General features: G+C 51.5%; 2 protein-coding genes and 1 long non-coding RNA gene across 9 annotated transcripts; all 3 read left to right on the top strand.

Moving 5' to 3' along the window:
* Nucleotides 1-2,444: 2,444 nt before the first annotated feature.
* LOC143827653 (uncharacterized) lies at nt 2,445-8,600 on the top strand. 2 transcript variants are annotated; one of them, XR_013227381.1, is made up of 4 exons: nt 2,445-2,571; nt 6,017-6,104; nt 7,092-7,161; nt 8,495-8,600. It is a non-coding gene; the product is annotated as an uncharacterized LOC143827653 (long non-coding RNA). The 2 variants fall into 2 exon arrangements; XR_013227380.1 differs by lacking the exon at nt 2,445-2,571 and having other exon boundaries at nt 5,828-6,104.
* Nucleotides 8,601-9,944: 1,344 nt separating this feature from the next.
* On the top strand, nt 9,945-51,066 carry IGDCC4 (immunoglobulin superfamily DCC subclass member 4). 6 transcript variants are annotated; one of them, XM_077318308.1, is made up of 20 exons: nt 9,945-10,094; nt 20,816-21,148; nt 21,786-21,927; nt 22,696-22,829; nt 28,099-28,236; nt 29,284-29,439; nt 29,784-30,194; nt 30,774-30,938; nt 31,325-31,462; nt 31,794-31,964; nt 32,260-32,493; nt 35,169-35,276; nt 36,015-36,198; nt 36,827-36,954; nt 38,138-38,308; nt 38,532-38,669; nt 39,316-39,421; nt 40,531-40,768; nt 46,543-46,704; nt 48,987-51,066. In XM_077318308.1, the coding sequence occupies exons 1-20, from the start codon at nt 10,064-10,066 to the stop codon at nt 49,479-49,481; spliced, it is 3,783 nt and encodes a 1,260-aa protein (XP_077174423.1). In that variant the 5' UTR covers nt 9,945-10,063; the 3' UTR covers nt 49,482-51,066. The 6 variants fall into 6 exon arrangements, with proteins under 6 accessions (XP_077174423.1, XP_077174421.1, XP_077174422.1 ...); XM_077318306.1 differs by lacking the exon at nt 9,945-10,094 and adding an exon at nt 12,652-12,829 and having other exon boundaries at nt 21,813-21,927; XM_077318307.1 differs by lacking the exon at nt 9,945-10,094 and adding an exon at nt 12,652-12,829 and having other exon boundaries at nt 29,784-30,149.
* A 2,923-nt stretch (nt 51,067-53,989) lies between these two features.
* Nucleotides 53,990-112,801, top strand: IGDCC3 (immunoglobulin superfamily DCC subclass member 3). The gene is made up of 14 exons (XM_077317876.1): nt 53,990-54,312; nt 64,763-65,068; nt 92,154-92,298; nt 92,615-92,745; nt 94,220-94,357; nt 95,888-96,046; nt 98,380-98,545; nt 103,083-103,339; nt 103,932-104,096; nt 107,340-107,528; nt 107,997-108,101; nt 108,360-108,498; nt 109,531-109,741; nt 110,787-112,801. The coding sequence occupies exons 1-14, from the start codon at nt 54,207-54,209 to the stop codon at nt 110,976-110,978; spliced, it is 2,409 nt and encodes an 802-aa protein (XP_077173991.1). The 5' UTR covers nt 53,990-54,206; the 3' UTR covers nt 110,979-112,801.
* Nucleotides 112,802-114,337: the final 1,536 nt, after the last annotated feature.

Raw genomic sequence — 114,337 nt, 5'->3', positions numbered from 1 at the left:
CTCCTGTCTCCCCTCGGCCTCCTCTTTTGCAAGTGACACATCCCCTAAACTTGCTAATGTCCTTCTTGAACTGCTGAGCCCAGAACTGGACATTAGATTCCACGTGAACGAGAGGGGCATTATAACTTCCCTTGCTCTGGATTCTCTGGCCCCCTAAAGCCAAAGGACGAGGCCTGTGCTGCTCTCCTCCTTGTTGTGTGCTTCTGTTCCCACGGGCTGCGGAAAAGCTTAATCCAAGAGCCAGGCTAGTAATAAAGCGTGGCCCAGTCGCAGTACAGCATATGTGGGTGTGTTTTTTTAGTCTACAGTGTGATTCTTCCTTTATTCATGTGGATTTTTATTCATTCTATTCTCCGAGAGTCGGTTTGGGGAAGTCGTTAAAGGCGCAAGACTCTGATATGGAGAACTGGGTTCAAGTCCCTATTCCTCTGCAAGATGCCAGCTAGGTGACCTTGGGCCATGCACAGTTCTCTCAGAGCTCTCTCTGTCTCACAGTACCTCATAGGGTGTCAGTGGTGGGGAGAGGAAGGGAAGGGGATAGTCTGCCTTTGGAGGTTCCAAGGAATAAAAAAGCACTGTATATTTATAAGAAGCTCTTCTTCTCTGCTTCTGGAATATTAGGCTTCTATCAGCGGAAGGCAGAATTCAGAATGACCTGCCCCTCCATCTTCTGTACATCCGTATCAAGGGAGAAGAAGGGGAAGAGGTCTCATTCTGTAAGTATATTTGCCGCGATGCTCTCTGCTTGTGACGCATTTCTCTCAAGCTCTTTCTTGGCTACACTACAAGCCAACTGGTTGTCGCCGTTCTCCCAGAGCTCTCTCAGCCCTGTGGTGGGGAGAGCAGAGGGAAAGGTGTTGGTAAATTGCTTTGGGACTCCTTGAGGTGGTGCAAAGCAGGGCATAAAATCCAAAGACCTTAAATTGCAGCTGATTTATGGGACCCCCTTTTGTGGCAGGCTATCTCGGTGCTATCTAGGGCTGACCCTGCCCAAACTCTGCCCTCCATCTCCCAAATCCCCAAGAACTACCCAACCCCCGCCCCAGTTCTCTGGACTCTTTGCAGCGAGGGAGAGGAGCAGCTGTCCTAGCTTTGAGAGCCATGGCCTACCTGGATGAGCCATGTTGCCTTGGACGGTTGACGTCCGTGGCTGGGGTTGCTTGGCAACGCTCAGGGCATGCTGGCCGCGGCCCTTAGAGAAATGCCAAGCACAGCCGCGACTGGCCTGCTGGAGCGAAGGACGCTTTTCCGCCCCTTGATCCCCCGCAGCCTCCATCTCCTCCTCTCTCCCTCCCTCCCTTGCTATTAAGCTAAGTCCAATTGCACCTTGAAGACCAACAAAGATTTGTTCAAGGTGTGAGCCTTTGAGTGCATGCCTCTTAGTCCATCCTAAAGGTGCCGTTGGACTCAGTTTTTGTTTAGCTACTTCCAACCCACACGGCGACCCGCTGGAATCTTTCTTTCAACCTGTTTCGCAAAACCGTAGAAGCTGCCTTGAGCAGAATATGAGCATCCAGATATTTAACAGATTCAAGGACCAAAGAGGAATGAAAAGTTTAGCATGAAAGGTTACCAGCTGTGTGGGTTCAATTGAGGGGGGGGCATAGTCAAGGGAATTGATCTGTCAGGATTGGGGATTAATGGGCAGATGCACCCTTCATCGTGGAATTGAGAGAGTGATTCACCAAGACACTGGACCGTTATGCTTCCCTGGTCTCCACTCAAGCAAGGGAGCATCTTGACAGCATCTTCTTCTTTGGAGTATAGAATTGACTAGGGTTGAAGACTCGTTAATCTGTGGAATTCACTGCCGCAGGACTGATGTCGTGGTGGCTATAAGCAGAGATGGCTTCAAGAGAGGACTGGATAAACATACGGAGCAGAGGTCTATCAGAGGCTCTGAGCCACGCAGTATAGAGTGGTTGGTACTTGGGGGGCTATAGTGGGAAGCTCTGTGTTGGTACTTGGGGGGCTACAGTGGGAGGGTTTCTAGAGCTCTGCCCCACAGGTGGACCTCCTGATTGCTCCTGTGTTTTGGCCGCTGTGTGATAAGAGAGTCTTGAATCGGGTGGGTCATTGACCTGATCCAACATGGCTTCTCTTGTGTTCTTAAGTCTGGGGCAGTGACGGTCTATACTCTTGGGGTTTGGGGAGCAACAGTGAAAAAGCCTCTGGATTTCTGGCCCTGTGGGTGGACCTCCTGATGGCCTTCCTCAGTTTTGGCCACTGTGTGACCCAGAGTGTTGGACTGGATGAAATTTTGGGCTGACCCAGCATGGCTTCTCTTGTGTTTTCTAGATGAAACGCTGTCGGAGGCAGGGATGTTCTCCCTTCTTGGTGCTTGGCAGGGGGGCACAATGGGAGGGCTTCTGGAGTTCTGGCCCCACTGGTGATCCTCCTGGTGGCCCCTGGGTTCTAGCCTGTGCATGATCCAGGGGGCAGGACTGGATGGCCCATTGCCCTGATCCTACATGGCTTTTCTCACGTCCTCAACTGACTGCTAACTGCCGTGATCCGTTTCCCAGGAGAAAATCCCGCATTGGAGGGCGTACTCCATGGCGTCGCACTATGGTAAGGTCTATCTCCCCCCCAAACCCCACTTCCCCCTGGCTCCACCCCCAAATTATCCTGCCTGAAGATGAATTCTAATAGTGGGAGTTGTCCAGGTGGCCCCTCGAAGTTCTCCAGTCTGGGGAACTGACCCGAATGACGTCTCCAGTGAGTAGAAAATTTGATCCGGATCCTACCCTTTGTCTCTGGGCCCTGCTCTGGGGCCCCTAGACTGGTGATGCCCTTGGAGCAAGATGACGCCAATGTGGTTTTCCACCGCCCTGGAACGCCGGTTGAGTCCAGCCTGCTGCGGGATGTAGTTACTTTGCTTCCCTCCTCTCCTCTCCCCCCCCCCTTTTTTTGCTATTTATTTTTATTTTTCATGTGCCGTTATTGTATTGATTTCCCCCCCGGCATTGAACGCCACCTTGGCAGCCTCAGAAAGAGCAAGGCCATTAATCCACCCGGTAAATAAATAAGCGTTTTTGGGCACAGTTTGCTCCGCGGCCTCCTTTCCGCTCGGAGAAAGGCCATGAGAGCTTTCTTGCGGGAGACAAAACACGCCAACCCGGAGAAGCCGTGAATTAGGGCCGGGCAGCCGATCTTTTCAAAGGAGGGGAGAAAAAAGGGAGCATTCAGTGCCGAGAGAGAGAGAGGCGGCTGAAATGGGCACCGGGCACCGGGTCCCTTTGCCAGGGGAGTAAAGCCGGCTAGGTCTGTTTTCCCACTGCTTTGTATTCCGTGTTTGGTTTCCTCAAGCAAAAAACAGAAAGGAGAAGGAGAGAGAGGTTCCTTGGCCCTTCGGCTGGACTGTTTGCAATGATTAGCGCTCGCCTCACTTTTTAATTTTCTCCCTCCGTTTTTATTCCCCAAGTAAACACCCCAAAGAGCCCTTGCGGGGGGTGTTTTCAGGCCTTCCCCTTTGTTTCGCCCCCCCTTCCTCCAATCTGCGATTTCGAAGCTGCTTCTCCCCCCTTCCCCTTGCTAGAAAAAACATATTGCTCCCCTACGCCTGCCCCCCTTCCAGCAGCTGTCGTGTTGTGGAACGGCCGTCCTCTCTGCCGACGACGCTCAAAGCTGTTTCCCTTCATTGGTTTGATGAGTGAAAAGTATTTCTCTGCCGACAAGCGTCTTGCAGAAGTTTTGAAACTTCCAGAAGGGCAGCAGCAGAAGGGGAGAGGGGGGAGCTGCAAGTGGGGAGGGTGCAGGACGTTGGCGCAGGCCGACAGTGGTCCTCCTGGGTCTTTGACCCGTCCTCCTAGCTGACCCTTTTAACTGGAGGTACAGGGGGTCAAACTTGGGGCCTTCCACATGCCAAGCAGAGCCAAGGGCCCTCCCTACCTGGAGCTGCCTTAGGCTGGTTCTGTTTATCAAGGTCAATATTGCTTGCTCTGACCAGAAGAGAGCCAGCTTGGAGCAGCGGTCAAGAGCAGCGGCCGCTAATCTCAAGAGCCAGGTTGGATTCTTTGCTTGTCCACAGGCAGCCACTGGGTGACCTTGGGCCAGTCACTGCTCTCTTAGAGCTGTCCTTGCAGAGCAGTTCTCTCAGAGCTCAATCAGCCCCACCTAACTCCCAGGGTGTCCGTGATGGGGACAGGAAGGCAGGTGATTGTAAGCCGCTTTGAGACTGCTTTGGGGAGGGAAAAGTGGGTCTAAAAACCAACCAGAGTTCTTCTTTGTTGTCTCCTCCTCCTGGGGCCTTTGGCATCACTAGCTACCTGGAAGATGCTGGGGACCTTTGGCATGCCAACGAGATGCTCTTCCTCGGAGTCAAAGCTCCCCCTCCTCAGTTAGAGGCAGGGAAATCTTTACTGTTTTGAGGATTCAAGGAGATTTTGAGGAGATTCTTTGAGGACAATGGACCCCCATACACTCCCCCCTCCCTCCCTCTCCCTTGTTTGCTTTCCCACATTTGGTTCACACCTTCATGAATATTCAGAAGCTCTTGAGGGCCTCCCTCACAACCGGCACCTTCAATAGGAAACTCAGGCAGAGCTAAGAGCTGGCTCCCAGGAGGCCCTTGTCCGCCACCGAATGAGCTCCCACTGCATAGGGAGTACACACAGGAGGGTTGCCAAGCTCCTGGAGGGGCCTGGAGATCCCCTACAAAGTTCTGTTTCCCCAGATAAAAGAGTTTTGAGACCAGTGGCAGCATTAAAACCCAACAAGTTTAATTCAGGATGTTTTTACGTGGGCATGAATGAGTAGCCGTGTTGGTCTGAAGCAGCAGAACAAGGTAATTGCTGGCGTGGTTTAAGAGTTTAAGAGCAGTGACTTCTAATCTGGGGACCCGGGTTCGATTCCCCGCTCCTCCAAGTGCAGCCAGCTGGGTGACCTTGGCCTAGTTGCAGCCCTGATAGCGCTGTTCTCACAGAGCAGTAATATCAGGGGGAGGAAGGGAAGGCGATTGTAAGCTGCTTTGTGACTCCTTCGGGCGGTGAAAATCAGGGCATAAAAACCAACTCTCCTTCTTCTAATTCTAATCTGGAGAGCCACAGTTTGGCCACCTCTGCACAGTCACTTCATTAGCTGACCTCTCTTGGAAGGAAGGTGCTTTTTTGGGGGGAAGAAGATCTGGTTGGATGCAGAGATGGAATTTCCCAGCCTGGGCTTGGCACCAGAGGTATAGAAACATTCAGAAAGGCAACAAGATGACCAAACTCCATGTGGCCCAGCCCTAGATGGCCAGTGTCTCCTTCTTCCCCTCTTCCTGCCTCTCTCTCCCCTGGCTGCCAAAGGGCCAAAGAGAGCACCTTTGCGCAGTTGCTTGGCCGCAGCGGCGCATTTCTCCTCCAGCAGGCCACGTTTGTCATCTTCTTGCCAAGGTGCCTCGGTTGCCGTGGCGACACCTTAATCACATCCCGGCATCCCTAAGTCGCCCGCAGGACCAATTAAGAAGCACGGATCCTGGGGCCGAAACTCTCCCGGAGAGGAATTTGCAGAGAAGGGGGCTGAGCACCGTTCCCCTCCCGGCGATGGCAAGGGGGCCGAGATGCAGCCCTTGGTCGGTCATCCCCATGGCCAAACGTGGCCACCGTCACCTCTTGTTGTGGCTCTAGGTCTTTCCGGACTGAAGCGTGGCCTTGCCTGAGGGAGAGCACAGGAGCAGAACGCAGAGCGAAAGGTCCTGAGCGGTTAATTGTGTCGGGTTGGGGGTTCAAATCCCCACTCGCGCCATTAGAAAATTGGAGGCATTCCTAAATTTAGAAGCCCCAGGGCCCTCTCTGGACAAGAAGCCAACCGCGTTGGGTAGATTGAGAGAAAGACAAGAACCAAATTAAGCTCCGCCGTTGTCCCTAAAAATCAGTGTTCTGCTCTGGAGTTTCTTCTTCGGCAAAGTTTTGATTTCTCTCTCTCTCTCTCTCTCTCTCTCTCTCTCTCTCTCTCTCTCTCTCTCTCTCTCTCTCTCTCTCTCTCTCGGCTGTTTCATCTCACCTCTCTTTCTCGCTGCCTCTTTGCTTTAAAGGTAATTAAGAACATCCAAGGAAACTGGTGGATCAAGAAGGGCCGGTCGCTGTGAAGGACGGAGGCAGAAAAACCCGTTTGCTGCATCGGTGAGAAACCGACATTAAAGGGTTCATGTTCTTTTCTGGATCCTGCATCCTCAGGGAAGTAAAAACGATCGTTCTGAGACTTTTCTCTCCTCTGGCAAGCCACTGTTTGATATTCTGGTACCGGGACTGGCTCAGGCTGTTTTCTCCGGGGAGAGCAGATCTCTCTGCTGGTTGTGACAGCCTGATCAGCAGGTGCCAACCTGCAACTGGGCCAAGTCAGCCACGGCCTTCTCTGTGGTGGCCCCTGCCTTGTGGAATGGGCTGCCTGAGGAGGCCAGGACAGCTCCAGTCCTCCTGGCTTTTCACAAGTGAAGTGAAACTGAACAAAGTAGAATGCAGAATAAAACTGGCGTAGCTATATGAAGCCACATATTTTTGGACTTTGGAAACAAGCCCCAAGGCTCGGTGTGTGAGCGTTTGACACAGCCGTTGTTCTCTCTCTCTTTTTGCTTTTCAAGTTTACTTTCAATTGGGAAAGAATTTTAAAATGTTAACACATTGGTGTGTGTCCTGGTGACATCTAGGTTAGATTACTACAAAGCCCTGTACTTGGGACTGCCCCTAAAGACTGTTCGGAAGCTATAGTTGGTGCAGAATGCTGTGGCTGAGATCCAGAGTAAAGCAACTCATAGGGACGGTATCCTCCCAGTCTTGTCCAGCTACGCTAGGTCCCAAATTGCTTTGGGGACCAGTTTTGTAAGTCCTATGCAACTTGGGGAAAGAATACCTTAAGGACCGTTCTCCGGTCCCACCTGGAGGCTGACAGACCCAGCTGTGGATTGATGGCTTGGTTAAACTGCTAGGCAGAGAACTGAAAAGCACAACAAGGCCGGGGGCTTCGGTTTCCCCTTCCGGGAAGATGCAGGTTTCATGCAAACAAAAACAGGTTACTTTCCTGGAGAGGGCAGGAGCACGGGCAGCCTCCAGAGACCAAACTGATCCACGATCGACCGGTTTCTCAGTTTTCCGCTTTCCTTTTCATTTCAGGCGACGGCGGTCTTTAATTACCGTGGCGCGAACCTTCGTTGGCTTGGCTGGGATAAGCCGTCGGACGGCGGTAATTTAAATGAATCCAACCATCGCTTAATTAATTAGATCGAACAATAAGCCAGACGTTCCAAGGCCCCAGAGGAAGGTCGGCTTTGGAAGGGAAAAGGGTTTCTTTTGGGGAGGGGGGGGGGAGTGCTTGAATCCACTTTGATGGGGAAATTTGATTAGCCAGTTCTGGGTATGGAGACAGCTAGGGATTTGGGGCGTGGGGCCCGGGGATGGCATGGTGTGAGGAGGGTGGAGTTCTCAGTAGGGTACGGTGCCCTAGAATCCCCCCCCCCCGGCCACCATTTTCTCTGTCATCTAGAGATCGACCAGGGTCAGGGCCTTTTCCGTCCTGGCCCCGACCTGGTGGAATGAGCTCCCTAAAGAACTGCAAGCCCTGTCAGAGCTCTCAGAGTTCCACCGGACCTGCAAACAGGGCTCTCCCGCCACCCCCAGTTCTTGGGTATTACACCCTGTTGTAATCCATCTCCCTAGCTACTCCAGCCCACCGAACTGACTGCACTGGAGGCCGGGGAGCCCTTTCAGTTGTACCGCCAGCTTGCTTTATAGGATCTTATTATTGTTCGTTTGTGTTTTTATTGGGGTAAGATTTTGGGATTTTGCTGTTACAAGATTTCTACGTAATGACGTTTTTTATATGTGGGCTGTAGACCTCCCCGAGCCAGTTCGCTAGGAGCGGCGGTCTAGAAGTCAAATTATAAATAAATAAATAAATAACAGGAAGTCTCCAGACCCCACATGGAGGCTGGCAACCCTAGAAACAGCTCAACAGAGGTGGAAAGAAGCAGCACTTGGTATCGAGTGCCCTGGCTGGAGGTTTAGCTACTCGGCTTCCAAGATTTCAGGAATCCTTATGTCGTGGGTTCAGTTCCTCACTCTTCCACATGCAGCCAGCGGGGGTGACCTTGGGCCAGTCACGGTTCTCTTAGAACTGTTCTCACAGAGCAGTTCTCTCAGGGCTCTCTCCACCCCACCTACCTCGCAGAGCGTCAGTCCCAAAGCGGCTCACAAACCCCTTTCCCTTCCTCTCCCCACCACAGGCAGCCTGGGAGGGAGGTGGGGCCGAGAGAACTGTCCTGCAAGGACGGCTCAACAAGAACTGTGACTGGCCCCAAATCTCGCGGCTGGCTGCATGTGGAAGAGGAGCGGGGAATCAAAACCTGCTTCTCCCGATTAGAGGCCACCCCTCTTCACCGTGACACCGCACTGATTCTCCATCTTCCTGGAATTCCTTCTGCCCCCCCTTCTTCCTATCTTCCCCCCCCCCCCCCCCCTTGGCCAAAGGAGAGAAATCCCAGCCGGGTTTTGAACAGGTCCCTTCTTCCCGAGTCTAGGAGCAGCAGTCCGAGTAGCCTGTGCCGATCGCCTTAGCAGGTCTCCTCCCCAGTGGGAAGAGAGGCTTTGTTTGTGACAAATTTAATTGGACATTTCCAAGGCAAGTGGGCAAGTCTTTCATAATTGCTCCAGAAGCCCTGAGAAAAGAAATGCAGGTTTCTAGCCCTTTTTTGGAAACCTGCCCTGGTTCTGTTGTGTTCCGCAGCTGCCTTGTTAACCCCCGTTTCTCAATTATTGTTTGGCGCCTAAACTGCAGCACCCAAAGCGGCATTTCGTGAAAATTGTAGAGGGGGGGGGGGCAAAGAACGTGCCTTCCTCTATGCCTGGTGAGGGGAGTCCGGGCTCGTCCGGCCCTGCATCCGACCGGGTTGTTTCTCCTCCGTCCCTTGGAGGGCCACCCCTGTTTATAAGCCCATTGCTGGCCTTGTGGGGGGGGGGAGCTGAGGCGCATGCCTTGACCCAGGCGGAACAATGGCCCGGTTATTTATAGCCACTCCCGGGCTGGAGGTCAAGGTTGAGGTGCCGAAAATACACACAACATTTTTCTCTCCCAGTTGAGGCAGCAGCTGAGGGAGGGTCTCGAGAAATGGCAGGGTGCCAGTTCTGGATGAGGCAATCCCTGCCAATTTGGGGGTCAAGCCAGGGGGACAGATTCAAATGAGGGGCCGTGTGGGTCTGAAGGAGCACAATAAAATCAGAGCTCAGCCAGGCACCTTGAAGACCAACAAAGATTTATTCAGGGCGTGAGATTTCAGGTGCAAGCCCTCTTCCTCAGACTATGATCGCTTGCACTTGAAAGCTCACGCCTTGAATAAATCTAAGCCAGGGGGATGTGCGGTCTGGGGAGGAGAGGGTGCTCAGCCATAGAGCGTGGCCATGGAGCATTGGCAGCCAAACTGTGGCTCTCCACGTGTCCACGGACCACAATTCCCATGAGCCCCCGGGGATGCCATGACTATCGCTCTCTCTCTCTCTCTCCCCCCTCTCTGTATGTCTTATCATTTGATTCAGAAAGCTGTTTCCAAATATACCGACTTCTCTTTTCTAGAACTGCTACGATCCTAAAGTCCGGCGGTTAGCTCTGGAGTTTTCCACACCGCTTCTTGGCCTCCGTCTTTTTGATTGAGGAAAACAAAAGTCGGATCTTGTTAAGGTGGGGGGAGCCCTCCAGCGCTTCTGAGCATCCTGGTTCGACTGCAGTCGTGTTTTGGATTGCCGGGCCTCGGCCACAGAGGTGAGAGTTCGACTTTTCATTAAAAATGAAAGTTGGGGTTCTTGCGGACTTGGTGGGCAGGCTTTTAAAGCAGACCCCGCTAGACCGCCAGCAAGGGAAAGGGCTGGGCGTGGGGTGAACCGCTGTTTGATGCCGCCCTCCCTGGAAAAGCTTGTTTTGAAGCCTCCCGCCGAGAGAGGCGTCTCCGTTCCTGGCGTCCGAAGATGAAAGAATCCGCTCTTTGCTTTCGGCAAGGGAAGACTTCTTGAACTCGGGATGAATCCCAGACTTGTGTGGCACGTCTCGTCTGAACGTGGCTTCAGCGCAAGAAGGCCGGAGACGACCACCTGGGGGGATGCCCAACTTACAGACTTCTTCACCTAAAAGTAGGTCCCCTTTCCTCGTGGCTCAGAGCGGCTGGCTCAATAGCTGCAGAAGGCAGGCTGCAAAATGATGCAGTCTCAATCCAGAGGCCGTTTGGAAGAGGGTCTGGCCGCTTTGCACAGTCAAATCCGGGGGCCAAGTGCATCCGACGTGTATTTTTTACTGTGTGGAAGCGCTGAAGGTTCAGCTCGAAGCCAAAGATTATTTGTAGCCAGCCCCAAATCTCTCCCCGTCCCCTTTAAAAGAGGCCTGCAAACGCACAGGCCTTGCAGGGCTTCCAGAGGATTCCCAAGAAAGGGACCCAGCTGCACACTTCCCTCTCTCTCCCTCTCTCTGTGCTAAACATCCCCGTCCAAGCGGACAGACGGTGAGCGCTGCCCGGGGAGGAAAAACAGCCTGAGAAGGGGGTGGGGAGGAGACCCTCCCTGCCTCGGCCCAGCCCCCCCCCTGCCTCCTCCGTCCGGTCTGTAGGCAGCACGAGGAGCGACCCCATGCCATAAATATTGATGAGAGACGACCTGATGAAGTGAATGGATTATACGGAGGCTCCCTGGGGTGTGTGGGTGTGGGAGCTCAGCTTAGGGGCTCCAGGGTGGGCACGGACCGGCCCCCATAGATCTGGGGCATGGAGCAAACAGTGCCTCTTGTTGCTGACGCACACCAAAGATGGCAGCCCTTTGGCACGACACAGCCCTTTGGCTAGCGCATCTGTTGGCTCACGGGGAGCACCCATTTCAGGATCAGCAAGAGGCTCCCCTGGCACTCCCCCCCCCACTCCCTGGCCCCCTGCCAGAGCCCATCTGCTGGACGGCTCTCCCTCTCCCGCCACCCTCCCCTCCAGACCAACCAACCCGGGGCAGGGTGTGTGTGTGTGTGTGTGTGTGTGTGCGCAGCTGGTGGGGCGGGCGATCCGGTGCTAAGCCAGCTATGGCAGAGAGGTGGCACAGAAACAGCTGGCTGCCCCCTAAGAGAGTCTATAGCAGGTGGCCAAGCGGTGGCTCTCCAGATGTCCATGGACTACAGTTCCCATGAGCCCCTGCCAGCATGGGCTAGAGAGATGGCCTGCTGCTTCCAACCACCTTTCCTGCAACGTGGGCAGAGGCTGCAATTCTCTTTTCTAGAAGCGACCCCCTTTTCTCTCTCCTGGAAGGGTCGGGCCTGCTCTTGCTGCTCTCTTCCGTTTTATCCCCACAACAACCCTGCAAGGTAGGTTAGTGAAAGGGAGTAGGGGAAACCAGTTGCTTTGGAGGGTCAGCAACAGGGCAGAGAGGCCAACGCCTTCCCCGGATGTTGCCTCAGAGTAGTGGCATTCCAAGCTTGTCTGCTTCTGGAACTGGAGGTTCTCTTCCTTGGCTATGTGTAGTAGCCACGGATGGAATGCCCCTCCATGTATTGTTGGTGGTCCCTGCAGGGAGGGTCGCTGGGCCTGGGTTGGGAAAGACCCGAGCAATGTGGGTGGAGCCTCGTGAGGGCAGGGCTTGTGGAGGGGAGGGGCTTAGTTGGGGTCAAAGGCCATAGGGCCACCTTTCAAGGCAGTCCTGATCTCTGTCACCCGGAGATCCATTGTAAACGCAAGAGCTCTCCAGCCACGAACTGGAGGGTGGCAACCCCCCTCGATAAGCAAAGTCTGTCAAATGCAACTGGGTGGGTCAATTCAGGCCAACGCTTTCTGCCTAAAAAGTCATTCAGGGTGAGCAAAGTTTTAGTTTGCCATGTTTTGTTGTGTCTGCGTTGTGTTGTGTAACACACACTGTTTTCTGCTGGCCTGTTTTGTGTTGCATTGCTGCCCTGAAGTTGTTGACACAGGAATTGTTGTCTGGTTGTTTAGAATTGTCCCCGGGGAGCAACCTCCGTTATTGCCTTTCCCGTTGGCTGCCATAGCCGTCGTGGGTGCCCATAAATACTGCATTGCCGAATGAATATATATTTATATTTATGACTTTCCTGAGCGCACGTTGGCCTGTTTTTTGAAACTGCTCAGGGCCTGGCCTGTGACGCCTTCGGGATTGGTTTCTGCCCCCTGGAGGTTGGCAACCCCCTCCGGCAGGCCACCCTCGAAAGCAGCCCTTCCCTCCAGGAGGCGGGGAGGAAATGCTCTGAGCTAAATGATAAAAACGAGGCGTCTGACGGATCAAAATGGGCAGCGACCGAGAAGCCAGCAGCGCCTTCGAAACTGACACGGACCGCTTGAGCGATGCCGCCCTTCCGCACGGTCCAATCCGGCTGCAAAGAGGGAGGAAAGCGCCCCTGATCCGCCCCGGGAAGGGGCCGGCGTGCGAGAGGCCCTGCTCCCAGGCGCGTCCCCTTGGGGGCATGCCAGACCCCCCTCCTGGTGGCCGGCGAGGGGGGCGCCTCGGGGCAGAACCTGGCCGGGGGGTGGGGGTCCGGCTAGCGAGGCCCCTCCCCTCCCCCTCCCCTCCCCTCTCTGGGCGGCCCCTCGCCTCGCCTTGCGCCGCTCCGGCTGGCTGGCTGGCCGGCCGCGGGTGGGGGTGGGCGGCAGCTGCCGGCGAGGAGGCCCGTCGGTGGGTGGGAGGGTGGGAGGGAGGGAAGGTGCGGGGCGCGGGTCGGTGGGCTGGCTTGGCAAGATGGCGATGGCCGGGCGGCGGCGCGCCTGAAGCCGGAGGGCAGCCTGGGCTGGGCTGGGCTCCCATGGCGCTGGCGGGACTCGTGTGCCTGCTCGCCTTGCTGGCCGGCGCCGTCGGCGGAGGAGAAGGCGAAGGCGAAGGCGAAGCAGCAGGTACTGCCGCGCCTTTGTGTCGCCGGGCGCACTTGGGGAAGGCTGCGGGCGGGCGGACAATGGGGCGGAGTGGTGGGCGCTGTCCCGCCTGGGACGCTTGGAGCCCGGCCCGGCCGCCGGCGGATTGACGGCTGCGAGCAGGTGCGGCTGGCGCGGCTTTGTTCGGGACGGGACGGGCGACCCCCTTGCAGGGCTGGGGCGCGGGGCCCGGGGACGGGGTGGGGGGAGGCCGGCCTTCTGGGGGACCCCCGCGGTGACACCGCCTCGCCTCCGGGTGACTAGAGCTCTCCGGGGTGCTGGTTTGGGGTTGCTAGTTTCCAGGGGAGACCTGGAGATCCCTGGAACTACAGCGGGTCTCCAGACTCCAAAGACCCCTTCCTCTGGAGAAGATGGGTCCTTTGGAGGGGGGGCGCTACGTCTCTGTCCCCCATTGAGTTCCCTGCCCTCTCCAGACCCCCCCTCCCAATCCCCCGGTATTTCCCGACCTGGAGGTGGCCACCGTATGTTGGTTGCTTGTTGGAAGGTCCGTGGAAAGCACAGTTCTCCCTCCAAGACAGACTTGGGGTGGGGGCGCCTGGTAGGACCCTGCCTAAGCCCCCGGCTGGCCTGTTTCGTCTCTGAGAACGGCTCTGATTTGGAGCAATGGCTCTGATTTTTTCCAAAAAAGAATTGCATGGATTGAAGGGGGAGAAGCGAAAGGGTGTGTGTGTGAGAGTGTGTGTGTGCACTCAAAGCCGGACCAGGGTCCCCTTTCTTCAGTTCGCTTCCCGGAAAATTTCTAGCTGTGCCTGAAGGAGGTGGGGGAGGCAAAAAGACAGGGGAGGATACAGGGCAGACATGGAAAGGGATGCTATAGGGGGCATGCAGGAATCATTGGGGGCGTGTTATCAGTTTGCTTTGCTTGCAACAGGGGCTTGCTGCATTCTGTGACCCCCAAGTGGTAGGCCAATGCCCCCCCCCCTCACAACCCCTTTCCCCTAAAGGCAGACTTCTGAGCCAATTTAGACGGTTTTTATTTAATGAATTCACCGATACCCCGGTTTCTCCCCACAGCCACTTATACCTTTCTTTTGCCCTTTAATCCTTACAACAACCCAGTGAGGTAGGTCAGGCTGAGAAGGTTGGACTGACTTGGCAAACTTTCAGGGCACGTGGGGATTTGAAGTGGGGTCTCTTGATGCTCTTAACCAGGACACCACACTGGCTCTTGTTCCATTTAGCTTAGAGCAGGGGTAGTCAAACTGCGGCCCTCCAGATGTCCATGGACTACAATTCCCAGGAGCCCCTGCCAGCGAATGCTGGCAGGGGCTCCTGGGAATTGTAGTCCATGGACATCTGGAGGGCCGCAGTTTTGACTACCCCTGGCTTAGAGCCATCCCATCATTGTATATTCGCCTGCAGGTGAGTAGCTCTTCCGAACAGCCGTTCAAGCCAGCCCTGGGAGGTGCTCATGAGGGAGCTCATGAGCCTGTTTGGCTTCCAACTCTTTGCAGGCAAAAGAGAGAGCAGGCGGTTCATGATGGAGGAGAGGTTATCGGCAGTTGTCGGTCGAGATGGCCAAATGGAGCCTGCATGTGCAGGGGCAGTATACCTCGGAATGCAACCATTGGTTTCGTGCCGTGCTTGAAAGTGCATAGAGGAATCTGGCTAGAACAGGGGTAGATTGCTGGTAGACCAGCCCCCCCACAAAATATTCCATACTACAGTATTGTATCTTACTCTGAAACGTGTCTTGATTGGGTTTGATTACTGGCTGCTGAGGAAACCCACTGAAAACCCCATTCAGCCAGTTGTTTTGAATAAACAGATACTCTTATCGTAATGCAGAAGAAGGCTTTTGACTGCTTACCGTAGGTTGCAAGAAATTCCAGGAAAGAGACTTCAGCACATGTTCTCAGAACCGTGAATATGCAGCTTGACTCACTAGTGCGAGCTTCTTCTTCAAGCTGTTCTCTGCTTTTGTGTCGAGGCTCAGATTTTAAAGGTCCTGTGGGTGGCTGAGAGAGACCCCCTTTCTGTTAGGAGGTCAGGATTCACGGCTGGTTTTGGCTTTCCGTGACTTCGTTGGGATTATAACGACAACAACAACAACAAAGAATCTCACGCTTAATTGTAAACATACCAAGTCTGGCTTGGATGTAGCTTTATATTAAGAATCGGAAGGCATTACTGCAGAGGAACTGGAAAGCTGTTATTTAATTAGGCCATTGACTGGGGGGGGGATAATATTATAATGGTCTGTGGGATGCCAACTTCTTTCAAAACGAACGGTTCCTACCCCTGAAAAGTGGGAAGGATATTAGCTGAATCTTCCTCCAGCGCTCTGCTTCTAGGCTGGCAAAAGCATCTGCCTGCTAACTTTCATCAAGCGCGGGAGAAGAAGGTAGAACGACGTTTGAGCTGCATTTGGTGACAGCTTTTTGGAAGTGGTGGGACTGCAATTCCCAATGGTTTGGAAACATTTCTTCGCAAATATCAATTTTAGTCTCTCAAACCCCTCCTGCCTGGGGGGCTTGCCTCTGCCCGAAAAGACAAGAGCTTAACAGCTGTTCAGTTGTTTGCTAGTCAGTGGAAACCGACCTTGCGGGGTGTGACTCAGGGACTGCTGTTGCCCATGGAGATGGATACAAGCTCCCCACGCATGCCGTTCTGCCCGGGGGGGGGGGGGTGGGGTGGGGGATCGTGAAAGAGCATGAACCCAGGTGAGAAGAGGAGGAGAGAGGACCTCTGAAGTTAGCATGACCGGACTCAGCAGCTGGTCAGGCTTGTTCATGTCAAAGAAGGGGAGATTTCGGGGTGTGCTGCTTCTCCAGCCGAGGTGGCCTTGCAGGGTGACGAGTTCCAGAGACAGCTTTTTCTTTCTGCACAAGGACCGCAGGGCTCTAGCATGGCTCTCGCAGGCAGAAGAAGAGTTGGTTTTTATACCCTGCTTTGCCTTTCCCGAAAGAGTCTCAAAGCAGCTTACAATTGCCTTCCCTTCCTCTCCCCACAACAGGCCCACTGTAAGGGAGGTGGGGCTGAGAGAGCTCTAAGAGAACCGCTCTGTGAGAGCAGCTCTAACAGGACTTTGACTGGCCAGCGAGCTTCCATGGCAGAGCAGGGATTCGAATCGGGGTCTCCCACATCCTATTCTGGCGTGATAACCACTACCCCACAATGGCCCTCTGCATTGGGTTACTAAAGGCAGCACAAAAGAGGGACTGGGTAGAGATCCGGTGAGAAAGACCCTGTTTTTCGGGAGATGAAACTCCAGATGGATGCTAAAATCTCATGCGCAGGAAGGACTTTTAATGCTCAAAACAGAACTCTATGTGGGCTTGGGACTCGCTCGGTTTAGGTTTCACCCTGAGACAGTTGACTGGAAAGGGGCGCTCAGTAAAAATAAATCTGGAAAATGCTTCTCGGGCTATACTAAGAAGACCCTCCTGGGGAAAGGAAGTGTCCCCTTTTAGACTTGGATTGCCAACTTATTCTACCATTTCTGATCCTCTGTTTCTCCTCCTGGCTTGCAGGAATGGTCTCCCTGCCAGGAAAGGGCTTGATTTGTTAAATTCCTGCATATCTGGCTCACTTGTGTAAGCACAGGAGCAGGGCTGGCAGGTGTCGGGCAGCATCCCTTGAGACTGCCTTGCAGGGTTGTTGTGAGGGTAAAATAGAGGCAAGGCGAAGAGCGCGAGCTGCTTGGGATCCCTGCTGGGAACAAAGGCGGGGTAGGAATGAAGTCAAACAAACTCTCCTTTATTTCCTTCTTTGCTGCTCTCTCCCTCTCTCTCCAAACCTCTGAAATGGCAGGAAACAAACCTTGCAAAACGGTACAAATGAAATTAATTTGTGCCGTTGGAATTTGCTCGCGGCCGTCCGTCCGGTTGCTAGTAAGGTGTCCGCTTTCGATGTGAGCTTTCCCCTAAAGGGTTGCAAAGGCCTTCTGCAAATAAAACACCAGCCCCGTTCAAAAAAAGGGAGGAATACCCTCAAAAGCGGGACTCTGGTTGGCTTCTCTGTGGTGTGTGGCTTGCTGCACTTTGGGGCTCCCGAAAGGGGTGGAAGGAGGCTGCTTGGAGACAAGGGCAGGAGATTTGGCCCTTCCGGTTCACTGATGCACTTAAAATAACCTGCAGTGGACCACTGGTTTCAGGTCTCCCCTTTCTGATTCTTTTTTCCTCCCCCACTTTAATAATTTTTCTTGTTCTCAGCCTCAAGTTGGTCATACTCTGCTCGCTTCCTTCCTTCCTTCCTTCCTTCCTTCCTTCCTTCCTTCCTTCCTTCCTTCCTTCCTTCCTTCCTTCCTTCGCATTTAGGGAACTAGCTGTATGCAGATGTCGTCCCCAGGTGACTCCTGACGCAATGTCACTTGGCAAGGGACGAAGGCTGTCCAGGATGCAACCACGGGGACAAAGCCAAACTGAAGTGGAAGGGGATGGGAGCTGGGGAAGAATCAGACTGACTGTGAGTTAGTCAAAGGTTTCTTTTAAAAAGAAGACTTTCTTTAACAGCCAAAATAGTGGTTGACAAGCGCTCTGAACTGATTGTCTCTGGAATATCTTACATTCATGCTATAAAAAGGTTCAGTGCCCTTTTCTAAACCTAGAATCATAAAGTTATAAGGGACTTCCTGGGTCATCTAGTCCAACCCCCTGCAGGGGGTTGGACTAGATGACCCAGGAGGTCCCATCGGACTCTGTGATTCTATCATTCTAACCCTATCGCTCCTCCACTGTAACCTGCCACCGCTTTGAACCTTCACAGAACCTCTATGTTAAAGGGGCAGGACCTTTTCCTCCTGGCCTCTTGGCCACCCTGTTTACGAGGTACTTGCAGAGGGTAAGCCCACTTTAAGGCAAACAAAAGGAAATCAGGACGGGTGCTGTGCACTGTGGCTCTTGCCTGCTTTCCTGGCGCCGTCTGCCGCGGCTGCGGACACAATTCGGGTTTATATAATTAAGAGAGGGAATTCATATTTAATTGCACTGTAATTTGGGGTTGGCTTGCTGCCCAAACTTTCCCCCAACTCTGTATTTGCATTACGGGGGGAGGAGGGGGGAGGAAAGAGAAATTAAGCAACTAATGAGAGTGTTGTTGCTTAGATTGCAAGTGAATGTGGGGTGTGCCAAAGTAAAGAAGGGAAGGCTGTGGGGAGCTGGGATGAAAGGACATGTTCTTGAGCCCCCTGTGGGGATCTGCCCCAGGCTCCAGGAAGGACCAATTCCCGGCTGTGTGAAAATTCCCTTCTGCAGCAAAGTTCTCTTCGAAGTCCCGATGGGGGCATCATCCAGTCGGTCAAAACATGCCCAGTTCTGTTTCTTTCTTTCGTGCTTCCCAAATTCTAGGGGGCATCAGAGTCAGATCTCCCTAAATATTTGCAAAGTGCTCCATGCTAAAAGGGTCCTTGACTCCCAGTTCAAGGTTCTTTGCCGTAGCTGTGCCAGTCTCTTTTGAGAGTCAGTGGGAGGTGTGGCCATGGGCTTGTGTTTTTGGGTCTGCAAGAGAGAAGAGACACAGCCCCCGGGAAGAGAGAGGAGGAGGAGGAGGGTCACGAACCTCTGGTCCCTTCAGCTCCGGGAGAGGGAGAATTGATCTCTGTTCTGCCGTTGGAGCTGGAGAGACCAAAGGCAGTGTGGGCCTCCTGAAATCTGCTTGATGGGAGGCTGGGACTGGATTGGGTCTCTTGGTTTCCTCCTAAAGTTGTAGATTAATGAGGCCCCTCTCCACAGCCCCTGGTGGTGATTTAGTGACCTAGAATGACCTGCAGTCTTTGCATAACTTCTGTGCTGTTTTGGAGGGAGTCATCGATGTTAGTTCAAATGTTTATCTTTGGGCCCAGGGCTCCCAAACAACGGAGGACAGGTTGGTGCTCCTGGGAAACACTGCCCATATCTTGCATAGGGGTGGCGAGTGGGGAGATTCTGTGGGTCAGGTGGTTGGTGAGATCAGCTATGAATAATCTCTTTCGAGCAAGGTTCTGATGGGTCTCCATGTCGGTCTGAAGCAGCAGAACAAAGTTTGAGCTCAGGGGAGAAGAAACAGAGTTGAGTTTTATACCCCGTTTTTCACTACCTGGAGGAATCTCAAAGCGACTCACACTCCTCCCCCCTCTCCCCACAACAGGCACCCTGTGAGGTCGGTGGGGCTGAGAGAGCTCTGACAGAACTGCTCTGTGAAAACAGCTCTAGGAAACCGCCACTCTTAACCACTACCCCAAAAGTGGGACCAAGTTCAGTTTGCATGCACACGAAAGCTTGTACTCAGGATAGAACTCTGCTGGTCTGAGAGTGGCCCCTGGACTCAAACTTTAATCTGTGAGAGAACTGTTGGCTAGCCCAAGGTCAGCCAGCTGGCTTCATGTAGAAGAGGAGGGGGGAATCAAATTGGGTTTTCCGGATTAGAATCCTCCACCACAATACAATACCGACTCTCAAAGCGGCTTACAAACACCTCTCCCTTCCTCTCCCCACAACAGAGGTAAGTGGGGCTGAGAGAGTTCTAACAGAACTGTGACTAGCCCAAGGCCACCCATCTGGCTGCAGGTGGAGGAGAACTGCAGAATTAAACCCAGTTCTCTAAATTAGTGGCTGCCATTCTTGAAACACGACATCATGGATGAGACCTGGACACCGATTAGTAACTGGCGTGTGCCGTGCGTGGGCTTCGTTTAGCTTTCGAGAGTAATCAAGCTGCGGCGTAAACACAATTTCTGAGTTGACTTCAAGGGGAGACCGGCACAGCGCACCTCACAATGCACATCCTTGAACGTGCGGATTAACCCATAAATTCTCAATAGGTACTCGACCAGCAGCGACCAACCAGAAGCAGTGTGTGGAGGCAACGGATAGTCTCTGCCTCTTGCTGCCAGCGCTGTGCGGAGTCTCTGAGCATGAGGAGTCTCTGAGCATGAGGTTCCGTGTTGCTAGCACGGTGGACAGGGGTCAGCAGGGAAAGTTTTTCAGCTTGGAAAATAGAGCATTAAAGGGGGGCCAGGTAGAAATGTATAAAACGAGGCAAAGGGCCGAGAGAGTAGACAAAGAGAACTTTTTCCTCCGTCTCCCAAAATACTAGAATGCGAGGGCCAGTGATGAAACTGATGGGCAGTAGGTTGAGTCTGGACAAAAGGAAAGACCACTTTACACAGAGAGGGATTAACATGTGGAATTTGCTGCCAGGGGATGGAGTGATGGCTATAGGAGTAGACAGGGGAAGGCCTCAGCCTCTCTGCCCTGTTGCTGGCCCTGCAGAGGAGCTGGCTGGCCCCTGTGTGAGACAGGAGGCTGGACTGGAGGGACCCTCCCATCCAGTCTGAAGTCCTTATCAGGGGAAGGCCTCGGCCTCTCTGCCCTGTTGCTGGCCCTGCAGAGGAGCTGGCTGGCTCCTGTGTGAGACAGGAGGCTGGACTGGATGGACCACTGATCTGACCCAACAGGGCTCTCCTGATGGTCTTAGGAAGGCCTCGGCCTCTTTGCCCTTTTGCTGGCCCTTCAAGAGAACTTGTTGGCCACTGAGTGAGACAGGATGTGTGGTCAGGCCACTCTCTGTGTGTGGATCCTGCCACATTCTGAATTCATAAGGCCCTTGTTTGTTCCCCCAAAGCCCTGGGTGCCACTGACCCAAATCGATTTTCATTTTGAACACAATCCCCAATCCATTCACATGTCACAAACTATCAACAGGTCCATCGCTTGGGTCTGGGGTGCCTGTGCTCACGAGGTCCCGGGGCAACTGCTCAGCCTGCCCATGAGTTAAGACAGCCCTGGCGTTGGCTCTCGATCACGTAGACCCCTTTCTCACAGCCCTGTGTGAAGACTCAGTTGTAACCGATCCTCTCTTCCATCCAAGCAACGTCTTCTAGCTCTGAGCCGGCACAGCTGAGGTCTTGCAAAGCTTTTGGAGGGACGGAGATTTCTTGCCAAGTGCCTCCAGCTCAGAGAACTGGGGGCTTCTCGCTCAAAGTCCACGGTTTGAACGCTTTGACAAGCCCACCTGTTTTCACCGCAGGGAGCCCATCTTGGGGACTTTCTCTGGAGCTCAGCTGTGGCAGCAGCCCTGGCCAAGTGACACTGCGGCCGAATCAGACCCTCCTGTTGGATTGCAGCCCGGCCCCCGTAGAACAGCTCCTTGACATCCTCTGGATGAAGAACGGGCTTCCGGTAGTGGAAGAGGAGAACCTTCACATCATGCCCAACGGGTCTCTGTTCCTGTCGGCAGCCCAGGTGGCTTTGGAGGAGGGCGGCCATCTCAGAGGGTCCGGCGTGGAGGGGAACTACTCCTGCATCTCCCGCAGATCCTTCGGCTCTGTTGCTAGCCAGACGCTTCTGCTTCGTGACTCAAGTAAGTTTTTAGCTTGATGCCCTCTCCCGTTCGAGTGAGCCTTTAATTTGATCTCCCCTCAGCCTCCGTTAAGCCGGATCTGGAGGGCTTAAAACTCTGCTTTCTCGGAGCAAAAAAGGAGAGGAAAGAGAGGGGAACAAGTTTCTAGTCCTTAAGCGTTAAACGTGGGGTTCAAAGCGTGTATGGAATCTGAAAGGATGGGAGCGAAGGGAGGTAGTAGAGAAAGGGACATTTAGTCCTCTGCCCCGCTCTTTCTCCCTAGCTTGTAGTAAAAGAATAAAGTTGGGAGGATAAGTTGATAGGGGCAAACTGGAATAATTGAAGCAGCCTTCTTTATGTTCTTAATGGGATGGCATTTCCAGGCGAACCTGGAAGTGATGTCATGCCACTCTAGGGTTTAACAGAAGCTCTGCTGTGGAGTTTTTGCTGATTACCAGAATGGCATGAGGTCACTTCCTGTTGTCATGGGGCTGCATAAACACCAGTTGTTTCCCTTGGACTCAGTATACATGGTAGCTCTCGAGTTCTTCTAAACACTGCGGGCTCTTCATCCGAGCAAGAAATGCTAAGGAATTCAATTTTCTTTTCTGTCTCCCCCCCCCCCCCAACAATCTCTTTTGGCCTCCTGCCTCCCCAGCGTTGTCTCCATTTTCCCAAAACCCAGAGTCGCAGACGGTGGAGGAGAACAGCGTGGCCCGTTTCGAGTGCCGGATCGAAGGGCTCCCCAGTCCGGCGATTGTCTGGGAGAAGGATCGCAAACCTGTCCCTTTGGACCCTCGGTATGTTCGGTATGCTCAAGAATCCTGAGTCAGGATACTGATCCAATCCGAGTCTGGTTCTCTTGGCCTGACCTACCTCACAGGGTTGTGGTGTCAGCCTAGAGTCCATCAGGATTGGGTCTCAGTGGGCTGGCTAGTTGCTCGCTAATGGCAGCCAGTGAGATAGGGACAGTGCTGGGAAGATAAGCATTGTTTAGAAGCCGGAAGGCTGCTCTGGACACGTGTTTCAGGAAAGGGCCTGTGAATTTGTTCCCGTCCCAGACCTTGCGAAACCGGCAGCGTGGCCGTTGCTTCCTGGGCAACAGGCACCTCCTAATCCTTGTTTCTGTCCGTTTCGAGGAAGGGCTTTGCTTAGATCTCTGTGTTCCCAGGGGTTGTCACAGGGACTGATCTGTTTGGGAAAAAATGAAGGGGACCGAACGATCCAGGGAGGAGGAATACGGCAAAAAGTGAAATTGTTGCAAATTGCTTGGGGCGCTCAAGTGAAAAAAGAACCAAGTATTGGATCTTGGGTTGTGATAAAATTGCTTGGCAAAAGGGAGAACTTTATATGTTCCATGGCTGTGGTGGGGATTCTGAGACATTGCCAGTGTGCGTAATTTCTGTCACTAATACGCACTGGACATCCCGGCTTAGCCTGATCTTGTCCGATCTCCCATTATGTTTCATATATTTAGATGGGGGACCTCCAAGAATGCCTGAGGTCACTCCATGGCAGCCTCATGATGGGGCCGCTCTGACTCCCTTACGCCCCGTGATCTCCCCCAGGTTCATCGTTCTCCCAAACGGGGTCCTCCAGATCGTGGACGTGGAGGAGAGTCACGCTGGGACCTACCGGTGCGTGGCGAGCAACTGGGCAGGAAGACGCCACAGCTCTGAGGCCGTTCTGAGCATCGCGAAAGGTCAGGCTGTTTGAATGCACGGGTCTGAGGATGGCTGGCATTTCTGGAAAAAACAAAATAGCCAGCAGATATAGAAAACTAAAGTTCTGTAGCCCAGAATTGCATAACTACACTTGCCGGTAAAAGGAGGGAAATGTTTTCGAGACCTCAAATCTGTGTTGTAGTGGGTAAGAAGGCGGGGTGCTAGGAAATAGTTTAACTCCACTAAGAGCTAGAGAGCTGATTGTTGAAAAAATGCTTTCTCTTCATTCTGCCCATCTTGGAAATAAAGCTGGAATAACTGATTTTAAGAACCGTAGAAGAGCCCAGGGTCTGTCTTGTCTGATAGGGCAGTACTTGGATGGGAGGCCCTTTTTTTGATACTTTTCCTTTCTCCCCAATGTGGACCCAAAGCAGCCTATAAGATTCTCCATTCCTCCATTTTATCCTTACAACAACCCTTTGAGGCAGGTTAGGTTAATCGATGGGGACTGGCCCAGTCTTCAGGATCCTGGGTCTTCAGGATCCTATCCCAGCTCTCCAACCCACGTTTTCTCAGTCAGGGTTTTGTGAAGCCCTGGGGTTTCTTGATGGCCCTGGAAGGGTTTCCCAAATGGGTGGGATTTAATTAATTTTATATATCTTTTTAAAATGTATTAAGGTGATTTAACTATATATGGTAATGTCAACCTGTCCCGCTCTCAAAATGGCCAGTGATGGGCCTGGAGGGGGTGGGTGGGGAGGGGGTCTTAGATGGGCGTGTCCACAGCTCTGCTTCCCAACCATATTCTGCACAATCACAGCTCTTCTGGGGTTTCTTGAAGCCTGAAGAATGTTTCAGGGGTTTCTCGACAGTCAAGAAGTTGAGAAAGGCTACCAGGTCAGCTTTGTAGAGGGGAACAATGGCCAACCTCCTCTGCTTCCCACGCCTTGGAAACCCTTTGCTGGGGTCACCAGAAGGCTTGTATGGGAGCCCACCAAGGAAGACTCTGCAGAAGAAGGCAATGGCAAGCCACCTCCGCTTCTTATCTGCCCAGAAAGCCCCTTGCTGAGGTTGCTATCAGTTGGAAGCCAAAAGGACATGACAGAGGAAGGCAATAGCAAACTGCCTCTGCTTTTCTCTTGCCTTAAAAGCCTTTTCTGAGGTGATCAGAAGTCTTGAATGGGAGCCCACCAAGGAAGACTCTGCAGAGGAACTCAATGGCAATTCTCCTCTGCTTCTCACTTGCCTTGAAAGCCCCTTGCTGGAGTCACAGGAAGTTGGAAGCTAAGCAGGGATGGGAGCCCACCAAGGAAGACTCTGCAGAGGAACTCAATGGCAATTCTCCTCTGCTTCTCACTTGCCTTGAAAAGCCCCTTGCTGGAGTCACAGGAAGTTGGAAGCTAAGCAGGGATGGGAGCCCACCAAGGAAGACTCTGCAGAGGAAGCCCCTTGGGAGCCCCTTGCTGGGGTGCCAGAACTTGACAGCACGCGCATCCGTGATATTGTGGAGTTTTTGGGATTTTGGTTTTGGACAAACCTTGCCCGCTTAGAAATCTGACTTTCTCTAAAATTGAAGAAAGCAATTTCATTTGCAGGGATGGGGGCCGACGTCCCTCTTCCACGAGGAGCTATTTTGAGCCCCGAGAGTCTCCCTCGAAGGTCACAGGAAGGCGTGTGCTTTTGTGTTGGCAACGGAACTGCCTGGCAACTGCAGCCAAGGGTGTGGCTGTGTGCACAACAGATGTTTGGGGCCGGGCAGACTTCACGGGGTAAATTTCCAGACGTTCCTTGGGGAGGTGCATTCCAGATGGGAACAAGGATCTGCGAAGTTTTGGAAGCAAAATCTCTTTTTTTTAAAAAAAAAAAAGTTGTAACCCTGAAATGAAGCTGCTGTAGTCACACATTGCATTTCAGAGAGCCAGCGTGGGACACTGGGGAAGAGTGGCAGATCCCAATCAGGTGACCTTGGGCCAGTCACAGGTCTCTTTGAGCTCTTCTCACACAGCAGTTCTCTTAGAATTCACTGACCTCACAGGGTGCCTGTTGTGGGGAGAGGAAGAGAAAGGTGTTTGGAAGCTGTTTTGAAACTCCTTCAGGGACTAAAAAGTGGGATATAAAACCCTAGCTCTTCTTCTTCTTCTTCTTCTTCTTCCTCCTCCTCCTCGGCTAGCATGTTCTTTAACGCCAGCCCCCTCCTGTCTCTTAGAGACGGATGTTCATCTGTCAGCTCTACCTTGGTGCGCACACCAAATATCTGTCTGCTGAAACCTTGTTTTTGTGGGAGACCATCACAGGCGAGCGATTGAGGCTGTCAGCTGAGATGGCGTTCAGCTGGTGGCAATCTGCCTCTGTCATCTCCAATAACGGCGCATTAAATCCCCATCCAGGAGGAACACCTTTGCCTTCCGGAAAGCTACAAGGCAGGCAGCAGCAACAATCGCACAGTGCATCACTTGCTGACTTGATTTGTTTTCAGGGTGAGAAACTCAAAGGGCCCATCAGCACCTGAGGATCTCCGCTTGCCTCCTCCTCTTCATTTTTAAAGCCGCTTTCTAGGGCCTGTTCCGCATGGAGTTTCCCTCTAACTTTCACGGTGGATGTCTGTCAGGTTTTCTTCGCCATTCTGCATTGCTCTGTTCATTTTCTGGTCGCCGTTTCCCTGGGTTTTCTGAGAGAGCTTTAGTGCTGATTTGCTCCTTATTTCACTTCCAAGCTAAAGGTCATTCAAAAGGGTACAGATTCGCCTGGATTCCCCCCTCATCCTTTTGCTGCCCTTCCACGCCCCCCCCCCAAATTGAGGTCATCCTGCGCATTCTGCCCCCTTCATTGGTGGACAAGCTCTATTTCCCCCTCAGTTTTAAATATTTCTTTTTTTGACAAGTGGCACGAGTCTACCAATATTAGACTATCGCTAGTCTCCAATTGCTAAGTTTAAAAAATTAAATAACATGGGGAGGGTTAAATGGAGCTGTACAAGGTTTAGTTCCCTGCTGATATTGACTTGACAGGGGATCAGAGAAGAGGCAAAAGCAGGATCCTGGATGCAAAACAATAACAACCAGATTTTACATCTGCATGCCAAAAAATTAAAGGGGGGATCATCAGTTCACTAGATCTCTGATCGACTTCTGTTGTTCAGGTGGGCAACTAAACAGAGAGGATCAGTAAAACATAATTGCCAGGTGTGAAGTTTCTTCAGCAAACCCAGGTTCCAAAATGCAAAGAACTGATTCATAGCGAGATTGTTTAGTTATCATTCTAATTGCAACCAAGTCCGAATGGCCAGCAGCTCGGCTGTAGCTGAAAGCCTGCTGGGAAAGTCCGATCCAGTCCAGGGTGAAACCACAACAAGAACAGTTCCAGCAATCAATTGCAAAAGTATTTTGCACCGGCATCCCCCCCATCTCAAAGACCCCCCCCCATCTCCCCAAGAAGCACTCCTTTAAATGGGTTTACTTGGGCTATGTTCCAAAAACGAAATGGCACAAACAGGATTCTTTGCTGCAATCCCACCCGAAAAGGTGCCCCACATGTTTTGATTGGGGGGCTTCCAGCACTATGGCCCACCCCTTCCACAGCATTCTGCAGGCTCTCCCCTGGAAGGTGACAGGAGGGGAGAGGGGCAGCCCATTGGCTCTCAGCTGTCAGCAGCTTGAGACAACAAGAAATCCGGGTGACCAAAGCAGCAGCCCTGGTGTTTTGCTGTGAACTTTCTCACCCTTTTCCAGAGGAGGAGTTTTGAAGTCTTATTCAGCCTCCGAGAATCTCCCCTGGGAGGAGTTTGCAAACTTCAGGCAGCTGCTCAAGAGAGGGAAGGGTAGCGGGGAGGGACAGAAATTCTTGGCCCGCGATTCTCTTCCCCTCTTCTGTGCCGCACTGATTTGCTTGCAGTTGGTGTTACGGACCCCCTCGCACTTTCTCATGCGCGCCATGTGCAGCGCGGTGCAGAGGAAGCTGAACAAAGGGACCCCCGCCCACAAAGGACAAAGATAATCATAGATTTGATTCATTATGCTGCCATTGTGTTTGTAAACTTTGATCTGTTTGGTTGTTTGTGGAAGCATCTGCCGCCTCGTTGGTGGGGAGCCGGTTTAATTAATGGAGACGATGAATTGTAATCCGCACGGTGAGGGTTAAGCATAGATCTGTTCGCTGCATGGGTCTCTGAGAGCCAGTGTGGGAAAAGCAGGCCAAGGGTTTGGCTACAGAGAGACCCGCGTTCAATTCCCTGCTCAGTCCTGGAGCTCACAGGGTGATGGTTGGGCCGTGCACTGCCTCTGAGCTGAACCCCCTTCACAAGATTGCGGTGTGCATAGGCAGAGGGAAGTGAGGACTGTGTATACTCTCCCGGACTCCTCAGATGGTCAAAATATCTTAAGACCAATAGAAAATCGTGAATCTCAAAAAATGCACCCATCTCTCAGCCATGAACGTCCACAGTAGAGGCAAAATATAGATTCAGGTGGGTCGCCGCGTTGATCTGAAGGAGCAAAACAAAGTTTGAGTCCAGGGGTGCCTTGAAGAGCAACCCAAGTTTTATTCAAGGTGTAAGCTTTCTTCAGAAGTATTGCCTGCACACGAAAGCTTATACTTTGAATAAAACCGTGTTGGTCTTAAGTGCCTCAGGACTCAGAATTTGTACTGAGGCAAAATACGTAAATGGTGCATAACATACTAATAGCTGGCTTGTAAATAAAGCAAGTAGGGGGGAATCGGAGGAAATTCATTTTAATTCATTTATCATCGTAATTCATTTATCCACGGTCGGCTGTGTCAAGCTCCCAGATCTTCCTACCAACTGCGGTGTGCCTGTCTCCAGAAACAAGGGACAGTCTAGCGTAGTGAGAAGGGCATTGGTCTTGGACTGATGGCTTTCAAATGCCTGCTTGGCCACAGAACTGGGCGGCGGCCTCAGGCCTCTCTCCCCATTGCCCCTCCCTCGCTGGGTGGTCGTGAGGACGGAATGGAAGCTAACCAATCTGTGCTGCTTTGGGCATCTTGGAGGAACAGAGTGCAGATCTATGAACGCTTCCACTTGCCCTCAGAGAATCCTGTGCTTTTCTAATGGCTTGTTTCTGAGCAGGGGCATTAAAGGGGGATCCGGAGACAAGGGGTAGGGTTAGTCTTTAGACTGGAGTTCTGCTCGAGCAGTTTGCCTCGACAAGCAGAGTTCTCGCAGGGGTCTTTGAGGAGTCTCTTCGCACGCGGCATTTCAGATAACAGGGAATCCCTCCCCAAGGCTGGCCTCCGTACGAACCTCCCCCTCTCTTCTTTGTAAGTGAAACAGTCTCACATGGGCTTTTCTAGGTCATCAACGGTCCACCACAGGAGACGTGGCTATCGTGGCCGGCCCGGAGAACACCACCGTAGCCGCCGGAGAAAGAGCCGTGTTGGAGTGCATGGCCACCGCGGATCCCACGCCGTTTGTCTCTTGGATACGGGAGGGTAAACGAAGAGCACCGTCCTTGTGATGCCGAGGGGGCAGCTCCAGGGCCTTTTATTTTTAAAATCTATTCCAGGCCAGGGAAGCGGGGGGGGGGGGGGGAGATGTGCAACACTCCAGGGAAGCTTTATAAGTCACAACTGAATAAGCGGAGGCTGGACGGAGAGGGCCTTCTGAGCCGGGCCGGCCAATTAAATCTCAGGCGATACAAAGCCTACCGTTTATTATGTTGTTTGATGTGCAAAAGAGGCACGGTTCTCGTTACTGGACACCTTTTGATCTAAAATTAGCTGCAGCCCCCGGATTGAATGACACCCCGGCTGGAAAGGTCAGGCGGGAGAGGGTGGGTTTTTGACGGCTCTCCTGTAGGGGCGACCCCAGGGTGGGTGGGGGGAGGGTGGGGGACTCTGTCCCATCTGTTGGCACTTTGTAAAAATAACCGGGTAGGTTATCTTTAGAATTGTACGGGAGGGGGAGTCAAGGTGGTTGAAATCACTGGGGGACACAGAACAGGGCTGTTTTTAAAGTAACGGGGCCGTTACCCTGTTGGGGTGAAGGTGGCATTTGAAAGGATCCAGTTTGGGGCAGAGCCAATGGTTGGCTTATGGGCTGAATTGTAGGTTAGAAGCTGCTTCTTCCAAAACCCCTAGATTTGAGTCCAAGAACACCTTCGAGGCTAACAAGATATTCGGGTTACGAACTTTCGAGAGTCGAAGCGAATGCCACCAGAATGTTTCCACCCTCTTAGGGCTCATGGGCTGGAATCCAGCTGTGGCCATAAAACTGGATCTTTACTTAGTGTCCCACAATTAATCGGGACATGTCTGGGTCGGTTTAGCTTGGTTGCATCCCGCATTAAACGGGAGAGCACTTTGGCAAACAGGGCCCCGAATGCCTGCAGGAAGAAACTGAGCTCCATAATCTTCAGAGAGCTAAAGTAATAAAATAATAACAACAATATCTTAAATATTATCAATCCCTTCCAAGGTTGTGGGGTGTCAGTGCAAGCGTCCTGCTTCGGAGTTTGAATGTTTGCTTTTCGTCCGCAGACGGGAGTCCCATTTCCACCGACGTGATCGTGTTGGGAAGGACCAGCCTGGTGATTCCTCATGCCCAGGCCCACCACGCAGGGGTGTACGTTTGCCGTGCCAACAAACCCCAGACCCGTCAGTTTGTGACCGCTGCGGCTGAACTCCGAGTCCTTGGTGAGAACAAGGGGTGTTGTGGGGAGAGGAAGGGAAGGCGATTGTAAGCCGCTTTGAGTCTCTTTTGGGGAGTGGAAAGCAGGGGGGTACAAGAAAACCAACTCTTCTTCCTGAGAGCCATCTTGGCGTCGTGGTTCAGAATGGCAGACTCTCATCTGGAGAACCGGGTTCAATTCCCCATGCATCCAGCTGGGTGGCCTTGGGCCAGTCCCAGTTCTCTCAGAGCTCTCTCAGCCTCACAGGGTTGTGGGGAGAGGAAGGGAAGGGGCCTTGAGACTCCTCTGGTTGGTGAAAAAGGGGCAGTACAAAAAACCAGCTCTCCTTCCTCTTCCTCTTCCCTGCAGCTCCTCCCTCCATCTTGCAGGCACCCGAAACCATCTCCCGGACCCGGGCCAGCACCGCCCGGTTCGTCTGCAGAGCGGAAGGCGACCCGCCCCCCCGCATCCACTGGATGAAGAACGGCGAGCCCCTCCTGTCCACCGGGCGGGTGAAGGCGCAGAGCAGCGGCACCCTGGTCATCAACCAGATAGGGGCGGGCGACACCGGCTACTACCAGTGTGTGGCCGAAAACCAGCTGGGCTCGGCGTGCGCCACTGCGCAGCTGGCGGTGATCGTGCGGGAAGGGCTGCCCAGCGCACCGAAGAAAGTGACGGCCAGTTCGCTCTCCAGCACCACCGTCTTCGTCTCCTGGGAGCGGCCGGAGTTCAACAGTGAGCAGATCATCGGCTTCTCCTTGCATTACCAGAAGGCCTTGGGTGGGTGTTCAGCGTTCCCGCAAATCCCGGCTTGAATCTTAGTTTCGTTTTTTGTTTTGGAGTGATGAGAAATTGCTCTGTGGGAATGTCGTGTTTAACCGATTCCTTAGTTAGATAAATTGATTTTAACGTGTCTTTTAATTAACTGGATCTGACCTGGGTGGCCCAAGCAGGCTCGATCTCATCAGATTTTGGAAGCCAAGCAGGGTCAGTCCTGGTCAAAACCCTGGCTCTTCTTCATAATGTGACTTTACGAGTTCCCCAGCTTGGTCATTGTAGCTTCTAGGAGGAGTTTGGAGTTGACAACGATTAACTGACGGGGAACAAAAACAGGTAAGAAAATAAAATTCAGACGGCGCCCACGTTCCCTTCTCCGAGCCAGGAACGTGGATTGAAAACTCTTCTTTCGGCTCCCAAAGGGCAGAGCTGACCCTGGCAGTGAGCACAGACAAACTTCACTTCAGAGGTGCAAAGATAAAGCGCGGACCTCTTGCGAGCTTCTTTCCGAGAAGCCAGTCTGGAGAAAAAGGACGAAATGCCCTCTCTGTTTTGTCTGACGGCGTTGTGTACCCTTCCTAGGCACCGACAACGTGGAGTTCCAGTTTGCGGTGAACAACGACACCACGGAATATCAGGTCAAGGACTTGGAGCCCGACACGAACTATGTTTTCTACGTGGTGGCCTATTCACAGCTGGGGGGCAGCCGGAAGTCTGCGCCCATCATCGTCCGGACTCTGGAAGATGGTTTGTCAGGGCAGGGGGGGAACAGGACATCTTGAAATGCGGCCTCCCCCTCTGCTGCAGACGGCAGAAGCCCACAGAGTGTGCGGATGCAACCCAGGGAGGGAAAGGGGGGGAATAGCAAATGGCTGACGATTCGGGAGGGAGAAGGGTGACCAGTCAGGATGGACGTGAATGGCAGGGCCTCCTTCTGCAAGATTATAAAAAAAAACCCTACATTTCAGAAAGGAGCAGGATTCCTGCTTAGCTCCTTTCTCTGCCTGGTCTGAGCCAAAGACCTGAACCAGGACAGACCAGGATGCAGAATTAGAGCCGGCCCCTCATCACGGTATGACCAATCAGGAGGCTGCAGTCATATTTGTCAACCCACCTGCCTTCATACCTGTCAGTTCCAGGTGCGGCGCCTCAGGTGTCCCTGTCCAGCACCACGCCCACGGACATCAAGGTCACCTGGCTGCAAGTCCCTCCTGAGCTGAGCAGTGGGAAGATCACCAAATACAAGATTGACTACGCCCCTCTCTCAGAAGGTGCGGGAGGGAGGGGCTGCAGAGGGAGGGGCGGGGGCGCCGGGGTAGCCCTTAACCGACTTTCTCTCTTTGCACAATGTCTGTTTTTCTAAAAAAACAATCCTTCCTTTCCACTTCTGAGGATTTATTTGCCTAGCACGCTGATTCTGTGAAGGCTCAAGGGGGTGGCAGGTTATAGTGGATGAGCAAGAGGGTTGAGAGTGTCCTGCATAGGCAGGGGGTTGGACTAGATGGCCCAGGAGGTCCCTTCCAACTCATTCTATGATTCTATGATTCTAACTTAAAATGAAGGGCACCTAAAAACTCATTGGCCTTTGTTTCCTCCTGGCAGACCTGATTTCCTCCACTGAGGTCGGCGCCAACGAGACCCAGTTCACCCTGTACGGCCTTCACCCGAACAAGGTCTACAAAGTGCGCATCGCGGCCAGCACCAGCATGGGCTACGGGGCCCCTTCCGAGTGGACGCAGCATCGCACCCCGGACAGGGACAACCAGACGCACGGTGGGTCCCCTCCCGTCTCACCCGGGCCTGCTTCCAAGGGGGAGAGATGCCAGTGCTCGGAGAGATAGGGATGGCTCTGAGCCAAAAGACGCAATTATGATGGATGAACTGCAAATTGGTGGAAGCCAGGCCAGGGGCAAGGAGGAGAGGCACATGAGTAAGGCAGCGCTGAAATGCAGGATCGTGGCCAGGGAGCCAGCTTGGAGAGGAGGGTGAGGAGGCCAGGGGGAGAGAGGGAGGACACCATCCGTGGCTTCCCTGAGGCAGCGTGCCTTTCTTTTTTGACTTTCCCCAGTTCCGTTTGCCCCGACCGAGTTAAAAGTCCGAGCCAAAATGGAATCGCTCTTAGTGACCTGGCAGCCCCCGACCAACCACGCCCAGATTTCGGGCTACAAGCTCTACTACCGGGAAGTGGCCGCCGAAGACGGGAGCGAAGAAAGCCCCTTCGAGGGCACCGGCGACGGCCCCTGGGACGTCGGTCCGATAAAGCTGAAGAAGAAGGTCAAGCAATACGAACTGACGCAGCTCGGTGAGTTTCCGGAGGGCTGCGGGTTACGGAGGTGGGGGCCCGGGGCTGTGGCTCAGTGGAAGAGCCTCTGCTTGGCAGGCAGAAAGTTCCAGGTTCAATCCCCGGCATCTCCTGTCATAGGAGACGAGAAAGACCCGAGAGCTGCAACCAGTCAGATAAGAAGAGGCCAATTATTTTGATGGGCCAAAGCCTCCAGAAAAGGGAGCTTCTTTCACAGGAGGGCCCATTGCTCAGCAGTAGTGCATTGGTTTGGCCCGCAGAAGGGTTCAATCCCTGGCCTCTCCTGTTTTGAGATAAATAAATAAATAAATGAAATTTAGAATCACAGAATCATAGAGTTGGAAGGGGCCACACAGGGCATCTAGTCCAACCCCCTGCTCAACGCAGAATCAGCCCAAAGCATCCTAAAGCATCCAAGAAAACTGTGCATCCAACCTTGCTTGAAGACTGCCAGTGAGGGGGAGCTCACCACCTCCTTAGGCAGCCTATTCCACTGCTGATCTACTCTGACTGTGAAAAACTTTTTCCTGATATCTAGCCTATATCGTTGTACTTGTAGTTTAAACCGATTACTGCGTGTCCTCTCCTCTGCAGCCAATGGAAACAGCATCCTGCCCTCCTCCAAGTGACAACCTTTCAAATACTTAAAGAGGGCTATCACGTCCCCTCTCAACCTCCTTTTCTCCAGGCTGAACATTCCCAAGTCCCTCAGCCTATCATCATAGGGCTTGGTGTCTATGACCAAATTTGACCTCATGTGCCCCCTTTGAGGCCCTTGGCTGGTGCTGGGGTAGCACTGCCCCATATTTATTTTATTTTTGCATTTATATACCGCTCCATTCCATTCGGACTCGTGGCGGTTCACTTTAAACCGATAAAACCAAGTGTGGCCCCATTAAAACCCATTAAATGTATGACCCTCCCCTCCTCTTCCCCGGCTCTGTCTGAGACATTTCAGCTCCCCCCTCCTTTGGTCTGGGGCTCTTTGGGGGCCAGCAGCCGGGGATGTTATTGCTCTTCCCGCCGCTAGCGGATTCTCAGAGCAGAAGGACCTCTTTCTCCTGGCCCCCTTCTTGGGCTTTTCGGATGGGGCAGGCTGGCAGTCGGGCCTGGCCAATTTTCCATTCCCCAGACGCAAACGAAGCAGGCAGGATAATGCGGAAGGCGCTGGGCCGTAGCCGGGGCAGCAGCGGGACCTTGGCTGGCTCTCCCAGCGGGGGATGAATAGGCACATCCCTAATTACCAGCGAGGCTTCATTAATGGAGGGTGGCTGGCCGTGGGGAAGGGGGATGGGGGTGCTGGGGAGAGGGGACCATTTGGGAACAAGTTGCCGGGTTTCCAGAGAGAGAACTGCTCCGTTTCCCTTCTATTTGTAAACTTCTGAGTCGCTGGATCCGTTCCCTTGCAAATGCAGGCCCTTTGAAAACAGGCGGAGGACGGCTCCCAGCAAGGCGAGCGAAGGAAGAGGACAAAAGAGCTTTGGAACAGGTTTTCTGGCGGGCCTCGGGGAGCTGGCAGATGGCGGCTCGCTCGCCCCCGGCCCCGTTCTGCTTTCTTTTGTCGCGGATTTTGTACGGAGCTGCCTTCGGCAGGGCCACGGGATCGCGCCATTGTTCCGTTTTCAGCCTGCCCTCGTTCCCAAAGGCTCGGGAACGGTTTCGGCTGGCAGACGGCAATCGGAAATCTCTCCAGAGGTTGGCTTTGGGCTCCCTCCACGCAAGAGACACGAATCAGCCACACCAACAGTGCTCTGCGATGGCTGCTCCGTGGGGGGAGACCAGAGGCCTAGAGCCGTCTAGATCGGCGTTTTTAAGGGAGCTGCAAGAACTTACCTGGCTCTTCTGGGTCGCAGGGTCAGGAAGGCTTCATGGGGCTGCTTTGGGCTGCTAGGTGAACTCCAAATTTTAATATTCGTAGATTCAGAGGGGCAGCCCCGTTGGCCTGCAGGAGAATACCTAGATTCAAGATTGAAGGTGGGAGTGTATCACCTGGGCATGGAATTGGGCAGGTAGTTGTGAATTTCCTGCATTCTGCAGGGGGTTGGACTAGATGACCCTGGAGGTCCCTTCCAACTCTGTGATTCTGTGATTCCGTGATTCTAAGTCCAGACATATCTCTGAGACTGACCAGATTGTTTGTTTGTTTATTTGTTCAGCTTGTAAACTGCCATTGCTGCTTTTTGAGCCAGCGGCTCTGGGCGGCTCACAGTTGTCAAATTAAAACATGACAATTACAAGCTAAAATGCTACAAATTACAATTCAAACACGAAAACAGTCAATTAAAACAATAAAAAGGGTGGTGTGTAGTCAGCCAGAGGGGGGCAGTAACAGAATTTCAGCACCCACCACCAAGCCAAGTCCTGGATAGATCCAGGTGGGTCTCCGTGGTGATCTGAAGCAGCAGAACCAAATTTGAATCTGGGGGCACCTTGGCAACCAGCAAAGTTTTATTCAAGGTGTAAGTTTCTGTGGGCATGCCCGCTTCTTTTGCTGCCCTAGACTATAAGTCTGCCATTAATTCCTTCCTTCCTTCCTTCCTTCCTTCCTTCCTTCCTTCCTTCCTTCCTTCCTTCCTTCCTTCCTTCCTTCCTTCCTTCCTTCCTTCCTTCCCTCCTTCCTTCCTTCCTTCCTTCCTTCCTTCCTTCCTTCCTTCCTTCCTTCCTTCCTCATCCAGTCCCCGGAAGGCTCTACAAGGTGAAGGTGGTGGCGTTCAATAAGCACCAAGACGGCTACGCAGCAGTGTGGAAAGGCAAGACAGAGAGAGCTCCAGTCACCGTACCCAGTAGGTGTCCCCTCATGTGCCTTTGCTAGTGGGTATGTACAGTTAGCTGTCCCTTGCTGAAGCACGCAGAGCCATGTGCTGAAGACCCCTTAGGAGCATTATACAGCGGGGCTACACGTGTCCAGGTTTCCCCGGCTTCTAGCAGCTTCCGTCACTCACTCCCTTCCCTTGCCCCTTGGGCAGAGCCAGCCTGGCGTAGTGGATTGAGTGTTGGACTAGTATCCTTACAGTTCTGGGTTCAAATCCCTACATCTCCCATGGAACCTTACTGGGTGCCCTTGGGCCTCTTTCAGAGGCTCAGTCTGGCCTACCTTACAGGTCTGTTGTGCGAGAAAGCAGAAGGGGATGGCAAGGTTCAAAGTGGCTTGGAAGCCCAGCTGAGGATTGGAATATAAGTAAATAAGGGATGAACAGGAGTACATTTAAAGGTTCTTTATCCATGTAATTCGCATGGGTTCCAAACATTTTCTTGGTGATTAATCTGAGTTACTCGGGTGCAAAAAGTCTTGGGTTTGCTTGGTCTTTTTCACCACCTAGGGCATACCCAGCCCTGTTGTCCGGCCGCATGGGACCAAGAACTGGTTCCTCCCCGTGTACACGTAGATGTTGCCGTTCCCAGCAGGGACTGATGTGTGCCTCTCCAGCTAGTAGCGCCGCTCCTGCTGTGTTGTTCTGGAAGCCAACTTTTGTGCCGTCGAACCCCCTCTCTCTGTTCTCTTTCCTTGACCGTACACTCAGACCCCCCAGTTCAGAAGGGCCCCCCGCTGCCCCCGGCTCACGTCTACGCGGAATCCAACAGCTCCACGTCGATCTGGCTGCGGTGGAAGAAACCAGACTTCTCCACGGTGAAGATTGTCAACTACACGGTGCGCTTCAGCCCTTGGGGGCTCAAAAATGCCTCCCTCGTGACGTACTACACCAGGTAAGAGGACGGGGGAGAACCTGGCTGAGTCCAGAACCGATCTGAGGGTTGTCCGGCCTTTCTGCTAAGCCCTCTGGGGAAACCCAAAATGTAATCTCCTCTCCCCTTGTGGCCTCCGGTCCTGTGGGAAAGGGCAGCAGGGGGGAAAAAAATATATAACTAAAGACAGAGAAGGAAGAAAAAGCAGCGGTATCTGAAGAATTGTGCATGCCCGCAAAAGCTTATTCCCAGAATTAAACTTGGCTGGTGTCAAAAGTGCCCCTGGACTCAAGCTTTGTCCTCTAACAACGTTAAAGAATCGAAATACAGTTAAAAACATTAAATTCACTGTAAAACACATAAACAAACGACACGAGAGAGGAGGGACAATCACAGCCCTGGAGGATTTGCCCCGAGAAATCTTCACCTGCTGGCAGAAGAAGGAGGAGGAGGAGAAGAAGGAGAAGAAGAAGAATTGGTTCTTATATGTTCCTGGACTCTTGCTCTTTTCCCTTTAACGGGGTATTTGTAAGCTCGCAGGGCAGCCAAATCTGTTGTGTTCTGGGCCCGTCAGTCTCATTACTGCAGGTGTGACAGATTCCTATGAAAACACCTTTTTCTCACACGACTGTTCTTTTGCCCCCCACAGTTCTGACGAAGACATCCTCATCAGCGGCCTGAAGCCGTTCACCAGGTACGAGTTCGCGGTGCAGTCGAATGGCGTCGGCATCGACGGGCCTTTTGGGAACGTGGTGGAGTGGTTCACCCTCCCGGACAGTGAGTACAGCACCAGAGGGGAAGCCCGTTTCTCCGGGTTAGGGAGAAAGGACTGGGAATCGAGGGGCACGAGGAGATCCATCTTGATAACAGACTCGCTGCTTGTCCTTTCCTCGCCTCTCTGGCATGGAAGGCAAATCTGGTTTTTAAGCAAGTTTCTAGACCTTGTGAGTTTGGGCAGAACTTGAAAATATGTAGAAGACAGAGGAGTTTGGGCTTCACGTCCTGTTTCCAAATTTAAGGGTGGGCCAAGGGGGTTTGTTGCAGAACGGCCTGAGCCCATGAGGGAAAGGTGGTATAAAAATAAATTAAATGAATAAAATCCATCTCTAATTTCTGACTTCACAAAGGGCTTAACTTTATGATCTACTCGCCATTTTAAGATGAATTCTAGAGTGCCCAGTGTTTAAAAAAAATTAATATTTGGGCAGCATGGTGGAGTGGTTAAGAGAGGTGGCTTCTAATCTGGTGACCTGGCTTTGATTCCTCGCTCCTCCACCTGCAGCCAGCAGGGTGACCTTGGGCTTGTCACAGCCCTGATAGTGTTGTTCTTACAGAGCAGTAACATCAGGGCTCTCTCAGCCCCTCTAGACTCACGGGGTATCTGTTATGGGGAGAGGAAGGGAAAGCGATTGTAAGCCGCTGAGATACTCCTTCGGGCAGTGAAAAACGGGGTATAAAAACCAACTCTTCTACTTCGGGTCCCATTTCGGATTGGATTCTCAGCGCAAAGGGATGAAGGGGGTATAGGCCTGCCCCCTCACTGTCAAAATCCTGTATTCACAAGCTTTTGCCATGATCTGTTTCCATTCCACCTTGACCAAGGTAACTCCATTTTGTGTGTTAGTCTGATGCAGCTCTGCTTAGGCTGGGTAGATTAGTAAAGAGGGAGGGAGTTTGTGGAGGGTTCAGCAGCTTCCCAGAGCCAATAAAAATCAGAAGACTTGGTGGATATTCTTCTCCTGGCTCTCCTAAATAGAACTGGTCCTTTATGTACTCAAAAATTAAATTTAAAGTATGCTTGGAGCTTCATTTATAGATCCACCGGGATCGCACGTAGTTAGAATCTGAGTCCTGGGAACGGGGAACTCCCAAGATGCCTATTTCACAGTCTTGCCGAAGGTTCGTAATCCGGAACGTTCGTTGTGTCGTCTTCTCTGTGCATTCCTTGTCGTTCGCTCAGGACCGTCGACCCCCCCCTCGGACCTACGCTTGCACCCTCTCAACCCTTACGCCGTCCAGGTCCACTGGTGCCCCCCGTCGGAACCCAACGGCATAATCGTGGAGTACGTGATCCTGTACAATGCCAACCACACGCAACCGGATGAGATGTGGACTCTCTTGACGAAAGAGGGTGAGCGGACGGGAAACGCACGGTGCAAACGGTGTTCCGTGGGTGGCCGTGGCCAGGCTTGCCAAGACGTACCCACACTCTGCTTGTTAATCTCCCTGGCTGCTGTTTGTCTCCCACGTGGAGCGTCCACGGTGTCAACGACAGCGGTCTGAAAAGTCGGAGCTTCTGTAGAAAATGGCGTTGGCAGCCTCGTTCTGACCCCATGCCTTTGTCCCTCCTGCAGGCAATACCTTCAGCACTGAGGTGCACGGCCTGGAAAGCGACACCAGGTATTTCTTCAAGATGGGAGCAAAGACGGTGGTCGGGCCAGGGCCGTACTCCAAAGTGAAGGATGTGCAGACCCTGCAGGAGCGGTTTTCGGGTACTGGATTATTCCATTTATTTATGTATTTATGGGATTTATATAGCGTCCTCCCTGAAGGCTCGGGGCGGTTGGTTTGACATCTGGGGTTGGCTGTCCCTTCCAGTTTCTTCCATCTCTGTGGTGCCGCTCGGTTGGGCTTTTTACCCGCACAGGAGCCATTTTGGAATGTTCTAGAACTCCAAAGGCATTTAAAGCCACCGAGAAACCTTTAAACGCTCGTTACGACTGTTACCTGGTGGCCCCGTAAAATCCTTAATATTTGGGGTTTTGTTCCCCCAGGCTCTGCCATTTCGGATAGCCGAAAAATAGCAAAACAATATCCAGCTGAGTTGATACCCCCAAAATACCAATCAGTTATTTTTTGGGGAGGTTTTTTTTTTGCTTGGATTATCTGAACGCACCCCCTAGCCCACCCATCCGAGGCACGGCAGCCAATATTCAGTAGGTGCCAGTCCTGCATAGAGTGAGGAAGTTCCTGCCCCCTTTGAGAATGAATGCCTCCTTTCACACTTGAGTGAGTAGCATAAGGCCCTGAGAGCCCCAGGTTGACCCTACAGGCCAGAGCAGCGTATGGGGAACACCTCAGAAGTACCTGTTGCCCCACTTGGGAAGCTGACTTGCTCATGTGTGCTCTGCCTGCCAGATCTGCTGGACATCCACTCGGTCACGGGGATCATCGTGGGGGTCTGCCTGGGCCTGCTCTGCATTCTTTTCTGTATGTGTGTGACCTTCCACAGCAACAAACCGAGGTAAGCCCCCCCCGACCCCAAGCCCAAGGCACAGTGGCATGGCTCTCTTGCACAAACTACACAGTAGGCACCATGTCCTGGGCTGCATCAAAAAGAAGGGGAGCAGAAGTTCGCCACTGAAAACTTAATTTTCAAGCCCCAATTCAGATCTGCTCACGGCTTCGGTCTCCTCTCTGATTACCAAACACTCTGTGGATGAGGCAGAGAGGAGACTTAATAGTCCTAAAATACCATTATGAGAGCCAGTGTGATTTAGTTGTTAATCTAGATACGTGGGCTTGATTCCCTGCTCGTGCACATGCAGCCAGCTAGGTGACTTTGGGCTAGTTACAGTTCTCCCAGAGCTGTTCTGACAGGGCAGTTCTCCCAGAGCTCTCTCAGCCACACTTACCTCCCAGGGTGTCTGTTGTGGGGAGAGGAAGGGGAAAGGTGTTAGTAAGCCGCTTTGGGACACTTTTGACTAGTGAAAAGCAGAGTATAAAATCCAGCTCTTCCTCTTCTTGCCCTACTGGGCAAAGGTTGGTTGGGAGAAAACAAACTTGTAAAGAAAGCGATTAAACCAAAATATATGTATTTATTACAAACTGCACTAAAACTATATATTAAAAAAATTGGCAAATTACACCGTCAAAGTGGTGGATGTTAGAATTAAAAAGTCCCAGATCTGTATCCTCTAATACAGATGCCTATTTCTAGGACCAATAAATCATTATATAACTAGGTTGATAATATATCTAGATTGTCAACCTTGAAACAATGTACCAGTGTTTTTAATGGATAATTTCAGTGCACTTTGTAATAAAGACACATATTTTGGCTTCATCTGCTTCTTAGAAAATTCGTTTACGATCGCCCAAACTTCAAGCACCCAACTTTGTTGTTTCTTAAGGTTGGTTCCCCACACACTTCTGCTTTGGGGGCCAAATTATGTTCAGCCCTTCAGTACATGTAGGTACCTTGGGACTTTTCAGGTTGGGAGAAATGAGGCGTGGGGAGCTAAATCCCCCTGGCCACTTGCCCTGCGGTCCAGTCTATGGCCGTTTCCTCTGTTTCTGCACTAAGTTCTGGTGCCCAGGCAATGAACGTTAATTTTTGATTGTCCTCCGCAGGGAGTCAGTGCCAGGCCTGGACTCCCAGGCAGACGGGAAGCACGTGTACTGCCTTCGGAACCGGCCACCTCTGCCACCTGCCACGGCCCCATCCGATTCGCACGAACTGCAGTCTCTCATGCCCCCCCTCCCCGAGCATGCGCCGTCACCCTCTATGGACATCATGGAGCTGACGGCAGCTCAGGGCCTTATACGGGGCAGGCTGCTGGAGGACAGTGCGAGCCACGTCAAAAGGAAGGTACTTGCTTGTTTGCTTCTCCCGCCCTTTCTGGGCCGTGGTTGAGCCACTTGTACGTTGGTCTCCTGTCCTCTTAGGAGAACCGGAGCCCGGAAGCTGAGCAGAGATAACCCTCACTGGGAGACCTCCAAGGATTTGGGTGGTAGCTTCTCTGAGGAACAGTAGGAGCCATGATGAGCCAACTCTGAATGTTCTTTGCCTGACTGCCAGACGATCCTCAGATCCCCTGGCTACACGACACACGTGCCAGATGATAGATAAATACCGGGAAAAATGCTATAGCCCAGGTCAGCCCATTCCTGGCAGATCTTGGAAGCTAAGCAGAGCACTCTCTGACTAGTACTTGGATGGGAGACCTCTGAGGAGCTGGGTGGTATTGGGGTCATGGCACAGAGGCCGGCCAAGGCCAGCCCCTCCGAAAATCTCTTGCCTAGCCGCCAGACAATCCTTGCATTTCCTGGCTACACATGATAAATAAATACCTTGTCCCCTATTCTGTCCTTACGACAACCCTGTGAGGTAGGTTCGACCAAGAAGAAGAACGAATGTCCAAGGGTGACCCACTGAGCTTCTGTCACAGGACAAGAATTTGAACCTGGGTTCCCCAAACCTTAGTCCCACTCTGACTGCTCTACCACACTGCCCCTCACTTGAAGAATATTTGTGAGCAGTGCCGTCACCCCTCGCTCTGTTCTCTAGATACCTTGGCCTGTAGCCAGGTCTTCAGCATCCACAGCCCCTAGCCCAGGTTTGTGATAGTACCAGAGGCGTAAGCATCATTTAAAAAAATTACAGTATGGCATCTCAGATATGAATTATGCATCTGGCATCCACCGGAGTCATTAAACTAGCCTGTTGCTGGAATTTACCGTCAAGTTCATTCTCCTGCGTGATGAAATAAATTATTGTTGTCAAATTACGCGTGCGGCTCTTAAGACCTTTCAGGTTGTTCGTCTCATGGCCGTGCCCACATTTTAATCCACTGTCCCTTCCTTGGGGGCTCTGGCTGTAAATCTTGGCACTCTTAATAGGAAAGACAGCGGCACTGTAATCTACAGGAATGGCCTGGTTTCGAACCTTCCAGGTTATTGCAGCTTGGAAACATCTTTTTGGTTGTTTCCGGTTAGGGGTGTTCGTGCGTGTTGTGTGTGCCTGTTTCAGGGGAGATTTTGCCACTTGATTCTGAATTTTTTCTCATGGTGTTGCTAGTTTTTGACTCGTCGATGTTTCCCCACCGTTTCAGTGGTATAGGGCAGAGAGCCTGCAGCCTCAAAAATTAGAAACAAATAACCGTGGAGATGAAATTTCACATACGAGCTCCTTTCCCCATTTTCCTGCCCTGTATTCCTGGGTGAATGGAAGAAAAGGGAGCCCTCCTGTTGTGGGTAAACCTTGCCATTGCTATGGTTTCAGATTTAGATTCCATTGTGCTTTCCCCCTGGGACCATCCTGTTGTCTTCTGCTCGGAGACAAGGGTGGCTGATGCAGGAGGAGCTCCTGGGGGAAGAGAGGCCAGGCCTACATTTCCCCCCTCTGGACTGCCCCGACTTCTGCAGTTGTTTTGTTCTGGGATTTCTTTTGCCCTTTTGGTAATACGCCGGATGATTCGTTTGCCTGCCGAAAGCTTGGCCTTCTCCCTTACTCCCCCCCCCTTTTAATTCTTCGCAGTGTCTGGGGCATTTCATTTCATTAGGGAATGTTTAATTGGACTAATTTAGTTAATCTGTTTATGTCTGTCTTTGTAGCCCTTAGAGAACGTGTCAAGTAATTAGGAGATCGACTCAAGCAAGCGCATGGTGAGCGTGCGGGATTTCACGTTTGCACACCCCTGGAGCAGGACTCCCTGGCATCGTGTGCGAGCGGTTATCAAATGGGAACCGAAGGGAAGGGGGGCTATGGGTTTAGCTCAGCAGTCATTTTGCAGCTAAAGCAGATTTGCCAGGAATGGCCTCCATGTGACAGTTTATCTCAGACCTGGGTTCGAGTGTTGCCTCTCCCACAGTGTTGTTGCAGGGCCTTCTCTCTTATATCCCTAACTCAATTAGCCCAGGGTAGCTGGTCTTGTCAGAACTTGGAAGCTCTGCAAGGTTAGTCTTGGTTAGTATTTGGATGGGAGACCTCCAAGTTGCTTTGCCAAACAGCATTAAACCACTGTTGCCTTGAAAATCCTCCAGGGTCACCGTAAGTCGGCTGCAACTTGACAGAAGTTCCCACCCTTGCTTCTCTCCTTTATGTTGTTGCCCGTTTGTAAAATGGGAATACTAGCGGCAGTTAACTTTATCTGTAAATTATTCCAATAGCGGGGGGATGAAATGAGTGTGCAAGGAGGCCCATGATCTCAAGCTGGTGCTGAGAGTAGCTGAAGAACCTGGTGGAAGCATTCAGATGAAGCTGCCACGTGGTCATTTGCTTTCATGGTAGCCGTGGGTTTGTCCCTGCCCTAATTGGCAAGAAACAGGCATCAAAAGCATCTTTTAGGTCAAGCATAATCTTTTGCATGACGTACAAAGTGTCCATTTGGAGGATTCTGGGATGCTTGTGCTACCCTCTCCGCCCCTTCACAATGGTCTCTTATCTAGAGACTTGAGACCAAGAGGGATTTGGGGGTTGTAGTGATCAGCTCAAGGAAAGTGTCGACCCAGTGAATAATGCAAACTCTATGTTAAGGATTATTTAAAGCCCTTAATGGTCTGGGACCTTCATAGCTACAGGAACCACTCTCTCGTAGTCCTTCTGGTCTTCTCTAGTGGTCTCTTGCACATTCCTGGTCCCAGATGGCTTGGTTAGATGTCACCAGGGGAAGGGCCTTCTCAGCTGTGGCCCCCCTCTTTGGAATGCCCTCTCGGAGGACACCCATGCCCTGCCGGACTAATTTAGCTTCCATCGGGCATGCAAGGCTGAATTGCTCAGGTTGTCTATTGGACGGTAATCGTACATTTGACTTGTTTTAATAATGGTGTGATGATAGCCATGCAGTTTAATATCAAAATTCCGTGTGGTTTGTTTTTACATTGTTGTTGTTGTTTTGTTTGTTTTTTAATCTTATTGGTTTTAATGCTGATGTAAGTCTCCACAAGGCCCTTCAGGTGAGTGTGGTGACTAGAAAAACCCTAGTAAATAAAATCAGGAAACGGACTGAGAATAAAATAGATGATGTTATAGTGCCCTTGTGGAGATCTTCAGTGGGGCCTCACTAGGAAGACTGTGTCGGGCTCTGGCCACCGTGTCTTCCAAAGGACATTGCAGAGGAAGGTGGCCAAGATGAAGAGGGGGTTGGAGGTTCCCTTTCACCCAATTTCTACCTCTCCAGACAGCCACTAGAGGGCAGCAGCCACACAGGTATGCTTGAAAGTGGTTGTTTTCCTGGAATTCTCCTTTCTGCTCTCAATGCCTTGGGCCCCTGGGGCGAAAAATCCTCCTGTGAGCCCTGCAGCTTAGAATTGCTGGAACCAATGAGGTTCCTTCACTTACACGGAGGGAGTCCAGAGGGGATTAGGGAAGCTGGTGTCACGGAAAAGAAGACCAGCACGTTTCCCTTCCAGCATCCTCTTTGGGGAACTGGGCACAAAAGCAGAGAAATGGCCTTGTCCCTAGTTCTTGGGAGCAGTCTGCCTACATTTCTGCAGAACAACATTGGAGCCCAGAGGTGCCTTGAAGACCAACAAAGACTCATTCAAGGTAAAAAACCTTTGTGTCCATGCCCAATTCTTCAGATACAGATTGTGCATGCACACGGCAGTTTATACCCAGAATTAAATTTTGTTGGTCTTCATGGAGCCCCTGGACTCCGGTCTGTTGCTTTAGACCAGGGGTAGTCAAACTGCGGCCCTCCAGATGTCCATGGACTACAATTCCCAGGAGCCCCCTGCCAGCGAATGCTGGCAGGGGGCTCCTGGGAATTGTAGTCCATGGACATCTGGAGGGCCGCAGTTTGACTACCCCTGCTTTAGACTGACAAGGTAACCCACTTAGATTAAATAATTTTGTGATATGTATCTCTCCAACCAATGAAATGGGTTCTAGTCGTGGTTGCCAACCTCCAGGTGAAGCCTGGCTGTCTCCCAGAATTATAGCTGCTTTTCACGGGCCAGAGATCCATTCCCTTGGAAACAGTGGCTGCTTGGGGGGTGCGGGTGGACCCTACGGGATTACAACCTGCTGAGATAACCTCCCTAGATTCCACCCCCCCAAATCCAGGGATTTCTCAGCCTGAAGTTGGCGACCTTAGTCCCAGTCGACACAAGCTCATGGTAGAATAAGAATGCATGCATCTTTGAGATGCCATTTGAGACAGAGAAACCCAAACGAGTGATGTGGGGTGGGGGTGGACATTGCGTCTCTGAGCCCCCTCCTCTCTTTTTCCTGCTCCAAAGAACTTTTGAGGATTCATTTCCTTTCCCCTGGAGCCTTTGATGTGCTCACTAACTTTAGCCCCGCTGGGCTTCAGTTTTTTAATATTCCTCCGTTGCTCAGCTTTTCCTCTGCTCCCCGCCCAGGTTTCATGGCACGGACTCCCAAGCCCAGATGCTCTGTGACTCCCCCCAAATTTGGCTGCACTCCAGGGTCAGCCCTACACTCCGACAGTCTCTGTCTATGCAGAATGCCCTGCTGCCTTGAGCCATGATGCTCTCTTGGGGGGAGGCGAGAGGAAAAGCAGTGCATAGCTAACCATGTCATGCCCTGCCAGGGCACTCACTGTCCCTGGTGTGGCCTCTGGCGCTTTGACCCCAAAGGTTGGCACGGCCACCTCACTCCCGAGCAAGAGCGTCTTGTGTGAAAAAAGAACCCTTCATTCCTTTCTGCCCTTTTCGGCCTGCCAGTCGCCAGAGGCGCTCCCAGAAGGTCATGGCGCGGGGGGGGGGGGGGAGAGAAAAATGCAACATCTGGTTTCCCCATTAGGAGCCAGATGGGCCAAAGCAGGAAGGAGGTCAGCTCAGCTCGGGCCGGGGTCAGGGAAGGGGCTCTTTCGGGGTTCTCATCTCTGTGCCGGGACAAACTCATTCCAGGTTCCCTCTTGTTTCAACAAGGGCCTAGTTTGTTATCATTTCTGTTGCTCGTCGAGAGGGGAATTGGGGGGGGGGGCAAGGCGTAGTGATGGTGAAGAGGCCTGATAGAGAAACCTCAGCCTCTGGGCTCTCCTCCCATTCAGGTTACAGCTGGCTGCAGTTCTGGCTGGACCCCGACGGCTATGAGTTTATCCGCTGGGAGTTTTAACATAAAATAGAAATAATGTGTTTGTGGGGGGGGGGAGTTTTAGGGCAGTTACGTGCAGCAAGGTGGGAGGTTGGTTCCCCTTCCCCCAGTCTCTGTGCCCTCCTTCATGGCCCTCTCAAAACATCTGAGGACAGAAACTGTTGTGGGGTGGAGTCCGGTTGCACCATATTGGGGAGATTCAAGTGGGTTGGCATGTTGGTCTGAAGCAACAGGACAAAGTCTGAGTCTGAGTCCACAGGCACCTTGAAGACCAGACATGTTCTGTTCTGTGTATAAGTTTCCCTATGCAGGCGTATTTCTTCAGCTAAATTCCTTCTATTATCCCCTGCATAAGAGCACCTGAAGAAACCTGCTGGATCAGACCAGGGGTCCATGTTGTCCAGCCTCCCATCTCACGCAGCAGCCAATCCAGGTCTCCACAACTGCATAGCTCTGTTATACCCCTAGAATCTGGGTGTTTATTTTCTCCTGAGGTCCCGTAAATGTTGGCGATTCCATGTTACATCGACGCTGCTGCTTTTTATCACTCCGGAAATAATCCCTCCCCTTTTCCTCCCTAGCCGCCTTGGGACAGGCTGCTTGAGACCTGGCCGTGCAGCGTCACCAGCTACGGGGAGACGTTTGCAAAAGAAGCGTCCGTCGCTTTGAACGGCACCTTGAAGGTGGCGTCCAATGGGGGACAGGACCTTTCCTTGCACTCCTCGGTGTACGAGGCCGTTAAGGTGCGTATTCCAGGTGCAGGAAGGGAAAGATCATGAGTGGTTTAAAGATTTGTGGGCCCTGTAGCACCAGGACCAGTTAAAGATTCGCGGGGACCTAGCAGAGTACAATTGAGGCAGGAACAGCCAGACTGGGGAGGAGGGACCCTCCAACAGTGGAAAGGGGTGTCACTCTGAGTATCCTAAAAGAGAGAAAGAGGGGAGGAGAAAGGTGATTCCCCTGATCCTATTTTTCTGTCCGGCTGGGACCCGAAGTAGCTTACGACATGGTTTCCCTCTGCTTCCGTTTTTATCTTCACAATCGAGGCTGCTAATGTGTAATGGCTTGAAGTTCATTTATTACGGCTGTGTAGCCAGTTTGTAATGCAAAAAGTACCAAAGATGAGATGGATTACAAAGATCACAAAATACAAAACGGGCTGGGTTGTTATGACTTTAAAGAAACATTTCAAGCTGTCCCGGGCGGGACTCTGAAGAGGCAGTGTAGGAATATTCTAGATCAGGGGTAGTCAACCTGTGGTCCTCCAGATGTCCATGGACTACAATTCCCATGAGCCCCTGCCAGCGTTTGCTGGCAGGGGCTCATGGGAATTGTAGTCCATGGACATCTGGAGGACCACAGGTTGACTACCCCTGCTCTAGATCAATAAATAACAGCCACCCTGTGAGGCGGGCTTGGCTGAGATGATCCTGACATCACCTGAAGTGGAGCAGGAATTGAAACATTTTGACCCACAACTCCTTTCCCTGTGAGGTCTGGCCTTCAAAACAGCTTCATGCGTTCATATGTACAGCTTTTACTCCCAGCTCTGGCGTCCATGTGGTCAGCCTTTGTTTCCAAAACGCAGTTTCCCCCCTGCAAGATGGACTCTGCCTCTGTGCGGGAGCTGAGGGTGAGGTGGGGGAGCCGCGACCTGGAAGACAAGGAACAGAGAGAAGCAGGCATGCCTCAAATGGAGGGGGGGGAGAGGGGGCCTGAAAAGGCTGCCGGCATTACCTTCCCTCCCCCCAGACCTCTGGGGCCACCTGAGGAATGCCGAGGGAGAAGGGGGGGGGTGTTTCTGGACAGCCTCAGAAGGCCCGGAGGGTGCACAATTACAGAGCTATAAAAAGAAGACGTTTTACTGGAGGGAGGATGCTGGGCTGGGGGATTCTGGCTAACTCGGCTCCGGGGGACCTCTGAGACCCTCAGATATGGTTTGGAAGAGGGAGGAGGGTCTTTGTACCAGCCACCCCATAGCCAGTAGCTCAGCCTCCTGTGCATGCAAAGAGCACCCTTCCTTGCGGAGCCTGGTTTTTTTGGTGATTTCTTGGTGACTTAGCCAGCTTCACTTTGGTCTCCCCTCCCGCCTCTGGTTTCTTGTGAGTGGTGGCCAGGGGGAGGCCTCCGTTCCAAGCCCAGAAAAATATTTTTTTGTCTCCCCTGGCAAGCCACCGTGTGGATCTGGATGATGCCGAAAAAGGAGGCCTGAAGTGGAATCAGGGCCAATAGCTGGGGGGTGGTTAGCTGACAATTCGTATTTATTTATATTTGATATATTTAGGTTTAGATTTGTATGACCACCCCTCCCAGGTGCTGGCTCGGGACAGTTTACAACATATTTATTTCTTTTATTGATTTATTCAATTTATATCCCCCCCCCTTATCAAAACCGTCAGAGTAGGTTACAATCAAATCATAACCCCCCCCCAGAGCTATAATTTAAAAGCATTTAAAACCCCACAATTACTAAAATTTACCCGGCAGCAGAATCAACCCTCCCCCCCCCCCGTTCCTGCTCAGCCCCTCGTCACCCAGTAAAACATTATCAAGTTTACAGGAAAACATTATCAATTAAAACAAGCTGTTAAAAACATGAACAGTTAAAGACATGTTTAGAGCTGAGGTGGCCAAACTGTGAGTCCCCCACAGGGGCTCATGGGAATTGTAGTCCATGGACACGTGGAGAGCCACAGTCTGGCCACCCCTGGCTTGGAGCGTGTGGCTAAGATCTGGGGAAAACAGACTTGAATTCTCGCTGGGTGGCCTTGGGCAGCCAGACGCTCTCAGCCTAGACAACCTCTCTGAGCTGTCATGATAAAACAGAGAAGGGGAAATTTTTGTAATCCACTTTGGGTCCTCATTTGGGTGGGGGAAGACGGGTAGAAGTGAACTAAGTACATCAGCAAACAAGGAAGGGGAGGTTTTAAGAAGCCCAGGTGATGGCCTCCTGTTGTTGTTGTTTGCCTCTGGGAACATTTCACTGAAAGTCCGTCTCTCTCCTTTTCTCCCTCGAATAACACAGAGTGAAGGGAAGAAGGAGCTTGCGGCCGGCAGGCTCAACCGGATGGAAGCAGAGGTCATCGTCCATTCTGATTTCTCGGCCTCCGACCGGGGCTACGACTTGCAGCTCCCCATGCTGGACACCGAATTGTCGCTTGTGGAGGACCGGGGCCCCAAGCACCTCCCTGCCTGGGGAGACCCTCCTCAGAAGGCTTCTCCCAGCCCCTCCGAGGAGAGCCCGGGGGAAGAGAGCGACCCAGAGGCTTCCGGTGCATTGTTGACTGAGAGGCAGACTCACAAGATGGCCGCCGGGTTTCCCGGGCCAGGGGGACGCCTGGACTCCGTGGGGGGCAGTGGGGACTCCGACTTCCTTCCGGGAGAGGGGGAGAACATGGACCCTGCCCCCTGCGACGTTTTCCCCGAAAGCCAGTCCCAGGTCTTGCTGTGCGGCGGCCTTTCTAGCCTCATCAACTCTCCCGCGGCATTTGACAACGTAGCATGCGCACACCGTCTTTGAAGAGCGCACTAGACAAAACGGCTGGGCAAAGCTAGGAATCGCGTAACATCCCTGACGGTACTAAATAGCCTCATAATCTGGGTGGGAAGGAGAGGAGGGGCCATGGCTCAGTGGTAGAGCATCCGCTCGGCACGCGGAAGGTCTCGGGTTCGGTCCCAGACATTTCATGGTAAAAAGACCAGGCAGGAGGGGGTGGGAAAAACCTCAGTGGCAGAGCCTCTGCTTGGCAGGCAGAAGGTCCCAGGTTCAATCCCTAGCAGCATCTCCAGCTAAAAGGACCAGGCAGGAGGGGATGGGGAAGATCTCTGCCTGGGGCCCCGGACAGTGGACAATACAGACCTAGATGGACCGAGGGTCTGATTCAGTATAAGGTGGCCTCACCTGTCCCAGGGCAGAGGAGGGTCTCTCGGGGAGCATTTGCAAGAGGAGAACCTTTCTTGCGCCGTTTGTGCCGGGGTTCCTAAGCTGCCTCCCTCAGAGCCTTGCTGTTTTCTCTCCTGAGATGTTCAGTCTGCAAAATCGAGCCGATGCTATGCCAAGGAGCGGCAGTGCACAAGCAGGGAAGAGGGGGGCACTGCCTAGGGCACTGGGCCGCATCCAGCCCATCTTCCCCCAATCTGCATAGCTCCATTCTGTCCCTGCGTGAATTTGATCCTGCAGACCTCTGCTTGTGGCTTGAGAACATTGCTGCTGGTGCCACTGGCATGGTGCAGGGAGATCTTGGCCAGATCTGCAAAAACAGCTCAGTGAGAACTGTGACTAGCTCAAGGTCACCCCACTGGGTGCATGTGGAGAAGGAGCAGGGAATCAAAAAGATCGGAGAGTGCCGACTCTCAAGAAGAAGAGCTGTATTTTTGTACCCTGCTTTTCACTGCCCGAAGGGGTCTCTGAGTGGCTTACAATCCCCTTCCCTTCCTCTCCCCACCACAGGTAGGTGAGACTGAGAGAGCTCTGAGAGAACTGTGACTGGCCCAAGGTCACCCAGCTTGGTTGCACATGGTAGAATGGAGAATCCAAAGCAACCACTTCTATGCCAAGCTGGCTTGGGCCAGTTTATGTATATTCATTGGGTGAATGTTGGCTATTCATTTCTGTGTGTTGGCTTTTTATACACACTGATGAGCGCTTCTAACAACTTTTACTGAAAATAGAGAACCATCTCCGGATAACCGGGCCCCCTTGCCAGCCAGGACTTTTAACAATAACAGAGGACATGATCCCAGGCTGACTGCCTCTCTAACCAGCTCTGCCAAACAAAATGGAACCCGTTTTCGGCTCCTTTTTCTTTCTAAGGGCGCTTGTGCATAGAAGGATGCGTGCCAGAAAGTGCCCCTAGATTCTTGTACCTAATATTTTAGGTCTGGGTCGCTTTCTCTCCCGTTAAAAAAGTACGACAGTGTATTTTTTATTTTCCCAGAGCATCTTTATTTTATTTAATTTTTTAAAAAGGAGGAAAAAAATCACACTTGCGTAGAGTATGTCGTAGCTTAGCGATTTTACTGCTATTTCTGTATTGTTTATTTTAACAACACAACTACCTCATGCTTGTTTTTCTAAAAAATAAAAGCAGTAGATTTTGTTCTTTTCCAGTGGTTCGCGCTTAATTTTTTTTTTTGGAAGGAGAGCATCTTTTGAGGGATGAGGTGACCCAGGCTGTGGTGACTTTTGTTGAAAAGAGCCTTTCTTGACTTTTTTTTACCATCGAGGAACCTCTGAAATATTGTTCAGGCTTCGCAAAACCCCAGAAGTGGCTCGATCATGCAGAATATGGTTGGGAAGCAGAGCTGTGTCCACACCCACCCAGGACCCCTCCTCTTCCCACCCCCTCCAGATTCACCATTGGCCATTTGGGGAGGGGCTGGGTGGATTGACATGACCATATATGATCGCACTTACCTGATAAACGTAGAACAAAATTTTAAAACATATTTAAACCCCCAACCATTTGGAAAGCCCCTCCAGGGTGGTAAAGAAACCCCAGGGTTTCACCAAACCCACTGTGTACATGCACACTTCTTCGGATAGATTCTGAAGAGTGATAGATTCCGGGTCAAAGCTTTTGTGTGTTTACAAACACACAATGCCCAGAATCAGACTTCGCTGGTCTTCAAGGCGTCCCCGGACTCAAACTTTGCCCTGCTGCTTCAGACCAACACGGCCACCCACCTGAAGATGACATCCATTGCTTTAGCTCTGCAGTTTTATTATTCTGTGTCTCTGGGCTTAGAAAAGGGCTCACTGGGGGAGTCAAGGCAGGAGAAGTAGCTGTGCATCTCCCTTCTGCAGGGGGCTGGACTAGATGGGCCCTGCTTTCCTCAACCTCCCCCTCTTTTCCGAACGGTCCAAGAAAGCTCAACCGGTTCCCCATGCAGCTGGGATTGCCATTACTACCCGCTTTGTCTGTTAGCAGTGGTTGCGGAATTCGGTAGCGCCCCTGCGAAATGAACCCACCCACCCCCTCCTGCGGCTTCCGCCGGCAAGTGGTAAAATATGATTTCAGTGGTTTGTAACAGAATCTGCTCTAGCAAGGAGGGGGGGGTCAAATAAAGGGAAAGGGGAGGAGGGAAGAGAGCCCTGCTCAAACCCTGCGGAGTCAGAACAAATCTGAGCCTCTTCTGTTGTGGTCGATGGTGCCGTACGTATCACAGAGCTGTGGGTGGGTGTATTTCTGGGAGTCCCCATGTCCCCTCCACAACTTGCAGCTATTGGAGCACTCTGCATGGTTGGGAGGGTGGGATACAAAGAGAAGAGATGCGCAAGGTTTGCTTGAAGATTCCCAAAACGCAGAGAGAATGAGCCGGTGGGAGGGAATCCCTCTCCCTCCCCCCCTCAAAAAGGGGAATGAGGCTTTCTCTCACAGGCCCAAAACCAACATGGAAGAAGAAGAAGAAAAGCTGGCTTTTTATACCCCACTTTTCACGACTCAAAGCTGTCTAAAAGCGGCTTACAATCACCTACCCTTCCTCTCCCCGCAACAGGTGCCCTTGGAGGTAGGTGGGGACGAGAGAGCTCAGAGAGAACTGCTGAGAACAGCTCTGAGAGAACAGGGAGGAGTGGGGAATCAGGCTGTTCCAGATATACTGGGCCAAGCTGGGATGTCAAATTCAAGGTGGGTGCAACGAACAGGGAAGAGTACACAGACGAAGCTGAGCCACACCAAAGGAGCCAGAGTACTGAAAGAGGGAAAAAATGTTTTTAAACGCAACAGTGTTGAACTAAATCTCAACAATGAGATTACACGTGTCCATTGAACTCAGGTTTTCCTAAAGTCCAGAGGACTGCTTAGAGCACACTGAGTTTATGAACTGAGGCCATAATAATTGTTTGTTTTGTAAGAACGAACATTTTGTTTTAGAAAATGGTTGTAAAACATTCAGGAAAACTTGAGTCGAACGGACGCCTGTCATCTTGTCGTGTAAAGTAAGAGATTCAGCGCAATCTGGTGGAGCTTTTAAGAGTTTTATTTTGTCTGTGAGTACACTGGATAGGTTCAGAGTCCAGGGGGGACCTTGAGGCATTCCCCTGGAATTATGGCTCCTCTCCAGACCACAAAGAACAGTTCCCCCTGCGGTGCTTTGGAGGGGGGGGGGTGCTGTGGCATTGGACCCCACTGAGGTCCCTGTCCTCAGGCTCCATCCCCAAATCTCCAGGAGATCCCCAGCCTGGAGCTGGCAACCTGACCCCCCACCACCACAACGCCTCCCGGTGGCCAGGGGAGCTATGCTGAGCAAAATACAAAAAGGGCCTTTTCCACCCACATGTCCGTGGCAAGCCTAGCTCCGATGTGAAGCGATCCAGGGGGACCCCCCCTGACCCCCCCCCCCAATTCAGATGGAAGAGGCTGGCCTGCTTTCGCAGTCCTGTGAACGCCCCAGCCGAGGCCCCAAAGTTACCAGGTCTCTCCCGGCCCCCATGCAGGGGACAGGCTTATCCAGTTCAGGACAGGAAACCCCAGAAGATTTGGGGATGGGGCCAGGGGAGAACAGGGACCTTGAATTGCGGGTTGCCACTGTGGGATGGTAGGGGAATTTTCTCCGGGCCAGGCTGGATTCTGGAGATTTTTGGTGGAGGGGATCACTTGGACATGAAATTGGGGTCACTGTGAGTGGGCAGGTAGTGGTGAGTACCTGCGTTCTGCAGGGGGGTGGGCTAGATGACCCTAGAGGTCCCTTTCCACGCTATGATTCTAGGAGTCTAAGCGAACAGGGACTCCCGAAAGCTCCTCCCGTGCCCCAAACCGGTTCGTCTTCCAGGTGCTCCCGGACTCTGTCCCCTTTTTGCTGCACCATTCCGGCCGCGCCTCCCGACCGCTCCCGCCGGCCTCCGGTCCGGCTCGGCCGGGGCGGGAGATCCCCCGTGGGGCCCGGGAGGCGGGTCGGGGGCGGCGTCGGCGGGGAGGCGCCAGGCGGCTGCATCTGGGCGGGCCGGGCCGGCCGGCCGGGCGTCCCGCGGGGCTGGGGCGGGCGGAGAGGCGGGTCCGTCGGGGGCGGGCCGGTGGGCGAGCGAGCGAGCGAGCGAGCGAGGGAGCCGGCAGGGAGGGAGGGATCGCGCCGGCCGCGGCGGCCTCTTTTGTTCTGCCCCCGGCGGGGCCCCCGCGAGGCCAGGCCAAGCCAGGCAAGGGAAGGCAAGGCAAGGCTCGGCCGCCGCGATGCCGCCCGCCCGGCCACCCGGGGCCCCGAGACGCCGCCGACGCCGCCACCAGCACCTCTGAGCCCGGCCGGCCCCATGGCTCCGCCCGGACGCCCCTCCAGCACGCCCATGCCGGGCCCCGGGGGCCGCCGCCTCGCCCTCCTCGCCGCCGCCGTCGCCCTCCTGGTCGCCTGGCGGGCAGGTAAGCGCCCCCAGCCCCAGCCCCTGCCCCAGCCCCAGCCCCTGCCCCTGCCCCTGCCCCTGCCCCTGCCAGCCCTCGGGGGGCTGCTCCTGCCTGCGGGGGTGCGCCTGGCCAGAGCCCCTCCGCCGCCTCGGCCCCCGGGGAAGGGGAGGAGGGGGCCTCGGGGTACCCCCCCTGTTCTCCGGCCACCCCCCCCCTGCCGCCATCCTGCAGGGCCCCCCTCCCGGGCCAGCCAGGTGGCGGCTGCGCGGGTCTTCTGGCCCCGATCCTGCCCTGCTGCCCTTGCTGGGGTCGGGGCTGTCGGGCTCTGGCCCCGGCCTCTGTGGGGCGCCGGATTCGCAGGTGGCTTTTCTCTCTGCTCTCGCCTGCACGGCCGGCTCTTCCAGCCAAGGGCGGCTTCTCCTCGGGAGCAGATCCTACTCATGGGGTGGGTGGGGGGTAAGGATCGGGGGGACCCTCCCGGGTGCCTCAGCGGCCTCGTTGCTTCCTTGCGACTGAGTCCTGGCTGCGTGAAAACAAATGCAGACGCCGGTCCGCGCGAGCCCGGTGGAACCTCCAAGGGCAGAGGCAGTGCATCTTGGAGTGTTAGACGCGGGGGACAATTGCTGCCTGAGCGCTTCCTGGGGATCCTCTGACCCGCGGCGGTGGGACGATGTCGACTCTTTGTTTGTTGTTGTTATTAAAGCGAGAACTTGGTGGCGTTTGACAGGCGGGCAGCCTCGACCCCGGTTCGAATCCTGCTCGGTTGCGGCCTTTCTGCGAACAATGGGGAAGGGACGGGACGGGACGGGGGCGACCCTTCCAAAGCACAAGGGGCTGGGTGGGCAGAGCCGAGCGGGTGGGGACCCCTTTCTGCCGGCGTGGGGCGAGCCAAAAAGAGGGTGGACGTGCATTCTGGAGTTGGGGGGCCAGAATGAGCCTGGAAAAGCCGAGCCAATTGGAACTAATTAACGGAAACCAGGGGCTGACCCCGCCAGGCAAACGCCTTGTGAAGACCCGGGGAGGGCGGCAGAGAGTTTTGCCTGAAGGAATCCTGATTTGGCCCCTTTCGGTTGTGTTTGTTGGGCCGCCAGCAGAATGCCCCGTCCGGCTCCCCAACCTCGCTGCTTGTCCTTTTGTGCAAGGGCTTCTTTGTCCGACGGGGAGATCCTGCAGGAGAGAGACTTTGGGTGGGCAGAGGGAGAGATTCTCTGTTTGTGGTTGGCTCCAGGGATGTAGATGCTACAATGTATCGCAGCGTTTGTTGTGGGGGATTCTCTTGGGTTGCTTCTGGGGTTTTGGCCTCTTGAAACTGACCCCTTTCTTGAAACGGATCTGGTTGGGAAACTTCACGCATTCGGGCGTTTGTGTGTTTTTGTCAGCTACTGTTTTCTAGCTGGTGTGTGGCTAGAGAATCACGATTTCTCCTTTTCACTGTGGTGTAATGTTTTTGAAAAACATTTGATTCCCCCGCTCCTCCTCCACGTGCAGCCAGCTGGGTGACCTTGGGCCAGCCCTGGTTCCCTTAGAACTGTTCTCTGAGTTCTGTCAGAGCTCTCTATGCCCCACCGACCTCCCTGGGTGTGTGTTGCGAGGAGAGGAAGGGAAAGGTGTCCCTAAGCCGATTTGAGACTCCTTCTGGTAGTGAAAAGCAAGGAATTAAGAAAAAACAAAACAGATTTTCTGCTGATGGATGCTGTGGCTTGAGGGTTGGCTTCAGAGGCAATTTGGGGGCCTGCACCATAGAAAGAAAGAGACCCACAGACGGCTGGGGGAGGTGGTGCACACAACCTTGTGTGTAGGCACATTCCCCGGACAAAACTAATTGGATGAGAGGAAGGTTTGCAAAATCCTTGAGAGAGAGCAAGGGATAGTCGTGTAAGAGATTAGCATCCCCCCCCCCTCCTTACCCATCAACCGAGAAAATAATTCGCCTGCTTGCGGCTTTACGTTCCAACAGATGTAAGGATTCAGGAACCGACACCCCCCCCCCCACTGGGCTACAGCAGGACTACAAAACATGCGCGGCCTTCTCTCCCTTGACCGCTGGGACACAAAGCCCAGCTCATGCACGGAGGAGGCTGCTTCGGGTCACTCCCGTCTCCGATGGGCCACCACTTTGGTGAGATGGACTCAGAAGAGTCCCAAAGTGCCTTACAAACCCCCTTCCCTTCCTCTCCCCACAACAGACACCTGGTGAGGTAGGTGGGGCTGAGAGAGCTCCAAGAGAACTGTTCTTCAAAAAACAGCTCTGAGAGACCTGGGAGTGGCCCGAGGCCATTCGGCTGGCTGCATGTGGAGGAGCGGGGAATCAAATCCAGGCCGGAGTCCCCTGCTCTTTAACCACTACCCCACACTGGGCTGACTTTGTGCCCAAACCCAGTGTGTGCACGGTGGTTGACAGTGCAAGTCGGGGTTGTGGGAGGCTTAGGTTCGAATCCTGACTCGTGCCACGGACTTTCTGGGTGGCCTCGTTCCAGTTGGTCACACTCAGCTTAAGTTTCCTCACAGGGTTGTTGTGAGGGTGACACGGTGGAGGTCCCCGTGGAGGAAAAAAGCCAGATACAAGGGCAGGATGCCAGCATGGCTGGGGTTTCCCTTCCCTCCCCAGGTGCTACCAACACCGAGGCCTGCCTACCTGCCAAAGGTGCTGCATCACCTCCCTGTAAGCCACGCTCCGACTCTGGGGTCTGGCCTTCCCCCCAAAGAATCCCGATAAGCGAGCCATATATCCCTGTTCCGCTCCCTTCCGGCGTTTTCTTCACCCCGTTGGACGACTGACTTGGTCCTGGCTTTGCAGTTCCACCGGTGCAGCTCCAACCAGATGCGTGTTGCTGAAGACGTCACTCTGTAGAAAGGGGGTAGGACCCTCTCCAGTGTTTACCTTACGCAAGGAAGTAAATCAGGCTGGAGGGTTACTTGGCCTGCTGCATTTGGCTGGGCTGCAGCGATTCCCTTTTTCTCTCTTTCTGTCCCCCCCCCCCAAGAATTCCTCCTTGTTTTTACTGATGGACAGCTTTTGTCTGCGGTTGCGAGAGGGGGGGTTCACAGGAGATGAGAACATGCCCTCCTCGCCTTTGACTCTCTTCCAGCCCTGGAATGAAATCTTGCAATTTATATTTAACTAGAACGCTGCTTTTTAAATTATTCAGGGGTATTTGCTTTCACGCCGGCCTTCGGCCTGCGTGGTTCGTGCCCGGTTATTGGGCGTGATAGCTTTGGGGGTTTTGTTCCTTGCCTAAATGGGCGTCAGATGCTCGTCGTCTCTCTCTGCACTGGCCGGCTATCGCTCGGCTCACAATAATAACGCAGCAAACCCTCCTGGACATAATATCTGAAACCCGAGCTGCCGTTCAGCGTGGAAGAGCACTTGGAGAGCTCTGAGATCAGATCCGCTCTCTTTTCCAATCAAAACAGACGGCTTACCGAGAGGAGACAGGAGGCCGGGGCTGCTCGGGGGTGAACCGAGGTGGGGGGAGGCCGGGTGAGAAGCGTTATTAGGAGGGGCCGGCCCTTAGCCCTGCTTGGCTCTTCCCAGCTGTTGACATTGCCCTGTTCCTTTGGAGTCCTTCCATCTTTTGTGACATGCAAGAAAAGTGTATACGGGAAAGTTGTGTGTGTACATCTGCGCATCTCCTTTTAAGCACTGCCTACACGAGGACCTGTGTAGCTGCTAAACGTGGCCACATCACATCCCTTTAGACCACACTCTGATTTTCGGGGTCTGAGCTTCAACACAAAGCATCCCGAATTCTTGTCAGTTGAAGGCCCTGTGCTCCCCTCTAAGAACTTCTACCCTCTCAGCTACCCGAAGCAGCTGTCTGCCTCTTTCACCTTCCTCTTTCACCTTCACAACACCCCTGCGAGGCAGGTCAGGCTGAGAGGGTGTGACTGGCCCAATGTCACCTAGTGAAGCTTCTGTGACCGAGAGGGGATTCGAACCTGAGGCTCCCAGATCCTAGGCCGAGTCAGAGCCTCCAACCCAAGTTTCTTCAACCAGGGCTTTGTGAAGCCCTGGGGTCTGTTGACGGCCCTGGAAGGTTTCCCAAATGGATGGGACTTAATTAATTTTTAATATATATTTTAAGTGTGTTAAGCATTTATTGGGCGATATGACCATATAAGGTCAGGTGGACCCGGCCTCCCCTTCCAAAATGGCCAATGAGGGGCCTGAAGGGGGGGAAGGGGAGGGGCCCCAAGTGGGCGTGTCCACAGCTCTGCTTCCCAACCATATTCTGCACAATGGTGCCACTTCTGGGGTTTCTCGAAGCCTGAAGAAGGTTTCAGGGGTTTCTCAATGGTCAAGAAGTCAAGGAAAGCTGCTCTAACATCTACGCCATGCTGTTTAAGCCAGCAGTGTGGATATACCTGGAGTGTATCTAGTGTAAAGGGTTGAAATCTGAAGAGTTAGGATACACAGAGGAATTCTGGAACACAATCTTGGATCGCCCCTTCAGGGAGGGCTAATACTTCAACCCCCTCCTGCCCCTCCTTTGTGGCATTCCACCTGTGGAATGACGCCACGGGACAGGTAGCTGCTGATGTTAATTTCTGGTCGTTTACTCCAGGTTGTATCTTCTTAGTAACTCCAGGACATAATTCCCGGCTGTTTTCACAGTCAGATTCTGGGTTGAATCCCTGGATATGGTCCAGCACCCTGTTAGGCTCCTGTTTTTCCAGTGGACCCAAGTCTGCTTGACTCTGTGATGGGCCACCGGTCTCCAAATTTGTTCTGCTGCTTCAGACCAACATGGCGACCCACCTGACTCCGTGACGGGGTGTTTTGGAGCCCTGGATCGTGTGTATTGGGCCTTTGCTGCACAGATAGCCTTTCTGTGCTTACTGAGCAGCTACTCCTATTGTGGGCCACTTTCAAAATCCTCTAGTTTGTTTTCATGTTTCGGATTGCTTTCGGGACTCTAAATTGGCCGGAAAGGCAGCATGAAAAAGTTTGAAAGAAATAATTGGTGCTAATGCCTTATAACTTCCAAGCAAATTTGGGGGGGGGATTTTTTTTGGGGTGTGTGTGAATTTGTGCACAAAGGGAGAGAGAGAAAGAGCAAGAGAGCAAGCAAAGTTCTCTTTGGGCTAAGAACGCCGCTGTCCTTTCTCCCTCTTTCTTTTCTTGCCCAACTCTCCTTGCTCTGCTTTTGTTCTTGGACTCTCTTGGGCCTTTCTTTCTTTCTTTCTCCCAGCTGCTCTCCGCTCTCCCTCCCCCCCAGTCCCCTGCATGCTCTTTTGTCCCACCCCCACCGGGCCTTCCCGTCCCCTTCTGCCCCAAACCAGCCCCTTTGTGTGGCGTGGGGAGATCAAGGCAGCCGAGTTTTATCACCATGGTGCAGCGGCTGTAATTTGGAAGCCCTCGCTCCTGTTCCCATGGCATCCCCCAACGGTTTGGGCATCTTGTCTATACAATCGAGGCCTGGGCATGTTTGTACGCCCGGGGACGGCTTGTCAAAATAGAGCTGCCTGCCTGGTTTTCTCAGCTTGTGCCAGGGAACTGACGTTACGGTAGGCGCAGGGCTTCCGCTGAAAACAACAGCCGTGTGGCTATTCCACTCACCTCTCTGTAATTTCTAGCCAAACGTACGTCATGCCATGAGATCATGTTTTTCCTCGACACAACAAAGTTTGAGTCCGACAAAGTTTTATTCAAGGTGTAAGCTTTTGCGTGAACGCACGTTTCTTTAGATAGGTTCAGGTGGGAGGCCAGGTAAGTCTGAAACAGCAGAATAAAGGGGAGTCCTGCGACTTTTTAATGCACGCACACTTCTTCAGATACATGGAAACAGACTTGTCAAGCCCTGCATATTGGCACTCAGTGGGGGCCCCCAAAGTAGCTGGCTTATTGCAAAGAAATTTCAGAAAAGGACTGGAATGGGAGATCGCTGAATTACAAGTTATTACGATGCTCAGGACAATGGAATCCCCCAGGACTTAACAGAGATATCAGGTTCTCATCTCACTATATATGCTAAGTCACTCCATTCTGGCTTATAACTGGAATTAACCCTTGTTGTTCTTAAAGGTACCTCTGAACTCAAACTTTGTACCACTGCTTCAGACCAACTTGGCAACCCACCTTGACATAAGTTAAGTTTGATCTGGACTAGGATCTCAAAGTTCGAATCCCCACTCTGCCATGGGAGCTCTTTATGTTGCCTTGGACCCACTACACCCTCTTGGCCTGACCTACCTCACAGGGTTGTTGTGAGGATAAAATGGAGGAGGGCTGGTTTGGATCCCCACTGGGCACAAACGATAGTTGGGGGGGGGGAAAGAAGGAGCCATATATATGTTGGGTCTAAGCGGACAGAGCTTCACGCTCACAATGTACAAAACCAAGGCCTGTTTTATTCTCTTTGTTTTACGTTTGTGATTTCCTACATTTCTGATCAATATTGTCCTCCTTTCAATTATATTAGGCCACTAAATAATTCCAGGGGAGCTTTCCGAATGATAAACAGAGCTGGCCGTCCAAATAATTAAAGCCTGTACGTGGGGAACTCCAAAATCACTTTGAGTTTCTCCAACCAGCCTGCCTTTTTACTGGACCTGTCTTTCAGTTTTACAGAGTTTTTAAAAACTAATAAATTATGTAGCCGAGCTCATGAAAAAAAAGGAGGGGGGGGGGCTGTTCGCGGCTGGCAGATCCCAAAGCAAGCAGAAAGTTTGGGTTTTGCGGGAGAATAAAAATAATTGTTTTCACGTGTTCAGCAAGCCCGTAAAAGCCAGGACGGCGGAAGTCGGCACGGCAGTAATTGCTCCAGCCAAGTCTGTCTTGTTAGGATGTGGCTGTGTTGTGTGTTGCCTCAAGAGGACTCAGGACCAGCTTGTACACAGCCCTGCCGAACAATTGTCGCAAAGAGGAATAACTCAACCATGCTTGTTGCTCAGCCACGCTCCGGTTTCCGCTGATGGAAAGAGAATGCAATTTCCGCCAATCCCCTCTTCCCGTTGCATGCCCCCTCCCCCCAATTTGCCACTTAGCTCATTCCTGTGGGTCCCCTGCTTCCCCGGGGAGCTTCGTTTGAAGGAGAACGACACACTGCTGCAGGAGTCGGGTATCTGCTTGGCAGGCAGAAGGTCCCAGGTTCAACCCCCGGCATCTCCAGTTGAAAAGACCAGGCAGGAAGTAATGGGAAAGACCTCTGCCTGAGACCCTGGAGAGGAATTTGTTGGACCTACGATCTGATCTAAGGAAAATCTGCGTAGAGAAGGGAATTGTGTCCATGCTTGGCTCTTGTGTCCCTTTCTTGCATGCCCACAGCAATGCCGGTTGCCACTTTGGGATGAGGAGAATTTCTTCCAGGCCAGACTGGATGTAGGTTCTGTTTTTTGGAGAGAGGGCATCATCTGGGCATGGGATTGGGGTCCCTGTGGGTGGGTAGGTAGTTGTGAATCTCCTGTATTCCGCAGGGGGTTGGACTAGATGACCCCATAGGTCCCTTCCGACTCTATGATTCTAAGTCTGTATCACCAAGTGATAGAGCCTGGAGCCTTTGTTTGGCATGCTGAGGGTCCCAGGTTCAACCTTGACACCTCTAGCCAAAGGACCAGGCGGTAGGTGATGGGAGGTTTTGCTCGGCACAAATCCAACCCAGAATGTCCTCAAGCGGGACGTGGGGCTGATAAAGGAGACAGACACCCTCCTCAGAATAGCTGCAAATAGATTTCTTTTGGCAACCCACCCCCATGGCATCCATGGGGGAGTCTCCTGTAGATGTGCATTTTTGTGAAAGGAGGTGGGGAGGGTCAAAGAGAGTTTGATCTCTTTCTGGCGGTCCCCATAGAGTGTTTTTAAAAATATTTCCTTCCTGTTTCCTTTTAGCAATTGTATTGGGAGTGCGAACACCTGGGAATGTTTCAGGCTAGTTTTGGAGCATCTGAAAAACATTAGGAGGGGTGTTTTGTTAAAATGCAATTGAGGTTGTGCGTTTACTCCTCGTGCCGTCCCACAGCCGAATTCCCACTGTTGATGGGAGTATAATGTTCCCGGGTCCGGTAACCAGTTCAACGTGTTTCGCTTGAGAGGTTTATTTAGTGGCTTTCTGCAAAACGGACAAAAAGTTAAACATTCGGAGAGGAGGCAGTGTTCTTAAACTCTTCTGTAAGCAGCTAGTGATGGCCTGGCTCTAGGAAGAGCCAGCTAGAGGTGACCAGATCCTGAAAGGAGGAGGGGGAAAAGATTTTGTTCCTTTCAGGCTGCAGATGCCTATGTAGGTTTGGCCAAGCTGGCGACAGGAATAAACAGCTTTAAAAGGGGATTAGATAGATTGGTGGGGAATACGTCTATGACGGCGGAGGGGAACCTCCACAGTCAGAGGCACTAAGCCTCTGAATCCCAGAGCCAGGAGCCAACATCAGGGGAAGGTCTCGGCCTCTCTGCCCTGTTGTTGGCCCTCCAGAGGAACTGGCTGGCCCCTGTGTGGGACAAGATGCTGGACTAGATGGACCTTCACTGGCCTGATCCTGCAGGGCTCTTGTTATGTTCTTATCAGGGTAAGGCCTCAGCCTGTATGCCAAATTGTTGCGTGTCCAGAAAAACTGGTTGGCCACTGTGTGAGACAGGATGCTGGGCTAAATGGACCAATGGTCGGATCCAACTGGGCTTATGTTCTTATGTAAACCTTATGAGGGTTTGAACAAAGTCTGAGTCCGGTGGTACCAACAAAGTTTTATTCAAGTTATAAGCCGTCATGTGCATGCCCATTTCTTCCCTCCCTCCCTCCCTCCCTCCCTCCCTCCCTCCTCTCTCTCCTCTATCAACCCATCATCTTTCTCTCTCCATCCATCATGCATCCGTCCATCCATCCATCCATCCATCCATCCATCCATCCATCCATCCATCCATCCATCCGTCTATTTCAAATCTGTTTCCTTCCAGGGCCACAGAACACCCATCTGGTTGTGGTTTGGTTTTCATGCTGCTGATCATGGTTGTCGATTAACGTCTTATCTGTTTATACGAGTTTGCTGGTTTTTAAGTTTGTTTTCTATTTTATGTTGTATGTAAAATGCTGTAAGCTGCCGCGAGCCAGCATTGCCAGGAGTGGCGGATTAGAAGATGAATGAATGAATGAATGAATGAATGAATGAATGAATGAATGAATGAATGAATGATAAAGTAAAGTTGACAGTTCCTCCTGCCCTAGGCACCCATTTCCATGTTTTCCCTCCCCATGGAGGGCTGAGTTTGTCAGTCAAAGGTGAAACCACCTTGACCTTTTCCCCAAAGGCCTTCCCAGATAGGGCATCTGGCTCTAACGCAAACATTCCTTTCTCTTGAAAAGTGACTGCCTGACCCCTCTTGGGGAAGAGGCAGAGGGGCCCGCGTGTTGGAAGGAGGGGATTCTTTCTCCCTTGCCGAATTTCCTTGCTTTTCCTGCAATTCTGCAGGCGAAGGGCCAGAGTTTTGAAGTCCACGATGGGACAGCATTTTACAGGCCTTCTTCCAGGCAGCCCAGTTGGGGTCCAGAAGGGCCAGCCGCCACGTTCAACCACTATCTAAAATCAACAGCTTAAAACTGCCTGGAGGCATCCGGGAAAGAGCCGACAGCCAAGTTATCTTTTTCGAAAGCCCTGCTTTTGACTTCTCCCTGTCCCTTTCCGTGGTGTCTTAAATTGGATTGGGGGGTGGGGAACCGAGCGGTGTGTAACCTGATCAGAGGCAGATGGACGGGGCAGACAAAAGGAGGCTGGCTCGCCATCCGGAGTGTCAAAGGTGAGCCTGGGGAACTCCTCCGAAGGCAGGGAATCAACCGGACCTTTGTCCGCTGCCAGGATTAACCCATTAAGCATCTTAAAAGATCGGGTTTCCCTCCTGCCCTGCTGAGATCCTCGGGAGATCACCCTCCCTCTCCGTTAAAAGGTCTGCTGGTATTTAAAGCAGGGAGCTGGCCAGGGATTCTTGGGGACGAAGGCTTAGGGACAGAGCTGTATTCCTCCCAAGACTACCAAGCACCCCACATCCCAGGAATCGTGTCCTGTCTATACCTTGTGGCTCACAGCCACTGGTAGGCCTCTGATCCTCATGTTTATCCAATCCCTCCATAAGAACATAAGAAAAGCCATGTTGGGCCAGACCAGTGCTCCGTCCAGTCCAGCACCCTGTGCCACCCAGTGCCCCAAACCCAGGTGCCATCAGGAGCTCTGTCAGTGGGACCTGAACGTTCCTTTTGTGGTTCATCATCTGTGCATTTATTGTGTGGCGTGTGGGTAACAGATCCAGGAGATCCTGAGATGGTCCAGCTGCCAGGCAAGAGATGTTCAGAAACGTCTTGCCCCTGCGTCACGATCCCCGTATTCCCCCCTTCCCAAGTGCTAGCAAGGGGCGGTCCTGCTTATCACCCAAGATCTGATGGGAGCTTTCTTGCCCTGGCTCTCCAGGTTGGGTTCTGTGCGAGGAGACCCGCCTGGGAAGGCCAACCGCCCCTCCCCTGAGATGACCCGTTCCCTTTCTCTCCTCTAGATCCGAGCCATTCCGCAGAACTGGCCTTTGCCGTGGAGCCGAGCGACCACATTGCCGTTCAGGAGCGGCCGCTGGTCCTGCCGTGCCAGGTGGAAGGGATCCAGCCCATCAGCATCACGTGGCGGAAGAACGGGGCCATGACAGCGGACAGCCAGGGGACCTTCACCCTCGCCAACGGCTCCCTCTACTTCTCCAACTTCCAGAAACTCAGGGGCGACGGGTTTTCCGATGAAGGGGAGTACGAATGCACCGCACGGAACCGATTTGGGTTGGTGGTCAGCCGCAAGGCCCGGATTCAGGCAGCCAGTAAGTCTGAACCTCTTCACTTGGCATTTGCCCCCCAAAAAGCCCGGATGGGTGATAGCGAGGTTTTCCATCCCAGGTGTCCCCAGAATTTTGGAGCCTCTAGAATTGTGACACAGGGTCATGGGCACAACTGGTCACAAATGCAAAATGACCACTGCGGAAGGTGGGGCCAGTAACAGAATGGCTGCCGCAGGAGGCGGAGCCAACCAAAACGTGTCAAGCAGCGAGGTCAGGTTTTAAAAATTCTGCCCGGCCAATCAGAAGCCCCTCTGTTTGAAAGCCCTACGGGGACCCATCCACCTTTTAGAAACACTCAGTAGACATTGGGAAGCAAGTTGGTGGACACGTTGGGGACACCTGTGCTAGAGAGTGCTCAAGGAGGATGGTGGGTGAGCTGGAAATGACACGGACCATTTGCTAGTTGGATTCCAGATCAGGTTTAAGGTTTTAGACCTCAAATTTAAGGCTCTAGTCCTCATGGCTGCAGAACGTGTGCGGGTGATGCCGTCAAATAACCCTAAAATTCAGAGTAACATTGCAAACTATTAGGAAGTTTATTGTCTCCCAGGTCGAGCTCCTTTCCCCCTCTGTAGCAGATCCAGAAAAAAAATTACGTCAACGAGGTGGGGAGGAATCAATCAGAGTTGTGTCTCTTTCCATGCACAGAATTACGGGTGTCGGTGTGCAGAATTTTCTTGACTTATTTTTGCCTGGGAAACTGGCAGGCCTGTTTCTTTCATTATTACTTGCACGTTTAATTTACCGTTTCGTGGAAATCTTGGAGCCGGAGGTGGTTGGAAGCAGAACCTTCCAGAAGGGAGGCAGAACGTCCGTTCTAAGAGGTGTGGTCTGGCACAGTGAGCTTGTCCTGTTCCCCGTGTGATCTGACGGTGCAGGGCATGTGGACGGGCGTTCCAGAGCCCAACACCTGGTGTGTGCCTGTGTCTGCCTTTAAAGTGTGACATCTCGTCACAGCTGATGTCTGGAGATCCCAGCAAAGAGCGTTTAAGGCCCATAAGAAGCTTTCCTCTGCAGAGTCTTCCTTGGTGGTTTCCCCTCCAAGTACCGATCCTGCTTACCTTTCAATTTATGGTGACCCCAGCAAGGGCCTTTCAAGGCGAGAGAGAAGCAGAGGTGGCTGGCCATTGTCTTGGAGTTTGTTTCTGGGTGCTGGGGCTTAGATGGGAGTCTCTGTGCTCCTTCCACTCATAAATCACCCACTGTTTATTTTCTATTTTATTGCTCCATAAAAACGTGGGGACTCAGCTGGGTACTTCTGCCAAGCTTGCTCCAAATCCGGTCATGGAAGCCTCGGGCCCCTCACACCCCCCTCAACCTCACCTACCCCGCAGGGCTGTTGTGAGCATAGCAGGGAGGAGGGGAGAGCAAAGATGGAAGCCGCTTTTGGGATTCCCATGGAGAGAAAAGCAGGAGACAAAATGTCTAAAGCAGGGGTAGTCAAACTGCGGCCCTCCAGATGTCCATGGACTACAATTCCCAGGAGCCCCCTGCCAGCGAATGCTGGCAGGGGGCTCCTGGGAATTGTAGTTCATGGATATCTGGAGGGCCGCAGTTTGACTACCCCTGGTCTAAAGCGAACGGAGGAAGAGAGCTGTCCTTGGTCAGATATTGTAATGCCAGTGAGGTTTTAAACCAGGATCTTGAAGGCTGCCCTTCCGTTCTAGGTTTTCTGTGGCTGTGAAGTCTTGGCTTAAATGCGTCCATTTCTCTCTCCGCGGCGCCTGATGGACTTTGGTTACGGCTTCTCTTTGTGTCTCCCAGCCATTCATAGGGGGGCTCCAGGGAAATTTATCCAGGAACTGCGCTGATGGTGAACTCCGGGTCATTCGTCTTCTTTAACTCCAGTGGCGAAATCAGGGCGTCTCTGACATCAGCACAGCACACTGCAGATAATTAGCTTTTTTCCAGCACCAAGTAGGAAAAGACACAGCAAGAACTGGAGCAAGCAGGGAGGCTGTGTGGCTCAGGGGCAGAGCTTCTGCTTGGCATGCAGGAGTGGAAAGGATCGAATGGGTGGTGATATGAAAGGTCCTGGAGGGCAGCTGCTGGTCTGAGTAGACAATACTGGATTTGGTGGTCCCGTGAAAGGCTACGGCTCCACGGCAGAGCATCCCCTCGGCCCGCAGAAGGTCCCGGGTTCAATCCCTGGTGTCTCGAGTCAGGCGGCAGGTGATGTGGAATTGGTGCTGTCAGTCTGAGGAGGCATAGAATCATACAGTTGGAAAGGGGCCTCCTGGGTCATCCAGTCCAACCCCCTGCACTATGCAGGATGCTCACAACCCTCTCGCTCATCCACTGTCACCTGCCACCCCCTTGAGCCTTCACACAGGCAGTGCTGACCCGGCTGGGTCAGGGGTCTGAATCAGCATAAGGCAGTTTCATAGGTGTTCATGTCAATAAGTACATTGAGGCCGTAAGGTTTGGAAACAGGCTCGGCTCTCTGGTCTGAATAATAGCCAAAACCGCATCCGAAGCAGGAGAGCGTAGTTTGAGTCCGGTGGCATCTTGAAAACCAGCAAAGTTTCATTCAAGGTATGAGCTTTCATGGGCAGGGACACTGTTTCTGGTGATGTGCATGTGCATAAAAGCACATTAAAGGTGCTCTTGGACTCAAATGTTGTCGTGCAACTTCAGACCAACACGGCGACCCGCTTGAATCTGTTTAGAATAAGGTACTTGATATGACAATAAAAGAAATTTAGAGTCCTGTGGCACCTTTCGAACCAGCAAGGTTTTATTCCAAGGACGTATGCACGCAGATGAAAGCTCAGACCTTAAATAAAACTCTGTTGGCCTTAAAGTGGGCCCGGACTGCTTCGGACCGATTTGGCTGCCTGCTTGAAATGACACGGAGTTGAGTTTGAAAATATTTTTTATTTAGATTTTGAGTTCACAGGCTAGCAGGACTGCGTGGCTTCTTTTGCAGGGTTCCTGCTCAATCTATGAACTCTCCCCTGGTTGTTGCATATTCTTGAGCTGAAACTCGGCTCATGTATGCGGGGCATATTCTGCCTTTACACTTCGGTTGCCAGCCTCCAGGTGGGGGCAGGAGGTCCCCTGGAAATCCAGCTGGTCTCCAGGCAACAGAGATGAGCTCCCCTGGACAAAAGGGCTGCTCTTGAAGGAGGGTTTTATGCGGCTGAGGCTCATCACGTCCCCAGGCTACCCCCCAAATCTCCAGGTGTTTCCCAAACCAGAGCAGGGAGCTCTGTTTTGACACCCTCCCCTTCCCAGCTTCCACCTTCCTTGAAATCTAGACTGTAAGCTCATCGGGGCAGAGAACTAACCCGTTCCTTCTGCTGCTTACGTCAGCATTGATGGTGCATTGATTGTTTTGCAAGCATGCTGAGAATGCCGTGTCCTTGCTACTGATCTGGCCGGGTCTGAGCGTTGCAGGGGAGCTCTTCCCCCACCCCACCCGGCCCCCAGACCGCGGCATATGGCTTTAACAGCGGCTGTGGCTTTATATGCAATTTGTGGCAGTCGGGTTTGGCCGTAGCCCCAGTGGGGGGAGGGGGGGGTCATCTGTTTCTGCCCCCAGGATCGCTTGCTAAGTGGCTCCGATTATGCCTGAACCTGGGATCTTCCTGGTTCCCAGCCTCCAGAGCAGATGGTCTCTTGAAGGCCGCCTCAGAAACCGCCACCCCTTTCTCTGTCTCCCTTTGTCCCCCCCCCCAACATTGTTTGGGGCTGAATGGAGCGCGTCTGAAAGCAAAGGCCGGCCTGGGAGATGCTGCTCAAAGGATGCAGGATTCTCAAGAGCGGCTGAAAAGAGGCGGAGGGTGTATCTTGAAGGGGGCGGAAAAATAACCTCTTGTGCTGTCACGCACAACGGGTGCCTTATTTGCTTGCCACCCTCTTTTTTGTGTGCGAGTTGTGTGTGTGTGTGTGCTTCCCCCCCTTCCCCTTCCCTTCTCACCCTGCTAAACCAGGGTAGCAGAGGGCTGTTGTGGGTTTTTTTGCCCCTTCTCAAGGATCTGGGGCAGAAAAGACCCCCTGGGGAACTGGGCAAAGGTGTGGGAGGAAAGGCACTGGGGAACCCCAGAGACCTTGCTTAAGGGGGCGAGCAAGTTCTCAAAAGACAAGGAGCAGTTGGCAACAAAGGCGAACCAAGTTGGGGAAGTGGCACCATCTTTTGGGCTGGCGAGAGCGTGCCAAACGAAATGTAGCGAAACGAAATGGAAATCCAGCTTTACTTTGGTACCAGCTTTCGTGAGCTGTGGCTCGCTGTTTTAGATATCCTTGGGAAGCCAGCTGCAACTCAGGAAGGCCCGTTTGGAAACCAGTGTCTAAGTCTTTACGTTGCCGCGGGACTTGTCGAAATTTAGAATGGCTTTTTCAGTATGGGGAGAAGTACAGCTAAGCAGTGAAGAAAGGTGGAACAGGCTGGTAAAATTATGAACACGATGCAGCTTGTGCATAGAAAGAAGTTTTTCCTCCGCAGTGAGAAATTCAGGGCAGACAAACGGAAGGGCACGAGTAATTTGTGAAATCTGCTACAGCAAGATTTCATTTTTCATTGTATTTTAGTGATAACCTGACTTGAGTCAAAGTGATAAAGGTGGACAGTAAGTGGATATATAAAAAAGTAGAGTTGACAGAAGAACATCTGAAGGCCCCTGCTGGATTAGACCAGTGGTCCATCTAGCCCAGCATCCTGACTCACACAGTAGTCAACTTTATGCTCTAAAGCAGGGGTAGTCAACCTGTGGTCCTCCAGATGTTCATGGACTACAATTCCCATGAGCCCCTGCCAGCAAATGCTGGCAGGGGCTCATGGGAATTGTGGTCCATGAACATCTGGAGGACCACAGGTTGACTGCCCCTTCTCTAAAGGACCAACTGGAGGACCAACAATAGAGCATAAAGGCTGAGTCTTTTTCCTGATGTTTCCTCCTGGCCTTGGGATTCAGAGTTTGACTTCCTCTGAATGGGGAGGTTCACTTTAGTCACCATTGATTGATGTATCTTCCATGAATCTCTCTAATCCCCGTTTCAGAGCTGGCTATTCCTGTGGCCATCGCTCCATCCTCTGGCAGTGGATTCAAGATTTGAATCACTTTCTGGGTAAAGTCGTAACCTCCAGGTGGGTGACTGGAGAAGACTCTGAATTCCAGCTGATCTCCAGACTACAGAAATGAGTTGCCATAGAGAAAATGGCTGCTGGGAAGGTGGGGGAGTTGACTGTGCGGCATTATATACCCTGCTGAGATCCTCCATTCCTGCCCTCCCCAGATTCTGTCCCTAGACTCTGCAGGAATTTCCCAGTGCTGGCAGGGGTTCCTGGGAATTGTAGTTCATGAACACCTGGAGAGCCACAGTGTGGCCACCTTTGGCCTGATGCCGATATCCTTCCTCCAGCCCTTCCAGTGCCTTCCCTCCCCCTCCCTGTTCCGTGGAAGAGGAGATGAGGCACATGTTGAGGAAGGAATCAACGGCACCTCTCCTTCCCCCCCTTGATTAATGGCAGCTCATTCTCAAGGCAGGGAGCAGCCCCCCTCCCATGCCCCTTTGATGTCTTTCATGCCCACCGCTGTCATGCTGCTGAATGGCTCCTGTTTTCATAGATCCGCGGAGGGGAACAATGGCCGCAGAGGCCGCCGTTTTTTAAAATTGGTGGGGGGGAAACGATACCGAATTTTGTGGCAAGAAGAACGTGCCCTAATTAAGAGCAGCAGAGGTGACAAAGGGTTGAGGCACAGGGGTTCTCGTGGCAGGCAAGAACTACCGAATTTCCCCCAAATGCTCACACATGCAGGAGGGGCTGGGCTGCTTGAATCAGCAGACTTGGCCAAAGAGGTCTTCTGCTGGGAATCGTTCCTCCCGCTCCCCAAATCCGAGAGCTGGAGAGCAGCTGATGAGTGCTTAAAATGTGGGCTCCAGTCCAGAAGATGTTGTGGTGGCCACGGAAATACATAGCTTGACAAGGAGGCTAGATTGACTAGCCATGGTGGCTGAGGGGAACCTCCACGTTCAGGGACGGGCAATCTCTGAATTTCAGAGCCAAGGGGGCAACACCAGGGGAAGGCCGTGGCCTCTTTGCTCTGTTGTTGGCGATCCAGAGGAACTGGTTGGCTCCCGTGTGAGATGGGATGCTGCTCTAGATGGACCGCTGGGCTGATGCAGCAGAGATGTTCTTATTAATTATTTGAGCAAGAAGAAGAATGCTTCAACTGTCCACCATTCAAGGTGACACCTCCAGGAGCCAATCCTTCCTTGGCAAAAGCCATGCCCACTTTCTAAAAACCACTCAGCAGGTGTTGGGGACCACTGTCCTAGTACGATTGCTTCCTGGACAAACCCATGAGTTCTTGTCGTTCTCACTTGCTTACTGGGCAGAATCTCCAATGTCATCTAACTGCCTCTTAGTGTGAAAAAGATCTTAGATGAAGGGAGAACATTCCCTGTGTTTTGACCTTGGCTCTTCACACTCCAGGACTTCAAGCCATGGAGGACTTCAGCAGGACCGGAAAGTTCTAGACCGGTCTTTGGCTGCTGTACAATGGTGTAAGGGAGGGCAGGATCACATCTCTCAGGAAGCAAAGCCGTTTGGGTGGGAAATCTGCATGCCTATTTGTAGCCCTTTGCATGGGAAGAACCCCTGATTAATATGATGTCATTAGCATGCCGATGTGAAATTGTTACGGGGTTTGGCTTGGTTCCAGCCCCTGTATTGCCCCAGGTGCTGGAAGGAACAAACGAATAAGGGATATTTTAAAGCAGAGCCTTGTCATTCTGAGATGCTCTTTCCTCATGGTTGCTTTTTCCCTGCTGTTGCTCACTCTCTCCCTCCCCCACCCAGCAGAAAAAGCTACCGTGTGTGTTTGTGTGTGAGTGTAGCGGACATGGTGGCGGTGGCTTGTGGCATCATGAGTGACATTTTGACAGAGGCTCCGCATGCCGCAAATGTAAAATACCGTCATTTGGAATCCAATTTAGGTGACTGGGACAGCTTACGAGCAGGAGTAAATGCAGGGCAATGTAATGACTGTGTCTCTGTGTGTGTAGTTTAATGAAGGGGGGATGTTTCCAGAACTTGAAGCAATTGTGGAAGGCAAAAATGAGTCCTGGTCTTGTAAATGGTGGCGGTCTTGTCACCCACAACCAGGTCTTATTCCCCACTCCTCCATGTGGCCTTGGGCCATCCAAGACACCAAGGTCTCAACCAGTGTCCAGAAACACTTTAAAAGCAGTATTTCTAGATGGATAGTCTCTGCTATTAGATTGGAGTCTTGGCAGGCAGTATTGTCCTTTGGAACTTCAGGTGCATTCTACATGGGCACAGGCAATGTCTGCAGGGTTCTGGAGAGGCACCTCCTTGAAATGATTTTCATTGGACACCATCATGCACTATTCTGTGGACATGCATTCAAGAAGAGGCGCATCAGTTGGCAGAGTCACATGGTCATCCTTGTTCTGCTGAAACTTATCTCCAAGGTAAGAAGCCCTCTAGTCTCCCAGTCTGGGACTGCACAGAACACTGAAGAAGAGAACAATGTTGCCCTTACCTGCAACTGTTGTTCATCATGGTGTCTTCTATGCAGGCACACATTCCCTCCCTCATGCCCCAGTTTCTTTCTTTCTTTCTTTCTTTCTTTCTTTCTTTCTTTCTTTCTTTCTTTCTTTCTTTCTTTCTTTCTTTCTTTCTTTCTTTCTTTCTTTCTCTCTCTCTCTCTCTCTCTCTCTCTCTCTCTCTCTCTCTCTCTTTATCATTATTTGTTAATTTTCTTTCATTGTGTCCCTTATATATAATCTTATTTTTCAAAATAAAACCAATATTTATCAAAAAAGAAAAGAAAAAAAGGACATGGCCCTATGTCCCTTCTTGAAAACCTTCCATGCTTTACCACCCACGGCTTCCAGTTTCTCCAAGGATTAAAGATTTTCAACCATCCACACTGGTCGGCCCACCCTCCGTCTTCCCGTCGCCTTTTCACCACTCCACTTTTGCAGTTGAGACATCAGGAAGCAGATGTCCCAAAAGAGCATTTCCTTCCCCCTTTATTTTTGCCTCCTCTTCCCCAAGTTCTCACACCACTAGACATTTTCTCAAGAGGGGGAGGCTTAGTTTTATAATGCAGATGAGCCCCTTTCTGCCCAGTCTGGAGCCTTAAATCGAAGGCTGGGAACGTCAAACCAGCAACTTCACAAAGGTTATTAGGGACCCAAGTCCCCCTGGGATAAGAGGGGGATTTGCAATTTTAAAGGAAGGGGGATAATGATAATAATTATAGGAAGGGTGGAAGAGAGAGAAAAACAGAGAGAGAGAGAGAGAGAGCTCTCTTTCTTCACAATGAATTCTGGACTTTTCTTCTTCCCTTCTTTTTTTTTTGGTCCGGATGTATCCAGACCACCCTGCCCTGAGCAAACAAATGAGATTGAAGGTCTGTAATTGCAGGACTGCCTTTTAAGGATTCGTCTGGGGGATTCGTGAGTAATGGAGGTCGGGAAAGGTCGCTGGGGAACACTGGGGAATAAATCTGAAAGCACTAAGTCTCCCTCTGCTTTTTAAAGCCATGCATAAAAGGTTTATTTTGTGGAAGGGATGGATTTGGAACAAGATCATGCTGCATCTCTCTCTCTCTCTCTCTCTCTCTCTCTCACACACACACACACACACACACACAGGGGTTACAGAATGAATAACAGTCTCTGGACCCCTGCTCTTCAGAGAACCCTCAAAGTCATTACCCAAGGACAGGAAGAATTAAATGCCCTTTTAAAGAAAGATTCGCCCAACCAGGAACAGTTCATGAAGCCAGAGGAGTTATCAAGTCAATCTGCAAAGCAGGCATTCTAGGAAGCAATCCTGTTTCAAGGTTCCTTCTTGGTTCAGTTTTTGTTGTTTACCTTCTATGCTACGGCTGCCAAATGAGTGAAATTGGGAGATGGGCATGCATGGGTATTGTGGGCCTGGACTGGGCGTAACCTGGCATCCCAGGAGCTACAGGAGACGCCAGGTTTGAACCCACAGGCACCTTGAAGGCACACCAAGTTTTCTTCCAGGGATCAACTTTTAAGCGCACACACGCACGAAAGCTTATACCCCAAATAAAACTTGGTGGGTCTTCAAGTTGTCCCTGGATTCGAACTTTGTTCTGCTGCTTCACAGCGACCCCACCTGCAACCCAATGGGTCAGTGGTCAGGGGGGCTTCCTTTGGTGGCCGAATATGGAAGAGGCAGTATATATCCTTGCGTGGGAGATCCTGGAGGCAAAGCTTGAGGGGAGGGTCATCTTTCGAACCGGTTACCGTGGTCTATATACTGGCTACAAAGTGGAAGCAGAGTTGAGCGTATCTGGAGGGGGAAGATTGTGGCTTTCTTAAGAAGGGAAGGGGGGAACCTGGCTGTTGTGGAGATTTGTAAGCAAGCGCGCTGCCCCTTTAAGCGCGGGGCTCCTGCGGCTGTTTCCACTTAGCGTTATTTCGGTGACTTGTCTCCTTGCATCAAGGCTTGGCTTTCATCATTATCGGCCTCCCCCCTTAGAGGTCCTGGGATGGGGGAGAGCAGCTATTGCTAAGTAAGTGGTCGGCCAGGTGACCCCTCCTCCTCCTCTCTTGGGGAGGGCCCCGGCCCGTGACCTCTGCCTGGGCAGAAAACCAGACCACCTCAAACGTGACTTCGGTATGTTCGGCAATAGGCATGCATTCTCTCCCTCGCCCCAAGTCCAGGGGGGGAATTTTGGTCACGGAGATCCCTTTCGTGTTGAAATGGTAAAAAAAAATAAAATAATTCTCCTGTGGAGAGATGAAGTTTGTTTAAATGTACGCGATTGTAATCCGATCGGTCAGAGGTAAACCTCCTGGAGAGTCAGCATGGGATGGTGGTGAAGAGCGGTGACCTCTCGTCTGGAGAACTGGGTTCGAATCCCCATTCCCCCTAGGGACAGAACAGAGTTTCCAAGACTGTGGTATGCGTGCCTCCCTTGAAACAAGAAGAGGAGTTGGTTCTCTATGTCCTGCTTTTCACTACCCGATGAGAGTCCCAAGCGGCTTACAAGCATCTCTCCTTTCCCTGCAAGGTGGGTAGGGCTGAGAGAGCTTGATAAGAACTGTGGCTTGCCCAAGGAGACCCAGTTGGCCTTGTTTGGGGAGGAGAGGTGAGTCAAACCTGGCTCTCCAGATTAGAGGCCACCCCTCTTAACCACGATGCCAAACTGGCTCTCCAGAAGCAGAGATGGTCTTTATACCCCACTTTTCACCACCCGAAGGAGTCCCAAAGCAGCTTACAAGCACCCTTCCCTTCCTCTCCTGTGAGGTCGGGGGTGGTCTGAGAGAGCTCTAAGAGAACTGCTCTGCAAGGACAGCTCTCAGAGAATTGTGACTAGCCCGTGGTCACCAAGCTGGCTGCATGTGGAGGAGGAGTTGGGGATCTCCAGATTACAGTCTGCCATTCTTCACCACTATACCCTGTTGGTGCTCAAGCCCATTCCAGAACCTCCCTTCAATATTTTGGCTGCAGCCCCACTTTGCTCACCTGTGCAGCTCACTGCACCCCACAGGGGGATATAAATTTTTTCATCCCCCCCCAATTAATCCTCCGCTTTGCCCTTTGATCAGCATCCCTCTGTTTTTGTGAACGTCTTGTAGTTAATAACACCTCCTTATCAGTATCAGTTCTGTCCTATAAAATTAGTAGCAGATCTCTTGGGGGAAGGCCGTTAAATTGCGGGCAAGGAAGGAGAGGAAAAATCCACCCAGTGAGTGTGCAAATGAGTGTTTTTGTGTATCCGGCGGCATGTTAAATCAATGACATGAGCGCAGAAATAGCTGTTTTTCCAGAGAGCATGTATTTTAATAATTCTGATGATTATACCGCGCCCCTCCCTGCTTCCCTCCCTCCCTGCTTGGGAACAGAATGGGCAAACCGTACATTGCTGATTATAAGCAATTGGGCCGAGCAGTTCTCTTAATGACCTTTTCTGGTGAATGCACTTCTCAGAGGGCTTGTTCAAAATAAATATATTTTGCTGGCTTGGAGGCAAACAGTGGTGGTCAAACAGTGAGGCTGTTTTGTTTTCTTTATAAAAAGGAACTCCCGTAGGAAATCAACGGCTCCCTTGAAATATTCAGAAGTTTGTCCCTTGGAGGAGGGCAGGGAGCGGATCCTGTTGGCAGCGGAGGAGAGGGGAGGACCCACAGTCATGGCTTTAAACTACGTGGGGAACAGGACCGGCTAGATATGGGGGGGGCGGGATTCAGAATAGTTCAGCAGTGAAATTGGCCGCCTAAAGTGGTAGTGAGCTTCCCCTCCTTGGCCATCTTCAAACAGTGGCTGGATGGATGCTTTTAATGGATGCTATAGTCTGATCCTGCATTGCGCAGGGGGTTGGACCAGATGGCCTCTGTGACCCTTTTCAGCTCTGATTCTGTAAAAGCACCAGATTTAAATCACTTTCTGGAACACATTTATACCTTTGAAGCTCCATGCAGTGAGAAATTCTGCTGCTAGAATGAGTGAATTCTGCGACTGGCCATAAACGATGCAGATTTTCTTCTCATGAGGGGCTTTCAAACTTCTTGGCTCGTAAAAAGTGTGTGTGTGTGTGTGGGAGGGAAACCCAGCTCTTCTTCTTCATATTTTGAATATTAAATGGTATGATTGATCCTGCTTCTTCTGGCCGAAAGGAAGAGCAGAACATCAAAGCAATGCACCCTCATCTGTGCAGCTCTCTGGCTTTTGGGATGTCATCATGCATTTTCCAGGACTGCTTTGTGCACCAACGCAAAAGTGTGCATCTTGGATAAATTCAGTTGGCCTTCAAGATGTCCCTGGACTCAAACTTTGTCCTGCTGCTTCAGACCAATGCAGCTGCCCACCTGAATCTAGCTTTCTGGTAACTTTTTAAAGACAGAGCTTTGCTCAGCAGGAAGCACAACCTTTGTCTGTGGCTGAGCATCCCCAGCAATTTAAACGTGCCAAAATCCAGCCCCAGATCAGGTTTTCCCTTTTCTCCGGATGCTAGGCTAGGGGGGGAAAAGGGGGGGGGGGAGTTGCAACAGCTTGTTGGGAGCTCAAAACTGCTGAGAAACAGCAACACCTAAAGGTCAGGGCGAGGGGCCCCTCTTTGTGGGTGAAAGCAGAGGGGGGGCGGAGCACAGGATGTCATTTTGTCATTAGGCGAGCTTCAAAGGGAAAGGGGATCGAGGAGGGGGACAGAGGGGAAGGGGGGGGTGGGAAGCTGGGAGCCAATTAAAACTGATCCCTGGTAGTTCACAGACCCCCCTGGTCCCCTTTACCTGGAATGCAGCTGCCTCTTTTGGGGGAGAGGGGGTGGGGGGTTGTGAAAGGAAGCTAGGGGGAGGGGTTGCATGCGTGTTCTCCGGCAGCCCTTGACCACGAGGGACCTGGCCAGAAAGATGGTTTAAGTCTCATTCGCCAGCCTTGGTTCTTTCTTTAAGTGGCAAGAATGAAGCATGGCGCCTTGTGTTTGTTGAATTGATGTGCGAGAGAAGGCGACAGCAAATTTTGTGTAATTGTATGGATTCTGGAGTGGAGCGTATTTTGACTCATCATGCTAAATGCAGTCTCTCTCTCTCTCTCTCTCTCTCTCTCTCTCTCTCTCTCTCTCTCTCTCTCTCTGGTGATCTGGATAATGACTTCTCCGCCACCCCCACCCCTTTGCAAAGAGGTATATCAGAGACGTTCTAGATCCAAGTCTTCTAGCACTTTAGAAACCAATGAAATTTTCGAGGTATAACCTTCTGAGAGTCAAAGAATCTCGAAAGCTTTTGTCCTCAAAATTCTGTAGGTTTCTAAGGAATTTGGCAATCAATGAAATTTTCGAGGTATAAGCTTCTGAGAGTGAGAGATGCTCAAAAGGTTTTGTCTCGAAAATTTTGCTGGCTTCTAAGGACTCGAATCTAGCTCTTCTACTGAAGACCAGCACAGTTACCCTCTGTAGAAAGCATCAGTGGCATGTTAAAATGCATCAGCACATCCTTTGACATTTAGACAGAGTGTTGGAACAGTCATTTGCAACTGTTTTTTTCCCTATGTGGACGAGCTATTCCATCTGTGAAGTATTTCTTTCCCAAAGTTCTTTCCACAGTGATTAAAAAAACAACAACCAGAAATGATATAACTGATCATTTGCTAACTGTTCATGAGAGCCTTATCTCTGGGACTTCTGTCAGGGCTCTTAATCTTGCAGAATAAGTGGAAGAATATGTACATGGTGTGCAGTCTTGCATAAAATAATGCCATAGGAAAAAGCACACATTTGGGGTTGTTTGCATGCTCTGGCGGAATGTGTACAGAAAGGACAACTTGTCATAAGGGTCCAGCCCTCCTTTCCTGACAATGGGAGTGAACGCCAGTTGGGAGTTTGTCCCACTGGTGCAACTTTGCGTATGTGAGCTTGGTGGAGTAGGCCTGGCGGAAGAGCTCCATCTTGCAGGCCCCATGGAACTGTGATAGTTCCGTTAGGGCCCTGATGTTCTCCGAGAGCTTATTCCACCAAGTAATTTAGGGATGGTGAAGAAGGGCTAACATAGTCCAGTCGTGATTCTCTCACCTGTCCGGTGTTTGGCCAGGCATTTTAGCAGCTTGGCTTCTTAATCCCCCCCTTTATTATAGAAATGTACCAGCTGGAATGAGCACAAACAATCCTTGCAGAGGAAGTGGCCGAGGTTAGGGGCTGGCAAATCTAGGGGTCCGCGTCTCTCTTCCCTCTTGATGGAGAGCAGAGGCCTTCTAAACCAGGGCTCCCGCAGGGCCGCTACAGCCAAAGCTGCTGTGATTGCCGAAAAAGAAAAAGCATTAAAAAAAAGAGAGAGAGACCCGCCGCCCTCTCCAGCAGTAGCTTAACAATACCTCTGAGCATTACTTCAAATACATATAATAAGTCTGGGCTAATAATGCACGGATTTTACGAGCTTTTAAAATATTTTTATAGGCTAAATGGAGCTCCTTAGCGGCACGGTTCGATTTCTCGTTCCGAGCACCGCGTTTAGCTGAGACTCTCTAACGAAACGTTGCAGTTGCTTGTGTGTGCACCCATTTGGAGAAGGCGCATATATTTTTTAACGTTTAAAACACAAAATCGTAGTGCGTGACTCCTCTTCTGCATCCTGGGCCAGGCTTGGGGCGTTCCTTCATGGCATCCGCTGCAAATCCGATTATAATGCGTCATCGAGATAAGTTAGGTCAAAGGTTTTGCACCGGGTTTAGTCCAAGTTTCTTAAAGTCAGGTGGTGGCTTGGGAAGCGCAGAGAGGTTCCGTTCTGCACCCAGGTTGTAAACTTGAACTGGAATACTCAGCAATGGGGTCTTTCAAATGGGCAGGACCATGTTGCTGTATATATCTCTGGAAGATATTCCTGAAGAGCAGTTCCTCAGTGGAACAGTCTTCCTTGGGAGGTGGTGGGTTCTCATTCTTTGGAGGTTTTTAAGCTGAGGTTAGATAGTCATCTGACCGAAAGGCTGGTTCTGTGCACCTAGGCAGATTGTGAGGGGGTGGGTAGGAAGGGATTGTGTTGGTGCTTGGCTCTTGTGGCCCTTTCTGGCATGCCCAGGGAAATGTCCACTGTCACTTCTTCTTGCTGTGCAGTGGCCATATTTCAGTCTGGAAAAGACGATGTAAATTCTTTGTAGAAGCCACTTTGGGGAGAAGGACAGACGGGGAGAGAAAGAGAGAAACAAGCACCAAAAAATCCCCTAGCCAGGAGCAAGAAGGAGAAGACTTTTTTAGTCTCCCAGACTTTTGGGGAAGGGTTGCCAACTCTGGGTGAAGAAATCCCTGAAGATCTGGGGTTGAGCCAGGGAAAGACAGAATCTGAAATGTCTACGGTTGTCTACTTTGTATTGTCTACTCACAGGGAGGTTGGCAACTAGAAACATTCCCTTCATGGACCTATTGGTGGCCTGCTTGCTGCTTCTGGCAGCAGTGCAGTTGGGCTGTGAATGGATCCTGCGCCACTTAATTCGATCCATAACCAGCAAAGCATGAAATTGTGCTGGAAATGCTACCAATTTCCCAAACAGCTTAATACCCACTTTGGTAAACCAGTCATTTGTCGACTAATTAGGGAGTTAATTGTTTGGGATTGTATTGGGGGTCAAAGGTTCCTCCGAAAGCGAGTACATGTCGAGAGCATGCATTTCCACACGTCTTTTCCTCATGCTCTTCCAAATCGAAGTACAGCTTTTAGAGTTTTGTGTGCTAAGGCCTGCTAGGCAACATCCTGTTACTTTTTGGCTTCCAGGTGTTTGGTTCCCGCACTAGTTTAGTGCTGAGCATTGGCATGGCCGTGCGGATTGCTCCTGGACCTTGCATTCCCTTGTACTACCCTGTACCATGTCCTCCTCCCCACGTCCTCTCCCAGTAGTGGTGCTAGCACACCGATGCAGCCATCAGAGTTATGTGTGTGCAACCGTGACCTCTCAGGGCTGGATCCTGGGATGTGGGAACCTAGGGAGAGACTCCTCCTCTGAAAGGGGGCTCACATTGTTTCCTGGTTCTGTGACCATAGTCCTGCTGCATTGTTAACTCGAGGACTTTGCTGATCTGAGAGAATTGCTTTCCATATTTCAGATAGATTGGGAGAACTGATGAAACAAGGGAGGGGGAGTGAATGTTGTGCACTACTTTGGGTCCTCATAGAGGAGGAGAAAATGGAAGACAGCAAAAATAGTTTGCATTCCGCCTCCAGTCCTAGTGAGAAAGGCAAAGCACAGGTGGAACTGCTGCTGATAATAAAATGGTTCAAACTGACTATACAGGACATCATGACAGCTTTGTGGCTGTGTTGCACTGGAATCCTTTAAAGATTATCAGCTGAAAATTCATGGAAGTGCAAACTAGACATGATTATGGAGAATGAGGAAACAAAGATCCGTTGGGGTTTCTGACTGCCACACTGGAGCTGTAGAGTTGTAGAAAATAAGAGCTATGGGGTTTGGATCATTGACACTGCAATCCCAGGAGGTGGTAGAATAGATAAGAAAGGAAAGGAGAAGACCACTAGATACCAAGACCAACAAATAGAGTTAGAGCACCTCTGGGAGAAGAAGTTGACAAAGAAAGAGCAAATAAAATACCAGCTCATGGTGCCCATGTGGAATAATGGCTCGCAGCTGTGGGAAAGGCACAGTAGTGATGGTTAAAAATCAAAAACAAAAACAAATTTTCTTCCCTGGCTTTCTAGGAGTCATGTGTCCTCTGGGATTCAAAGTGACTTTTGTACGCTGTCTTAAGAAGCAGTACAGTTGGCTTGCCCAAGTGTAAACACATCAGTCTGTGGGAATAGGAACCCCTAGCTAACATAGATATAGTCTAGTGGGAAGTGATGTCACAGTGGGAGTGACCCAGCTAGCAGCAAGGGAGGGGGCACCATTTGTGCAGTTGGTTCCAGGCACCACGGGGGATATTTACAGCACTGCCTCCTCTCCATCCTCCTTCCCCCAAACACTATAGAGTTAAAACTCGGAGGCTGTTAGTGGGGAATATCCTGCGCCTCCCTCCCCCTCTCTAGTCAAGCAGGTCATTGGTAGCAAACCAATCCCAGCCATGATCCATCTGCATTAATTTATGTATGGCTTAAAGCACCGGAGACCTTCTTGAGGCTTGATTTCCCCCGTGGCTTCTTTAGGCCGCTGATCAGCGTTAGACGTCCATTAGCTGCCCAGCCCCCTAGCAGATGGCAGACTACAAAGTTTGGGGGGACTTTTAAAATGTATTGTGTCTTAGCACAAAGGAAGAGAAGAATTTCCTGTCTTCTCCTTTCTTCTCCTTTCAAATCTTTGGCTTCTCCCAGCCTTTTATTTGGAATTTGAGCAGACATTTCACGATGGAAAGTCTTCGTTCCTTTTAGATTCGTGCTGTAAAAGTTTTAGGGCAAAGGTTGTTATCCTCTCCGTAGACACCCTACAGACTCATTTTAAGCACAGGAAACCCTGCCCATGCTGTTTCCTAGTGTAAACAAGCGATTCAGGTGGCCTGTTGGGTTCCTCAGGAGTTTTGTTAACACTAGATTGTGTAATATTAAGGGATATATTGGGATGCCTTTTGGTTTCCCCAGCTGTTCAGTGCTGTGGCTCACCAACTGCAGCATGCTAGTGTACTGCGGAATCGGTAGCCACTTTATTTTTAATTGTTAATTTATTTTTAATTTCTTTTCTCCTTCGGAGTTGTTCCCCTCCGCTCTGTATCGATGACGTCCCTCAAGTCCATAAGCGCGACGTCAGGATACCTGGAAACAGCTGGAGCCCGAGGTTCTCTTGGAAATAAAAACACAAAGGGGGAATCGGACAGCCCAGATTTCCCCCAGTAAACCTAGCTGCAGAGAAATTCAGTTTCAAATAGATCTTCCTCGGTTTGAAACCTCTCTACCATCAGAACGGTTTTGGAGGGTAGCTATATTAGTCTGCAGTAGAACAACTAGATCCCAGTCCAGCAGCGACTTACAGAGACATAAGATTTTTAGGGAATTCAAGAACCCGGAAAATTATTTTTTTGGGGGGGGGGTCTCTATGTTACTGCTAGACTCAAATTCAGCTGTTCTACTATCAGGCGATTGGTCAGGTTACTTGAGGGGATTGCCGTATTGTGCTCCTGTCTTGAGGAAGCCGATGGGATGTCTTGTTTTTTTGTTTTTCAGCAGGTATTGCAGGTATTTGACATCCAGCCTGATGTGCTTGCTTTCTGCATTTCCTATGGTCAAAATATGGAATTGCTGAACAACAGTGATTGTCCTCACCTTCCAGTACGGGTTCCTCTGACACTTGTCTGCATAGGAAAGATCCAGGGATGAATGGGTTATCAAAGGGTGCTTTCTATAGGCCATGAGTCGGCGGGATTGTCACTGGCCTATCAGCCCTTCCTATGATTCATAAGTAGTGAAGTTGCAAAGATGGCATTCTGGCACTGCAACGTGTGCGCATGCTCAATCCGTCTCTTTAAGGCAGCGGAGATTTTGGCCAGCAGCCAACGGAAGCATACGGCTGTGGCGGAAGAGGGAACTTCCAGCGATAAGCAATTTTCAGCCAACAGGACTTCCCCCAGTGCATAAATAGAACAGGGTGGCCCTGAATATGAAGTCATGTGACCAGTTTCCCGGGATTTGCCCTATATTCTGAAGAACAGCTGATTCAGCATGCCTTTTTTTTTGTTTGCTTTTTTGAAGCACTGCCAGGAAAATCCAGAAATGATTACAGGTGCTGAAGGAGCGGATGTGTCCAGCTGCAAGAATTCCAGGTGGAGAAATGGAAAACAGTTACCATATACGATGAGCAACAGCAGGAAACGTTACACCATGGATTTTATCCTTAGTACATGGTGGTCTGCCCCAACACGGCAAGGAGGGGCTACCCTTTCAGAGGAACCTATTTCGTGGGCCCCAGCCCTGGACAATCACCCACCCACAGCATGGATTTATGTCTCTGGGTAGTGTTTCATGGAGAGCAGAGGTTTTTACAAAAATGCACCCCTTTTCAGTGTAACCCTGTCACTTGGACAACTACGAGCACATGTGTTAACCTCTTTTGGAATTCCACTACCATTGGGAAACAAACAAACATTAAAGCAAATGTAGAAATCCAGGAAAGGGGGTATTGGTTTAGCAAGGGTGTGCACCCACTCCTGATGCTGGGGGCTTATTCAAAAACAAGACCGACCCTCCTGTGGTTGAAGGACTGCCAAAATATATTTATTCACTAGTGATTGGCATACTGATTCCTTGTGCGGATGAGGGATTGCTCCTCAGGGTATGTTCATGCCTTCTGCTTTCCCAGGGAAGTGGACTATTTTGGCTCAGCTGTGACTGAAGTTACTTTGATATTGAGCTCATGTCTTGAATACATCTTGGTTGGTCTTAAAGGGGCCATTGGACACATTTTTTGTTGTGCTACTTCAGACCAACACGGCTTCCCGTTTGAGTCTTACTTTGATAGGGTTCTCGATCGCAGGGCCTTGTTGAAGCTCAGCTGTACCGTCTGGAAACCCAAAAGCTGCCTTGTTAGAGAAAGCCTTGCATCTGGCTAGCCCAAGGTCACCTCCCTGGCTCCCTGTGGAGGTGGAGTCTGGTAACGAACTCGTTTCTCCAGATTAGAGTCCCCTGCTCTTAACCACTACACTGAACTGCATCTCAAGAAGAAGATTTGGTTCTTATACCCTGTTTTTCACTACCTGAAGGAGTCCCAAAGTGACTTACAGTCACCTTCCCTTCCTCTCCCCACAACAGACACCCTGTGAAGTAGGTGGGGCTGAGAGAGCTCAGAGAGAACTGTGGTTGGTCTGAGGAGGAATCAAACCAGGTTCTCCAGGTTCAAGGCCATTATTCTTAACCACTATACCATGCTGACTCTCTAGGGCAGGGGTAGTCAACCTGTGGTCCTCCAGATGTCCATGGACTGCAATTCCCATGAGCCCCTGCCAGCAGTTGCTGGCAGGGGCTCATGGGAATTGCAGTCCATGGACATCTGGAGGACCACAGGTTGACTACCCCGGCTCTAGGGGACCTCTGAAGTCTGGAGATGAACTGCAATTCTAGGGATCCCCAGGTCCCACTTGGGGGTTGGCATCCATAGGGTGGAGCCAAGCCTTAGCAACCCCCCAACCACAGCCAAAGGTATCCCTGATTGTCGAGGAAGGAGGAGGCAATTTACTCCATCCTGGGCCTCGGCTGTGCCTGGGATGAAAATGGCACGGTGCCCCAGCCTCCTATAAATCAGAGGCTCCATTTGGAAAGGAGCTTTCTGGGGTAATTAATGAGCCAGTATAAAGACATTAAACGCAGTGATAGATAGATAGATCATGTGTGCCATCTTCCTCTTTTGCCGGGGGGGGGGGGCGGGGGGGAGGAGAACAAAAGGTGAACTCCTTATAGACCGGCGGACTCTCTCTGAGAACAGGGGATGAAGTAATTCTCCCAAAATAACAAAGCCCGGATAAAAAGACATTAAGTCAGCTAATTGCGCGAATGTCGTTCGGGTAGCTTTACGGGCTATTATTGGGAATGATGGCTTTCCGGAACGGCATGGGCGTCAGGTTTAAAAATAGCCTTCCATTCAGAATTCGTTCGGTTTGATGGGGTTCGGGCTTGTGGGTTTGGGTTTAATTGGTGGACGCAGGCGTACGAAATGAGTCCGTTAATGGGAGGGGGGTAGAACCTTTTAGTCCATCCCTCTGAAGGGATAAACCCAAACTATCCCACAGAATATGAGGACGTGTCACTTCCACTTGAGTGACCACAGAGGAGGGGGGATTAATCCCACCCATTTTTGGGGGGAGGGAGAGTATCGCAAGTTCATGAAAAGGACTAAAGAAGGGGATGGAAATCCCAGGGTCTGGGGCTTAGTGAGTCCTCAGTCCGAAATTCCAGGCCCCCGTAAGATTGCCCACCATCACTGGACATGTTTGGGTCCATCTCTCCTTCCAGGAAGAATTGCCTACAGTCGCTTATGCGTTAATGTGCTGCATGCAAAAATGCACGCATTCCCCCGCCCTTTTAAATCACAGCCGAAGAAGAGATTAGGCCGGGTGGGTTGGGATTTGGAGCTGCATTTGCTCACACGCCTGGGACCAAACTGGGTTCAGCCGTCTAACTGGGGAGATTTTTCCACGTGTGGAACGACAAAGGAACAAAAGACCCAGAGGCTTTTCGCTATTTCCCGCCATTTTTTGAAAAAACAACCGGGCACCTTTTCTCTCCCCCCAGATAAAAGACTTGCCTTGCCCACCCCCCTCCCTCCCTCCAGATTCCGGACGTTCCTGGAGCATAAGTGGGCGGTGCCGCCATTCATGCTTCACTGCGCATAAAGGAAGGGCCCATTGAGACTCTGGCTCTGAGGCCAGGCTTCGGACAATAGCCCCATTAGTCACGGGGAACGGGTCTCCCCGTCTGCTGGTCGAGGGGCCTTGAATAGCCGGCAGGCCCTAGTTCCCGGATGGGTCCCTCTTAGGAGCAGGGAAAGTAATACATCTTGTTAAAAGAAAAGAAGCAGAAGGAAGATTCAGTGCATCCCCCACCACCACCCCTCCGTGGGCCTTAATGTTTTCAGCTCTGTGAAAAACCGTTAGGAATGCAAAAAGCCGGGGTCACAGAAAGGAGAGGAGCAGGTCTGCTCTTCCCTTCCACGGTTGCCGGTTTCTCTCTGCTTTTTATCTGCAAGCTCCTTTCTATACGCGTAGGGGAGGTGCCAGTTTCCAGACGGGAGCAAAGAACCAACAAGGGAGTGGCACCATGTGTGGAGATGACACAACAGACCAGAACGATCGCTGCACCAAAAAGCCCTGTTTGATAAACTCAAAATCAATAATGTTTTTTAAACAGAAATATAATATTTAAATGCTTTGAAGAAATGCATGCAACTTTTACGAACGGGCTGTTAATTTCTTATTTTGGATGTCACCCTGTTCTCTGCATGAAAACCCGGTTGAAACTTTGTTTTTCCAAATTCTGGCTTTTTCTGTAGACTCACAGAATCACAGAGAAGTGTCTAAATAGGGACCCAAATAAAGGAACCTCGCAGCTGACAGCCGTCCTAGAAGGATCCTCCATGGTTCGAACACGGTCTTTCCAGCTTGCAGAAACATCTCTTCTCCCATCAATTCAGGAATGACCAGGTGGAGAGTTCTTCAAGGATGGCTGTGAACTGTGAAGTTCCTTTATTTGGGTGCATATCCAGACACTGGTCCTGGCTCCACCAAGGGCTTATGGGAAGTGTAGTCCATAGACATCTGGAGAGCCACAGTTTGGCCACCTCTATGGCCTTGTACCCTCCTTGAAGGCCTTTCTGTACCAAGGCACTGCCTCCCAAATCTCCAGAAATGCCTCCAAGTAGCGAAGGATGCTAGGAAAATGTGGAAGGATGCAAAGGACAAATAATGCAACTGAACGGGATCACGAAATGAGACATGGGCTAAATAAAAGAAGTTTAGTGCATCTAGTAAATAGTGCCATAAAAACTGCCTAATTTATTTCCCGCAGACATTAAAACTGCAGCCCTTTCCCCATTGTAAAAAGGGCCTTCCTGAACATTTCCGCTTTTATTGCTACCCGGTTCCATTTTACTGCCACCCCGTTCACTTTATAAAAATACTCTTCCGGACAATTCTGGCCCTTCAGATTGGAACACCGAAAGGGTGGGCGTCTTTCTGAGTCTTTCCGGGAGGGCGAGCCTCAGCAGAGGCAGGTCTGGGGCAGGCATCTGTTGATCTTTCACAATGGGGGTTTTGGCCCCTGGAAACTCATACCCCCAAAATCTTACATAAGAACATAAGAATCCTGTTGAGTCAGGCCAATAGTCTATCTCGTCCAGCATCTTGTTTCACACATTGGCCACCAGTTCCCTTGGAAGGGCAATAACAGGGAAGAGGGGCTGAAGCCTTCATAAGAACACCAGAAGAACTCTGCTGGATCAGACCACTGACCCATTGAGTCTAGCCTTCTGTTGCACACAGGGGCCAATTAGTTCCTCTGGAGGGCCAACAACAGGGCGGAGAGGCCAAGGCCTTGATGAGAACATCAGGAGAGCCCTGCTGGGTCAGACCACTGGTCCATCTAGTCCACCGTCGTGTCTCTCACAGTGGCCAACCAGGTCCTCTGGAGGTCCAGCAAAAGTAATAGAGGACGAGGCCTTCATGAAAACCACCTAGTCCAGCACTGAAGAGAACCTGTGTGGGAACCAAGTATTGTGTATAACAAAGCCAATGAATATACAATCTAAGTTTTTACACATGTTATTGCAACCGCAAGGTTTATAGCAATAACAAAACACTGGATAACCTTGTGCAATCTAATCCTCCTACATACAGCACAGAACATTCCACGATATAACATCGAAATGGATATAAATGTCCTCAGATATGTTTAAGTGGTTTTTCCGATGCAATTAGACATTTTCTTTCCAATATCGTGCATTATTTTATGCTGCCAGACGTTTCCCTCCAATGGATCCCGGTTATCCCCGTTTGAAACCTCCCCCTAAGGGACTGCCTTGCCATTCAACCTGTCAGCGTTATAAATTATTATTTGTCACATATCATTAATATGCGGCAAGGCACCCGCCCTATAAAAAGCATGTCGTTAATAAAAAACAGCTTCTCACCATCGCTGGATCCAAGACGCTTGAAAAGTCAGCCAGGGGTGTGGGTGTTGGGGGATGGTGGTTGATGGAGGACGAGGAAAAAGCATATTATTATGTTTTGCCCTAAGTTTTCTTTATACCGTCAGGGGATATCCGATATTCTATCTTCCCTTCAACTCCAGAGTAACGAAACGGCAGCGATCAATAAACTCCTTGATAGCAAGGATCCCGAGCGGACCGCCCGCATTGCAAAATTTTTAGCAAAGGCTTTTAGTATTAACTCCCTGTTTTTAACAAAATTGAGTAACTCTGCCTGGCTCTTATAATTGTACCATTTTGTATCTCCTTACCTGTATTATTTTTTACGCCAATAAAGGCTTTTTGTATTTGTATTTGAGGAAAAAGGGGCTGAGATGTCCTGACAGCAGGCAAACATGCTTCACTGCTCGTCTTTCCCAGGTGTTCTTATCATAGCATAACAAAACAAAATCAGAGTCCAGTGGCGCCTTTAAGACCAACAAAGATTTATTCAAGGCGTGAGCTTTCGAGTGCTTGCACTCAAAAGCTCACGCCTTGAATTAATCTTTGTTGGTCTTAAAGGCGCCACTGGACTCTGATTTCATTTTGTTGTGCTGCTTCAGACCAACACGGCTACCCACTTGAATCGATCGTAGTATGTCCCGGAAAGATGAAGTAGGCGAAGACCCGGGTAGTGGATGATTCGGGGTAGGGCATGGTGAGGATTCTCCCTGTAAACGTCGGCGTAACAGCTCCCCCATGGCGGCAACCGTGGACTGAGGCACGACGTGTGTTTTGCGTCTGCGGGAGAATGTGTCCCCCTCTCGTTTCAATCTCTTCGGCTCACCGTTGAGCCTGGCGTTTGCGCCTTAATGGTTCAAGCAGGCCTTGGCTTTGCGGTGCCATATCGTGTTAGCGTCCCCCTTTTCCTGTGCCAAATCTAGGTCAGCCCCCTCCTCATCGCTAATATCCTGCTGAATGAAAACGGATGGCCTGCTAATAGCTCCCATTTACTTTCCCATGGAGCAAAGGAGATTTTTATTCGATACTGGGTTTTGTCTGTATTACAGAAGACCTTCAGCCTCTCTTGTCAGGCTAGCGGGTCGGCTCTGGCCATGCAGTTATGAATATGGAGAAGGATGGACTGCCCTTTGTATGGGCGTAGAGAGGAACAAGAATCCCGCTGGATCAGACTGGTGGCCAATCTCACATAGTGGTCCACCAGGTCTTCTGAAAGGCCAACAACAGGGCATAAAGGCCATGGTCTTCCATCTTCTGGGACTCCGAGGTTTAGTGCTTTTGAATGTGGAGGTTCTTTTCAGCCACCATGGCTAGGAGCCTTTGATAGACTTCACCTCCGTGGACCTCATCCCCTTTTCAAGCTGTTCATTCCTGTGGCCACATTCGCTGGCTAAAAGCGTGACGTTAATAAGCAGAATAATAAAAATAATAAATAATCACTGACCGTGTAAAGTCGTTCCAAGTGGGTCACTGCAATTAAAGTTTGCCGAACCTTTGCGAAACGCCCACGAACTTTCAGGGAGGTCAAAGCAAGGCACGGATTTTTCGTGTTTTCCCCACAAACCGTTTGCCTTCGCCGAATCCTGGGCGTTTCCCTGGCACCTGACTCAGAATGGCGTTTCCAGGCCACATTACAGGGTCGGTGGCAAGCCTCAGCTGACTTAACATCTTGTTGTTGAATTATTGATGCCCCCCTCCATGTTTTATGCATGGCAAATATTAATATGGCTGTCTTTAAGCGGGGAAGTTATCCCAGGCATTTTAGCAGAGAGAGGTGATATTATTGAACAGTAGGGATCTAGCCACTCGAGGCGGTTTCGGTTGGCCAGCTTGTCTTCTGGTTAATCCGCTAACCACAAATCTCCCATGCCGTAAATTCCTAGAGAGGAACGTTCTGCTTGAGTTCTCCTTTCTCTTTTCTTCCAGTGAACTTTCAATCAGTGAACTCAGATCGCTAAAATATTTGTTTTTGTCTTTTCACAAAGGACTGCTCTGACTTGTCCATTGACCTATTTTGGTCTCATTGATGCATAGGGTTGCCAGCTCCAGGTTGTGAAATTCCAGGAGATTTGGAGGGCAGAGCCTAGGGAGGGTGGCATTTGGGAAGGGGAGAGACTTCAGGCTATAAAGCCATCAACCCCCCCCCCCCCAAGGCAGTGCTTTTTCCCTCCCCGGAGAACTGAACTGAGTTTTGTGGGGATTCGTTGTGATTCCGGTAGATCTCCAGGCTCCACCTGGAGGCTGGCAACCCTGCATGTGACAGGATGATGTCCTTGAGTGCTGCGGATAATCATTCCTCTGTGAAGACAGTCAATGACAAACATGTTGGACTCTTTCAACGCCCCAAGACTTGCTTGGAAAAATTCCAGCGCAAGTTCTCGGATGAGAATTCAATCAGATGTCACTGGAATTTTCATCCGGGATCCTTTGTTAATGTTCCGGGCCTCCCAAGGGTCATAAGAACATGCGTACAGCCTGTCAGATCAGACCAGTGGTCCATCTAGTCCAGCATCCTCTTTCGCATGACAGCCAACCCGATGTCCTGGGTGGGCCAACTAACAAGGTCAAGGGTCCGAGGCCTCGTCCTGAAGTGGTATCAACACTGGAATTCAAGGGTTTTCTACCTCTGTCCCAGTTCTAGGAGCCAGTGATGAAGTTCTCCTCCAGTCAGCTTGCCCCCTTTTAAAGCCATGTATGCTTAGGGTCACTGCTACTTCTTTTTCAGTAGACATTCAGAGGGGGCTTGGGCTTGCTTGTCTCCACGTCATGACCTTGGGGTTCCTTGGGGGTCTCCCAGCCAGAACTAACCTTGCTTAGCTTCTGAGATCTGATGAGATCAGGCTAGCCTAGAATAAACCAGGTCAGGGTATTGCTGCCTCACCTAGCAGTGAGTTCCACAGTTTATTTACACATGGAGTAAAGAAGGATCCCCTTTTGTCTGCCTATTCCCCTGACACCTTCATTGGGTGCCCCCGAGTTCTTGCATCCCAGGAAAGGGAGATGAAACCAAGTCCTCGGAGCACAGCTTGGAAACCGTAGTCAGGGTCCTGCCCCCATCCCAGAAAGAATGCTTACTGAAAAGTAGCCCTATGGAATTAAGCCTGCCGGTGCAGCCGAGTTCAGGGAGATAACGTATTGACAATGACAATGAATCCACATCATAAGCAATAATAAAATAACTGCATTTCTGTCGGCCTTCTACACCAGTTGGGGAGCGTCCCGGGGCGCTTTCCTTGATGCAACATAATACAATTAGTGCTCCAGGCGCTTGTTTGATTTAATAAATCGCTCTCAAATTACAACAGAATCCAGTCCGGACCAGATTTGGTTTGTAAAAGATCAGGGAGGGATGGGTAGACGACCCCTTCACAGCGCAGTGACTTATTGGGCTTTCTGAGCCCTTTTTTGTTTAGCCGGTGGAGGGTTATGGCAGAGGACGCATGAGAGGCGCATGTTTAATGTATGAAGGGGAACCGGGGGTCTCCCATCTGTCGGAGCCCAATGGGAGCCTGCGGATGAGTGATGGATCCTTCCTGACAGGTTTGCAGACCCCTCCCCCTTCACGAGAGGAACATGTGTTAATGGTGGCCCAAGTGGAAGAGAGGAGGCTGGCCTTAGGCGTGCACATGGATGCCTGCGTGAGAAAGAATGTGGTCAGAGAGGGAGGGGGGGGCAGCACAAAGGTTTGAGCTGCAGGACAGTTGAGTGCAGCATAGATAGTCTGTCGGTGGGCCAGTTGGGTGACCTTGGGCCAGCCCCAGTTCTCTCAAAGCTGTTCTCACAAAGCAGTTCTGTCAACACTCTCTCAGCCCCACTTACCTCCCAAGGTGTTGGTTGTGGAGAGAAGAAGGCGATTGTAAACAGTTTTGAGACTCCTTCGGGGGGTGAAAGTGGGGTATAAAACCCAACTCTTCTTCTGAGCAAGCCACTTGCCCTGCGAATGCAAAATGTGCCCAAAGTTTCATTGCTCTTTTTCCCCTCCCCTTTTTCCTGCAGCTATGTCTGACTTCCACGTCCATCCCCAGAGCATCGTGGTGGAAGAAGGAGGCGTTGCGAGGTTCCAGTGTCAGATCCGTGGCCTGCCGGAGCCCGTCATCTTGTGGAAGAAGAACCAGCTCCCCATCGATACAGACAATGACAGGTAAGGGGTGTCAGGTGCGCCAAAGAAGCTTTTGAACTTAAGAAAACACCTCTCCATATTGAAGTGTCTAACGGGCTCCATGCATGTTGCAGAGGCTTTGGGGGAAAGTTCTAAGGTGCTTATATAGCAAGAGTCCCCTCCCTTCCAAAGGGGCCTGCAGGCTCATGAAGGGGCAGTGGGCACAGTCACAAAATGGCTGCCACAGGAGGCGGAGCCAATCACAAAATGGCAGCCACAGGAGGCGGAGCCTTTAAGACCAGCAATGCCCCAGAAACACGGCCTCCTCACCTGACAGATTTCATTCCGTCTCCCGCAGGTACACGCTTCTCCCCAAAGGGGTCTTGCAGATAACTGGCCTGCGAGCCAAAGATGCCGGGATATTTCGCTGCGTGGCTACCAACATCGCCGGCGTGAAGTTCAGTCGGGAAGCCCGGCTCACAGTTTCAGGTGGGTGAAAGAGGCCCCCCTTCTTCCCGCTTGACGCCTCCGAGAATATTTATGGCCGAGGCTTCCCCGGCAGTGAAAGGCAGTCCAGTTGGCCCTTCCTTTTCACCCGATTGCAACGGTGAACTGGCAGCTGTTTCCCTGAATCTGTGCTTGAAAATGGTTCTTCCTGCCTGAAGATTTTATACTCCCTTCCCGAGAGACACACACACTTTCTGTATAGGATCAGAGACAATATTGTGTATACTCCATCCTGGCCCTTCTCAACCTTTTCGCCATTGAAACCCCCTGAAACATTCTTCAGGCTTTGAGAAGCTCTGGAAGTGATGTCAGCAAGCCTCATAGTCCTGCCACGCCCCCCCCAGAAGTCACATGCCACCAGAAGTGACATCACCCAGACACTCCCACCGGATGTGACATCACCGGGACCCTCCTGTAGCACAGGAAGTGACAGCACAGAAATCATTTCAGATAATTTGAGAACAGAACCTTATCCGCATTCCGGGCTGGCTCCCAGTTTGCGGGGGGAACCCGCAGGAACCGGACTGGAGCGGAAATAAATATACGTCTGTCCTGAGATTGTAGGAAATGAATTTTAGAGGGACATGATGTTTCTGTCGAGCAGCTGTGCAGACCAGTACAACCACGGGAAGTGATGCATCTAAGAGCCGAATTCAAGTCCAGTCACTCCTTAGAAACCAATAACACTTTGAGGGGGGGGGTGAGCTTTAAAGAGTCAAAGTTGCCTTGGCCAGATGAAACACACAGCCAACAATGCCTTTCCGTGTTCACCTCTTCCCCCCCGCCCCGCCCCGCTCAACCTTCCCAAGACTTCAAAAACACCAACGGTGTCCAGGCTGCTCCATCCAGGTGTGCAGACCGGTTTGGCCAGAGGCGAGTGGGAGACGGTTGACATTCCTCAGGCTCTTTGCTTGGCAGCAGCGGCTGCTTCTCAACGGGGTCCCTGGAATCCCGCAGCCCAAATCTCACCTCTGGATGAGCAAGAAGAATTCTGCTGGGGGCAAATGCGTGATCAATTGGCCATCCTGCTCTGGGTAGCAAGAGCAGAGGTTAGCATGTTTACTTAGATTCTCTGCCATTCCACCCAGCAAAATCCAGTTTTAAAATGCCTTGAAAGCGGGTTGGAAGGGGCGTGGAAGTGTCCAATATGCCTCGCCCTTCTGCCTCTGAGATCCTCTGTCAGAGAAGGTAGCTTCTTCGTGTGGAATCATGCCTGGCTCTGTTCGTAACACAGCTCTTCTAAAACCCAGTGCTGATGAAAGTACGAGGACAGTCTAGGCCAGGGGAAGTCAAACTGCGGCCCTCCAGATGTCCATGGACTACAATTCCCAGGAGCCCCTGCCAGAATTCGCTGGCAGGGGCTCTTGGGAATTGTAGTCCATGGACATCTGGAGGGCCGCAGTTTGACTACCCCTGGTCTAGGCCCTGACAGTTAACTATTGGCTTCTTTGCGCAGGGTCTCATCCTGCAGTGTACAAAGACCCCATGATCCTTGTCGGACCGGAGAACCTGACGCTAACCGTGCACCAAACGGCCGTCCTCGAATGCATGGCGACGGGGAACCCCCGGCCCATCGTCTCCTGGAGCCGGCTTGGTAAGTGGGAAACGTTCGTCCAGCAGCTTGGCCCTGCCGTCACGGTAGAAGCATCACGTCCAGTGAGAATGGAGAATTTTGACAGTAGATTCAGTTTTATTTATAGCATTTCACAGCATTTCCCCCCAGATACGCCGTTTCCCTCTCTAAAATAGAGAGAGCGGTCCATCTCACCTTTCCATACGACATAGATTCAGGTGGGTGGCTGTGAAGCAACAGAGCTTTAAGTCCGGGGACACCTGGAAGACCCAACTAAGATTTATTCAAGCATTTGTAGGCAGGCCCACTTCATCAGATGAAACCTTGTACCATAAATCAAACATTGTTGGTCTTAAAGGTACCACTGGGCTCTCAACTTAGAGTTATGTCCCGATCAACTTTTTTTCTGGGGGGGAGGTCTTTTTAAAGAGTGGTCACCTTCTATTCAGAGTCTCCCTCCTCTTTGGTATTCTCAAGGAGTTTCTTTTATTTAAGGGAAATAGTGCAGTTTGCAGAGCTGGTTTCCCACCCCGAATACTACAGCCCTTCAGAGCGGAATTCCAGGGTTCAAGCCAGCCCCCACCCCCTCTAGGCAATTCAATGCAAATTCAATTTATGAGAGATTATCTCAGAGAGCGTTTGTTGAACAATTAAGGCTTTGCTACACTGAGGATAATCGGAAATCCTCATTTGAGAATTCCCCACACAAACTCTTAATGAGCTCTCTGGCCCCTTCTCTTCCCCCCCCCCCCAAAGAAAAACCCCTTTAGAATACACAGAGATTTAGAAGGGAAAAATATTTAGACTTTTGTATACATCTTTTTAAAACCCTGCATTTTGCAGTCCGGATTCCAGACAAGAGCTGCTGAACAGAGATGTAGATTAAAGCAGGCCTGGAAAATTTGAGGTTAGCAGGTAGATGTCAGAACAGGAGAGACTGTGAGAAAGAACAAACTAAGGAAGGAGCTATTTAGGGTGAAATCTGTCTATGCAATGGAAGCAACCTGTGACCTTGGCAGCTAGTTGGGCATGGGAACATGCAAGGTTGGTTCTATGAACCAGGATCCTTTTGTAACAGAACAAAGTCGATTTCCTTTAGAACAGTCACCTGTAGAAACGTTCTCGAGATACGCAAAGGCCAGGTTCAGTTGCACCCTTGAGCCAACAAAATAATTGGGGTAGATGCATTTGTGAAATCCGGGTGTTTCTTGATGTCCCCGGAAGGTTTTCCCAGATGGGTAGGCGTTACTTTTTTAATATATATTTTTTTTAATTTGCTGAATGTTTATCAAGTGATATGACCATACATGGTCATGGTGACCCACTTCCCTTCCTGAAATGGCCAAGGATGGGCCTGGAGGGGGTGGGAGACCACCTGGTGCAGGGGTAGTCAAACTGTGGCCCTCCAGATGTCCAAGGACTACAATTCCCAGAAGCCCCTGCCAGCGAATGCTGGCAGGGGCTTCTGGGAATTGTAGTCCATGGACATCTGGAGGGCCGCAGTTTGACTAGCCCTGACCTGGTGAATCATATTGCTTTGCTCTTCCACAGACGGCCGGCCAATTGGTGTGGAAGGGATTCAGGTCCTCGGGACGGGCAACCTGATGATTTCGGATCTCACAGTACAGCATTCTGGGGTATACGTGTGTGCAGCCAACAAGCCTGGGACAAGAGTGAGGAGGACGGCTCAGGGAAGGCTAGTGGTCCAAGGTAAGGGAGTCCATGTCGGGATTTCCACGTAGCCAAGCAGAGGAATGAAATTTGTGTTGGGGACTGATAATGGTTGGGTTATAGGGATTTTTTTGTGGGCATTTTATCTTGTAACCCACTAGGAGTAAACTAGTTTAGGAGTGGCGGGCAATACATCTAATGAATAATCCTAATCACAACAATTTCCGACATCTGCAAAGGGAACAGAAAGGGACATTTTAGAAATTATTTTTCAAGATTTATATCCCACTTGTCTACCCTCCCAGGGCCACCAAGGTGGCTAACAAATTAAAACATACAATAAAATCACATCTTAAAACCATTGAAACGGCTCCAAAAGAACAACAACTAGGGATGGGTTAAGTGTAATTTTTATTCTGGTTTTATTGTTATCTGAGCTTGCGATGGCCTATGGCCTAGTGCAATAAAGTTTGACGATCAACTAGGGATGGGCATGGACCAGGTTTCCATCAGTTTCGACCTCGGGGGTTTGTTCGTGAACTGAACCAGTTTGGAATTCCACAAAGCCCACTGAAAGAGGCTGAAGTCTCCTTAAATAAGTGTTGAAGAAAATTCGTAGCTGCCGAGGTGCGGGTAGCAGAAGGTCTGCAAAGTGCTTTAAAAGTTCAGGGAGGTTCGTGACGTCCACGAACAGGGCAAAATTTGTGACGAATTTTGCTTTGTGGTTCGGTTTGTGCCCATCCCTAGCAACCATGCCATCCAAACAATCGCAGCATTCAAATGCATGCAAAGACCTTAAAAAATAGTCAGGAAAACATTGGGTGGGAAGAAAGGCTGAAGCAAGGAAGCAAGCCCTCACCCACCGGTTGGAGATGCTGACAGAGGTTCGGTAGGTTCAGCCCCCTGCGGAGGTCCGTTGCCCCCATCCACTAATTAGTCTGGGGGCTGATCAGAGGTTGATCCCGTACTGAACGGTCGGGTGGAATTCGGCTGTGATGCATTTCCCTTCATCTCTCTCTAAGCAAAAGAATGTGGGTTGGGAGGAAGGGAGGGAGGGGAAGCCAAGAGAAAACTGAACTTTCGGGGAGGTGGGCTGGATTTACCTTTGAATGCCCCCCTCCCCCTGGTGCCTCTGCTTTGAAATGCAATGTGCTCTCATCAGGGAAATATTCTTCCTCTCCCCCCTTCCCACCGACCCCTAAAACCCCCCTGAAAAGCCACTTTTAATGACCTTGGCCGATGGCAGCCGAAAACAGAGTCCCTAGAATGTTTGCAGAGAGCCTGGTTTCCATGGCGTGCCTTTCTGCAAAGTGAAGCCCTTTTGCTAAAAACGAAGGGGGAGGGGGGGGGGGGACGTACACAGCTGGCAGCGTGGTGGCCCTGAATGGCGCTAATCCGCCCCTGATTGCTGGCCCTCGCTTTCGTCTTTGAAACCGCCCGTTCCCTGCAGCCCCCCGTTCTCATCAGCTTTCCCTTGTTAACGGCGGTCTTGATGAGTGCCTGAATCTAAAATTATATTTCTTCCCTCCTGTGGGCCTAATTGGGCATTTTCACAGGGCTTCTGGCCCGCAGGGACAGTCACCTGCTTTCGACGCTGGTGCCTGGCATGGAATTCCTTTGTTGTGCCTTTCCCCGTGGCGCAGGGTGATGGTTATTGAACGCGCAGGTCCCTGTCCTTTGCCACAGCTCCACTGAGATCCCCTCCCTCCTCCCACAGACTTGTGGGAGCCATTGATGGCCTAAAAGAACTTCACAACTTCTACACACAGGGAAGATCCTTGGGCTGTTTGTCTAAACCAGGGGTAGTCAAACTGCGTCCCTCCAGATGTCCATGGACTACAATTCCCAGGAGCCCCCTGCCAGCGTTCGCTGGCAGGGGCTCCTGGGAATTGTAGTCCATGGACATCTGGAGGGCCGCAGTTTGACTACCCCTGGTCTAAATGGTGTTATGAAAAACCTGCATGGCTGGTTGGATTCTCAGTGGCCGATCTGAAGGCCTGCTGGGCGGAAGCTCCACTTTCTAAAGCCAGGACACTGGGAACAGGGGCAGAGGACACCGTGGCAGGCAGCAACATGATGAGCGGGATCCCTGGCTTAGCTCTACCTCGTAGGGTTGTTGGGAAGATAAAACAGAGAAGGGAATGCTGCTTCGGGTCCCCATTGGGTGGAAAAGTGGGGCCGCCCCACTGGATGTGTGGGGAGGAGGGATGGGGAATCGAACCCATTTCTCCAGTTTAAAGGCTGCCACTCTTAACCGGGCCACCAAGCTGGTTCTTGGAGCATCAAGGCTTTTCAGTGGGTTGTTGGAGGCAACCTGTCAGAAAGTTGCAAGCGGTGGAGCCTGGCTGACATCCCCCCCCCTCTCCTTTCAGCCCCTGCAGAATTTGTCCAGCACCCCCAGTCTATTTCCAGGCCTGTGGGGACCACGGCCATCTTCACCTGCCTGGCCCAGGGCGAGCCTCCGCCGCAAATAACGTGGCTGAAAAACGGGCAGATTTTGGAACCGACGGATCACATCAAGTTGAAGAACAACAACAGGTCAGTGAATGCCCCGGGGATTTTGGGGAAGCACGGATATGAGCCGCATGTGTCAGGGCAGGGAGAGCCCTGGTGTGCCCTGAATGTCCTGGGACCGAGGGATGTTTCTCTTTGTAAGAGCAGGATCGAAAGGTAAGGTTATTGTGACTCATTTCTCTCCTGCCGTTCTTGAAAGGAGCTCCGAAAGGTTCCTTGGTTGAATGTGGCCAGTCTGACCCAACCAGAAATGCCTGTCTACGTTATTCTGTGCTGGAGCCAGCTTGGCATCATGGTTAAGAGTGGTGGCCTCTAATCTGGAGAACCGGATTTGATTCCCCGCTCCTCCTCCACATGGAGGCTGAACTGCAGAGAGAAAAGAGCTGGGGTTTATGCCCTTCTATTCACTCCCCGAATGAGTCTCAAAGCAGCTTACAAACACCTTTCCCTTCCTCTCCCCACAACAGCGAGGTAGGTGGGGCTGAGAGAGCTCTGAAAGATCTGCTCTGAGAGAACAGCTCTAAGAGAATTATGACTGGCCCAAGGTCACGCAACTGGCTTCGTATGGAAAAGAGTGGGAAATCAAACCTGGTTCTTCACAGTAAAGGCCATCACTCTTAACCACTACCTGAAGGAGTCCCAAAACAAACACCCTGGGAGGTAGGTAGGGCTGAGAGAGCTCTAGGAGAACTGATACGTGATGAGTGCTCTAAGAGAACTGTGCTAACACAAGTTCACCCAGCTGTGGAGGAGGAGTGAGGAATCAAACCCGACTCTCCAGATTAAAAGGTGCTGCTCTTTAAATATCACGCCACACCAGCGTCCGTTCCCCACAAGGTTGTTTTCCAGAGAAAGTTCATGTTTTCGCTTGGGTCTTGTTTTGCTTCCCCCGTGGAGTTTAAGTGGGATCTGCTCTCTCTGCCCTCGGTGATAATGTCACCCTTGCCCCTGACTCTTCCGTGGAGCGGCTTTCGTTTTCGGTGAATGTGTGTGTGGGGGAAATAACCATGTTTCCATGGTAGAAAGTAGCGATATTTGTGTTGCGGAAATAGAGGGGTGGGATAAGCGTGGGGTGAAAATTACTGCCTGGGTGGGCTTAGTTTCTGTGGAAATGGCTCCGAACAGCATGGGTACAAATACCAGCTCTCAACTGGCCACTTCATATCAGCCCTCAACGCAGTCTTGAAGTATGGAATATAAATATAGTCCCTTCCCTCCGTCTCTGTGCTTCCCACACCCAATAAAATATCATTACGACATTCACTGACAAATAAAGAACCTTTATTTCCCTCTAATTTCCTTTTACGCTTTTCCTTCCTCCCCAGCGGGGACCCAAAGCATGGGAAGAGATGTTCATTATAGAGTTGGAAGGGACCTCCTGGGTCATCTAGTCCAACCCCCAGCACAAGGCAGGAACTCACCACTACCTGGCTGCCCACAGTGACCCCAATTTCATCCCCCCTCCCAAAAAAATCTCCAGAATCCAACCTGGGCTGGACTCTCCAGGTTTCCTCCAGCGGGTCATGCCCAAACCCACCAAGCTGAGCAAAGCAGTAATGGCGTGCATGCAGACAGGCAGCAGGCTCTTCAAACCCCCGGGTGGCAGGAGAGAAGCCCTACAAACACGGCCTCCCCCATCTCTGCCGCTCGGTTGCTTCCCTTTTTGTGTGCGTGACTAAAAGCCGTGAGACACTTCGTTCCAGGGGCAGAATCGGTTTGCAAAGTGGCCTTCAAGCCCGTATCGGCCAATGGCGCAGAGACAAAATATTTGCCTGCCTAATGAGGGGTCTCTTATCTTGCGGTAATGAGTCCAATGAAACTGTGGCGGGAGCCCCTTGATTAGATTACACGCTCTTCCCCCGAAAATTTCGTGTAGATATATTTTTGTTAATCATATCATATCGTATCTATAGTAATAAAAGGACAGAAGGCCCGCAAAGGATTTTCTTTCTGTTAATTAAAAAGACAGCGGAGAGAGAAAGAGAGAAAGAGAGAGAGAGATCTCAGGTTAGATTGTTTGCTAAATGATTGCAATGATGTGCAAGCAATAATTTATTTTTCTTTTGCGGGGGGATGATGAGCATTATGCATTATGCTCACCAGCTAAACTCCCTGCCAGAGCTGGTTTGGGGGTGGGAGGGGCCAGCTCATGGCCTCGCCATGTCTGTCACTCACGCCGCCCCCCTCAAGGAAAGCCAGTGGTCTTAAATGGAGACTGTTCCACACACCTCCCAAATGGCGCCTGAGCATAAATTAGGACCTTGGCCATCCCATCGCAAAAGGCCCAGAGTAATATCTGCAGCCCCATCTTCTCCCCCCTCCTCTCCAGTCCTCGGGAGAGAATTAATGCTTGCTGCCGGGAGGGACCACTGACCCCTGGCTCGTAGGGGGCACCAGATGCATTTCTGGCATAGTTTCCCTGTGCACGGGGAGGGGGGGGCAGCTCTGGGAGACATTCAAGGGCTTCTCCTCCCAGATAACTGGACCAGAAAAGTGGAGGCCAACAGCACCTTAAAGATGAGCAAAGACTTATTCAAGGAGTGAGCATTCGTGTGCATGCCAAGGGACTCCAATTTTGTTGTGCAACTTCAGACCAACATGGCTAAGCACATAACTGCGGGTCTCCAGACATTGCCTGGCTCTCGGGAGAAACGCCCAGCTTGATTTCCTTTCATTCAGAGTAGAAAACTCCAAGTTCTCTCCTGGGGTTTAAGCTTTCCGGTGCAGGCATGACTCTTCAGGTAGCTTCAGGGGGGGGGGGGGTCTTTGTGTTGCTCTGAAGCAGCAGGACAAAGTTGGAGACCAAGGGCCCCCTGAAGAGTCTGATTCTGGGCATCAGCTTTCTCCCACATCTGAAGAGGTGCGCCTGCACATAAAAACATGGCAACCCACCTGAATCTATGTTTAGTCAAAGCGACTGCAACCTCTGCTCTTGCACTGTCAGTCGGCATGGCTCACAGAATTTATTTTATTTACTTGTTTCCTTTATATTCCCTGCCTTTCTCCCCAGGGGGGACTCCAAGGGGCCTGCCTCATTCTCCTCCGTGTACAGTTCATTTCTGTATTTTCAATCAGGCGATCGCTGGGCCTCACTCTCTCTCTCTCTCTCTCTCTCTCTCTCTCTCTGTCTCTCTCTCTGTCTCTCTGTCTCTCTCTGTCTCTCTCTGTCTCTCTCTCTCTGTCTCTCTCTCTCTGTCTCTCTCTGTCTCTCTCTCTCTCTGTGTCTCTGTGTCTCTGTCTCTCTCTCTCTGTCTCACTGTCTCTCTGTCTCTCTCTCAAGGCCCTTTCCCTTAGTGGCTTCACTTACCGGAGCTTGGCACTCTTTAATTCAAGGCAGCGATAAGCCCCCTGCTTATAAGAGCTCTGTAATCCCCCCTCCCCAGCTTCCCTCTGCCGGCTTTTGACCCTTCACCATAAGCTTCGTGCTCATTCCAGAGCGGGCTCCGGGTTTCCCACCGTCTGCAATCCTTTTTGGTCCCCTCCTTGCCCCGGATGTAGTGAAATTCTCGCCGAGCAGACTGGCAGATGTAGCGTTTCGTTTTCAGAGACAGAAGGATTAACCTAGATTCTTCTTATGCCCCTTGCAGTGCTCTTCGCTCTGCAAATCTCAATAGGTTGGTGATCCCTGGCCTACAGGCAGGGTGTCTGGCCTCCGTATTGGCCAGGGCCTTTTCGGTCCTGGCCCCTACCTGGTGGAATGAGCTCCCAGAAGAACTGAGGGCGTCTGAACTATCACAGTTCTGCACAGCCTGCAAGACGGAGCTCTTCCGCCAGACATTTGGCTGAGCCAGCTTGGTGTAGTGGTTAGGAGAACGGACTTCTGGTGAGCCAGGTTTGATTCCCCACTCCTCCTCCACATGCAGCCCATTGGGTGACCTTGGGCTTGTCACAGCCCTGATAAACCTGTTCTCACAGAGAAGTTTATCTCAGAGCTCTCTCAGACTCCCCTCCCTCACAGGGTGTCTGTTGTGGGGAGAGGAAAGGGAAGGTGACTGTAAGCCGCTTTGAGACTCCTTCGGGTAGAGAAAAGCAGCATAGAAGAACCAACTCTTCTTCTTCTTCAGTAATATCAGGGTTCTCTCAGCCTCCCCTCCCTCACAGGGTGTCTGTTGTGGGGAGAGGAAAGGGAAGGTGATTGTAAGCCACTTTGAGACTCCTTCGGGTAGAGAAAAGCAGCATAGAAGAACCAACTCTTCTTCTGCTTGAGGTCAGGGTAAGGGGAGAACTGCTGGGTCCCTCCTTCAAACAGCTTCCCTTAGGCATTGGGTCAAAGGGTCCATTGAGACTTTTGGGGGCGTGGGTGGGACTAGGGGCTTGTGAGAATTTTATGGGAACATGAAGATGTTATTGTACTTTATGCTTTACTGTTGTGAACCACTGAGAGCAGCGGTCAATAAATGTAATCAATAAATATGGCCTGGCTGGGGGGGGCTAGGGTTAGGAAGGAAGGCAGAGGAAGAGGAAGAGGCGGGCGATGACCCACCAGGCGGTCCAAGGCCTGCAGCTGGGAAGTCCCTGGCTCAGCCCCCCTCTGCTTTCCCTTCCCCGCCTGCCTCTGCAGCACCCTCACCATCTACGGCATCAGCCAGGGCGACGAGGCCATCTACCAGTGCATAGCCGAGAACAGCGCCGGGTCCACGCAAGCCAGTGCCCGCCTGACGGTGCTTTGGGCCGACGGGCTCCCCGGGCTCCCCGGCCCGCCCCAGAAGGTGAAGGCCACGAGCGTCTCGTCAACGGCCATCCAAGTATCCTGGAGTGAGCCGCTGCAGAACACCAAGGAGATCATCGGCTACGTCCTGCACATCCGGAGAGCCACAGGTAGGGCGGGAGTGGGGGGGGGAGGGTGGAATGGGAACGGCTGCCGCAGTTGTGGAGGGTCTTGCCCAGAGCCCCCCCCCCAAGCAGGCCATCTTAGCTGCTTCTCCCATTGGTGAAGTGCCCTTTGAGAGGCCATGTGGAGCAGCAGTTGAAGAGCGGAAAATGCTAATCTGGAGAACCCGGTTCGATTCCACACAGCCGGGTGACCTTGAGCCAGTCACAGTTCTCTCGAAGCTCTCTCAGCTTCACCTACCTCACAGGGTGCCTGTTGTGGGGAGAGGAAGGGAGGGCGATTGTAGGCAGCTTGGAGACTCTTTAAAGCAGCAGCAGAATTGGTTTTATGCCCCACTTTTCATGACCTGAAGGAATCCAATTGCTTTCCCCTTCCTCTCCCAGCAACAGGCCCCCTATGTGGTAGTTGGGGCTAAGAGATCTCGGACAGAAGTGCTCTGGGAGAACAGCTCTAACAGGACTGTGACTGGCAGACAGAGGAGTGGGAAATCAAACTCTGATCATCTTAGAGGCCGCCACTCTTAACCATGATGCAAAGTTGGCTCTCCGAAGAAAAACAGGCCTTCCTCTTCCCTTTCAGACCCCGTGGAGATGGAGTACCAGGAGGCTGTCAGCAAAAACACTTTCCAGCAGTTTGTGACGGACCTGGAGCCTTCCACGAGCTACAGCTTCTACATCAAAGCGTACACCTCCAGGGGCGCCAGCAAGGCCTCGGACGTCATGGTGGTGAGCACGCTGGGGGAAGGTAAGCCAGACGAGCCAGAGCCCTGGGGCCTGGGGGGAGAATGCCTGTTTGGCAGGCAGAAGGTCCCGGGTTCGAGCATTGCCCTCTCCTGTTAAAACAGGGAAGGCCCCTGCCTGACACCTTGGGGAGTCACTATTGGAGAAGACAGGATGATGCTTCACCGCTTAACCCAGGGGTCTAGGCTGCTGCTTCACCCAGAGCCAGCTTGGCATAGTGGTTAAGAGGAGCAGACTCCACTGTGGAGAACTGGGCTTGATCCCCGACTCCTCCTCCACATGCAGCCATCTGGGTAACCTTGGGCCAGTCTCAGTTCTCTCAGTGCTCTCTCAGCCTCACCTACCTCCCACTGTGTCTGTTGTGGGAAGAGAGAGATTCGGATAGATCTCCTCCTCCTCCTCCTCCTCCTCCAATTCTGTGCCTGGAAACGCATAATTCTGCGCCCTAAATGCATTGTTCACATCACCCACATTTTACAAAATACCTTCCTTGTGAGAGGGAGCGGTGAGCTATCCAAGGTCCTGAAACACCTCCCCTCACCCAGCCACCCCTCTGTTGTACTCTGAGATTTCACCTGTCCTCTCCAACACTGATTTTCTCAGCAGTCCTGGCCTCCTTAAGGCCTAGAAACTTGAGAGGTTCCCCCCCCCCATCTGAACTAAAGCCACGGCTCTCAGAAATGTGGCTGCTGTCGCCGATAGCCAAAACCCTGTGTTTGCACGTGACTGAGAAATGCACAAAGCCACAGAACTCAGGTCATGGATTGAACAGAGATCTGGAACAATCGAGACCTAGATGCCTCAGGGGAGTCAGCCAAGCTGCAAATGCCGTTGAATGGGGGGTACCAGAGGAGCCCCCAGCCCATGGCCTTGGGGAAGAAGTCCTTCCCCGCAGTAAGGTTGCTGGGAATTTTTAGAATCATGGAATAATAGAGTTAGAAGGGACCTCATGGGTCATCCGGTCCAACCCCCTGAACTATGACAGGCAGCGCCTTGTGGCTCTTGAGAAGCCATTGATTTGGCATACCTGCCCTGTCGTACGGCCTCGGACGATCCCTCAAGAAGCACACAGCCCCTCCCCGAAATGTACCCTCCTGATGATCAAGCAAATCTTTTTCCACCTCGAATGCTAACAGGCGGCACAAAAAAGCTGAAAAGCAGGCAATAACAAGATCAATCGATCACCCACGTTTTATATCCCGCTTTACCATTTACAAAGAGAAGGCCGTTATTTCCCACTGGCTGGCTGGCTGGAATAGGCGATACGTTATGAGCTTCTAAAAGATGAGAATTGGTGAGAATTGGGGGGTGGGAGGAGACGCAAACCTACGATTTCTGTGAAGGCCCCTTCTTCGTTCACGTTGGCATAACTTCGGAGAAACACAGGAGTTGGGACCGAATCACACCTCTGATGATGTTGGGGTGGGGGGGGGAGATGGGGTGCATCTACAAGAAAAGAAAAAGGTGGAGCAAAGGATGGTGGGAACCCTGCGTGTGCCGAATCTCAGAAATCTCAAGCTGCAGAAGCATGAAGCGGTTTGGAGAATGATGGGGCTTTTGTCACATGCTAAATAATGTTGTTTTGGTCCGTTCCACCCAGTCAAGTCCAGTTGCACTGTTCTTCAAAGGTGGATTGAAAGTGTGTTGCTTTGTATTCATTTATAGTGTGGTTTGTGTGTCATGTCACCAGGAGATCTGAGGGTCGTCTGGGCAGACAGGCAAGGGGCATCTGGAGGTGGTCTCCAGGGCATGACCCCTTGTGTCCCTTGGAGGAACCCCCACCCAAATTCTTGGAGGCCTCCCATCCAAACACCAGCCGTGGTCAGCCCTGCTTAGCTTCCCAGATCTCAAGGGATTGTGCCGTGCAGGTTATTTAGCATGTGCACAAAAGGGCCCCTAGCTCCCCTTGTCATGGAACTCACAGCTAAGTGATATGCTTATCGCTTGATTTCAGCCTCCCCTTTCTCCCTTCTTAAATATCTGCTCTTACCCTCCTTCCACAGAGTCTGCGGCAGCATCCCATCGGCCTCCCTTCCCCGGTTTAGTAACTTTGGGCCAAGAGTCTGGCCAGAGGTCACCCAGGGAGTCTCCACGGCCCGGCTGCTGGACCAGCAAGCTGGCAAAATGTGGATTTATTTCGGGCAGGGTCAGTCCGTCTAATGAGGCCTGAAGGGGGAGGGGATCCAGGTGGCCTCATGAGCAAACTCTCCACGCGCCCGGCTGGAACCAGCAGCCCCCCTGCCTTGTCACAGCAGAGTCTTAAGGCTTAAAAACCTTTGATCCGTGGCTCCGGGGTTCCCTACGGTAGCTGGCCTCAGCTTGGAAGCCGGGTTGCCTTTCATTTTGGGCCACGCTTCATGTACCACGCTTCATAGCTACAGACACAAGGCTGTTCTTTCCAGCTGGGCCGTGCTAGAAGTTCTCCTTGTCGAAAGTACTGAAGCATCCCCCAGTTTCTCTCTCTGAGGCGAGGGGGTCACCGGGTTGATCAGAAGCAGCAGAACAAAGCTCCTGGAGAACTTTGCAGGCACATGAGAGCTTGTACCTTGAAGAAAACTTTTCTGGCCTTAAAGTTGTCCCTGAATGCAAACTTTTCCTCTCTAATTCAGTTAAAGACACAAGGGGGGGGGGGTATGTCACTATCTTTTCCGTCCACCATGCTTTCAATCTTTTCTTATACAGCCTTCTTAAGAAATGTGTACATATTTCTCCATATATATAGAGAGATGCCTATATATATCAAGATGTTCCTAAGTTGATAGTCACCCAATTTCTGTTTGCTTTGCATCATAAACAATTGGAGTCTTGGGTTTTTGAAGACATTGTCCCCCCACCCCCCAGCCCTAAACTTCCTTTTTAAAAAACAACACGGCCCCCGTGAAAATCCAGTTGAGGGCCTCTCTTTGTCGTTCACCTTTCTTGTGTGTCCGGAGTGCCACTTTGATGGCTGCTCAGCCACTTTGAAACTTAGCTGGCGCAAAATTTCTAATTTGTGATTGTCCTGCCTAGTGCAGGGGGTTGGACTAGATGACCCATGAGGTCCCTTCCAACTCTATGATTCTAAAATAAGTGCCTCTGAACATGGAGGTTCCCCTCAGTCGCCACGGTGAGTAGACCTTGAGAGACTTCTCCAAGAATCTCTCCAATCTCCTTTTAAGGCTGCCTCTCCCTGTGGCCGTCACCGCACCCTCTGGCAGCAAATCCCCCGTTTTGCCAACACGCCTCTCCCCTCCCTGCTTCCTTGCAGTGCCGGCCGCCCCGTCTCTTTTCATCAAAGTGCTCAACAGCACCGCGGCCCAAGCCACCTGGGAGGCCTCTGCCAAAATGGGGCAGCACGAAGGATTCAGGCTGTACTTCCGCAGGGTTCACCTGCCCGAATTCACCGGCCCGATCTTGCTGCCCGGAAACGCCGTGTCTTACAACATTACTCATCTGGGTGAGTCCGGCTTCTATACTGTTTATCAAACGGCCTGTCCTGTCAGTGTGTTGTTGTGCTCTGAAGGTGTTCTTATTCCGGATGTTATTTGTTGTTGTTGAGTGCCAATTTGTTGATAACCCCAGGCTCCCTTCTGTACCCCTGCAAGAATCATAGGATCATAGAGTAGTAGAGTTGGACGGGACCTCCTGGGTCATCTAGTCCAACCCCCTGCACTATGCACGACACTCACATCCCAATCGCTCATCCACTGTCACCTGCCACCCCCTTGAACCTTCACTGAATCAGCCTCTCTGTCAGATGGCTACCCAGCCTCTGTTTAAAAACCTCCGAAGATGGAGAGCTCATGCCATTGCATTGGCCGCCCTCTTTCCTGAGCCACAGAACATACCGGCTGACAAGAGTGCTCCTAAAACAGTCTCGGTCATCCCAAATGGGTCAGCCTTTCTCCCACCTTTTCGGCTCCAGACCCGTCGGTGGTGTACGAAGTTAAGCTGCTCGCCTTCAACCAGCACGGTGATGGGAACGCCACCGTTCGCTTCGTGTCCCTGCGAGAGTCGGTCGAGAGAACGGGTGAGCGACAGAGAGGTCTTGGGAGGGGCGGACAGCTTTGGGGTCAGGTCTGGACAAACCTCTTTCACAAGGGTTGGGGCTTTTGCTCCCAGACTCCTTGCTTTTCCCCTTCCATGGGAGGCCACAATGTTTTCCCCAAATCGTTGGGGTCCTGGGGGGCTGCCGTGGGAGGGGAAAGCTGGGGGAGCCACGCTGGGCAGGTGGAACCCCCCAACACCCAACCCCAGCTCTTGCTTAGCCTTCATGTTTCCTTAACAGGCCTGAACCCCCCCTGCGACTGCATGAAGGACGAACAAGCCAACAAGACCTCAGCAACGGGGATCATAATCGGGATCCATATCGGAGTCACCTGCATTATCTTCTGTGTGCTCTTCCTGATGTTTGGGTACAGGGGACGGTACGGTCTTCTCCAGTTGTGCTTTGGGAGTGGGGGAGGGAAGGAAATGGCGAGGCCACCTGTAGCAGTCTGAAAAGCCTGGAACGAACTGCAGACTCTCTTTGCTGCATGGTTTCCCTGGGGAGATTCAATGAGACCGTACAAAGAGGCTTTGGGCCGAGAGAGACCTGCTTTAGAATCTGTGGCCGACTCTTTTCTTCCCTGTAATTTAGAAGAACATCAGAAGAGCCCTGCTTGGTCAGACTAGTGGTCCATCTAGACCAGCATCCTGGCTCACATACAGGCCAACCACAGGGCCAACAGCAGGGCAGAGAGGATGAGGCCTTCATAAGAACATTCCTGCTGGGTCAGACCAGGGGTCCATCTAGACCAGTATCCTGTCTCACACAGGGGCCAGCCAGTTCCTCTGCAGGGCCAACAACAGGGCAGAGAGACTGAGGCCTTCCTAAGAACATCAGAAGAGCCCTGCTGGGTCAGACCACTGAGGGTCCACCTAGTCCAGCATCCTGCCTCACACAGGGGCCAGCCAGTTCCTCTGCAGGGCCAACAACAGGGCAGAGAGACTGAGGCCTTCCTAAGAACATCAGAAGAGCCCTGCTGGGTCAGACCAGTGAGGGTCCACCTAGTCCAGCATCCTGCCTCACACAGTGGCCATCCAGTTGCTCAGGAGAGCCAGAAACAGGGCAAGAGAAGCCAAGGGCCACCCATAGACTTATCTGATAGACCTACCCTTCATGAATCCATCTACTCTCCTTTTAATTGTCGTCAGATACGACCAAGTCATTTGACAAAAGGAGCTTTGACTCTCGAAAGCTTAGGCCCTGTGGGTGCTACTGGATTCAAATCCAGTTCTTCTTCTGCAAACCGAAACAGCTACCCCCACCTGAAACCACCCACAGGAAAAGTAAATGAGTTTTTCTGTCTCGGATGGGCAGAGCCTGGGTAGATTTGTTGGGCTTCCACCAGCATCCACGTTGTCCCCAGAATGACGACTTCTCGGCTTCATCTCCCAATCTCCCTTGTTCCCTGCAGGTTGCTGATGTGCAAGAATGTCCCGGAGCAGCTGCCCACCCCCCAGGTCCCAAGGAGCCAGAGGAACGCTGCCGGGCTGGCCTTGAACGGGTCGGCCCGGAGGGACAGGGAGGAGCCCGACGCCAACGGGAAGCCGCTGGACTTGAACGAGCTGGAGAGGCTGTTTCCTGCTCCGCCTTCCCCAGGAGAGCATCCCAACAAAGGGACTGCGGTAAGGAAGGGGATGGGACCCGGCGGGTCGAATTTCCCCTCCTCGTTTTGAAACCTCCAGGTGGCCGGCCGGGTCTTAGGGAGAGAAGGGAGGCCGCCCGGTGCCTTGGCTGTCTTGCTTCACTGCCCCTCCGTGTGTTGAAATCTGAACTGAGTTTTATAATGAACACAATAAGGGGGATATAGTAACAGTCGGGGTTCTCCTGTAACGTCAGCTTAGGAAAGTCCTGGCCTTGGGATCCTGCAGAACGGCTTCTGTAATGAACTGCAGACAAACAAATGAAAGCCTTAGTTTGGCGACACGGCAGAAAAGCTTCTGTGAAAATGGTAATCAAGCAGACAACGAACGTTAGATCAGACTTTCTCCATGAGGGTTTTGTAAAACCCTGGGGTTTCTCGACGGCCCTGGAGGGGCTTCCCAAATGGGTGGGAGTTAATTATTTTAAAATATATTTTTAAGATTTGCTAACATTTATTGGGTGATAGGACCATACATGGTCCCGCTGACCTGCCCATCCTCTCCCAAAATAGCCAGTGATGGGCCTGGATGGGGTAGGAAGAGGAGGGGCCCTGGGTAAGAACATACACCATATTCTGCATGATGGTGCCACTTCTGGGGTTTTGTGAAGCCTGAGGAATGTTCCAGGGGTTCCTCAGTGGTAAAAAGGATGAAAAAGGCTGATCTAGATGTCAGCTAGTTTCGTTGTTGCTCTTCCTCAGTTTATCCTTATTGAGAGTTATCTCCCCATTATTTACAACATCTACTGTGGGGTAGAGTTTGCTTGAATCTAGGACCCTCCCGTGTAAATTCTGCATCATTTAATGTGCCGTGTTAAAACTTAAGCTTTACTTCCGTTCTGGTTTTAGATTTCTGATTGAGTCTGCAACCCAAATCCTTCAGCATTGTTTGCCGAATATCCTTTTGCTTGTATCCGCCTTGACCTCTGGTGTGAAAGGCGGCCTAAAAATACTGTCAGTAGAACAAGGACTGTGGGAGTTAGACCTCTTGCGCATTGTGCATTAATGTTGTTCCCTCCCGTCCTCAGCTGGAACCGCTTCCTCCTACCTCGCACGATGATACCCAGATCTCCACGCTTCCGCCGGACGAATTCAGCCTCGTAGAAGAGCAGAGCGACCCCGTTTTCCAAAACCTGCCCTCCGGCTTCCACAGCAGACCTCTGATCGAAGCTGGCCAGGAAGCCGCAGTCCTGAAGCCCGCTCCAACCAATGAAGGATAACGTTGCCCAGTCCTGACGTGTCTCTGGCGATGACTTTACAAACGAGTCCGCTATCTCAGGTCAATATACGGTCCGTTTTGTCGATTCCCGTCGGGCGAACCTCGTGGGAGCCCCGTGAAGTTTTAACTTCCTGACGTGTCTCAGGACTCTTAGTACATTCCTTCCTCTCCGGATTTTGGCCGATTTGGCAGTCCCTCAAGACCGTGTTACTTCGATGCCAAACGCAACGGGGACCTTCTGTCGTCTTGGTCCACCAGCATGTCCCCCGCCCCGTCGGTGGCTTTAGAAGGATTCCTTCACAAACCCACTTTCGGAATAAGTTGAGACAACTGATGACATCAGAACCTTTCAACTTGACTCCAAATATATATAAATATATGAATATATATCAGGCTCTTGGTCGGCCAAACCTCTCCATGGGATTTGAAGACACTTGTTACGATGTGCATTCAACTCCTCTAATTCTCAGGACGCTTTGTTTTCTGACAAACTCTTGTAACAGCAAAGCTAGCGTGTCAAAACGAGGGCCTTCTTGAGAAGGCTCCTGGAAAAACAAGAAAAGACTTGGACTAACATTTCGAGTTAGCTCCGTACCTACCTCAGCCAGAATTGAATGTCTCCTGGGAAGAAGCAGATATCGCGTGTCTTCCTTTTGTTTCCTCAAAGCGAGTAGTGTAGCATTTGGTCAGTACGTGTGTCGGTACTACCTCAGAGAAGTCATACTCCATGTCTACCATGTCGGTCATTCTTTCGTCGTCGTTGTTTTTCGGGGGTGTCTTTTTTAATTTTGTTCCCAAGTCCTCCTCTTGTCGTCATTGTCGTTCCAATGTGAAGCACTTCCAAAACCTTGAAAGCAATGTTCTACCTCAAGACGTTTTTGATAGAAGAACCGATGGTGTTTTGTGTCATCCCAACAGCCCCTTCCTCTCTTGGGCTCTGTTCCGGGCCGGTGTTGTGAAAAGCTAGATCGAGAAAAGAGCAGGGTGGGCATCTCAAAGACCCCTCTGCCCTCTCCCCACAGTAGCGTTACAAGCTTTACTTTTAGTACTGTTGCTAGCTAACTGGTGTAGAGGTATATTCTCTCTCTCTCTCTCTCTCTCTTTTTTACTGTATCAGGAGTTGTTTAATATCATGGTGTTTATTTTCTTTAATGTTTAAAGACTGTTTCAGTGTAGCAAAAGGCATGGCCACCCACAGACAACCGTGACCTTAATGCTGAGGGACGGGGTAGGGGGGTCAATTACAGGTTTTTGACTGGAAGTCCCCCTCTTGGCCGGTTCACACACGCATGCCAATTGCTGGATGGTTACAATGTCTATTTTGGCCATCATAGCCTGCTTGGGACAGATAATTTCAGAGTACCTTTATTGGCATAAAATTGCAAAGCATAAAACGAAAATTTCAAACAGATATCTGCTTGGGACAGATATTGACTCTCTAAGACTGCCAGCAAAGGGATATTTCATTCCTGGTCTTCCCTCTTGTTTGGAGATGCCCTGGATTGAACTTGGGACCTTCCTTGCACACTGTGCAAACTTGGCCTCTCTCCAAACCATTGGCACCCATCGTCATGCTGCTCTTGTGCGGCGCATGATGCTGAATTCTGCATCATTTCAGTTTCCATGTCTTGCTGCCCGAGCCATGGAGACATCTGTGTGAACCGAGCTTCCGCCAGGCCTGTTTCTGAAGGATGACCCCCCCTCCCACCCCCGAGCCTCCAGGCATTTGGGTGCAGCTCGAAGGGGGCCGGTCCCTCCGGCCTTTCTTCAGGTCAACCATGGGTGGTGCTGTTGGCTGCAGACCTCCTATTTGAAGCCTTAGAACAGGGGTAGTCAAACTGCGGCCCTCCAGATGTCCATGGACTACAATTCCCAGGAGCCCCCTGCCAGCGAATGCTGGCAGGGGGCTCCTGGGAATTGTAGTCCATGGACATCTGGAGGGCCGCAGTTTGACTACCCCTGCCTTAGAATGTAGCGTGTTTCTAGAGGCTGATGAACCTACCTCAGTCCACGGACCCTCCAGCAGCCACCAGGCGCAGGTGACACGAGAGCATCGGCAGGAGGAGAGAAGCCCCCTCCTCCTTTTCGCTGTCATGACCTGGGGGGGGGGGAACCGCCACGTAAAAGCAAAACTGAACCGTGTAATAGATTACATACGAACGATGAGTGCCAAGCGAGAAACTGAACAGAATGCCAGAAATAAATACTGTCGGCAAAACATACTGTCGGAAGAAGAGTTGGTTCTTATATGCCGCTTTTCTCTACCCGAAGGAGTCTCAAAGCGGTTTACAATCTCCTTCCCGTTCTTCTCCCCACAACAGACACCCTGGGAGGTGGGTGAGGCTGAGAGAGCCCTGATATTCCTGCTCGGTCAGAACAGTGTTATCAGCGCTGTGGTGACCCAGCTGGTCACCCAGCTGGCTGCATGTGGAGGAGTGGGGAATCAAACCCAGCTTGCCAGATTAGAAGTCCCCACTCCTAACCACTACACCAAACTGGCTCTCTGAAGAAAACGTGTCCTGAAGGAGCTCTAGCAGATGTTTGGATCCTCTGTCTATGAATCTTGGCAAGGCTGTACAATTTTTCTGGGATCCCTTCCCCCGGGAGAGAGTTCCTGGGTTTTGGTGCCAGCTGATACGCCCACCATTAGGGAGTTTAGGTCCGTTTACACCCGTTGTGGGAAAGAGATCCAATCCCACACCAGGCCAGAGAATTCTTTCAAGGTACCCTTTTAAGAGCTGCAGCAAGTAGAAGCTGCAGCAAGAAGAAGCAAAAACAGCATGTTTTGCGTACGCTGCATTTATTTCTGGTATTCTTTGCTACACTATTCAGTTGTGGCTTGGAACTTGTCATTTATTCATATTCTATTGCGTGGTTTTGCGTTGCTTTTGTGTGTGTGTGTGTGTTGGCACGTACTGTGTGCCCGAAGCAGAAGCATTCCACAAAGCAGGCGTGGAGCTCCCTTGGGTTGGGGCTCTCTCGTACGGGGCTCCCCTGTGCTCTTTCACGCCAGGAACAAATTGGGCCTCAATGCCTCCCCCACGTGCAGGAGCTCCTTCCAGAACATCCGTTTCATTATCCCTCGTTTCTTTCTTGCAGAATGTTGTCATCCCAATAGCTATTTTTATACATGATGATTTAGGATTGTTGTGGTTTTTGTTGTTGTTGTTGTTGTTTAATGATTTTCTTAAAAGAAACAAGAAAAGAAAATCTATTTGGGAAGGCGTCTCCCAGCACCGCCTCCTCGTTAACGGGGATGCATTCTCGTCCAGCAAAGCTTTCTCCGATGTAAGGTGGTCAGGGGAGGAAGGCAGCTGTCCCCGTTAGCTGAACGGAACGGCAGAAACATCCGTTGTTAAA

This window comes from Paroedura picta, chromosome 18 (genome assembly GCF_049243985.1).
Source record: "Paroedura picta isolate Pp20150507F chromosome 18, Ppicta_v3.0, whole genome shotgun sequence".
Taxonomy (NCBI): Eukaryota; Metazoa; Chordata; class Lepidosauria; order Squamata; family Gekkonidae; genus Paroedura; species Paroedura picta.
This window is presented reverse-complemented; position numbering and strand designations above follow the sequence as displayed.

What these genes read in the sequence shown, in the direction of transcription:
- IGDCC3 (XM_077317876.1), top strand. Translation starts at nt 54,207, where the DNA reads ATGGCTCCGCCCGGACGCCCCTCCAGCACGCCCATGCCGGGCCCCGGG. An exon ending in AAGTTGAAGAACAACAACAG is followed by an intron (nt 98,546 to 103,082) that starts GTCAGTGAATGC and finishes CTGCCTCTGCAG; the next exon opens with CACCCTCACCATCTACGGCA. An exon ending in AGAGTCGGTCGAGAGAACGG is followed by an intron (nt 108,102 to 108,359) that starts GTGAGCGACAGA and finishes TTTCCTTAACAG; the next exon opens with GCCTGAACCCCCCCTGCGAC.
- IGDCC4 (XM_077318305.1), top strand. Translation starts at nt 12,742, where the DNA reads ATGGCGCTGGCGGGACTCGTGTGCCTGCTCGCCTTGCTGGCCGGCGCC. An exon ending in TGTCTCTTGGATACGGGAGG is followed by an intron (nt 28,237 to 29,283) that starts GTAAACGAAGAG and finishes TTTCGTCCGCAG; the next exon opens with ACGGGAGTCCCATTTCCACC. An exon ending in TTCCACAGCAACAAACCGAG is followed by an intron (nt 39,422 to 40,530) that starts GTAAGCCCCCCC and finishes TGTCCTCCGCAG; the next exon opens with GGAGTCAGTGCCAGGCCTGG.